At 39.5% G+C, this 121,896-nt stretch overlaps 4 protein-coding genes across 10 annotated transcripts; 3 read left to right on the top strand and 1 right to left on the bottom strand.

The window, feature by feature from the left end:
• Nucleotides 1–11,002: 11,002 nt before the first annotated feature.
• Nucleotides 11,003–28,286, bottom strand: TMEM169 (transmembrane protein 169). Of its 5 annotated transcripts, XM_066190195.1 has the most exons (5): nt 28,200–28,286; nt 16,398–16,836; nt 14,345–14,914; nt 12,789–12,864; nt 11,003–12,611 (listed from the first exon to the last, which is right to left on the bottom strand). In XM_066190195.1, the coding sequence occupies exons 2-5, from the start codon at nt 16,699–16,701 to the stop codon at nt 12,590–12,592; spliced, it is 972 nt and encodes a 323-aa protein (XP_066046292.1). In that variant the 5' UTR covers nt 16,702–16,836; nt 28,200–28,286; the 3' UTR covers nt 11,003–12,589. The 5 variants fall into 5 exon arrangements, 2 of the variants coding, with proteins under 2 accessions (XP_066046292.1, XP_066046293.1); XR_010722145.1 differs by having other exon boundaries at nt 11,003–12,864; nt 13,384–14,914; XR_010722144.1 differs by having other exon boundaries at nt 11,003–13,107; nt 13,384–14,914.
• Nucleotides 28,287–28,362: 76 nt separating this feature from the next.
• Nucleotides 28,363–45,917, top strand: PECR (peroxisomal trans-2-enoyl-CoA reductase). Of its 2 annotated transcripts, none has more exons than XM_066190197.1 (8): nt 28,363–28,486; nt 31,504–31,637; nt 39,005–39,170; nt 39,846–39,927; nt 41,430–41,526; nt 43,700–43,810; nt 44,402–44,513; nt 44,636–45,917. In XM_066190197.1, the coding sequence occupies exons 1-8, from the start codon at nt 28,369–28,371 to the stop codon at nt 44,722–44,724; spliced, it is 909 nt and encodes a 302-aa protein (XP_066046294.1). In that variant the 5' UTR covers nt 28,363–28,368; the 3' UTR covers nt 44,725–45,917. The 2 variants fall into 2 exon arrangements, with proteins under 2 accessions (XP_066046294.1, XP_066046295.1); XM_066190198.1 differs by lacking the exon at nt 28,363–28,486 and adding an exon at nt 31,232–31,400.
• Nucleotides 45,918–51,485: 5,568 nt separating this feature from the next.
• On the top strand, nt 51,486–100,616 carry MAP3K2 (mitogen-activated protein kinase kinase kinase 2). 2 transcript variants are annotated; one of them, XM_066190199.1, is made up of 17 exons: nt 51,486–51,683; nt 67,419–67,488; nt 69,841–69,959; nt 71,583–71,623; nt 74,095–74,194; nt 75,773–75,886; nt 76,491–76,590; nt 77,506–77,636; nt 79,673–79,752; nt 81,627–81,694; nt 84,685–84,780; nt 87,303–87,509; nt 88,236–88,384; nt 90,218–90,349; nt 91,497–91,626; nt 92,558–92,735; nt 94,466–100,616. In XM_066190199.1, exons 2-17 carry the CDS (start codon nt 67,485–67,487, stop codon nt 94,689–94,691), a joined length of 1,875 nt encoding a protein of 624 aa, XP_066046296.1. In that variant the 5' UTR covers nt 51,486–51,683; nt 67,419–67,484; the 3' UTR covers nt 94,692–100,616. The 2 variants fall into 2 exon arrangements, with proteins under 2 accessions (XP_066046296.1, XP_066046297.1); XM_066190200.1 differs by having other exon boundaries at nt 84,688–84,780.
• Nucleotides 100,617–101,624: 1,008 nt separating this feature from the next.
• ERCC3 (ERCC excision repair 3, TFIIH core complex helicase subunit) lies at nt 101,625–121,280 on the top strand. Its single transcript, XM_066190201.1, has 15 exons — nt 101,625–101,676; nt 101,762–101,967; nt 102,888–103,124; nt 103,773–103,822; nt 104,731–104,866; nt 105,076–105,240; nt 106,240–106,444; nt 107,433–107,747; nt 108,881–109,065; nt 111,708–111,910; nt 114,950–115,046; nt 115,237–115,354; nt 116,504–116,622; nt 119,865–120,017; nt 120,367–121,280. The coding sequence occupies exons 1-15, from the start codon at nt 101,658–101,660 to the stop codon at nt 120,499–120,501; spliced, it is 2,343 nt and encodes a 780-aa protein (XP_066046298.1). The 5' UTR covers nt 101,625–101,657; the 3' UTR covers nt 120,502–121,280.
• The last annotated feature ends 616 nt before the right edge of the window (nt 121,281–121,896 follow it).

Genomic DNA, 121,896 nt, shown 5'->3' on the forward strand with positions numbered 1-121,896 from the left:
CAGGTGTTCAGCCAGGAGAGCAGGGCTCCATCAAGTGTAATGGTGACTTGGGAAGACAAACTCCTGCTCTCCAAATGTCCTCCCCTTCCTCCTCCTCCTCCCCTCCCCTTTATATACTGTGATGTTATATGGGCTGGAATATCCCTCTGGTCAGCTGGGGTCACCTGTCCCAACTGTGTCATCCCCAACTCTCTTGCCAACATGGCCATACAAAAAGCAGAAAAGGCCTTGACTCTGTGAGGCCTGCTCAGCAATAATAAAAATACCTCTATATTATCAACCCTGTGTCCAGCACAAACCCAAAACACATCCCCATACCAACTGCTGAGAAGAAAATTACGTCTTTCCCAGCCAAAACCAGCACATCACCCCAGAGGAGCTGTCTCCAGGGCTCTCCAGCCTCCTCTTCATGGCACCCCAGAGTCCCACAGGACACAGCCTGCTGGGGAGCAGCCATTCCCCTTCATCACTAGGACAGCGATTTTGGCTGTCTGAAGCATCCCAAAAGTTGCATTCTGCCTGTGAATCACCAGTGGATCAGGATTGTTTCAATAACACAGGCACAACACTAGCTTTCTCCCACCATTAACAACAGAGAGAATTTCTGAACCACACTGCATCCAGGCTGTTTGGTCAAACTGGAACCCACTGATTTTAAGAAGTCCTAGTAAAACAGATCTGCTATATCAGGTATATCTAGGTGCCCATTGGCTATTAAATCATTAGAGATGTATGAGAGTGGCAAGTATTTCATCGCATGTTTTGAGTACTTCTTGTCCTGCATTACCTTCCCTGTATCCTTTGAGGATAGCACTACCGCAGTATCTTTCACTTCTAGGTGTATCTCAAAACCCACATATTATCTACAATTATTCTCAAAACAGAGCTCGAAGCGGTGATACTAGTATAGCTACAAAAGAATAAATCTCACACGAACACTTCAAATATCTTGTACCAGAAGATGACCCTACAAACACAAGTGTTTCCTTTTTATACTGAGTGATGTCTGAAGACAAAAAACCCCTTTCCCTCTTTACTACATTGCCATGCTTTGGGAATACTGGTAATTGAGGGATTCTCTCTTCAGAGCATTTTGCATATCAAAGGAACAGAGCAGCTTGGCAATGTGACAAACATTTTAGGAAAAACCGGTAGACAAAAAACCCCAGTCAGCTACTGCCAGAGAAAATCTTGTATTGTCTTCCTGAATGTCTCTAAGGAGATTTCAGATTAATCAGCCAAGGAAATCAGGCCACTTACTATCATTATTATTATTCCTGATGTTATCTTAGTCCAAAAGCCTCCCCTTGGGCTCACAACCAGGCAAACCCCACTCCGGCTGATTTTCAACGTAGCTTGAATTCTAGGCACGAGACAGGAGATACGCGCACACACACAAGGGAAGAACAGAGAAACAAGAACTCATCAATTTCATCAGCAATAGCTTTTCACACACCAGCAGAAAAGCATTTTGCAAGGCATCATGATCAATGAACATTTTATTTTTGTGCTGGGGTTGGAAAGTAAAACCCCAGCCCTGACTGCTGGAACAGAATATTGACATAAACTCCTTCTCTCTGAATCCTAGATTTGACATGAAAGCTGAATCCCAGGCTTTCGTCTGAGCTCTTGCAGCTAGAGCTGTAATTGCAAACATTACTCAGAGAACCCAAATTTGGGCCAGAACTGGGAACTTCTGATTGCAGGAGGTTTGTATGCCCAGCCCAGGCACCAGCATCCTATTTCCTTACAAAGTCTGAGTTAAACTAGACACCTATATCCTTTATCTCTCAGTCTGACATAAATGGGGGCTTTTAGCTCTCTGGCAAAACAAACAGTAAACCAAATCATTTCCACTTCACACCTTCATGCTTCCGGATTTCTTCAGAACTGTTTTGACCATTCAAAGGAAACCAGCTAATCATTCCTGAAACAAATCTTAATCCACGTTTCCTTTTTTCTTTACAAGTCTGAACAGAGCTCTCTTATTGGTAATCATCAGATCTGACTAATCAACTCCATCAGGGGCACTGGGGCTTTGTTAGCCTGGATAAAGATTTGAAGATCTTTGCTTGCAAAAGCGTGTGAAAAACATCTGTGATTAATTGTCCATTTCTATTGTATGAATGTCAGTCTATGGGTATAAATAATAAGTATGTGACATCTTAGAGGACTTGGGATCCAGGGTGATCAGCTGTAATCTCATTCACACCAAAGTGAGTTCCACCTTAGTGTCAGTGAGGTTCTCACTCATTGCTCTGCTCATTCTTTTTGGTTAATAACCACCCCTCCCCCCCCCCCCCAACCCCAAAAAACCCACAAAAAACCCAAGCCTGGATTAAATAAGCACACTCTTGGGAAGCAACAATGAATGGTCTGCTTTGTGCCTTTGTGCTTAACTTAATGCCTTTACAAGGCAGCAAGGAAAATGGCTTCCCTGGTTTTTTTTACAAGAAGGAATGTATTACCCAGAGTTATAGCTGAGACCCAGCTGCTTATGGCATCTCTGAGCAAATGTAAATCGCTTAAATGTAAAAGTGGTAAGCTGACTTGGCCTTTCTCCCTCTTTACCCACAGGGTGAAACTTTGGATAAATGCCTGGTGGAAAGATAAATACCATAGCCATCTGGGATCTAGCCCAATAGCTTTATTGAAATGGATACATGAAGCAGAATTTTCTACAGAAAAATAGAATTAACTTTGCAGTCATTACCTTTTCTTTGCCTGGGATGATACATAAAAGTGGGTGCTAACTGCAAACCTAGGAATTATGAACTGAGTTTTCTACAGACAAACAAAGCAGGACAAACACTCTATGACACCAATCAGCTTTGTATTTCCACCAGCACAAGCTTGGCAGCAAGCTGGAAGACAAAGTAGATGGGAAATTGGCACTCAAAACAAAGCAGAGCTTGGAAGCACATCTGTTAGCATCCTCCTACGCTGGGCTTTGTGAGGTGCACAGTTGTGTTCTCCCAAGAGATCTTTCCAAACACCTGCTTGAAAGCACATGCCAAAACTGTGGTGCAGACTAACACTAGTATTTATTATGTCTGTTTAGTGATTTCTGATGGCCCTTCCAAAGGGATGCAAGCCTAACTCACAGTGTTTGCTTAGTTGCTTCTGTGGAATACACCTGCAGGGAAAAAATCTCAAAGATCCACTCTCTAAAGCAAAATTGGTCTTCGGCTTTGAGGTTCAGCTATAAGTCCACAGGGTTTGTTCTCTGCCTGTGACTCAAAAACTTTCGGCACATTTAAAAACTGTGCCTTTAACAAACTGAAAAATAACTTCAAAAAATCTTTTTGGGGATTTAACAGTATTCATCTGTCGGCCTACCTGCTCTGTCCATTTTCTGTTTAGTTCATGTAATGCAAAGAAATGAGCCTCTTGGGAAACAAAGACATTACTGCAATAGGAAAATTAGCAAAATAGGAAAGATTATACCACACCATCCAACCTTGCCTGAAAACACAAAAGAAAAACATGGAAAGGAGAGGTAATGAGTAAGGAGAGTATATTGACTCGGGGTGTGTTCTGTCAGGCACATTCCAGCTCAGGGGCTCCTGAATAACGGCAAATGGGTGGATCACAGCTGATGAACTACTTCAATGCAGCACACCCAGAAATCCTAATCATGGAACACTGCAGAGGAGAAATGGCTCTCCAAATCCTTCTTCATGGAGCTGAGAGACAGAGGCTCTATGTTTGCAATTCTTCTCCCACAAGGGTGTCATGGTTGCTTTTCTTCCTTGCTGCTCCCCACCCCAGCTGCTGAATTTACAGCTTTCTCTTCCCTTTCTGTTCTCCAGATTATGCAGTAATTACACATTTCTAAGGCAGAAAAAACACCCTTTCCACTGGTTGTCATACATGAGCAGAGGCTTTATCAAGTGCCACAGAGAGGGAAAACATGAAATCACAGGCCAACAGTGATTTCCCATTTCCCCCCCTGTGTTTTTTACCTTTTCCACACACTCATGGAGTCACACTTGAGAATCACACTCTTCTGTAGCATGCATGTACTGTCCTGCAGAATTACTACCCATCCAGTAGTTCTTCCACCTACAGTTTTTTATTCCCAATAAACTGAATGGCACATATATTAACAAGTTGAATCCTGGTTTCCTTCCTCTTTCAATCCATTTATGAAATTACAATGATGATTTTTTTAAACTCTAATCTTCTCAGCCATAGTGCTGCCATCCCCTCATTTTGGTGAAATTCCAGATTTCATAAGAACTATTTTATCTTCAGGCAGGTAATGAAAGGACACTGCACAGCCCAAGGTGACCAGTCCTGGGAATAACCACTAGGCACAGTTTAAGATGTATCACTCTACCTGCTTTTGCAGCTATTTTTTCAAACACCAAAAATGCACAATGCTTCCCAGCCTTCACAGGACTATATAATTTAAAACAGCATCAAAGCCTTATTTAAAAAAAGAAAATAAAGAAGATAGAAGAACAATTTACCAACATTTGTCCTTAGTCCCACCTCCCTCCCCCATTTTCCTTTTACTTATTATGTTCTGAGTACCTACTGAAGGTTTAATTATTTGGTATACTACTTTTCACTGTCTGGAACACAAAGAATCTCTAACTCCCAGACATCTTTGCCCTCTCTCATCCCATTTCAAAGTAGATACTATATTAGTAATCTCACACATGATTTTCAAGGGAAATCATGAATGCTTGCTTTGGCCATTTTTATATTTGCCCTGGATGGAATTCACCTGGCACAGCTGATTTGAAAACACCTCCACTGTTTAAGCATGCTCTGACATTTCCTGTTTTACCTCTAATCACTTTTTGCTGCTGATGTTAATTGTGTTGCAGCCTGATGGCAGATGACCTTTGTAAATGGACAGTCTTCCACAGCTGTCAATTATTTAATTAGCTCAAAAAGCAGAAGCGTATGCTGTGGGTCCAAAGGTTTCATCCCAGCTGAATCTCATGTAACTGTCAGGAGGAGTCTATTTACTGTAATTTCATTTTCTTTATTTACTTGTTTTTCTGTAAGAAGTAAAGAGAACATTAAAGTTGTGGAAGTCCATCTCCAAAATAACTGAAATCTCTGACAGTGAAGTTTCTTTTCCAACTTTAACCAAGTATTCCTCTACACTGTGATACCTGGTCAACTACAGGACCAAGTACCATTTGTCCAGCAATGTCATAGTCTATTTCAATACATACTGGGATAAAGTTAGGGCCGTGCACTAAAGGACTCATGAGACTCTTGCCTCATTTGTTGCAAAAATTGGGAGACAGAGAGTGAAAGAGGAAATTTTTATGATTATGGTAACTAACTGGCACTTTAAGAATTAAACTGTGGTTTTGTTCAAGGATTGCCTGTCATCTGATTTACATATCACTTGAACCAAGTCTCTCACCAGTAAGCACTGGTTGTGTGGATCACATTTTCTTAGTGCTCAGTTTGAGGTGAGTCAGATCTGTGTAAGTGTTGAGCTCTCACAGATGTTTGTGAATGGAGCTTCACTTTCCAAACAGAAAATGCCTCATTATACTAAATGCTCAAAAAAAATCAACTACAAGGGGCAGCTCAGAGAGGCACTGAGCTTTCTTAGACTTTTGTATCTTTTAAAATATTGTGCCTTTGTTGCCACATATTAGTTTATCAGCATTTATGTCACATGCTATTGGAAAAAAAAAACCCCAAAGTATTTTTGAGAAGGACATATACATTACAGTGGCATGTATTTTTGGGAGACTGCTCTGTGCAGTCAGTGAAAATGGGGCTCGACCACACTCTCAAATATAAGAACAAACGAAAGTGCTGTATTTGCTTCTCATTAAACATTTTCCCATGGCCCACTATATAAGCCTGGGAAGCCAGAGAAAGAGCAGCATGAACTCCTGAGGATGAGGATTGTTCCAGATTGCATACCTACAAGGAACAGGAAGGGAGGGAAGGATTAGCTTTATATTCATATATTAAATGATTAGCATGACATAAATTCTTAGTATTTCCATTCCAATTTCACGGTGTGTAGACCTCTCTGGATGCATTTCTAAAGCAGAGAAAAACACTGCAGTGGCCTTTTATCCCCTTTTTTCAGTTCAGCCACTGGAGGGCAACGTGATCCTAGACACCAGGCAGAGGCACCCCTGCAGCCTGCAGGCGTAGAGAGCATCACCCAGCAAGCACTGCCGAATTGCAGAAGAATTTCTGCACATGAGTCTGGCAGAAATTAGGCAATAACAGCAGCAAAAAACACATGCTTTTACATTTTACCTTTTAGAGAGGTAGATTTAAAATTTTCTTTCTACATCTAAAATCTGTGTTTCTGTTAAGGATTGCTTCATGAGTTCTAAATCCGTGGATTAGCCAAAGGATTTCTGCAGGCACTGATGTAAGGGCCACTCAACCTGGTATCACAAGAGGTGAAATATTTCCCACTGCTAAGTAACCGAAAAGCCCCAGACTTGTCTGCAGTGGAAACAACTCTGGCAGACTTTTCTGGATTAGTTGGTAAATCTGTTACAATGAATTATTTGTTTATTATATTTTATAGGACTATTTGCCATGTAGGGTCTGATTTTCTCTCAAAGAAATAGAAAGAGTTGGGCTCAACTGAACTCCAGAGTTCCTGGAGAAGACCAGAGGACCATGTCAGGTATATTTGCTTTAGGGAAAGCAACAGCCCAGCAAAAGAGTAGCAAATAGGTTTTGGAAAAAAGTTAAAGCCAGTGTTTTATCAAGAGGTAGCATGTACCATGTGGTTGGTGCTGTTTGAGATGGGGTTGTTGCAGAAGCAGAATCTCATCCATCTTGTTCTCCATGTGCCTTTTGTTTCACAGTCTTTATCACAGTGCTGCCTGTGCAGTGTCTTTGTTGGCAGCCATGAGCATTCCAGCTGTGTTTGCAGGGTCCGGAAAGAGCTTTCATGCTGTGGATTGTTCAGGGCAAGCTAGCTGGGATAACTCACTGCGTGAAGGATTTGCTTAGCAGATGCACAAGGATAAGCCTTTAGTATCCTCCCTTTTACTTTTATCCTGCCCTCACCAGCATCATGCATGTTTGCATGCACACATGCACACATGCACACGTGGGGCTAATAATCTAATTTAATCCTCACAGCACAGGATTTTGTTCGTTATCCATTCAACTGTGGGAAGGAATGCAGAGTCTTCAGCTGCCAAACGAGGCTCTTTCTGAGCTGAGACGATTCCGTTTTAAATTTCTATCTGTTTGCCTGCACCTGGAAGCAGATTGAAATCAGACCGAAAGGGTGAAATTTTGTATCTTTTGAAAAGTATTTGCGTAATTGCACTTTCAAAATGGAGCATTGCAGCAGTGAGGAGGGGACGTCATGTTCTAAATCTTTTAATTCTTGTGAGTTTCCAGTTTGTACAGCTTTCAGGGACAGAGCATCAATGTGAAGGAGGGAGCTTATATTTGAGAGGAAAGAAGGGATTAGGTTTGGTTTCTATTTGTGTAAATTGATGCTAACCTATTACACTAGCAGATATGTGACAGTGTCAGATGTAGAAGCAGGGGAAGAATAATTTCAAGTTTTCCCTGTCAGTTATTTTATGCTGAAATTCCTTGGAAAGGAGTTTTCAAGATGACAATGATTTCTGCAGGTTTTTTGGTACTAGACATTTAAGACAGACAATAATTTTTTATAACTTTCTATTGAAATAAATGGCAAGTTTAGCCATCAAAACAGACTTGGTTTTAGGGTGGAGCTGGAGCCTGAGAGCAATCCTGCTGTAATCATGGGGCTGACTGAAGTCATCACCATGACATGAAACTTTTGCCTTGGAGCTTGTTTCGATATTAGAGTCCATCACTCCAGCGATGTTTAATCGCATTAGAGAGAAGCCAGTGCTATAATCACTGTGAGTCACTGAAGGCAGCTCTACCAACACATATTTGGGGAGAACTGAGATACCATTTAACAATGACACTATGTGTGCCTTGGGATGATACTGCTCATTATATTAAATATTTCACTTTTATTTCACTTTTTTCTTTACTACATACAGATACTACGAATTATTTCTGCTCCTTTCTTAGGTCACAGAGGACCTCATTTGAATAAATTAATGAAGGTTAAAATTGCTTTTGTTTATTAATTCTGCATGCCATTTTTGCATGGATAAAGTGTTAAGGAAAATTTCCATTATCATGGAAGGGTATTCTAGTAATTGCTTGTAATTATAAGGGCATCTCACTACAAATACATATAAGTACATCATTAGAAACTGACACTTCCATACTTCAGGACAAGAATGCATTTTAGAAAGAAAGACTGAATGAAAGGCATGCTCTCTTTAGGCTGACTACCCCAGGAGCTGTTGGATTCATGCCCAGCACTGACACTATAAAAGGCATTCAGTTTATTTATGATATTTGGGGTGTTCAGATCACAACTGCAGGTTATTCAGATAATCAGGCTAGAATAAATTAAGCTATATTTGTGTCACATCCTAACGAGCCGGTTTGCTGGTATTTTGTAGTAGAAGTAATTGATTCTCTTACCTTATCACTGTAGGAGCAGAAAGGATTTGGCATATATATGAAGATAGTCAAAGGCACCTTCAAATATGTTGCTCTTAATATACATTACTGCTGCAGGAACTTGTAAGGAACCATGCTCTGGGGGAACATGGTGCCTGGGAGGTGAGGGGTTTATCCCATTTGCAGGCAGAACATACTATCAAAATCAGTAGTTATCCTTTTCTAACTTGTCAAACTAAGTTTCCACCTTGAAGAAATGGCTGGGAAAAGGACACCTAAGACAAGGAGATCACATCAAAGATTTGTGTCTTAAGGGGCTCCAGGCCAAATTCATCCATGGCATATCTAATTTCAATGGATACAACCCACAATGGATTTTAGCTGCTGCATTCTGGGAGTAAGGTTTTATGTTTTAGCACACTAAAAGCAATGGCATTTTTTTAACACAGGGAAAAATGCATGGTTGGCCTGACTCAGGCATTCTCTGTATTTTAATGCATTCTGACAGACTTCAGCTACCGTGTAATGATATGAAATTAGGAGAACTGAAACTTAATGGAATGGGTGGCTGGGGTGGGGGGTACATAAGAGACCCTCAAGCCTTGTTTCTCTGGACTGCTTGTTTGCAATCACACTTCACCTGTTATGTGGAAGGATGCGTTGGAGGCTTTTTGAACCCCCTGGTAATTTACCTGGACCTAACACACAACCACAAGCCCTCCCTCATCATTAAGTGGCTGCCTGTTGGAAGAGAAATCATGCTTTAGTAGTTAAGACAAGCAAACACAATGTCTATTCTAATTACCAAATTAATTGAAAAGTTGTGTTTCCAAGTGGATTAGCCTCCTGAATTTGATTCAACCTCTCTCGCCTTTTTTTTTCTTTTTTTTTTTTTTTTCTTTTTTTTTTTTTTTTTTTTGTTTTTTTCCCATTCAGGGGATAAATGTGCATGGATTAATATGGGGATGAACACATTAATACAACTGCCTCCACATTGTCAAGTGCTTGGAAAGAAGCAGGGAGGGCACTGATCTCATAGATAATTCACTGCCTGGGACAAAAAGAGGTTGCATAAATGTTGAGCCAAATTGTTTCCATCGCAGTGCAGAACAGTGGGCTGTGCACCCTTATTTTCTCTCTGTAATTGCTTCCCTGTGCAAGAGACACTGGAGTAGCTTTTCTTAACTAGTGGCTGCAGCTTCCAAAAGGTACCCGTGGGGGGTGGTTAAAAGGATCCATGGTGCAACCTCTGCAGATAATCTTAGCAAGGAATTGCAGGATCCTAGCCTTAAGATTCAAAGCACTGGCTGGAGGGACTAGAAGGGTGAATTTGAGGGACTTACTGTGGATAAAAACACATTCATGCTGTTATTGTTCCAGTCCTCAAAGAAACTGAATGGGGTGGGTAAGTCATCAGGAAGAATTAGACCTCCTCTTGCCCTGGTGAGATACGTGGTGCAGTTACACAGGTGTGCTTTGCCTGATCCAAAGAGCCTCAACAGGAGTCTCTCACTGATAATCACTATCTTATAAAATTATTACCTTGCACCCCAGAAGTGAGAACTGCAAAGGCTAATGAGCTGATTCTCTGGGCCCATGACCTCCATCTCACCCTGTCACACCAGGAAACCGAGTGTCCTTCATTATGTTCTTCACTGCAGGTGGGAGGTCCTCCATATACATCTGCCACATAAGGAATTCTGTTCCCTTGGCCGTTTGCAGCAGGCATCAAACCAAAAGCACCTTCCTGTTATTTCCAGCTGTTTGCACTTCCAGTTTGAGGCAATCACCCGCAGGTAACTTTTTGGCTCAAAGAGCTGTTTCACTGAAGCCATGTTAACCCTCAGCTAGGAATTTCATTTGGGTTTTCTGAAGATTCATCTCTACTTCTTAGAAGAAAGAAGATTTCAAATAAGTGTTTTCCCTGTGCCAGCAGGAGGGTAGGGCTGTAATAAAACTATGTGGGAAAGATCCACAGGTGTCATTTAATTTTTAGATACCTTGAAGAACTGTACTGGTGGATTCTCCTTTGACTTACCAGATACATGCCTGAAATACCCAGGGGTTGTAAGAAATCTTCCCAGCACAGCTGTAAATAGCAGCTCCAAGTCACAGACACACAAACCATGTTTGTAGAGTTAAAAGTACTTCCTGTTTTGGTATGGAAGTGTGTCCCCTCCTATACATCCTTGTGGCTAAAGCTAAACAGATACCCTATGAGTAAAATTAAATCAAAAGTTTTCGTTTGTGAGCTATGAAGTAAAAACAAAGAACCCAGGCCCCAGAGATAAATGACAATTCTGGATAGGCACTGTTTAACAAGGGGTAGAACTTAAGACCCATTTCAGACACACTTTAAAATGGATCTTCAAATACAATGAATTCTAATCAATTATCAGCATAGAATTGCTGTGTCTGTCCCACGGCATTGATTTTAACATTATCAGCATAGAATTACCGTGTCTGTCCCCAGCACTGATTTTAACAAAGTCAAACAGAAGCATGAAAGCAACACTCCTGTAAAGCCACATATATCTTTATTCTCCACCCAGGCCAGCAAGGAAAACGGAATGCAATTTAAAACAATCAGCAAACAGTATTTTTACTTAAAAAACACCCAGACTAGAGCAGCCAGAAACACACTCAACAATCAGAATAACTGGAACTCCCTACAATCTGACAGTGGCACATAAGCAGAAATTACTTGTGAGTTTCTGAAAGCAGGGGAACAAGACAAAAACTTGTGCTTTTTTTCTTTTACAACAATTGATAATGATTAGATATTTTGCAACAGGCAAACTGCTACAGAGGATAATAGGCAAGAGAGAAAGCTATCCAGTTGTTTAGAGAAAAGTCTGAATAAAACTTCTACAAATAGCACCAGAACTAGCCCCAAGCACCAGAATTAACCCCAAGCTTAAAATAGCCCCCACCAAAATCAATGACAGAACACCTTGAATTTAGCAGGAGCCAATGCAAGCTTAGTTAAGTGTAAAGAAGTAGAAAACACATGATGGATTGTCCCAAACTATCTCCTAAAATGTGACCTCCAAACCCAGAAGCACACCTGCCACTGCAGAAGGAGGGTACTATGACTCCCCTGACACTCCTTTGTGCCTACGTAGCAGTAAGAGGCACAGATTTGGTTTTGTCTCCACTCCAGCGGGCTGTTAGCAATCCTGAAAGCAAATCCTGAAGCTCAGCAGACATTTCACATGGATGTATTCTGTAATGAGCTGGTATTTATCATTCAAGCCCTCTGTAAGCTGAAGGCTCTTTGTGCTACTGACCCCAGCCTTTCATCTAGCCTTGAACAGCTGCTGTTTGGCAGTGACAGCTGAATTGGGTTTTCTCCCTCTACAGCAATGCATACTTGCCAGCCATCCTTTCCCCAAACTTGCCTGCTGCATGTTGGGGCCAAGATATACAATCTACCCCTTTCATGCCAGTAGCATCCCTTTAGGCAAAGCGTGAGAACACTTGCCAGTGGACCTTCCTTTTCCTTAATGCTTGTTAAGCATCACTTATTCCCACCCTCCAGCCATGTGGGAGCCTGCAATTTCCATGTGGAGCAGTATTAAGCAGAGTGGCTGTGCTGGGTCACCACAGACTGCCAGCACTACCATGGCTTATCCTCAGCATCTCCATTAATTCAGAGGCATATCAGCCTGCCTGATTGGAACAGGCCTGTGAAAGGCATTCCACTGCTTGAAGCAGACATATGTCAGTCCTTTGAATCCCACAAAACTACCTGACGTTGTCTCACAGGTTGGGGTCTATTTTTTTTTTTCTGGAAATTGGTAATTACTTTGAAAGACCTCACCAGTAAAAAAATGAAAGTAGGAAGTAATAAACACAGCCTGGCTCTACCGGTGCCCAGGGAGGACCACTGTTTTCTCAGTTAAGTGTGAGGTCAAGATTGCTCTCGATATTTGGCTTGTGCATTATTCAGTGTTAAGCCTTCAGCCAATGCTAAGAGGTTCCTTTGACGTCCCAGGGACCAAGGATGCAGCAGGAACTACTTATTTCTCAGTGTCAGGGCTAGAGGATCAGATGGACTTGTTTACACTTCACCAGTTCCCGGATGTTCTAACCAGGACAGTCAGTGTAGTCTTGAGCTCAACCTTAAAATGCAACACAAAGCATTAGTTCCTGTGAAATCCAGCTTCTGAATGCTTCTTTTAACCATCCTAAAACTAGAGCAGTTCCCACCCCCCGCCCAGGGAGACTGGGGAAGTGAGACACCTACAGAGACAGGAGTGACTGTGCAGCTGACAGACTGCTTGCCATGGCTTACTTACCAACATGCATGCAAATGGTGGGCTCCTCTGCCTTGGGGCTCACAGACTTTCCAGCAGCACCAGCTGAACTGGAGCACTGAGAAAATGAACCATGTTTCAGATGTGTTACTCAGCCCCCATTAGAATCTGCTATACCTCTCTTTTATTTTGCTCATCTCCTTCTTAGGCCAAAACCCCAATAGTTGATTGAGAAAAAAAGAACTTTTCTGCTAGTCATTTTTTAAAGACACAATTAAAATTTCTCCAGCCTACGGTGGCAACTTCAGCCTGGTCAGGAAGCCCTCTATAATGCCGTGAAAAATCCAGAAAGGAGGGAAACCTATTATGAAAATGAGACACAAGGGGAGGAGGATGTATGTATGATCCATTGCTCTTCCATATAATTAAACAGGAAAAGGAATGAGGTGGGGAAGGCAAGTACCAGAGCTGAGGCACAGATAGACATGAACTTTTGGACTCCCCCATTCTGAAAGGGGAGGTCCAACAGCTCTTCCATAAGAGCAACTTGAAAACCAGAATAACTTGTTTCAGAGCCCTTTGCATCCCAAGCACCTTCAACTCCACCTCCCTAAATCCAGGTGCTGCAAGTCCACACCTGCACTGCAGTGAGATGTAAATGGATTGTCCCTTCCTTGGGGGCAGGCACCTCCTTAGAGCACGTGTTTCCTCCCTATAACTGTTTGCACTGCACACTGTGTATGACTCCTGTAAATGGTTCCTCCCTAGCAGTGCACATATCAAGAGATCCACTGCAGCTGTGTTCCAAGCACTAATCTGAGCACCTGCAGCCACTTGAGGGCTTCTGGTGACAGCCCCATCAGGACCCCACACACTGTATTACAAAGCAAGCCCTGCTCTTCCATTGTGCAATGGAGCTATTTCCAGTCAGTGTAGAACTTACTTGCTTTTGCTGGCAGCTATGCTGTCCTCTCCCACTATTCCAGTGGTCTGCGCCACTGGACTCTGACAGTGTCAAAGCAGTCAGCCTGCCTAAGTTAGCTGCTCTTGTTGGAAGGACTGGGAAAGGACCCTTTCTAAGAAAACTGCAGGAACATCACACATTTTGCAATTTAGCCTTCACCTCTGAATGGGTTCCTATCTCTTGAAGTTAATCTCCTGAGCAGACTTCTTTTCACTGTCATAGGTCACTACTATGTCCTATTGCTGAAAAGTCAAGCCTATCTTGACAGAAGTGAACTTTTCATAATACATCTCTGCTACTCCACAGCCAGAGCCCTGCAGACCTGTATTTTCTAACGATTCCCAGAAGCTGTAATTAGCTACAACACATGACAAATCCTTGGAAAGCCATGCACGTCCCCACCCAGAGCATGTGAAGCTAGCATTCTTGCATTCTGTGACATTTAAAGAGGACTCTCAGACCAGTATTTTATTCATTAAGTTTGTGTTTAAATATAGATGTATATTTAAAAAAAAAACAGTGTGTTATTTTCTAGGTGAGAACACTCGCATAAGACCAAAATAGTCCTCCAGGACAAAGGCTCAGACTGCTGAGGTCTCAACCCCCTGTGCAGAGCTCTTGCCAGAGAGACTACCTGAGATATTGTCAGAATCAAGCAGCTCAACAATGCTGTATGGAGAACAATCTTCCAAGCCCAGCTTGCTGCAGAGCCAGCCACAGAATCCTTTCTCCATATCCCTGACAGCGTGCCACCAGTACCCAAAGGACCATGCTACCTGGGCTACAGCTGAATACAGGCCTAGGGAGAAAGAAACAACCATAATTATAATTGGGTAGAAGATAATTAAAAAGGGACAAAAGGTAATTTTGTGCCAGAAGGTCCTCTCTTCATTGTACACCAAGAAGATGTTGTACCATGTAATGGTTCCATAGTAGAATGAAACCACGAAGGACACTACAAAAATGACAGGGAGGCAAATGATGGTCCAGAGGACAATGTGGGGTCCTCTGTCTAACCCCACATCACATTTCTTCTTCTTCTCAGGTACATCTTCTTTAGGAGGTTCTTTTGACTTAGCCAGTTCCTGCAGCTCTTTATCCGTTAGTGTGACGTGGATGTCCACCATCTGACCCTTCTTCTTTCCCCTCGTGATTGTTCCAGTCAAGGTGACATATCGGCTGTCTAAAGGCATGTTCCAGACACCTATAACACAGATAAACTCATCTACATCAGATTTATTTTCTGTACAAAGTATTTTGTGTAAGTCCTCAAAGACCCCAAAGACAATTAGATGGTGCATATGGAGTTATAGTTAAAACCAAATTTAAAAAGATGGAAGACAAGAAGAACTGCAATATGAAGAAAATTACCACAGAAGAAAATGGAAAAAGAGCTAATGAGGAAAAAGACAGGAATTCCAGATGACAGAAATCACAAGGGAGAAAATTCCACTATCTCCACAAGGGACAATATGTGAAGGGAAAATGCTGCAAGAGTACAGAAGTATGAGATGAGACACAGTAACTCAATTGCAAATGGTATGCCTGTTTTCTCTGTTTATTTCATGGATTTATTCCTGAACAGCATGGACACTTGGAATTAATTAGATAAATATGACTGAGACTCTTGTTTTGGAATAAGCACATCCACACATGGAATTATACCTGAATAGCTAATAGTTCCCTTTACATTTGTGTTGTATCTCAATCCAAATTTATTTTTGAAGTTTAGAAAAACTTAATAAACTGTCATAAAATTATCTTTGCATTTTAAGAGATCATAGAGGCACCAAACTGGACAGTGCTGGTATATGTGTTAAAGTTACAAAGGGACTGCCTTAGCTTTCAAGTGACACTGGTATAGGATGGGCCATACAGTGGTACTGGCCATAAACTCCACTTTGGGGCTACAGTATATTTTCTCCTGGTCTTAATTCTGACTGGCTTGGAAGAAGGCTTCAGAAACTCTTAAAAAGAGGCTGAGCAGCTCAAAGTGCTCCACAAAAGTAGGAAGGCAGCAGGCAAATCATGAGGATAGGGTGTGGAATCATGGGGGAATCTGGTATATTTGGTGGACCAGGAGCATTTAAGCCCCGCTCAGCCTGCACTGCTGATTCACAAGAGTATTTAGCCACAGCACCTACCTTCCACACTTCTTCCTTGCAAGGGTACCCAGGCCAGATAGCAGAAGTGAAAGTGACTCGAGGATGCCCCAGTATGACCTTGCCAAATAATCACCCTTCAAGGGGAAGCCGTGCTGAGTGCATGCAAACAGAAGGCAACAGCAAATCCTAGATAATGAGTTAAATTCCCTATCAAAGACAGAGCCACTAACTCCATCTGCTTCCATCCTTTCACTTAACAGGCAGTTGTTCAGGCATGGACAGTGGCTTAGAATGACATCATTGGTTTAATGCATGCATAGCACTGCAACCAGCACATCAACCCCAATCAGCACATACATTTAAAACTAAGACTGTGGCAACAACCAGACTTTGCAAAGAACCGCTGGAGGCATCCCAAATCAGCCTGTAATACTTTCTGTTTCAGAGCATTTTCATGTATGAACTCAAGCTCTCCTTGCCTGCAGTCTTGGAGGGTTGAGCCCACAGCCACTTCCATTTGACTTTAGAGCATGATGGCATCAAAAAAGCTTATGAGAAGTGAGTGTTCTCATGACTACGTACCATCTGTCATAGACTGACCCAGGAACTTGGAGCCTTCCTCAGAGCTCCTCTCCCCTCCTTCTTCATCCGCCTGTTCTTCTTCCACCTTATGGTCACTCTCGGACCGATACACGATTATTGACTCGGGGCGGGACTCTTTCTTCTTCTTTTTCCTCCGGTCTGTAGTGGCTTCCCCATCAAAGGTGACAGTGGTTGCCACAGCCCTTCTCATTGTGCCACAGCGAGGGCTCTGGCCTCCAGACTTGCTGTCTTTCTGCACAGTCTCCTCCATCCCGCTGCTGCTCTCAGTCACCTCATTTGGCATCTTGTAGCACCTGTTTCCAATCCAACAGCACCAATCCTGCACTTAGAAGTCATTGATTAACAATGGTCCCATGGATGCTTTGTTCTGGTAAGATGTCCCACTGCTGGTATCCAAACTATGCACTCCATTCCCAGCCTAAAATGAGAGAGAAGGGTGAAAAAGTGTCTTTGTCTTACCAAGCAGAAAAGATTGGCAGAATTTTCCTAAAAAGGGTTAGTTCCAACTGGTTTAAATGTCATCTGAAGATCTCTATTACTGTCCTGAACATCAGCTCTCTTACATGGATATATGTTTTGAGGTATCTAATCTACCTTGATTCTTAGGGTCCAGTTTTCTGGACTATAACAAACGAAAGCTACTGGAAAGAGCATTAACATTTATAAGTTAGGATTGAACATAGCCAGCTTACTGGATGAATTTAACATTCCCCTCCAATGCTGGAAACAAACAGAAGACAATAGTTTTGGCCCAAATGCATCAGAATAAAGGACTGAAACCATAGATGAAAAAGAAGTTGACCAATTTAAGGGACTGCAACAGGAACACTGTGCTTGCCCAACACTACAACACCTATATTGGTGCCAGCCTTTCTCATTTTGAGCGTCTAATGATTTACTCCCCTTTACAAGGATATTGCAAAAATTAATCAAATTATGTCAAAATGAGCATTGTTTCAAACTTTAACAATATGTAGTGTTGCCATACCTTAGAAATACAGAATATACAGTGGATTTAAAGCAAATTATTAAGATGACTTTGCTGGAGAGGGCATTGAGAACCACAGCAAATTCTTCTGACTGCACAAAGAAACAACACACGCGTCTTCACAAACCTTTTTAACAAAAATAAATGTTTGCTCCTCATTTAAGCAAAGTTAACAGCAATATCAAGTGAAACTCTCATCCATGGGAAAGCTGCCTAAGTAAAAAACACATAATTAAACATGCATCGAGACAGGCAAATCCTGCTCCATGAATATGGAAAAAGGATTAACGGTTCTCAGATTTCATAACATTTAAGGAAACTGACTGTGCCAAGTATTCATGAAGCATTTAGGTACAAATTTGAATACAATGAATAACATTTTAACAACTCTGAAGAGCTCTGTTGAACATTTACATGAACATTTGTATTTAAAAGAATGCATCTGACCAATAATTAAGCTTCTACCTAGTAACTGAGTCTTTCCTTTAACAGGAAACTGAGAAACACAGATACCATAGTTTATAGCCTACACAATGCTGGGGGAATAGTTTTACTTGAATGGATGACAGAAAAAAAATTGAGCATTTTTAAATTCAGCAATATGGTCCTGGTCTTCCCACAGATTTAAGATTTTGCTGGTGTGTTTTGAAATTTTGTGCAGAACTTTAGATCAACTATTTATGCCTCCTACTCTCACACTTACACACACCACACCCATACAAAACTTGTAATTGTATCACTTTAACACCTAAGACTGTGCCCATTTGGCTCTATGGAGCCTTGAAGAATTCAACAACTCAGATTATTTTTGTGCATTAGAGAAAAAAGATCTTCCCTGGTGATCAGAAGACACATAAAATGGACTTAAAACCCCCTCAAGATTCAGCATACCCCAGAAGCCAGACTACTTCTAAATCACTGGGCAGACAATATTTTTAGTTCTGCAGCTGGAAAGAGTCTGTTTAGATTGCCATCTCACCTGCCATAAAATATGTATGCCTAAATTAGCAGACATACTGGAAAACAGAAATTCACGTAAGCTTTCATTTGTTGGTGGTGGTGGGTGGTGGGATTTTTTTGTGGTTTTTGTTTGGTTTTTTTGTTTTTGTTTTTGTTTTGTTTTGTTTTTTAATGCCTTTAGGGGTAAATGGAAAGATGGAATTTATGCTATGGAATAAACTGGCTCTTTGTAGTAAATTCATTCGGGAAGTACAATAGGCTCTAATATTTTTCTCTGAAAATCAGCTGTAAAACCTCATGTCTTGCATCTATAAAACTCAAAAATTACCTGATTGAGGCTATTGAGATGACAGTGAGGTTCTGCTTCCAAAAGTGAGGAAAACAGGCTTGGAAACACAAAAACCAAAAGCATCACTTCTGGAATAATCTACTAAAAGTCTGGAGACGCAGAAGTTGATTAAATTCCCGAAGTTCCTGGCTGTAGTTCCATGTTCAGTTCCTACTGACTTGAGAAGGGGATGACTTACAAATAATATTTAAAAATAACACAAATCTACAGGCAAATATTTGTACTTGGGCTTTTTTTTTTTTTCTTTAAGTTGATCCAGCTGTGGCCTTGCTTAAACTCACAGTGGATGATAAGCCAATGTCAGATCTCAGTGTGATGCCAAAGCCCAAAGGACCACGTCAGGCTTGACTGTGCAAGGAGCAAGGTGACGTCCCTTTTGAATCTCACAGATAGGCACTGGCAATCTGTGTCCTGTTCTTGTGCTCACCGCGCAGGCAGAATGCTGATTAATGACCAGAAGATGCCTATGATCTCCAAGTTATTTTGCTATGTCTGATGTTCCCACCCCACTATAGCAGCTACTGCCTCTGTGAGTTACCACCATGACTAGAAACACCTCCAGTAGGGTAATCAGTGGCAACTCAGTTTCTCCTCTTGCTGATAAAAGGAGAGGGAATGGGCAATGGGGAACAAGTCCTTAAGAAGCACTGTTGCTGTGGCTGAGTCAAAGCCCTTGGGATAAGAAAGTGAAGGAGCCCAGATTATTCTGTTCAAGGCACAAGAAGGTAAAATCTGACATCAGTCTGTCTTACATCAAAACCAAAAGCATGTAGGAGATCCTTGTGACCCAGCAGAGGAGGATGCAGCAAGATAAAAAGCTGGAAGATGCAAATACAGGGCAGACGTTAGGTAGGTGTTTTAACAAAGTGGGTAGGTGTCCCTTGGTATATATCACTGGGTGATAAAGTGATATGGGAAACTTCCAAATCTGGACTGGCTATCTTGGCAGAATTTTGGTCACCTGTACTTGACCAGAAGAAGGGAAGTTCTGTGGTTTGCATTAGGGAGCAGTTAGATTGAAGATCACAAACAACCCTCCTGATCTTATGCCTGTTCTCACAGTACATGTATATTCTTCTCTTATCTGTTTCCCAATGAAGCAGCTACAATAGCCCCTGCCAGCTGGTCCAGAACTTCTAAACACAGCACTTCAAAATACCACCATCAGCCCTACATCCCACAGCAGTGCTGCTGAGTTGAACGGGTTCAAGCCTCAGTCCCATTTTTCCTGGGAATATTTTCTCTGTAGTTGCAAACAAGAAACAGGCTCTTGCAGAAATCACAGTAGTGTACAAAGAGCTTAATTTTCCTCTCTTCCTTTTCTTTACAGCTTCTAAGAATAAGGCCAGCCCTCAGCACCACACAGCTGTCCACAGCATCAGCCACATCCCAAAACCTTCACCCTTTAAAAGCCTTGCTGTGGAGCTGAAACATTAACAATTGCTGTGCATCTCATACTAGTGATGCCTCCCATGTGGGAGCACAGGGGTAGACAGGAATCTAATAACTGTCCATGGGAGGGAAGGAAAAGAAATGGTCATATTTCAGAGATAGCAAAGGAGCAGTTTATTAGCCAAAAAATTTGTTATTAATCTCCATATGAAAACAGATGGAGAACCCTGGGGAGGCTGCTCTGCAAAAACACTTTGTAGAGTAATTTTTAGAAGCACAGTCTTCTGTTACTATGCAGGAAAGCTATGGCTGCTTATGCTTCCTGTGACAGTAATAGTCTTTGACACACAAAACAGGAGCCTAAAAGCTTGGCCTTGCACCATTTAGGTCAAAGGAAGCTTCTTCCATTGGTTTTCAGGGTTTGATCCTGCTGCTAACAGAAGAGAAATTATCTGGTTTGAATGCAGACAGGAAGGAAGAGCCTTCCTGCAAGCTAATAAAATCCTTGATCTTAAATCCCTGCTACAGCACAAGTAACCTTTTTATGACTGCTCAGAGCAGACATGAGAGGAAAAAAATGTAGACGGCAAGCAGCAAGGAGAATAAATTTTTATTTTTATAGTCACATAAAATGTACAACACATAAGAAGAACTGGCACGGCATCTTCACTCACATCATGCTGGGGTTGTCTGCAGAAACAAAAAAACAACCTGTGCTTTAGAAGCACTGTGATTTATGCAGGATGGGGAAGAGATGACGGGAAATCTACCCCAGAGACACACCTTGAGAGCTTTCCAGCCACAGATCTTCCTTTACCTGCTGCTTTTACTCCATAACCTCTGCATCCCCGATCCCATCTCCACTCAACCCCCACCTCTGATTTTGTGCATGTGCGTGGTTTTGAGCATGCATGTTACCCAAAGATCTTTTCCAAACCCTAGTATTGTTAAAGGGGTTATCTGCTGGCAAATTGTACACATGAAAAATAGGTGGCATTAGATGCATCCAGCTGTTCAGGACAGATCTGTCTGTCACCAACCAATCGTGTTATGATGAAATGCATTGGTTTAATGCAGAACAAGCAGCCCCCAGGCCCTAGAAAAACACATGACGAGACATATATAAGAAAGCACATCTAATTCACACGTTATGTAGGGCCAAATGGTAGGGCTCTCTTCACAGTTTTGGATCTGTTTTAAATACCTAAATGACCCCTCATTATCTTTCACACATGCATCCTCACCTGCTAAAACAGAGGATGCCTCTTTCCTCTTCATTTCATGGTGAAATATCTCAAACTAGATTGCACAGTTACTTGAAACTAGCCAATGCTCAAGGCTGTGATGAATGACATATTAGACAGTGAGGCAAGAACAGCTCCTTCCTATCAGTACCAGGGTCTGTGCAGCTTGTGGTGAGCTGGACAGGGGGATTTATCTCAATGAAAATAATAAAATGTTATTTTTAGCCATGTAGATTCTTCACCAAGCAGCTCCTTCTACAGGGAGGAATGTCTAAGAAAGGAGGGAAAAACTACCCCTCCTGGCAGTGGCTGATTTCAGACTGCATTAAGTGTCTGCATAACAACGGCAAGAAACACAAAGGCAAATATCTACCTCTGCCACCCCAGCAAGGGAAAAGAAAACAAAGTTCAAAGTTCACACCTCTCCTTCCCTCCCTGCTTAATCCACAGGCTTCCAAGCACTTTCATTTCTTGGAAAGAGAAACAAGAAAAATTACCATGCTCTGGGCATGCTTCCAAGCAAGAGCAGACTTCTAGCTGGACTGCCAAAAGCAGAGGACAACACTGAGCACCTGAGCAGAGGGGATAACACAGTAAAATGACCCAAGTCACCAAAAACTTTACAGGTGTTTGCTAGTGGAGCCCCTCATGTTCCATGCCTTCCCCTCAGGAGCCAGAGGGTGCTAAAAGCTCAACCTAAAAGCAAAGGGAGGAATGGGCAAGCAACATGATTTCTGTGAGCAAGCACTGACAGACCCAAGTTTGCCCAATCCCTCCAGTTTATCACAGGCACACAGCTGCTGCCTGTTGGCAGGTGCCATTAGTGCTAGTCCTGCACCACACCATGAGCCAAACCTGCTCTGGCCAGCTCAGCTGTTGGCCATCACTGGAGCTGCAGCAAGACTGGACTAGCTTGGGTGTGCATTAAGGGTTTCCTGGCTCCCAGGGCCATGCTGGGTGGCTCAGGATCCTTGCTCTCCCTTCCATTCCTCCACGAGACACCAAACGCTCACTGACAGCATTCTACAGATACAGACCAAAAAAAAGGAGTGGGGAGATGCATTCCACAGTACCACTATATTGTTTCTGAATGATATTTTCCAAGGATATTTTTAAAAGTCAAGGACATTTTACAGACTATCTGTTTTATGAATCAGTTCTTTTTATTTTCCTTTGCTGTTCCATAACTTTTCCAAATGTCACAGAACAATATCAGCTGTGTAGATCACTTATTACTGAAGACTGGAAGACAGAATACAAGAATAGCTGAGCATTTTTATTTTATAATAAATGGAATGCCCCATCAGTTTTCTTGCATCCTGATTTTTTAAGAATCCCCCAACTATACTGGTCTACTTTTTCTGGAGCAAAAGCCTGAAATGCCCTCATCTTCCCACTTATTTGAACAGATTGCTAGAAGAAAGTGAAATTGAGATAAAAGGCACAAAGCTTTTCACTGCCTCCACATGGATGATATCTGTTTCTTTATGTTTATTATGCTAAAAATGTCAAGGAATGGCACAGGCACATTAGCCTTTAAAGAGAACCAAGGCTTTAAAAGGAGCCTGATTTGGAAATGGAAGGTTTGAAAGCTTCAAAGCAATCCAAGCATTTAGATATGAGTCTTGAATAAACTCAACCAAAGTCCCTAACTTTTGTAGGAAAAATTAGATTTCGACTGTAGAGGCACGCTTTCTCTGTTCCCCAGCTCTACCCCTCACCTCTGGATTTGCCAGACCAGGCCATCCTGCACCTCAAAACAGCAGGTGCTCATTGCAATCCCATCCCCCAGGTCACTGCTGGATTACACTGTACCACAGGAACATCTGACATCCCACCAACTTTAGTCAAAAATCCTGCCTCCACAGCAGTGCCTTTAGGTTGGGATCAAGTGTGCTTTTTTTTTTTTTTTTTTTTTAATAAGACCCAATTTGTCCTTGGTTGGGACTGGAAGATGCGCTAGGAACTTGCTACATACACAAACCAGTTGTGTCTCCTCCCCTCCAGGCATCCAAGCAGATGCTTAGAAAATAGGAAAAAGTAAGTAAGTAGTACATGAACATGGAGCTTTGAGCCCCTTACCTCCCACACTGGAGTGCAGAGAAAACAGCATAGACACACACATGTGGAAGTAAGAAACACTGGGAGTTGCTCCAAAGCCATGAAACACCAGTGGTGGTGGGTGTGAAGCACCTGGGCACCAGGACTTCTGCTACAGAACTGGCAGGGGATGCCAGTGACGAGCTCCAAGACCTCTATCACACGGTGCTCTCAAGAGAAGGTTTTAATGCATGCCGGATTCTTTTCTGACATTTACAATAACTAGAAGCAAGGACCCTAGTTAACACCTCAGGCTCTCCTTCCTTCCCTTCCTTCCTTTCCTTCCTTCCTTTCCTTTCCTTCCTTCCTTTCCTTCCTTCCTTTCCTTTCCTTCCTTCCTTCCTTCCTTTCCTTTCCTTCCTTCCTTTCCTTCCTTTCCTTTCCTTCCTTCCTTCCTTCCTTCCTTCCTTCCTTCCTTCCTTCCTTCCTTCCTTCCTTCCTTCCTTCCTTCCTTCCTTCCTTCCTTCCTTCCTTCCTTCCTTCCTTCCTTCCTTCCTTCCTTCCTTCCTTCCTTCCTTCCTTCCTTCCTTCCTTCCTTCTCAGAAGATCCCTGACCATCTCACTCTCAGTCCCCTTTCCTGCCCTGCTCTGTGCCAGCAAAATCAAACACCCCAGTGCTTTACTCTGACAAAATAAGGAGAAACCACATGTTGAAATATCTGCAATTAGAGAGGAAGCAGTTGCAGCCATACAGCCTAATGGAAAATACAGTCAATTGTAAATCCAGTCTGGAAAGCATTATCTGAAAAATACCAACAACAAGCTACATACATCCTGTGGTTCTGCTTTAGGTAAGATATTTGGGGGCTTCAAACCAGAGCTTTCTCTGAGTAACACCTGGCTGCAGCCCAGGAATTGCTGGAGAGCACAAGTGAACAGAGAGAATATTCCCCTGGGAGTGTTTCAGGATTGTTTAATGCATTACACAGTAAATATAATCTAGGATATTTAGACAGTATCTCCAGCAGAGATATTGAGCCAGGAATTACTTGGCTCAGGGGAGTTGTAATTGGATAGAGACCTGTGATGCCAGGATATTAAAAATGCAGCCCTTTGAACTGCAGAAAAGTGAATGCTTCAGTATCATGAGTATGGTATTAGCAGGTTGTGTGATTGTTTAGAAATCCATCTACATACTTGTTTCAAACTGTTTGATGCTGATATTCTATATCTTGTACCACTGCAAACACTGCTTTGGGATGTCTGTCTTGGTGTCTCCTCCTTTCTCCTCTTTTTTTTTTTTTTTTTTTTTTTTTTTTTTTTTTTTTTAATCAGTGGAATGAAATTGCTAGAGATAATGATAAAAGATTGTAAAATCCTGTTTCTCTTCCAATTAGACTGAAATCCCCCAGGATATGGCTGAGAGTAAAGTGCCTTTCCAGAGAGAAAGTCCCTAAAAAGATGAATTGACCAGAAAGCCTGAACATCAGCTGGGGCTGACCAGACGGCTGCTCTGACATGGAAACCAGAAGCCACAAAACAGAAAAGCTCTCACTTGCTGTTAAGAGATGAAAGGAAAAGCAGCCTCAGTAGAGAATGCACAGACAAGAGGTGAAAGTAGCAGGGATTTCCAAAGAGGCCTGTTGCATAATCCCATGTAAAGGTCCAGAGAGGTAAGGACACAAACTCATGCCAGCTTTCATTTGGTTTTGGCTTAATCCAAGCATTTCTTGTAATAGGTATGGGGAGGGAAGAAATTATTGTTGTTATACCTTGTGTGGTTTTTGGTATCCCAGGAGAAGAAAAATATGAACCTGGAGCACCCATAAGAGTGGAGTCTGGGAAAGGAGAGGCTACTGGAGTGTAAGCCTGCACTTTTCTAAAGGCTAACTAGCAGAAATCCTCTATGAGAAACTGTCTCTAACCATAACATTTTATTTCTGGCACTAAGATGCTTTTCATTAAATCTCTTCTGCCCTCACCTCCTAGTGAGATTGCTGACCCCAGGGACACCTCTCATGGGGTTTGGGCCCTGTGGAGGTTTCTTTCCTGTTTGGAGCCACCTCTTTTCTCACATCAGATTGGTACTTAACTACTCTTGAGACCTTCTCCCTTGCCAGCGTAGATTCTGAGCTATAGGAAGGCACAGACACCCTGAAGGGTAGCATGCCATCAGGAATTCTCAAGGCAGTCCGTATCAGTACGAGGATTTTTAAAGCATGGCTGCAAACTGGACTAACAGGAGTCATCAGCTGAATAGCTGAGCCATAGGCTGGCAAAGCACAACGTCAGCTTTGGACAAAAGTGGCCTTTTCTGAAAACACAGAGTTTCCTATTCATCTCAATAAATTGAACTACTTTGTTCAAAGCCAAGACACAATCTGGGAGCTGCAGAAACAGGAAATCTAGTTTTTCCTCTTCAGTATGTAAATAAAAAGTAGATGTTCAAGAACGACATATGCTAATCCTACAACTCCAAAGCTGACAACTGGAAAAAACTACTGACTTCTTTTTCTGTCATTTTGACTTTTGAATGGTTGATGTTTAAAGTGATAGTTACACCAAGGCAAAAAAAGTCACATGGTTAACTTCAAAAAACAAAAATGAAGACTCCGAGGCTTTAAATATAGATTTATTTTCTTCCAAATGCAAGCTGACATATGCTGAAAAAATAAATAAAAAATAAGGTGTCTAATCAGACACTATTTTCTAATACATAAAAATTCAGAATCTTAACATTAAGTTTATAGAGTAACATCAATCTGCAAAAGCTTTATGCTTACTGAATTTACCACTGTCTGTGTGGAATGACAGACCAACATGTTTTAATGCTATCAATAAAAGAAAAGTAACATTCCGTTGTGATTAAGAAAGCACAAGCATTTAAGGAGATTAAAATTGATTTTAGTTAATAAGATTTTCTTACTTTCAGCTTAAATAATTTTGAATTCAATGACTGAGGTCAAATGGATTCATTCACACAAAGGTACAGTTTGAATCTTTGGTTCAAAGGCAGTGCACACAACAGTGAACAGGAGCCGCTGCTTTACTGAAAACGTCCGTGAGCATTGGTAATCCCAGCTCTGTTTTTAGTGGATACATTTTGTTACCAGAAGTGGCAACCCTCCACTGCATGCCAAGGAATGGATGTCTCCTTTTCCCTCCTCCTTCCTCTACAGTCTTCATGCCTTTCCCCTTTCTCCTCCCACCCATCACTCACAGAACCTTAACTCATGTGTTCAGCCCCTTATTTATGGCATTTCTATGGCTATTGGGAAATTCCAGAAACCAAGCAATATATCCTGATAGGAAAGAAAAATTCTTTGATAGTGCTCTCCAGGAAGAACACCGAAGTCAAGGAGGTCACATGAGTAGAAAGGGCCACTGGATTTTCCTTGGAGCCATGCAGCTCAATTGGGATGGCAGGCAGGCTGGAATATGAAGATCTAATTCACTAGCACAGATGAGTGCTTCTCCCTGGGATTAATGATTGCTCTGATACAGCCTGCCTAAGATATGTAGGGCAGCCAGACACTTAATGGGGATCTGTGAAGTCTCAGATTGGGAAAGATAACTAAAGGGAGGGAAAATTTTTTTTTTGCAGTGTCACTCAGTGCTTCACGTTTACCCCCCAGAAAGGGGAATGCTTTAAATACTGAAGTATTCTACAAACACTGATCCACCCGAAAAGGGCAATTTTGGCTAACAGTTGCCTTATTGGCCTAAGTCATCATGCAGAAATCCACCCCTGTCTTGAATGAATGGTGAATGAATCTGGACACATTGTTAACTTCTCCATGCCTTCCCTCCCATACACTTAAAAGGAGGGTATACAGCTTCCATCGAAACATACTGAAGTTCCGGATAAAGATGTTATCCTAAAATTGTCCCCGATTTAAAGTATTAAACCTTAAAACATGCTTCTGGAAAAGTAAATAAATTTCTTTCACAAATAAAAATCCCAAAGCAGACTCAGTGATTCTACCACTTTACTTTTATGTCTTTAAGGAAAAAAACAAAAACAAAACAAAACTAACAAACAAAAAATCCCCTCACTCTCTTCTCACATTAGCCAACTTTCTTGAGGCAAAAATAACACGACAAAATTGAGACATACTTTCAAACATCCCTTCTATTGAAAAGGACAGAGGAGATGCCTGGAAAGACACTGAACATGCACACACATGCTGCTGGGCACATCAGCGCTGGTTAAAATCACCTGCAACGGACAAGGATGCTCTGTCACTTCACTGTGGGATAGGGAAGAAAATAATGTTGCCCGTCTTCTGTGTCAACTGAGCTTACTTAGGGCCATTTTAAGGGGGCCAGGAGAGAGGGGACAGAGATCACCACCACAAAGGCATTTTACTCCAAAATGACTCTCCTGGGGACATGGTAAGCGCTATCACCTCAGCCTTCACGGCCTCTTCCCGACAGAGTCCATGCCCGGGGAGAGGGCTGCCCGCCCGCGGGTCCGTGGCAGGCGCACACCAGCACCTTCCTCTGCTCCCTGACACCCTCCAGGCTTCCCACCGCCTGCTCCCGGAGGGGCTCCGCTCCCGCTGCTCCGCAGGGTGCCTGCCCGCGTCCACGGGGAAGGTGACCCGAAGCGGAATAGAAAACCAAGGCGACCCGTCCCTTGCAAGCAGACGAGGCTGCGGGCAGGTGGGCGCTCACTGCGGAGCTGCAGCGGCGACCCCGCGGCGCCACCGGAGGCACCGACCCCTCCCGGATGCTGAGCGATCACTGCCCGGCCGGGCCGGACCCGGGCGATACCGACAGCGCACGGCCGTCCCCCCTTGCCTTACCTGCCGCCCGCGACGCCGCGCTGTCCGCGCCCCAGGACACCGGCACCGCCGCCACCGCTCCGCCGTCCCCGGCGCCGAGCCCCGGGCGGGCGGGGCCGCGCGTCACACGGCGGGGGCGGGCACGGCTGAGGCGGGCCGGGAGAGACAGAGGGACGGAGGGAGGGGGAAGATGGCGGCGGCGGGGCGCGGGCTGCTGGCGGCGGGGCTGTTCCGCGGGCGGGTCGCCATCGTCACCGGCGGCGGCACCGGCATCGGCAAGGCCATCGCCGCCGACCTGCTGGCGCTAGGTGGGCGCGGGGCGGGCCCCGTAGGAGGCCCCGGTGGGGCAGCGGGGCGAGGCGGTGTTGGGAGGGCAGATGGAGTTTGAGGGGCCGTCAGGGAGTGCCCCCGGGCTGTGCTGCGGTTTGGGGGCTGACGGCGCTCGGGGACAGGCTGCGAGGAGCCCGTGGGTGGGACGCTGTGACAGGGTCGGTGAATAGCGAGGGGTACGAAGTGAGGTTGATGTGGGGCTGTGCCTTTTGGCCCGCAAAACACTCACTATTTTAAACACAGGGGTCAGTGAGGTTAGGTTAAACCAGGGCCTTTTCTCTCAGATTCTCCCTTCAGTGAGTCCTCATCTTGCTTTAACTGGACGATTTACGAGGTTGTTGAACCTTGATCCTTACAGAGCAGTATCCTGGAACTGCTGCCCGCACAGTAAGGTATTAGAGACCTGGTGCTTCTCCCAGTATCTGCGATTTCAGGAACGTCCTGAAAATGAAGATCTTCATGATGCACGGCGTAGGTTTTCTTTCCACGCTGAATACTGAGAAGTGGTAAAACCTAGACTGAAAGGCAGTCTGCTGACTTTCTGATGTGAGACCAGGAGAGATAGAAATGACTCCTACATCCACCTTGCAACACCTTTCCTGCAGATTTCAACATCAGTGCTAGGGTTTGGATAGTTCATTGTCGTGATTGGATTCAGCGCCTTCAGAATACCAACGCGAGTGTTATATCTCTCGGTGTCACACTCCCGTGGTTTGAATTGTTGGAATGTGCACCACTGCACCGCATAGTAAAGAGCTTTCTTTGTTAAGGCTGTGCTGGGAGACGTCTCTGCCTCTCCTGGCTTTTGTGCTGCAGCTTTCCACTTGCTTTGTGGAGCTGAATGGAGGATTAGTTCTGTTACTTTTGTATTACTGAGGAATTAAGGGGTTTTTTTTTCAGGTGTCCTTATATGCTGCTTTAAAGAGCTGCTTTTTAAGCATCATCACACTGTTGGTTGGTGATGTTACCCAGTTACCTTAAAATTGTGCCCAATTTGATCTTTGCTGTTTTTCTCAAGCAAAATACAGTTACAAAAGCGTGTCCATAACAGGCTAAATAGAACACAATAGAAAACAAATCTATACAAAGCACATGAGAAAAAATGAAGAGCCAGCTCTATAGGGCTTAAGACCAACTGAGTAACCTTCCTTACCTGTAGACTTGCTGGTTGGTCCTGACAAGATGATGATTAGGAACTATTTCCATGTATACCCTGCATTTCAGGTAAGGGGGGCTGGTTCTTACAGGCATAGGAGCAGTGACAGGTAATGTCAGTCATGATATACATTGTTTATATAACCAGTCTCCTTTGAGGCCTTCTGGGCAAATTTAAACCTTTTATCTGGAAACATGTGCCCTTTTCCCTGACCCTATCAGGAAATAGTCTGGTCATTCTTTGTGAAGAAAATTAATTGATGTAGTGTCAGCTTGCACGGTATGCACCACGTGTTCTTCAGTGATTAGAATCTCTCCCAATTAGTATATTTAGCAGAAATACAGTCTTTTACTGGACCTTATTCTGTATCAGTGTGTATTTATAAACACTTAAGTTGGTAAATACAACTGGGCTACTGTGATTCAGTGTTTTGTGTTAACTGGTAATTGTGTGTGGCGTTTTATGAACTTTGCGTTAGTTAGGTGGTTGTGCAAGTGACTGGAGTTCTTAATTTTAAAAAATCAGGAAACCTCAGAGACTGCTGTCTTTAGATGAGTTATTTTAAGACGGCCACTGATTAAAGGTGGAGTTCCTGTTCCTAAGGATATGTAGTTGTAACACTTCCCTCTGGAAGAATTAAACTCCTCTATTTGTATTATTTTTTTTTAATATGTAGTTTCACATGACAACCTGAGTCAAATGAACAGCTTGCTGCTCTTTCCTCCCACTAGTTATTTTGAGTTGATTCTGGTGTTCGCGTGATCATGAGAGGCCAAATTCTACTCTGCAGCAGAGGGGGGAAAAACCCCACACCTGGCAAGATGTTAACTTCTTCCTATTTTTTGGCTGGTTGAGGATTGTTCATATTAAAGCATATGAGCAGCAGACCTGATATAAAGAAGGGATTACTTCTGCTGAAATGCTAAGATGGAAGGAGCAAACTGGGAGCAAGACCTCCTTGCCTGCTTGGCTAGTAATTTGCTTATCCATTACATGAAATTGCATGCCTGCTGGATTTGTACTAGGAATTAATTTGGTGTCCTTTGGTTTAGTCTGTGTAGTAGCTATTGCTGAAGCCTTAAGGCTCTCCTGAGTCCACTAGTGTGACAGAAGAAATTAGACTGTTTGTAGTGTGAGTGCTTGACTTAAATTTGGCCCCTGCATTGTTTTTTCACAGTAGAATGAGTCCTTCTGCCTCCAAACACCGATAAAAAAAAAAAAGAGCACTTGAGCCCTTGCCTTATTTTTTTTCTCTCCTTTATGCAGCTAGGATTCTGCAGTGCCACAGGGAGGGCTCTGTTTCCACTGTCTGTAGACTGCAGATAGGGATTAATTTTGTGAGGCTATTATCCTTTCCTTCAGTCTCTGTAGAGTTAAAAAGCAGACCATTACATTTACTCACTGCTAGTCAAAATTACAGCCAGTTGTACAGGAAGATTATTTTTCTGGTTTTAAGAGCAAGCAGTTTTTGTAATCAAGACCTGCTGAAACATCTTTAAATCACTTAATTGATAGATGAGGCAGCTGTGAGCAGAAGCAGCAGAAGTGATGTCTGAAAGCTGCTTTGCTGACTCTGCAGCTCACAGGCTATCTTCCCTTCTGCAGGAAGGAGAGGAAACCTTGTGGACATATTTTTTAAATTGCTCTTTTCCTGGCACAGAGGGATCTTGTTGCTAAGAAGCACCTGACATCAGTCATTTCTCTCTCCTGCATGAACTTCAACACTGTGTTTTCTAGTCAGTGACTAATAAATGCACATCCTACAAGATATCTCCATGATGTTACTAAAGAAATAGCATGATTGTGTTAGCTGAAGGATGTTTCATTTTGTCTCTACAGGTTGCAGTGTTGTTATTGCCTCTCGTAAATTTGACCGATTGAAAGCTGCTGCAGAAGAGCTGAACAATAGATTTGCTTCCATGAGTCCTGCCCGAGTGACTCCCATAGAGTGCAATATCCGCAAAGAGGAAGAGGTAAAGATTAGTAATCGTGTTCTGGGGCTTAACATATCTAAAGCATATTGTGTATATGAATTCTCAGATCTCTAAAGATTTCTGCCCTTCTCAAAAGTAACATAGATCAGGGGAAAGGTGGAGCAGATCTCGGTTAAATTGATCTGGGTAGATGTGCTTCCCAAGGGAAGACATTTGTTAGCCACCTAAGCAAAAAAGCATTTGTAAATATTGGCAAATATTTTTCTGACCATGCTTACATATTTCAGATATTTCTGGAAGACACAGGCCTTGGAACTGGCATGTTCTACAGCAAGCCAGAGCCCACTTAGCATGATTCTTTGTCACATTGCTGTGACAGAAGTGAGGGGGTGTAAACCTGTGAAGATGGAGACCTCAGAATAGTTCCTTCAAACAGGAAGGCATAGCATGGCATCTTAATGCTTGTGACTTGACACAAGTGCCCTGCATTGTCAGTTTGGCTTGTAGTAAAGCCAAAAACTCCACAGATATATAATATTTTAGTCATATCAGAAATTTTGGTTACAGTTTGAGGCATGCCTCATTGCAAACTCTGTTACTATTCAAGTTGATTTTTAATTTTTTTTCTTTATACTACAAAAAATGGAAGATCAAGAGCAAAAGTAGGCAATCCAGGTTCTTCAGAAGCCTGCATGCACCTCCTAATTTTTTTTGTCTCTGTAATTAAATATTTAAAAGTCCAACTTCAGGTTGGATTTTTAACTTTTTGAAGACAGCTAGAAAATCTTCCAGTAACCACTGATTGCTACATTTTTCTAAACATCTCAAAGTCTCTCTTAAACTAAATATTAATGACCTTTAGTAGCTATGAAGATTCTGGAAATATCCTAATTTATAGCCATAAAAGAAATAAAAATTAAAATTCTTCCCTTATGGAACACTTTGTGCCATAAAATATTTATAGTCATCTAGTCAAACTTTCTCTCCTGAAGGAGATGAACCCTCGGGCTGTGCAGTATGTCACTTCACCTACCAGTGAATTTTACATGTGTATTTACTGGCATCAGCAGTGCAACATAATAGGTTATGGCAGATGTCAGAGGGCAACTCACATGATTAAAGCTACAGGAAGGAAAAGAGGTAAAGAGAAAAAAAGGTTTAAGCTTTTTTTTCAGGTCTGTTTCTTGCAGAAGGTACTCTGGCATGCTTAATGATCTTCTGCAGGTGAATCTTATTTCTGTATCAGCCTAAAATTGATTAGTGGGAATTGCAGCATTCTGTGAAATGGTTTGGGGCTTGCTTGAATGGTGAAATGAAGTAAACTGCCATTCCTTTTTTCTTTCCTTTTTAAATGGCTACATACCTATTTGACAAAACAGGCTTAAGTGGCTTTGGAAATTTTTGAAGCTGCTTTTCAAGCTTTCTTTGTAATGCTGTGTAAAGTGTTTAGGCATTGTTCTGTGTTATGGGTAGCTATACTGATACTTGAAGAAACTTTTGTCTTTGCTATTACCTTGCAGTTTTATCACAGAATTGTCCTGTTTCCAGTTTAGTTTTAAACTCTACCCAGCTACAGACACACCAGAACTTTCCTAGAACTTTTCATATGATATTAGTGAAACTTCTACTGGATGTCTCCTGTCAATGGAAGTTCTCTTCAACAATTGTCCTTTCATGTCTGTTTCTATTGAAGAGTGGCTTCGGAGGAAAAAGGCAGATTAAACTCTAGTCTTGAACTTTTCAGTCATTGATTTAGTCTTACAGTTTGTCTCACTTCAGTTCTCCAACTGATCTTATTTCTGTTGAAATCCTAGTTAGAAAAAAAATGCTATGAAAATTTCATAAACTTTTTGCTGACAGTGTGAATAAGGAATGCAATTTCTGTTGCATGTTAACATAAGAATTTGTGTACCTGTTAAATATTTCTCCATTCCAGATGCCCATCTCCAAGACCAGATTTTTTATTGGTTAGAGACATCCTGTGATTTTTGTTCTTTAGCTTGTGCCTTTCTGGCTCTGTTCTGTTCTGTTAATGCTGAGATTCTCAAAGATTGCTAAATCCTGGCCATGTGTTACTTAATTTCTAAATTTACAGTTGGACCAGAAATTTGTGTGTTCAGCTCTTAAATGTGTACTGAGGATAGCACTTCCTTATACTTAGGTACTTCCGTTTGTAAGTTGAAACTAGATAAACTCAAATTAACAATTGTTAACTTACACTGCTAAAAACTGTCAGAACTGAGGTGTATGGCAGGTTTTCCACATCCCACTGCTTACTATTGCTTATTTATTATGTTTCCTAGAGAAGCAATGGTTAAAAGTACTTTTTTTCCTAATTTGCACTTGCTTGCCTTGTGGAAACGAGAGGAAAAGTACCTTTGGGCTTTTACTTCAATTCAATTGTGCATTGACTTTCAAAACCTACTCCATTCTTAACTTAAAATTTATTGCCTGGGACTTGGAGTCATAGGAATGGGAATCTGTAAAAGATGTCATTAAGGACTTTTCTAGCCTAGGAGGCAAATATTGAGTAGGGGTAACACTGTAATATAACTCACTTCAGTATTTTCACAAATACAGGTAGAACTTCCTGTTACAGTGGTAGAGGGGATGAGAGGGCATGTAAACTTTTGGGTTCCCTCACAAGAGAAATGAGACTAGTTACAACTGTGTTGTCTCTGTGTGCTACTCATTAGTAACATTACAACTCATTGTTTGTTTTCAGCTTAGTATGAGTGAGGAGTCTTTACCTCAGAAATCATGGGAGCACATTGTTGGGTAGAGAGGAACAGCCTCTGCAAGAATTCCGTGTGGGTCACTACATTCTCCTTAGCTCTTACACCAGGTACCGAAGAACATGTGCAGGAGAAAAACATTATAAATGTTTCAACAGGAATAAAAAAGCAACTTTGGAGTTCAAGCTCCCTTAGATGTCAGAAGTGATCTATCACAAGCTTCAAAGCCCAGGAAGTTTCCTGAAGAACTATATAATTCATTTAATATATCATTCTCTCTGACATCTCACTGAAGTCTTTCTAAGAGTAAATCTTTGTTTTAAAGGAAGCCACCCTGATCACCTGTAGGAACAAGCCATTTGTTCTTATTATAGAATGCCATTTTTTTCATCCCTCCTTCTCCATCAGTTGTTCTGTATTTCTCTAAAGGTTTGAATTTTATAAACTGGAGGGACTTTGAATAGGGAAAATTTAAGAAAGATGAAGGTGCTTTTAAATCACCAGATTATTTTTTTGCCTCCTATTGCAAATCTTAAAGTGACTGACCTGCTTTGAAGATGACATGGTTCATGCTTCTAGTTTGGATCTGTGAAATTCAAGCATTAGAATGTTCATCCCTCATCATGTAGTCCAGGATGTTTGTTAGAGCTCTTTCTGGCCTAGGAAGAGGCAAAGAAGATGCAGTGAATTAATTGCTGCAGAAGTTTGATGGCACATATCATGGGAATAGCCTAATGAATTCACATTTTTAAGTCTTTAAGTCTTCATCCTCCAAAGCCCTTTTGCTTTCTAGCAAAGCTTATTTTTTTATTTAATGTGCAAAAAATAACCCTGCTTGATGGAGGATTTTCAACCACTGTGTAACCTGTCTGTTTTGGGTATTTTTGTCATGAGTTTGCTGCTGCTTTTGACTAGTTTTCCATTGAGTGTTCTTTAAAGGATAAAACCCATATTTTATTTTTAAAAATGGCAGAGTAGAGGGTTCTGGGATAAGAAGAGCTGAAGTTTCTCTATTCTGTCATCAGAATTTATTTCTGTGTTCTGCCATGGGGCCTTATCCTGTAGCAACGATTGTGCACTTGTTCTCTTTTCCTGTGGTTTGGAGTGTATATAGTGAGAGACGTTGCTTCTTAGTGATTATGAAGCTGAAGTGATTTTTATTGTTTATATATTTCCTGGCACTGCCCTCATAATCTGTTGAGAGCAGATCAGTTTGCTCTTGCTGAGATGCAAACCAGACAGCTCTGTGTGCATGTGTATCTTTGTTTATCCCTTTTTTTGTCTTAAGTTTTGAGCTGCAGCAAAATCTGTTGACAGGGACAAGACATGAGAAATGAATGCCTGAATTAAGAGGAGGAGGGGGGAGAGAGAGAGACAGAGACCAAGCAGATGATAGTCACAAGCTGTGGATGCAGCAGTGTCCTGTCAGTCTTCTGGGGTACCACCTTCATACAGGCCAAGTTGAGAGTATCCATGGGGTGGTCACAGGTGCCATTCTGTAACCTGGAGTGATGTGTATGAGCAGTTGCTTCCTTTCCCACAGTTTGCCACAGTGGGCACTTTTGTCCAGAAGCATTAACCAAGATGTGCTAACCCCATCTTACCTCTGCTAGGCCTGGAATTAATGCTTTCCTGTTGCAAATTCCTCCTTCTCTGCTTCTCTCAAGTTCCTGCTTTGGTGGCTTATTATTTTATGGTAAGTTCCTTCTGTGGCCTTGACAGTGTTTTGAGACAGGCAGCTGTACTCTTTAAATCCTTACACTTGTAAAGCCTTTTTGCTATACTCTGTGGACAAACATTTCTTTAACTGGCACATAAATAAGTAGAAGCTTACATGTCCAGGTAAGTGGAAGATAAAACCTTGTACTTCTGGTAGGCCACAACTGTTCTTGAAATCAGCGATTCAGAATTCTGTTCACGATTTCTCCTTTCCATACTTGATCTCCAGCAACAGAACCTGCTGCTGGACCAGCCCCTGAGGGTAAAATCTGTTACTTGGACATCAACAAGACAACTTCAGACAGACTCAATACAGTGCTACTTAGCACATACCTTGTGTCTGACTTCACTAGTAGCTTTTCTTTTCCAATAAACTTTATAGCTTTAGCATGGGCTCAGTTGGTTTATAAATACTTAATGCCTGTCTGTGTGAAGCCTGTAGTGAAAGACTGTGGCTTGGTGGGGAGTTGTGGATAAGAGATTCCTGTTGTTGTATTTTTAAATAACACAGCAGTAACACAGTAAAAATACCTGTTACCACTGTGCCAGAATGCCTATTAGTTCTAGCCACCAGATCACAAATCTCTAACATTCTGCAGTGGATTGTTTGCCTGTGTGTTTCTGTCACTTGGGGGGACCTGTGGACATTTGTCCCTTTTCCCTGAGTCACTGACTACTGTCATCTCTGTTATCTGTGAATATTATGCTACTGCTTAATACATCTAAGTTGCAGTCACACACAAAGTTCCTTATTGCAGAGCTCCAATCTTCTGGTTATGTCTGAAGTGTCTGATTTTGTTCTTCTCTGTCTTTTTTAGAAGAATGTCCTAAATGAGTAGCTCTACCTCATGTAGCTATTCTTTGCTTCCAAAGAGAGTCTTTAATAGCTTTTCTAAGAAGTTCGTTCCAAGTGGATTTTTTAATTATAGCACTAGGAATCTTCTTTAGTACTAGTCACTGTGATTTAAATGTGTTCTACCAGACCCTCCTCCTTGTGCTGCTGCCTGCTGTCACCATGTTTACTGTAATTGGGAGAAGCACTGCAGTAATGCTTTTTCCACAGCACGGAAGGCTTGTGAAGATTGCTACAGTTGGAGCCATCTGAGCTGTCACTGGAGAGCCTTCTGGCCTTTCCTGGCTTTCAGAAAGCAGAACTGATAGGTGTTTGTTGTTGTGTTTTTAATTTTTTTTTCCTGAGAATATGGTGCAACACGTAGGAACAACAACAGTTCTTAAGAGCAACATATGAACCATTTTGAATTGATATGCTATAGCATATAACATACATTTTGTCCAGTTGTTGAAAACTTGCTTTAATGTCTCTTCTCAGTGGATTTTTTTGTTAATTTGTTTTCTGTCTTTTCTTTTTATGATTCTTAGCATTTTTCCTTCTCTCTCTCACATCTTTCCACAGTCTGAATAGCCTTAGTCTGTTCAAATCTTCTTTGTACTGAAATAATTTCTTTTCCATAAATGAGCCCATATTTCCGTGACTTACAGAGAATATTCAAAGCAAGATTCTCAGACTGACCGGGAGAGGAGTTTGATATTGCTGAGCAAAGCATAACTTTTGCTGCCTAGCCAGACATAACTTTGCTCACAACAAGAGAAAAAGTAAAAGCCAGAATGTCCTTGTGGCATGGCTGTTCTCACAAGCTATGAGTTTGGGACTGCTGTCACTGATGTTTTTGTTTTCTGCATTTTTTCCTCACATTCCACAACTTGCAGTGACTAATAAGTGAGGAATAAGATGACATTCAGAATTTGAAGATTTGGTTTAGGTATCAAAATTATTTTCTTAAGGCATTTTTCCTCAGCAGGGACTAGTTTTCCAGTCATTATATGTTTGTTTAGGTTTTTTTTCTTTCAAGATATGCATCCTTACAGGATCCATACTATCCTGTTAAACCATCCTGCTCTGTTAGCAATAAAAGTTGTAAGGCAGCTATTTAGAGACTGGGTTGGTAACACTCAGTGTGAGATACAAATTATTCATTGCTTGGGCTTTTTTTTTGTTTCTGATATTTTCTACTGCTAACTCAGTACAGAGAAAGGCTGATTGATATCCTTTCCCTAGCCCAATCTATTTAAGTGGTGAGCAGCATACTGTTTGGTTTTTTTGGTTTGTTTTTTTTTTTTTGTTCCGTGCTTTTCTCTGACCACAGATGCTAGATTATCATTTTATCCATACTTGAGTAGGAATAACTGATGCATGGTATCTAGTTATGATTGATGATGTAAGCAGGAAACAGTCATGTTGTCCCATTTCCTGTTTCTTGAGAGAAATAATAAATTATTAAGTTGTTGCTGTGGAATTCTTGTTACTATCTTGCAATAATATTTTTGCTAAAGTAGATAACTTGTATTTCCAGCATTTTTTAGGGTATGTTAGCACGTTTTGTAGGGTAATAACCTTCATGCTCTGTGTAAGATGACTGGCTATTGCCAACTCAAATGAGTGCTGTAGTGAATGTACTAAACTTCTAGATAAGGATGATAAAACTCCACAAGATGAGTTGTGTTTTCTATTTAAAATGGTCAGGTATATGGTCAAATAAAAATAACTGTGGCTACCTTATATGGAACTCTTTACAGATCTCATGTGAACGCCCCCACTCTTCTGAAGAACATCAGGAGATTCTTAGTAGGTTGTATGTAGTGGGCTTTTGTGTCTGTTTGATTTTACAAATCTTCAGTAGCTTAAATCCTCTTCTTCTTTGGGTGCTGGTACTTTATGCAGCACCTGCATTATACCAGCAAAATTTCCTAAGTAAACATGGATAGAGCCCAGTCCTTCTTGGCTGGCTAAACCTGTCATACCAATCTTACAGCCTCTCTGAAGGCTGACCTCCTCTTTTTCTTTAGAAAGGGCATGAGGGAGGAAATACTGTCTGAGAACAAAACTGGGTATAGACCTTGATCAGCATACCACACTAACAAATACTCTTTCAGGTAGAAGCTTTGGTGAAGTCTACACTGAGTCTGCATGGGAAGATTGACTTCCTCGTGAATAATGGAGGGGGCCAGTTTGCAAGTCCGTCTGAAGCCATCCGTGCAAAAGGCTGGCATGCTGTGATAGACACAAATCTGACAGGGACCTTCTATTGTTGCAAAGCAGGTAAGGTCTGAACATTAAGCTTTTTATGTTTATTTGGTTTTGTTTTTTGCAGAAATACCAGAAGATAAAAAATGTAAAGTTTCCCTAGCTTCTTCTTTTCATGCACTTATCTGACAGTGGATATTTGTTTTCTTAAATCTCATTCAAAGCTTTGCATTAAATGGTATATTACATTTGTTCCTAAATACAAACATACATTTAGGCAAGCGTAATCTTCTGGTTAAGGCCAGGTTTGGGAAGTCAGTTGACTTGGATACTTGTTTAAAAGACTATAGGAAAACCATTTAACTTTTGTGGCCTTTATTCACTGTGTGTAACATAGGAAAATACTTTCTTCAGGGATATAAATTTAGGCTTAAATTTAAGTATGGTATGTCATTCTCAGATAGCATTTGGATTGTGGAAATTAAAGTAATTTACATGGAAACATGAAATCTTGATTTCCATCAAATGCTTCTTTATGGTCATTGAGCCTTTCCTGGACCACCCCTGTTGCCTCATGGCCTCACCTCTGGATTGGCAGGCCGTGGTACAAACAGCAGACTGTTTTTCTAAACCAGTATGACAAATGCGTAGTGTGATTGCAGTTAAGACTCCAAAATTGTTTTCCAGTTGGCAAGTTCATTTGTATGCATTTCTTCTGATATTTATAGGTTCTCTTTCTTCTTCATACAGTGTACAATGCCTGGATGCAGGAACATGGAGGAGCCATTGTCAACATTACTGCTGCCGTGAGAAATGGCTTTCCTGGAATGTCGTAATATATATTTTCTTTTTACACTTGCCTATATTTTCCCCTAGAAGGACTAGCTGTTCCTAAACACTTGAGAAAGATGTGTACTGGGCAACAGCAGAGTATAGAAATATAGTAGTTGGGTCAAGAGAGAGCAAGAGTATCACTTTGCTGTATGTATGGGGATCTCTTATTAATCCAGTAGATGGCATTTCTGGTCTCTCCAATTGTTTATAAGAAACTACAAAGCAAGACTTGCCAGTGAAGCTTTAATTGGAAATTCCTTCCTTTTCTGCTTGGGTTTTTTTTGTTTGTTTTTAAACTTTGAAATTGAGTTTCTGTTGAAGAAGTATAAAAATATATTTTGAGCAAGTGTTGCATCATCTCGGTTTCTTCTCATTCAGGGTTGAATGGTTTCAAAATCAACATTTTTTAAGGAACAGCAGAATATTTTCTCACTAGCTTGTTCTTCACAGTACAGAAAAAATAGATCCACACGGTGGTGCTGGAGCTACAGTTATTTCAGTGTCTCCACTGTGGTATCTGGTTCAACTGTCATGGCAAATAGGCTGAAGATGTTTCAATCTCAGCTGAACTAAGAGGAAAAACAAGCTAGTTCTGAATAACAGTGGAAAAATTTCCCAAGTAACTGCTGGATGTAGATGGATAGAGAAAACTACTTCCAAATTGAGTTGAAACTTCTTGCAGAAACATACTGTTGAAAAAGATGCCTTTACAAGTCCAGCCACCACTCATGCCAAAAGTCACCTGATACGAGTTTTTTATAAGTATTAATTTTGAACATAAAAGTTGGCATGTTTCCTCAGAGTGTGCCTGGAGGTTATCTCTTTCTGGCCTAAACATATCAATAAGTTATGTTATCTTATGTTTTGCTTATTCTTTCCCTGTATTTAAGAAGCTATTTTATCTATCTCCACTTAGTCTGTTTTGCTAGGCTAAAGCAGCAAAATTTATTAATTTCCTCTGACTACAGCTGTCTACAATTCATTACTGCAGTAATTTTGTTTGCATTTGTTCAAGCATGTAATCATTTCAGACTAGTTACCTACAGCAGCAAGGTGTAGGAGTTCATTCTGACTCTGATGTCTCTAACTCCATCCACCTACAGTAATTTTTGAATAGTGACTTATTTTAATCGTGTTTGTCAGAAGATTTAAACAATCTTTCAGACCACTGTTCTTCCAAATGTTACTTTACTTGTGCAGTCTACAGGTAATTTTACACAGTTTGAACTTCAGTTGTTTCTCTTTTTATAAGCCTCCTCCTGCAGTAGAGTGTAGCTGACCCCATGTTGCATTGGGAAAGAGATTTTAAGTATTTCTAGCAATGACAGGAAATCACAGCATGGTTTGGTTATACAGTGAAGCTATGGTTGTCTCTCTCTTCCAGATGCTTGGTGCAGCCACAGAAAACCACTCTGAATACCTAGTGAGGCTGCAGTAGAATTAACCCTGGACACTTAGCTAAAGGAACAGATGCTTCCTTTTGCTTTCTTTTCTCCATAGGCACTCAGGAGCTGCAAGAGCTGCAGTGAATAATCTAACCAAGACTTTAGCTTTAGAATGGGCACACAGTGGAGTTAGAATCAACAGCGTGGCTCCTGTAAGTAATGGGTAATGATCTGATTAAAATTAGCTATTACACATGTTCATAGGTAGAGCTTTTGAACCAAAATGGGTTTTTAAATTTATTACCAGTAACTGTGTGTGGATTATTTATGTATTTGTTTATTTATAATTCCCTTACTGCATTCTTTGGACCATTTGACAGTGTTTTGTACTTTTCGATGATGAGTCAGAGGATGTGGGATAAAATTGCTTCTGCTTTCTGCCTTGACTTGGCACACTTGGTTTTTAGTTTTTTGTATAGCTAAATGAAATGATACTGGTAGGAGTTGGTGACCTGTTTTACAAAGCCTTGACATAAAGTTACTGTGTTTTAGTAATGGATACATTACTTCTGAGTTCCGGAAACTTTATCTGTTTGAGGTTCAGGTATGCTAATGGTTTCCACTTATGTTTACAAACTTACTTTGAAAATCTCTGAATGTCTCACATGCCTTTTACTTTGTCTCCTACATGTTAACTTAGTTTAGCTTTAGGCATATAAAGAGACTGTAGTTGGAGTGTACCTTCTCTCAGAGAAATCATATGTAAAAATGTGTGTTTTGATTTTTTTCTTATCAAATTCATGCAGACAGGAAACCACTATACAAGTCAGCTAAAATATGCCTGCAGCATTTCTGAGGAAGTAGACAGCAGGTAGAGTTGTTTTAAATAACTGTATAGAAAGAGCAGCTACATTTTGTAGTGCTGCAGATACAGAAGTTATATAGAAGCTCTAGCCTTGACATTTGAGAACGTGTGATCTGTTGTCATTTTCTCTTATCCACAATTTACTTTGCACATTTACTCCCTTGAAATCAAAAGAGGAAACCTAAGCTTTGTCTAGCTACTTCTACAGCCAGAATTTAGCTTATTTCACAGTGAGTGTAGTAAGTGAAGTATCATGTTTGTTTAAGTGATCCCTAGGAAGATCTTGCTACAATTTTTGTAGAATGTCTGTATATTCTGTTGTGCCTCTTGTCCTAAAACATCTGGCTTGCTTTGTTTGGCATAGCATAGAATGCTTAGTGGCAGATGTGTGTTAATCATTCAGGTAAAGTCTTTTATGTAACCTTTGTGAGACCCAATTCATCTGGCGACGTGTTCAGTATTAAGATCTACTGACTTGTATTTCCTGTTTATCTGTTTTTTTCTGATTTATCAAGTCTTGGGGAAGTAAGTAATTAAGACAGCATTATTATGTGAATATACTTTTCAGGCATGCTAATTATCTAATGAATCATGCTGATTAGATATTATAGCACATGTCAGAAGAAGTTTTTGACAAGCAAGCACTTCAGGGCTTTGGCTCTTTCAGAAGTATTTGCTAGCTTTGTTACTATGCTGGTAACAAAAGTCCATGTTGTAGTTACAGTAATACTTCTGTCACCTTTCTGGACCCATCAGGTCTGTGGTACCAACACAAAATTGTTACTGTTTTATGGGAGGAGAGTAACCTGTAGGGAATGGATACCTAGAGAGGGAAGTAAGTGTGCTTTCTGAAAAAAATGGTTTCACATACATTATCCAGGTATCTTAAAAATCTTAGTATGTGCTTCATAGGTGAATTCAAATTTTTCTATTTTACTTAAACTTGAATCATAAAAGTTCTGTCCTAAGTGGTGGATGTAACTCTGTGTTCACATTGCCATCTTCCTTCTCAAAACTAAACTGGACTGTGTGGTCACCAGAGCAAACACAGTCATCCTTTTCTGCTTCTACAGCAGGTAAGTAGGGAGAGTCAGAATTCTGACTGAAATCTGTCTGCTTCTGTAATTCACAATAAATCGGTCTAGTGCTCCTACAGATGACAAGAAACTTTTGAGAACTTGTTCTTGAGGCTTTGTAGTTTCGTGCTGTAATTTAACATGAAACGCTTGTAATTTCAAAGCAGCCCCTGAGTTTTTTATACTCCACTTTTTTGTTATTGAAGTCAGAGTGGAGGTTTGGAATAATCAGGATTATTTGTGCTTGAACAGAGATGTGGCTAGCAGCCAAATTACCTTCTTGTATAAATTATACTATGCCATTACATTCAAAAGCTTGTGTTCAAGTGCTCTTTAGTTAGTTCAGTCTCACAGAAAATCAGTAATGACAACTTCACAATTTTAAAATGATCAGTTCAAATGTATGCAAGAGAACTTAAGTTTTTCTGTGCTGTTTTTAAATAGGGACTGGTATTTTCAGAAACTGCTGTTGCAAACTATGGAGAACAAGGTGTAATGATGTGGTTAAAGAGCATACCAAAGGTTCCTGCCAAGAGGTCGGCTGTTCCTGAGGAGGTAATGTATTTCAGAATGCTTCTGATATGCCTACTTCTGTGTCTCTATTTTGAAGCCACTTTATTCTATGGAGAACAAAAAAGATTTCATTTTGCACTGTGATGTAATATTTAAAAAGAAGAAAGCTTGTAGAAATGTGTGGTTATGCCAAGTGAGAGACTTAACCAGTAGTCACTGTTATACAGAAAATGTAATTCAGCTGCCTTTTACAGCTGAAGTGTTTGATAGTAGATATTATTTCTTGAAAAAGTTGACTTCAGCAGGAAGGACTAAAAGAATGAATATGAAGGGGAAAAAAAGTGTATCTTAAAAGCACTTAGTTCTCTTCCACCAAGAGTGTGCATCTTTGATAAACTGATCAACCTTTTTTTGTTGTTTTTTTGGTATCTGATGCTCTGTGATGGCTTACTGGTTTTCCTCTGTTAAATGCTTGATGTTTGTGGCTGGAAGGATGGCTTTAAGGCTGTTACAGTTTTCATTACTAAATAGAAAATGTTACTATATCTTGCCTGTAACAGTTTTCACAAGCTTCTTTGACATGAACAATTGCCAGCACTTTAAGAATGACAATTTTAATCTTTCTTTTGCTAGATCTCTCCTGCAGTATGTTTCCTGCTGTCTCCAGCTGCATCATTCATAACTGGGATAACCATGGCTGTGGATGGTGGCCAGAGTTTATACAACCATAGTCTAGAAATACCTGGTAAGAAATGGGCTGCAAAATAATGCCCTTCTGGTGACTGAAATTGTGCAGTGGGAGGATTCAAAAGTAAAATGTCAAGTTTCTCAATCACCTAAGTAAATTCTTCTATTTGTTTTCCTCAGATCATGACAGATGGCCCTCACCACCAGAAGGAAAAAATTCTGAAATGTTGAAAAAGCTTCTTTCTGGCGAGTTCAAACCAAAGCTGTAAAAGAAAGAGATTTTTGCACCAGTTGCACCCTTGCTGATAATCTCACTTTGTGATTTGGCCTTATTTTTCTCAGTAATAATTTTCTTTGATCATATGTAACTACATTAAGTGCCTTGATTTTTGTTGGTTTATATTTAAAACTTTTGAAAGGCTTTACATTGTACATCTCTTCTCTGAAAACATCCTGAAAACATTCAGTCCTTTGGGAAGGGAAAAGATAGACAAATTATCCATTTGCACAGGCATTATACAATGAAGAATCCCAGCCAGAGGTAAATAAAAAGAATACTTACTTTGCAGTGAAGGTATCCAAGAAGGAATGTTTAGCAATCTTTCTGTTCTTGATGAATTTCTGAGAAGGGAATTTAAATCTTTTACTGTTTGTTGCATCAGTAACCCTTGGGTAAGTGTTAGCTCTACACTATTTCTGTTCAGCCACATACTGAGTGTTCAACAATGGTTTTAAAGACCAAGTAGAGCAAGTATTTCTCTGAAAATAAATAAAAATAAGATGGAATACTGTTATTAATGTTTCAAACTTAGATGGCATATCATATTTGGAATATTTTGAATTGTTTGCAGATATAATGACATAATGGAGTTAAGCTGGCTGCAACTTAAATTTTATAACAGTAAGCAGATAATAAATGCAGTGTATTTATACATAAATATAGTGTGTTTTCCATCACACTATAAATTCAACAATTTAACATTCAAAATCTGTAGTGTATATTGCAGTGCTTTCTGCAGTATGATACACTAGTAAAGGAGAAATTTGGAATTCTTCATTTGCCAGCTAAAACACCTTTTATCCACACTGTCTTTTCTTACAATGTTAACGGAATTTTGCTCATTACTATCTTCAGGTGCGGTTTTTGTGAACATTGCAGACATGCCATTTAAAAAAGAGAAATCTTGTAATGCACCACTTGAAGAGACTATATTTGTGAATTTTTTATTCACCTTAGGGCAAATGTTCCCATGTCTTCTAGCTGTAGTGAAAAATATAAAAACTAAGTAATGACTCTGTTTGCTGTGTAAACACTGAAAATCCTGGAATCAAGTTGCTGCTATAGAAGAGAACTTTTAATACGTCATTTTGGACTGAATGTGAGAGTCTGATGGTTGTTTGTCCTCTGCAAAGATGTTTGACTTCTGTGTCTTTCAATAAAATATATGTTCTTATATAGGTACATGTAGATTGCTTTTTCATTAAAATGAAATGAATGCCAGTTTTGGGGGGGAAGAGGACTTTGAGCTATCATGTGTGTTTTTTTATGCTTTATTCTCTTCCCTTAGGAACTGGACAGTCATTTATATTACTGTGAGAAATTGGTACAGAGATAGAGCCGACTTTTATCAAACCTCTTGTGCAAGGTATATTTTGTTTATTGCAAATATTAGTTCAGGGTATTCAGCAAGAGGATTCCTGGAAACAAATGCACCTGTTAGATACCTAATTCTAGAAGTCTAGCCCATTGCAGTCAAGTGAGATTATTTAGCTTATTAACTCATTATTTTGACATTCTTAACATCTTTCTGGAAAAGAAGGTAAACATGAATAAGATTGAGAATTGTGGACCTTACTTTTTCTTTATGTTTGACTGTGAGTTCCTATGGTACATGTGCACTGTGGATTTAAAGTGAAATGGAAGTGAATTGATTACTTTTATTATATCCCAGAAATGTTCACTGAAAGATTTGAGTACAAACTTGGAAATCATCAATTTTTAACCTTGCAGATTTCCTCTTTAGCTGTGCTATAGTGTGAATATTCATAAAGAGGGGAAGTTTATATATAATGATAGTGAAATTCATCATTCACCTCAGGAAATCATGAGAACATTAGAAAGGTGAGCATTCTCCTGTGTGGGAGACAGGTTCAGTCTGCAATTAATAAATTCCTTCAGAACTAAAACTATAACAAACCTTTCTGCTCGTGCTGAATACAAATTGACCTTGCCTTCTTCAACTTTCAGCAAAGCAATGGATGTTCGAAGAAGATGTAAGTTAGTTCTTTAGAAGAGGCTGTGTGTGCTTTTTTTTTACTTGGCAGGAAGTTGAAACAGACAGCATTCGTGGAGCTGTAATGTGCCCAGCTCAGTGCAATAGGAGAATATATTCAGAATACTCTTAAGGGTAAACTGGATTTAAAAATATAGAAAATACATCCTCAGAAGGAGGAGGAGACACATCAGTGTTGTCTGCTTTTTTTTGCTTTTTCCTTTTTTTCCCCCAGTAACAATACCAACGTTCCCCCATGAGCTGAGGCTTATTGTGCATTATATTAAAATGTTTATCACAAATTTTTAGATATTAGGATAGTAACTCCCTTGCTGTAATGGTTTTGCAGTAATCGCAGCCTTTTTTGTGTGTGTTTGGGTGTTTTTTGGGGGGGTTTGTTTTGGTTTTTATTTGGACTTTTGGGGAGGTTTACTTTGTGTGTTTTTCATCTTGTACCATGGATTACATGAAGTGTTGAATTCTCAGAACAGAGGTTTTATTTTGGTCTTGCGTCTTTGGTCCATTTTTATGTAGATTAAAAGTATTCTAAAAGTTTTGCAGCACACTGCAGAAACCCAGTATTGTGTCAGCTGGCAGCAAGAATGTTTCAGGTTTCTGCTCTAGTGCTGCAGATAATATCAACTGTAGTGAAGCTCTTCCTAGCTAACAGCCCTTGATCAAAGGGCATTGAGAGGTTAAAAGAAATGGGTGTGGTAGCAAAAACATCCTTGACCTTAAGATTGGGGTATCTGGAGTTCAGAGAACAGGGTTTATTTTATTTTATTTATTTTACAAGGAAGGTGAAAGCAACTGTGAGAAAAGGGCTAAGGAATCTCAGGAGGAATCAAGATTTACTGACCAAACACTGAAACTTAAACATTTGCTGCACTGTATAATTGTAATAGGCAAAGAGAAGAATGTTAGAATGACAGTTACATTTACCATTCTGTTAGAAATCTCTTTTTGGTTACTTTAGTATTTACCTCTGGTTAAGCCTGTGCCTATTCTGCCTGTCTCTTATCAGATATCCATCTGATGGATGCATGGGTGCTTACCAACTGCTACTTTACTCCACTATCTGGTGTTACATTTGAATATGTGTCATAGAACTTTACATTTGTGACAGCAGTGTAATTCAATGAAAGAGAACTTCTGTCAATTTCTGTCAACTGCACTTGTCTTATGTTTTACAGATCTCTTTGTGTTGAGCAGAATATTGTTCATTCAGGGTATTTATTTAGCATAAACTCTGATTATTCAGTGGGTTTAGTTAGTGTAAAATGAAGTCTGTGTTGTAAAAATCTTCATTCTTTAAAGATTAACAGTTGTTCTGTTTGCTAAAGGGAGAATAGTCTGCACAGTGACCCTCTGCAGTAAGGTCCCTTGTCTGCTTTAAGATGTAAATGAACAAATATGAGGCAACCATTGCTTTTTACAAGCATTTATGGCTGTTTAGTCTTCTGAACAGTCACACAGCATATCCCCTATAATCTTTAAGAATGTGTGCTCTTTGCAAGATAGTGTAATTTCATATACTTCTAACTGGCATTTCCCCATTTTCCCTTGCCATCTCAAATAGCAGCCTTGTGTTAAATGGCTGAGTGCTGCAGATGTTAGGGGAATTGTCTTACTAGTAAAGTCAACAGTGTCTGTATTCTGGGTTACTGAATACGGCTGAGTCCTAAGGGTAAATGAGTTGCTTCATAAACTTCAGTGATGGGGTTGGAGAAGACAAACCTATCAGTATTACTGCCCAAGATCACTTAGTGTATATTACATTTTTATGAATCTTTCAGCAATGGTTTAGGACTGTCCTCCCCAAAATATTTGCTCTTCCTTTCCTTTTACGTGAGCCTTACAGTGATGATGCATTTGTATTGGGTGGAAGTGGAAGTACTGAGGTGCAGGCACTTGTTTCCTTCTGTCATGGGAAGGCACAGGAGCATAGCAGACATGACTAGCAAGGGTTTGAAATAATACTGCTGTTTGTTCAATGCATGTGAGCTGGATTTAAGTTTATAAACAGACTGTTGGCCCTCCCGATGGGGTGGAAAGACTCTGGATTGTGTTATAATGTCCTGGCATCACAAAATTTACCCTACTGCAGTACCCAGAAGCCATTTTGACTCAGGTTATCTGCTCTGTCTCCAGCAGCCTTTTCCTTTGTCAGTTAACCCCTCATTTGATTAAATATATATTAAATTAATCACTAACTTACCCTTTTCTGGACGTCATTCAAAATGTGATAATACGGTGCCATCTATAGGAAGGAGTGGTGGGGAGGCAAAGAAACTTAGGAGAAAAAGGAGAATGATGGCATGGTTCTGAAAAGGGGCTCTGTTTTGTTCCTTTTTAAAGTGTTTAGAAGCTGCGGCTCTAGTGTTAACTAATACAGGCACTTGTTAGACTCAAGCAATACATGTAGAAGGTGAGAACCTCTCATTGCAATGAGGTATTGATTCTGGAATTCAGGGAGAGCCATTCTGGCAGATTTCAGTCAATTGCTTGAGTACACTATCCTGAGATGTGCTTACCCTATAATTTTCACCCCCACACCCCCCAAATTCTGTCACCAGAACAGGGTTTGACCTGAATGGATAAATAACTAATACACTTTATTTCAACTCCTGTCAGCTATTTTTTCCTGTTATTTTCCATATCAGCAATTACACTGTTCCTGTAAGATTTATTTTGCTCTGGTAGCATGCCACAAACCCAGAACCACGCCCCTGGGTTTGGGCTGAGCTCAGAGTGAGCCAGTGTAATAAGTGCTGACCCTTGGTGTTGATAGTATTTTTTATCTCAAAGTCAATATTTAGCTGTTTATCTTGCTCCTGGTACTGAAGATGCTCTGATTTCAGGATTCCGGTATGACAGCACTGATGTCTGTCACCTCCGCAGGGCACTCTGGGGATGGTGCCCTATGCTGTGCAGCAATACAAAGCATCACGTGGGCAGAGGAATGTGGGATGGTTCTCCACAATCCTTGCTGGCTTCTTCTGTAGTGAAAGAACTTTGACTTAAAAACCTGCTATTCCCTAACCCCTCCTCCATCAGTTAAATTCAGTTACAAGATGCTGACAAATGGCCATGAAATGGAACATTAAGGCAAGGGAAACACTGGATGTGTTTTCAAAGCTGTGTAAGCAGCTGTGGCTCATTGATTTCGCTTGATGGTGCAGGAGCATCACATGTCAGCATTTTCTTGGCTGAAATGCCCTATCGTTTGGCAGAAAAGGTCACCTTTTAAACTTCCTGACAAGTGTCATGACAAATGTCTCATGAACACCGCTGACAATTTTCTTAAGTCTGGAGCAAGGTGTCTTAGCTTTGAGATGACTATGCTTCCTGCATGATGGCTCTGGAATCAGTGATTCAGTGCCTTGTGCCTTTCTTGGATGTGCTTCATCAGTTGGTCTTTAACACTGTCTCCTTCAGTGCCTTTTAAAAAATATGACGGTATTTGCTTTTATCATTCTCTGCAGCCTATTTTAGTTGAAGATCTCAAAATAATCAGGTTATGGACCTTGATGGGCAATTACTTAGTTTCGTATGTGGTCCCCACTGGAAACTGATACGTAAATCTTAAACTTCTGTTCAAGTATTATTTCACAGGTTTGTTAAGGGTGACCAAAGTAGCCCCCAACCCTTGTTTTGAGTAGATTTTGAGGGGTTGTCCAGGATTTGCAAACCTCTTGGTGTCTTACACATTAAATATCTCTTACCACATACCCAGAAAGCAGCATTTGAGCAGCTCAGCGGGGATTACTGAGCTGTGCCATCAGGTGCCCCAGCACAGCTCCCTGCTGTCTCTGTACAGCTCTGTGTGAAGACAGGGGGCCTGGCGGTGCCCCAAAGGGTGTCCGCTAAACACGCACAGGTCATTTGTGCATCTCGCACACAATGGTTCATGCCTGTAAGGTTACTGTTAAATCTGTACAGAACTAATTACACTGCCATGCTATTATTGTAGTCATCGGCTACTTAAGTCTGCAAGGGTAGCTGTAATAGCTGTCGTGCTACGTATCAGGGACTGCTTCCTCGCTGATTAATTGAGGGTAGCATCCTTCTTCCTTGCATGTATTGACTTCCTGCGGGAAGCAGGTGCCTCCTGCAGGGAGCCGTCTGTGCCGGGACAAATGGGTGACTTTAAGGCGGCAGAGCGCCGTTCTAAATCGCCCTAAAAGCGTGCAGTGTCCCTGTAAGGGGCACCTCAAGGCAGCGTGTCCTGCGCTGGGCTGCGGTCGGGGCCTGGCAGAGGCGGGGGATTTGTTGCAGTGAGCAATGGCAATGGTTGCACCTTCCCATCCCGCCCTCGCACGGCGCCGATCCCGCAGCCGCGGAACGGCACTAGGCCGGGCTTCTCTTACACTCGCCTGTCCGGGACCGGCAGCCGCTCCAGACGGCGCTGCGGCAGCGGCAGGAGCCACCCGGCCCCGGTGCCCTCGGCCCGGGGATGCCGCGGAGGGTCCCGGGCGGGACACGAACCCCGGGCCAAGGCGCGGCGCGCACGCGCCCCCGCGGCCGCCGGGTGCGCGCCGCCCCGTCGCCGTGACGCCGGCGCGCGGTGACGCCTCGCGCTCCCGCCCCGTCACGGGGCCCGGCGCGCACGGGGCGGAGCTCGCGGACGGCAGCAGCGGCGGCCGCGGCGCTTCACGCCCGACGCGACCCCCGGCCCGGCCCGGCCCGGCCCCGCCGCGGCCGCAGCGCTCCGAGGCACCTGCCCGTGCCGAGCCGCTCCTTCCGCGCCGGCGTCGGCGCCGCCTGTCACCGTCCCCGCCGTGCCCCGGCGCGGGCAGGCCCCGGGCCCCTTCCCCCCCTCCCCCGGGGGGGTGGGCTCCGCTCCGGAATCCTGGCCGCTCCCTCCGCGCCGCCCGCCCAGCCGGGGCTGCGCCCGCCGCCGCCGGGAAGCGCGGGTTGTCCCCGGCGGCCGCCCGGCCTCCGCCGTGACATAGGTCGGTGCGCGGGGAGGGGGCGGGCGGGGGCGGCCGGCCCGAGTGCGGGGGAAGCCCGGGGCGGGTGTGCCCGGGCGCCTCGGGGGGCCCCGGGGCGGCCCCGGCGGTGCCCGGGCTGGGGCAGCGCCGACCCGGCCCGGTGCAGGTGTGGCTGCGCCGCGATGTAGTTGTTTGCGGTGCCGGCAAATGCACGCTAATGTTGCTTACTTACGTTACCGCTGCAGCATCTTGAGTGTTTTACGTGCCTGACGAATATTTCTGTGGCACCCTAAACCTTTCCGTGATTGCTCGCTGATGCTCTGGTTTTCTCGTCTTTGAATTGCTCTGCAGTGGTAGTGCTGTGAATTGGGTATGTAGGTCAGATTCTGCGAGATGTTTTTGTCAGGGGAAAAAGTGAATGTTGGATTATTTATTCCCGTGCTGCTTTTGAAGTGCATTGCAGCACCCACGAGGTCGGGGGGTTTTTTTGCCTTTTTTCTTCTTCTTTTTTTTCTTTTTTTTTTTTTTCCCTTGGTTTCTCTTGCTTCATAAATCTGCTTTTAGTTTTTGGCTGTGGCATCACTGAAGATAAAAGCGCTAAATTAGCTGAGCACTTCTAAGCTGTATTGTATCATGCAGTGTCCTCTAAGAGGGTGCTAAAAGATAATCTAAGCCTCCCTTGAAATAAAGGGAATTTCCAGTCCGAGTAGAGAATCAACTACAGCGTTTCTTTTCTTTAAACAATGCAGCACGTTGCAGAGCTTTGGAGGCCTTCGGAATTGTATTGCTGTGTATATGAGAGAGGCAGAGTGAATTGGCTACGGGCTTGTCTTGTACTGCAGTTCTGGGTTCTCCCGTGGCAAAGCACTTACTAACAAAATACCCTAGGAAGTGTTCTTTCCTGTCGAGTTCCCTGTGGATATTTTTAAGGGAAGGGACATTGATCAGCTAGTATTTATGCCACACTGAAAAACCTTAGAATATTTCTTTTTCTTGCTGTTTTTTCCTGCTTTCACCTATACCTTTCCTTACAGTGACTTTGTAATTAACTGATTTCCTCTGAAAATCTTAAAAAAATCAGAACTTGATGTAATTCCTGTTTCCTTTACACTGTGTGTTCTGTGATGACTGCCACCAATATGTATTGAACCCAGAGTTGATTCAGGTAGCGAAGCTGTATATAATGAATTTGATTTTTTTCCCCAAGGTTTTAGTGTATGTTGATAAAGCAGAGTAGGGAGATAACATTTGTCAGATTGACTCGTTGCTTGAGAAGAAAAATCTCTGCAGAGTTTGCCGTGATGAACTCTGTGTTGATCTTTGAACAGGTGGTTTACCTGACACTAATAGAAGACTAAGGTGAAGAAAACAGAAGTTTTTGCATTGCTTTTCTTGGCTTGCTGAGATTTTTGAACTGTCAGAGGAACCTTTTATTTTTTCAAGATGGCTTGGTAATCTTAGGAGTTTTATAGTAAATGTTATTAGGTAGAGAGCAGTGACAATTTATTAATGTGGTGAAATGAGCATTATGTTATTGTCTAATATCAGTAGGCAAGCTGTTTTGTTGTTGCTTTATGTTGATAAAACTAACTTATGGTAAAAAATGAAGAACCTTTCAATTTTGGTCATAGATGTGTCAGTGGTTCTTTGCTATGAATGTTGGGAAATCTAGTCAGTGCACAGGTTTGTGGAATTTAAAGCCTAATGGTGCTAAATGCAGGAGAAATTGTTATATTATAAAGTTTTCTCTGGAGAAAGCAAGCAAGTTGGTCAAGCTGTAACTTTAGTACACAGTTACATTTTTTTCCTAATCATTTCCTAGAAGAAGTTGTTCATATTTAGGTAGAAATCAGAATTACTGGTTTTTAAACCTTATCGTTAATAGTAAGTATTTGTTGAGAACTGTGGAGAAAGAAGCTTTGAAATCTTGGCAATCTAAAGTTTTATATTCTTTTTCTTTTGTATTAACTGTAGGCTGACTTTTTACCTCAGCAAATGAAGTCAAAAGTAATGAGTAATCTGTTTTTGTGACAAGTTGTTCAGTGGCTCTCTACCTGGGCATCCTCTGAACTTAAAAGTAATGTTTTCTTATAAAATGCAGCCTGAGTATGACCATAAATTGGTTTCCTTCATTTGTTCCCCCTCTTCCACAGCACACAGCCAGTAGTGTTCTGATCTATGGAGAGGTACCCGTTCAGTTTGAAGCAATGAACTTATTTGCTAGTAATATCTTCTTAGATGTTTCATACTACTAACATTATCCTTTGTTTAGCCTTTTTGGAGAAAAATAAATGAATGATAAGAATTTGACTGTTTGATGTGGTTAAGTGTCTTACATACATTTGCAGAAAATGTCATGTGTTTTCATATACATGACAAGCTAATTTAAATATGTTTCATTGCCTAGTGACTCTAGGTTTATCTGATTAGGCAAAATATCAGATTTTCTGTCCTGAATGTTTAATTTCTAAATGCAAGCTTTTAAAATTCTGAAGTAGAACTGACACAGTATTAAACTTAAAAAAAAAAAATAAATCTGTGAATTCTGTTAAACATACTGATTTTCCTGTGAGAAGAAAGAAAAATCTCTTTAGGAAGAAATACTTCTTTTGCTCTTTTAATATTTTGGTCTTTTGTAGTGCTAAGGTCAAAATAGACCATGCATGCTATAATTGCACACAGCTTGCAGAATAACATGGGAACATGTTCAGAATTCAGCGCGTTATTTGTGATTCACTTCTCACTTCTGCATCCTGGCATGACATCTTGATTTAATAACATGACAAATGAAGTTTATGGATCTGTGTAAACCCATTTTCTTAGACTAACCATGCTCATTTGCAGGGTTCTCTGGGATGTTTGAATATATTCACCTTAAATGTAATCTTTGAGGAGCGGCAGGAAGGTTGGTGACAATGAGGAAAGGAAAGGTGGAGTTCTGTATTGTGATATTGCTGGGATTCCCCTGGGGAATGGGAACCACTGCTTTGGAGATACCTGATCCATAAATACACGTGGCATAGTTTGGGTCCCACGTTGATGAGGGTATTTGAAGTTGGACTTACCTGAGCAAGACCAAAGCAGAAGTATCTGCATTGTCTTTAAAAACCAGCAGCTGGGGTTTGGTGATGCAGGGAGGCCTGCAGAGACGTGTCTTTGTCCCATCCATTTGTGAAGTCTTACTTATGTTCACTTCTGTATCACAAATTATTGCATATTTTTTGAGATATACCGGCAAACTTAAACTCAGTTTTTCATATGAGAGGAAAATAGTTTTCTGTAGGCTAAAGTATTTTTTCGTTCCTGTAACTTTTTTTTTCTTTGAATCCTTTATGATCTTTCTCACTTGCTTCTCTTCCTCTATTTCCAATCATCATTTGTCCATTTTTGTGGATTATCTGCAACATTGAAAGATGCTGCTTTTTGTTTTCCTGAGATGATTTGTGCCAAGTACACTAACAATCTGACAACAGCAATGTAATAAAATTCATATGCTTCAGATGTTTGTATTGGAAAGGCTGTACTTCTGAAGCTCAGATATGATAACACTGATGGACATTTCTCACTTGGATGAAGGAAGAGATGATGTATGTGTAAGAAGGGAAGGGATTTCATGAGGCCAGCCCCCACCAGAGGCAGAAGGAACTATGCTGAAATCATGTGTGATAGACATTTGTCTGATCTTCCCTTAAAAACCTCAGAAGAGGGGAATACCACACCTCTTCACTGGTCTATTTATAGCTGGTACATGACTACTATTGTTGTTAGGAGGCTTTTCTTAACATTTAACTCTGTCTTGGTGCTAGTTATGCCAGTTAATTCTCATCCAAGTCTTATTACTCATGCAGGATAATGGTTTCTGTGCTCTTTTCACCAAATATTTGCATACATGGAGACTTCCTCCTTCTCCTTTTATTTTAGACTTCTCTTTACTAAACTGTGTGAACAGGATTTTTGTTGTTCAGTGTCACTGTGCACTGATTTGTCTGTATGGTTTTCAAAGCTCTACAGACAGTTTTTAAGCAACAGTGTAATTAAGTTACTCTGCAAGTAGCAGAAGTAACATGACGGCCTTATTAAAATGTCATTCTAGGGTGTGTGCATGCAGGTATGGCTGGGTTTTGTTTTTGTTTTGTTGTTGGGGCTTTTTTCTTTTCTTGCCAACAACATCAGGTTCCTGGCTCCTGCATTTGCTAACACAGGAGCTCATACTAGTGTTTATTGTATCAGCTATCTCTTTCTTCATATATATGAATTGGAGTTATCTTTCCAAGGAATATAACCTTATAGTGAATTAAATTCAATCTTTATTTTGTGTTGGTTTTCTTCCATTAAGCATTTTTAGACTTAGCAAAGTATGCACTTGCTGCTCTTCCGTATCTCTTTCCCAGCACGTGCAATCCCTGTGGCTTTTGAACATAAGCCTGCTCTACAACAGGAAATTTGATTAAGGACAAGTTCTCCTAGGGTTAGATGCAGCTTCTGTTGGCACAAGTGTGTCCTTACTGGTCTGTCTTTTGAAGTAAATTGTATTACTGAGGTAACATCTGTCAGTGTAACTGTACCTGAACCAGCCCTTTGCCATTTTGAGATGTCATATGGTCCAGTGACATAGCAGAAGAAATTTTAATCCTATAGGCATGCTTTATTGGAAGAATTGCAGGGTCAGCTATGGAACAAATGTGTTCAGCATGTTCCCTGGTTTTACTCCATTTTATCAGACTTCTGTAAATGATTTTATCCAAAATTTTAAAGGCTAGATCACAGATGGGACAAATTTTGCAATTCTTTCAGCAATGTGTTCTTCACAAAAATTTAAACAGACATCAAGTTTCTTGCTGGAAGAAGTATTCAAGCAGTCAGTGTTGATTACATCTCACCTGTCCTTAAAATTATTTAAAAATAATTTAGATAAGAGGTCTGTAGATGCTAACAGTTTAAATGCCATGTTACCAGAAATAACTATAGTCTCATCTTTGAACAAGCATTTGAAAACTGGAAAAATCTGGATCATGCTGTTTGAATTTATAATGATATATAATAACAGAGTGCTAAAATACTGACACAAGCAGAAATTAAACGTCTAAAGAAAATCTAAAAAAAATACAGCATTCTATTGAAGAGCATGAGATTTGTCACCTTAAATGTTTTATTAATGCAGTGGCTAAAAACTGGTAAAGTTCAATCTGTATTTAATTGTTGTTTTGTCGTACTGTCTATGTCTATGACTATGTGTGTTTTTAACAGTGGCACAATTTTTGTAAGTCCACCGTGAGACTTCATTTTAAAAATTAAAATCAATTTGAATAGCAAACCCCCATGGGAATCGTGGGGGGTTTTTTCCATAATGGCTTGATGATAACTGTCTTGGTGTAAAGTTGGGTTTAGAAAAGCATTTTTTGTGCTGCTGGTAGCAGTAAGCACAGTAACTTCAGGCAGGGATGACGTGGATAATGTAATGACTTCTTAATGACTGACTTAACGGATGCCTTGCTGCAGCAAGTGCCTTCATGGGGTATCTGTTATGCTTCTGTGTCTGTGATACTGGCACTATGATGAATACTGAATGACACTTTCAAAAGAAGTTTTATTTATATGTTTTTGGTGAACTGTCTGGCAAGTTGTAGGTAAAGTCTTAATCCATGATAGAATCAAACAGAAGATAACAGAGTTTCAGGAAGTTCCTGCTTCTTGGATAATTTAGAATATATTGAACAGTTGCTGTGGAGGCTCAGTGGTGTTCTCCTTCTTTATGAGAACAACTGTGTCTGTCTTATGTCTTCTATATTTTAACCAATTTATTCATGCAAGGGTAGATCTCTCTTATGCTGTGACTGCAAGAAGACCTTTGGCAAGACTTCTCCAGCATCATAAATCCAAATAGAACCATGATACTGAGTGAGGTCAGTTCTTTATGCATATACACAGAGTGCACCAAGATTTGAAAGTGAAGATCTCTTTTTGGAGAGCCATATCTGCTCTTCCCTGCTCTATCACGTATGTCCATTATTTGTAGTTTATTTGTTACATGTCACACTTAATATTGTGTAATTTCCTGAAATCACTGCATTATGCATGTCTGCTTTTTAAAAAGATCTGAATCTGTGCAGTGGCCAAGAGGGTTGATTCACCATGAGTTCTTGCTCCTTTCTTTGTGTTGGCGTTAATACTGTAGAAATGTGAGACCAGTTAGATAGGCTGATTATTAACTAAAATGTAAAATCTTTTCAGCTGGATCATGTGTTGGCTCCAGATCTCCTGCTTGTCATGAAGGTTCAGCTGGACAGCAGCAGTTACTGTGGACAAGCAGGACTACTCTCTTGACAGAAGGAACAGTTGTCTTAAAGTTGATGGTTAGAAGTGGGCACAGACATAGTAATCCTTTCTCTGGAACTTTTGAGTCAGTAGTTAGTTTTCCTTATTAGCTGTATTTATGAGGGTTTTTGCATTTTTATCACTTGAGGGAAAGGTATAATAAGGAAGCATCATAGATGTCATAATTTGGTCCCCGCTGCTAAGGGCTGTGCTAGTGCAAGTGCAGGAAGGAAAACTTAAGACAATATGTTGTCTTTATGTCTTTGCATTTAATGCTGGAGTGCTTTGACAAACCTAGGTTTCTATTTTGACATTTTGGTTTATATGTTATGATGAGGGTTTGGGTTGCATAATGATTTTTTTTTTGATTCACAGGGAGCTAAAGATTATTACCAAAGTTTAAAGTGATGAAGAGTTTGTGCACTTGATAGCTTAGCAATGTCTTGGTGTTTTAGCCTCTGTGAGCCATGCAGTTTAAAGCACAGTGCCTACTGCATATGGGTAAAAACTTACAGATTTGTCCATTTAGACCTACACAGTGAGACCTGCTTGCTACAAAAATGCTGCACAATTGTGTAAAAGAGTACTTGGATTTTGCATACTATGTATTATCTGTGCATGTGCACATGGTTTTCTCAGTTTCCATTAGTGTATATTTACACACTTAGCTGTCTTCTTGGTGGTATTATTGATCTCTCTGTACAGTTCCAAGTGTGAGAGGTCTGAGTCTGTCCATAGCCGGGGCTCTCTGGTTCAATTCATTGCTATTTGTTGTTGCATGTTTTATTCTTGAATTGGGGATAGATTCAGGGGTGTTTTTTTCTATGCTGTGTTGAAAATCTGTATGGCTCATGAATGTCTTGTATGCTTAAATATTCCATGTTAACGTATTATGGATTTTTTTTTTTTTTGCATTTTATATTTGTTTTGAGGATAGAAAAAATGAAGGCACTGTCTGACTGAATGTACAAAGCTAATTTGAATTACGATGAGAAGAGCATGTGGGGTACTTAAATAGGAAGAATTGAGCGTGAGCCAGGAAATGCATTTTGGGCAGAAGCTCCAGGTGCTGGTGCGTCATTGAAGTAGGAAAACATTACAACAAGGCAGCAGAAGATGAGAAAAATCATAGTTGTATTAATGTACTCTGGATTTCCTCAGTGTATCACTGCCTTGAGTAGTGTGCAGGAATATCTCTGCTTTGAGGAGCAACTGTGCTTTGAGGAATGAGTAGATAGTATATAACAATGACTGCTCACTATGGACATTTTCTCCTTTATGTCTTGAAAAATTTGGAAGATGGAGAGTAATTGAGACTGAGCTGTCTTCATGGTGAAGACACAAAAATGTCCTTGGAGACTTAGATTCTGTTCTTACTGGCGTCACAGCAAAATGCAAGGTGGATCATATTAATCAAAAAGGCTCATATGTATCCTTGTGTTAATTTTTTTTGGTACTTGATTTGAAATGGTGATGTGATTTGCAGCCACAATTAAAACTCCCAACTGCTGCAAATCCAAAATAGTTGAGTTTTGCTCTGGATGGAAGATTCTGTCAAATATGACTCTTATACTGAAGAAAAACAAAGCTTTGCAGTTTCAGTACCTGAAGGTAGATAATAAAACTAGGTGTAGAAATGGAGAGTGGGTTTATTCATCTAGCTTATTTCCCAAAGTGCTTGTATTTCAACCCATCACACTCACAAAACTGGAAGGTAAAGTGAAAAGGACACTACTAGTTACTGGAGTTCAAGGAGGTGCTTTCTTCTGTATGTCCTCAAAAGCCATATCTGACTGATGATTTGTATGTAATCACTCTTGTACGTTAATTGAAATACTCCAGTTGTTAGCAATACTCAGTAACTACTGGAAGACTGGATTTTTTCTAACTTACTTTATTTTTGCTCATAGAATATTGTTGATAGAAGTGGCCTGTGATAGGTTTACTCTTTTAGTGAGTGTTTACTCTTAAAATCCATTTATTTGTTGCTGGCCATAGCATGATCTCCCATTCTTAGAGTAGTGAAGGTTGCAGGAATCATCAGTACTGGTAGTGCTGGTAGGATTAAGTTTGTGTTGTGCGCAACTAGTTCTTTGTCTGAACTAGTGATCTTGAATGCTGTCACAAGGATGAGAGCTAAACTGTATTCTTTTAGGGTATATGCTGTGAACTGTCTGTTGGACAAAATCGCCTCCAAACAGTTATCTTCCCGTAGGACCTTGGATAGAGCACGGGCAATTGCATTTGTAGTGAGGTATGGTTTTTGTTGTAACACCTTTAGCCCTTCTTCACAAGTGTTTTAGCTTGTTAGTCTTAGGTTTGGAGTAAAACTAACATTGGTGCCAGTCATAACAGCTTCAGCACAAGGGCTCCAGGTGGCAGCCGCAAGTGCTGAGCCAAGAGCACCACTTGAGATTTTTGGAAGGAGACACAGAAGCACCTAAATCTCATTAGTAGACACTCACTGTAGTGCATGCTTCATGGGATTCTAGAGTCTAAAAGTTTCGTATACCTATTTTGTCTGAGACACCTTCAGTGCAGCTACTCGGTTCATGTAAGATAGTAAATTAGGATAAAGTTACAAACATCACAGAAATGTTTTACTGTGTGTTTTTGTCGGCACTCCAATGTTATCCTAATATGTTGAGTTAGCCTTAAACATTTTTATGATGTGAATAGCACTAAGCAGTTTGTTTAGCATATAGCCCAGGTAATGTTCGTGTTGTGGTGCTCTGGGGCTTTCCACCATGATGGTGGTGATAAATTGCCAAGAAGCCAGAGTGCCCTGGGGGCAGTGTTGCAGTTACTGTAGCTCAGTGGACTGTCTGTTACTTTTTGACATACCTTTGTGAGAAATTCTGGTCCTGGATAAGAGGAGGATGAACAGTCAGTTTGCAGTCATTATATTCTGTTGCAAAATTGACAGCACTAACATATTTTGCAAGGTGTCACTGTGGTGCCTGTCTGCAAGTTTCAGCTGCTGTGACCCTTCCTCAATTTAAATTTTAAGTTTAAAAATTGTGAACAAATCTTAAGAAAGCATTGTGACTTTCAAGAAAGATTTACTTGATGTAATTTTTCATTTAGGTTGAGAAATGAGCTCTGGAGTGCTTTGACTGCTGCTGAGGCAATGACAGATACAGGAAATAGAGAAGTTCTGTAAAACTCGAATTAGGTGAGGAAAGAGATCTTGTTAAGGAAAGTAGATTTTTTGTGTTTGAGGCCAATTATAGTCTTACCTTTTGGTGTACTTGAAATGGAGTGGGCCAATGAAGAGTTAGCTAATAGAGGCTCTTGATACTGCTTGGAAAGAAGAGGTTCATTCAAAGCAGGAAACTTGCATTTAAGTGTCTTGAAAATCTCCAAATATGCTTATCTCTCCCTGTCAACTGTAAAGGACGTGTGGAGAGATTAGCTTTTGTAGACTGTGGTTACTCTTTGTGGATATTGCTGTAAGTGTTAAGATACTTATCTCAAAAGCCTAATTTTGCTATAAACTCATCTTCAACTGCTGCTTTGCATTTTTATGAGAACAGTCTTTAAAAACTCTGTCCTTACATTATCAAACCTTCCAGCACGTTTTAAGTTTTTCAAGTCAAGATCACAGTTCATCAAGCTGATAAATGTTACATGACTGTCAAATTCCAGTTTATAGAACAGCAGGAACTAAAGATTTAATCTGAATGAAATTCTGCTGTTGTCACTGGGCACATTGGACCCTTCAGTTAATTCTGAAATCTTGTTCCCAAGGAAATTTGAGTGAGAGCTGCATTTAAGGTGCTAGAACTGACAGCGCTGATTTTCGTGGTTTTATTCTTCCTGGAACTGGGAGGGCACCATCCATTTTTGTTACTTTTTTGTTTGTGCATTATACTGAACTCTGGAAGGAGTACAGCTAGTAACCACTCTTTGCATAAAATAAAAACCAAATCATGTCTGTAGCTGTATAGATGTGGTAAGTCTATATGTTCCTGTGGGCTCAGTGAGACATAAGTTCACTTGTTTTGTGCTTGCCAGGAAGATTTAAAAAGTCTTCAGTGTAAGAAATCACAAGCGTGCCCATTGTAGACACCCCTGATACCTCTGTACCAGCCACAAAAGATTCTGATGCTTCAGCCATCCCACACTTGCTGTCTGCACAGAGCACCGTGCCTGTAGGTTGTGTGCAGAAGCAAGATGGCTTCTGCGTGCTCTGCATTTTTGTACACACAAGGATTTCAGTATGCCTCTTTAATGTGTATTGCACCTATGGTAGATAATTACACAGTGGAATTTAATAATTCTTCTCAATTGTATCTTGCTAAGACTGTCCAATCTTGTGGCTGCAACTTTTTTTCCAGTTTCCTAAATTATTGTCTTTATGTCAAAATGCATTCAATGCAAAAACATTACTGAGTAAATGTAATAAAACACAATATTTAGACTTGCATGAAATACAGCTTCTCATTGTGGGTGGTGCCCTCCTGGTTTCAGGGAGTATAGAAACTCAGAAAGCAGTCCTGTCAGTTTTAGTACTGACATGCCATAAATGCAGTTCATCTCATTTTTAAAGTGCTTAGTATTATTTTTAGTTAATAATGGATGGAGAGTAACCACAGTAAATTACTATATTTATTTAAAACACTTAATGGTATTTAAATACATTTTGCTGGACTGCGACTGTTTTCAGACATGGTTCAGGTAATTTCCTTAAGCCATAACTTGTCTGTCTTGTTGTGCCTGCCTGATCATTGTTAGTCTCCAGGGGTCTGCAGTGGGAATCATGTTCATTGGTGTTTTCTGCTAAGTAGGAATGTGGATTTCTTTTATTTTAGTCCATCAGCTGGGTTTCCTGGTAGTTAATTGAGGTCTTAAAGCAAATAACTGGAATATCATGTGATATTTAGCCAAATATGTTCAAAAAACCTAAGTAGGGTGATTGCTGCAGCTAGTTCTGTTAACTAATCTGTAATTATTTCAAGAAAACATATTTTGCTTGGCAGTAATAATAAACCTTGAAATCAAGGTTGAGATTTGCTGTGTTTTTAATTTATTACTATAGCAGAAACCAAGCTAAGTATTGCAGTATTCTATTACCATTTGCAGTACTAAGAGTAATTGGCAACTTTTGGACCCTTTCCTTTCTCATTCTCAGTTATTTATACAATACCTAAAATCCAAAATTTGAAATCTTGAATCTTCTGTATTCTAGATATTTACAAATATTTATATTACAGGTATTTACAAATATTTGGAAAAATTCATTTCCTTGCAGTATATTTCAATTTTAGAAGATCCCATAGTACTATGACAGGAATAATATTTCTTTTATTTAACTCACCCAGTTAAACAAAATTTGTAATGTTCCAAATTTGACCCAGTGAGTCCTATATTTTGTTTTCCAAATGTTGCCGTAATTTAGCAATGTATCGTTGGCTTTTGATTTGGATTAGTTTAATCTTTTTCTCCCTTTTCTGCTGTCCCTGTGAATACCTTTTTTATGTATTGTTACAAAATGTTAAAGATCCAAGTTTTTCTAAAGCTCATCTCACATCCGATGTGTTACTGTGAGGCTTTTTCTCATTACCATTCTTCAATTCTCTTTTTTTCTGTCATTCGTGATTTTGTGCTACTGCTGCTGCTTTCATAGTCTTTAAAAAGGGTGGCTTTTTGTCCAGTGTTCATTTGTGTGTATGTCCATATACAATCCTCTTCTTTATGTTTTGTTCAATGGAGTTACCTTCTTTTAGGTATCTTCTAATGGCTTGTAACAATACTGACTTCTATGCTTGTCACACTGTGTAGTGTCGTTATTGTCATTTAGGCCAACAGTTGCTTTGAGTTGTGAAAAATGCTACAGAAGTTCAGATTAAGGTATTAATCTTTGTCTTGTTCACAGATACTATGTTTATTTTTTTAAATAAAAACCTTAACAAGCAGTGCTGTGCATTATTTTGGTTAAAGGTTAAGTAGGTATATTTGACTAAGTGATCACTTGAGATTATTTTCAGCCTTGCTTGCTGTGATTTATAGGAGGTTGGTTGTGTGAGACCAAACATTTGATTCTTTAAGAATAACATTTTTAGAGTAAAACCATTTTATCTGACTCATTCTTCTTGCTATGAAATAAAATTTGATAGTCTTACCTTATATTCTGATTTTCCATTCTGCAGTCTGAAAAATCACCCGTGAGTGCTCACTCTTCATTTTTACTTGTCTCTTTTTACTTTATCTATTATAGACAAGTGTGTCTCTGAATAGCAGTGCAAGCAGATACTGTTTTCGTGTTGTCTTGGTTTAACATGCTTGTGTCTAATACAGTGTAATTCTGATTTAATCTTTACCTGTGACTGAAATAATTATAGTGCATCTTTCTTATTTTGAGTTCACATTATGTCATTTTGCTTTGGTGTAGAGGTTGGAAACCAATTATCCTTGCACTCATTTATTTTAGCAAAAAATTAGTGGAGGGAATTGATTTCTTTGAGATTCTTGCCCCACTATTGCAACAGGTTTGGACTCGGAAAGTGTAATGGCCCTTTCTATGTAGGTAAAGTGTTCCTGTGTAAATCTGAATTCCTTACTAAGTCAGGCTAAGCTTGATTGCTTGCTTCGCTGGGATTTTTCTGTTCTTGATTTAGTAACTGAGAAGCACTGTGTTGTGGCTATTATAGAAGTATGTGAGAATGGGCAATTAGCTCAGGGTGTTTGAAACAGCTGCATCGTCTGCATGGCTTACTTGTCCTCAGGCTTTGTTTCATTTGAGTTGACAAAGCCACCTAGGAAAGAAAATATCCAGGTGATTCTTGGAAATTGTTTTTAGCTTTCTCAGATTCTGAAAGACTTCCAGACTCTGGAAGGTGGCTGGTGGGAAGTGAATCATGAATATAAATCAGCATCTCTCCACCCTTCTATCCAAAATGCTGTTGCTAGGATATTCTTCTTTGATGATGTGATAAGAGTGTAGCAAACACCTTTTTGAAATTCACTCTGTCATCCCTTCTTTAATTACATTCAAATTCAGGCTTCTTGTGTCTCTCTGCAAGACCTTGACATAATTTTATTCTACCTTTGCATCTGCTCTTTGTGTTTGCAGCCTTTGCTTCTCCTGAGTCTTTTCTCTGAGTTTCAATTTTTTGTTTCACTTCCTTTTTTTTTTTTTTTTTTTTTTTTTTTTTTTGTGTGTGTGTGTGTGTGTGTGTGTGTGTGTGTGTGTGCTATACTAATGCTACTTTGCAACCAGGGATTAGGGTGTGCTTTTTTACCTTTCTACTGAATTTATATATACTTGTTTGTAAAATGTTGATTTTTGTTATTATATTTTTGTTCACTCTCCACAACCACCCTGTTGTTAGAACCTATTGTGAAACACCTGAAAACAAAGTAATTTTTCATTTCACAAAGTGGATTCATAAAGGTCTTAATGAAATTGGGTCTGAGTCATGTTTTAAATTGAAATTTTAATCTTGTTAGCTTATTTTTAAAGTAACATTAAATGCTAACACAAAGGTTGTTAAGGTGATTGATTATACTTCGTATTTAAACAGAGAATTTTGGTTAAAAGGGGCAATAAAATAAGAAGTGTAAGTTATTCAGAGAATTTAATTTTAAGTTGTTTTTTTTTTTCTTTTAAGGAGTTGGAAGTGAAGGGGAAAATAAATGGATGCTTACTTATTAGCTTATGTTCTAGTGAGACATGTCACAGATTAATACTGAAGAATGAGTTGTTGTAGCTGGAGGAACTTGGAGGAGATGTTTTTTTCTTCAGCCCTATGGGAGCCCTTAAGCTCAAATGTCTTCAGCTTCCAAGTTTGGGGGTTTCTTTCAGCTAGGTTGAGGAAAAACATCTGGGGTGTTTTTTGTTTGGAGATATAAGTTGGTTTTGTTTTCTTCAGGTGTGGTAGAAGATTTAAAATGTGTCACAGAACTATTGTATTTCTTTGAAATGCTTACAAAGAAATATTACAGAAGTACTTCATCCAGAGTCATGAAATACATTGTTATGTTTAATGTATTAGGACAGCTAATTAAAACAGACTTTTTATGAAAATGACATTAGCTCTCATTTAAAGACAGTTGGATCAAATGCAAAATTAAAAAGATGTTTTATAAGTACATTAGTGAATAATTTTTGGAAGGTTCTCCTAGACAACTGGTGATACAAAAAACACGGCACAGGAAATCATTTAATATATGTCCTGCTTTTTTTGGACTCCCAGGGATGCAAAAGATGTGAAGAATTGCTCATGGGGAAGAAATGTTAGTTCTGATATTTAAGGCCATAGAGGTAATCCCAGTTCAATAAGTAAATCACATCTCCTGGCATCTTGTGTGAGAGCAAGGTTCAAAGATAGTCCTTATTTTTTGAGTGATATTGGCCACTATCATTCAGCAAATAAGTGAAAATTCTGACCATTTTCCTCTCTGAGGATTAGTACAAATCCCCTGCTTTTTTGTCTTCATGGGTTTCCTTTTCTGTTACAGGGCAGCAGAACCTTTTTCTTTTTTGTTGTTTGTTTTGTTTTGGGTGGGTTTTTTTTTTTTTGAAGATGATTTTTCTGTCTTCTGTTGTGGTGGCATCAGGAAATTGATGCCATTATTAGTAAAAGTTGCGGTTGTGCCTTGAGGCTGTGGGCAGCCCAGGCCAGGTTTACTTTACATACTCTAACTAGGTTTTAATATTTTACAAAGGATTAGATGGGAGTTTCTTTCCCCCAACGCTTGGAAGCTTTTTCAGGTACTGTTGTGAGGCTGTCTGTAGGCTTGGGAGTATGTAACTCAGAATACACATCAATTATATTTTCAGCTTTCTTTTAGTTCTCGTGCTTTTTTGTTTGTTCTTTAGCTGAACTGATTTCTGATTACAATTGTGGGAGCTCTGGGACTTCCTTAGGAGCTGAAGCTCTTCTTGGTTAATTTGGGGCTTGTAATAGATGGTAGTAGGTGACTCATCTGATATACAGGTAACAGGTAGAAGTTTTCTAGTTTATGTAATCAGTAAGTATTGATGACTCCTGATTTGTGCTGTGAGTTCCATATGTATTTATAGATATGAACTATATGTATGTAGTTCTGAACACCTACAGGTATCTGTAGAAAAAGAATTTTTTTTTAATAATCTTAAGTTGTGGATAGCCCATGCAGAAGAGTGTTACTGTTAAGGTACTAATCATCATTTGGGGGTGTAGATAGAGATTAAAATCAGCTTTAGTCTAGAAGAATATTTAGTTCAGGCTTGGTGTCTTCAGAGATTATATATGTTACTCAGAGGCTGGTGCGGCTTTGGGGGCAATACCTGTTTTCTCCACAAATCATGTGTGTCTTCTGCAAGCTCATTTGTAGTTTATATGTGTGTTTGCTATGCAGAATCTTAGAAAAACTGCCCTTGAACAGAGAAAAGTTGACTGTTTTACATGGCTTTGACAACTGTGTAATTGCGGGGTTTTTGGTTTTGCATTTTAGGAAATAAAATAATGCTAATGAAGCAACCATTTCCCTGAAGTTTGAGTTTTCACACTCACTGCCATAATGGGTAAGTCTTCTGTGCAACTTACATAAAAACTTATTACAATTCCTGGGAAATGTGCTTTGGCTGTTTGACACAATGTACCGTCTATATATGAAAGGCAGTGTTCAGCAGCTTCACTAGTACTGAAAATATTCCTTTTGAGGCTTTGTGGGTTTTTGTTTGGTTGGTTGGTTTTGGTTTTGTGTTTTGGTTTTTTTTGTTGTTGTTGGTTGGAATTTTTTCCTTTCCTTGTAATGTAATACTTTTCCCTCATTACGTGATAACTTACAGATTCAAGTTTAGGAAATTGGGATTCATGGTATTAGGGTACTGAGCAATACTTACTGTGCTCTAACTGGTAATGCATGTTAGGGAGAATCAAACTCAAAACACAAAATCTACATGTAAGAGTTTTATATTATTGCCTTGTGTCATTACAGTGCAAAGCCACTTATGTGCAGATGGTTGGACTTGTTCTAGTTATGTGACACATTTGTATTACTTTAAATTGTATGTCAATTTTTCAAGGTGTTTGTTTTTAGTGAATTGACCATGTATTTGTTGACCATGTTGTTATTGTAATAATTTCTCAGTTCTCCCTCTCCAAAAAATCCCAGCAAACCAACCAACCACGCCACAAACATTTTTGTATTGCTTTTGTTTATCTTTTTCTAACCTTATGCTTAATAATCAAGTTGCTCAGTCTAGGAATGCAGCACTCTTCAGATTTCTGATATTCTCTGACATTTTGTGTGAGAAAGATGATTGTTTTTTGATTTTTTTTACTAAATGTTTTTATGATTATTTTACTAAATATTGGATATTTTGTACCTTTAGATGCTTTGCCACAGTACCTTGGGTTTTTTGTATAAAATATGCAATCTAGTAACCACTGGAAATTCCAACCAACTGCCAAAGCATTACTTTATTTTTTGTATTGCTGAGCAATGTTCAACTATTTTAATTGTGGCAAATTTTGAAGTGTGTTTTAGTGTGAGAAATTAATAACTGAGCTGCAAGAACACCTTTAGTTCTGCTATTAAATATTGCTGGTAAAACTTGCTTTTACAGATTTGCATATCTTAGTAGAGTTGTGAATAATGGCAGCCTGAGTGATGATCAAAGTTACTCATTTTCAGACCAGCCTTCTGTTTTATATGGAAGCTATTAAATTAGAACACAAAATTCCCACAATTTCATTATATGATAAATTTATTTGGTTAAATTTTAGTAGAATGTGAAGAAATTCTCATTGTTGCTGAATACGTGGGATGCTTACTTGCTGCTTTAAATGCTGAATTTTTCTCAGGTCCATGTTTGAGAAATATGGTTCTTTGTCAATCACAGCGTTTAGCAATGAGTTCTTCAACAAGCATATCCCTTGTGAAGGAGCATGAAGATACACAGTGAACACCTCTGGAGTTAAATTCTGTTATCCAGTGTTCTAGATACGTGCTGAGTGTACTACTATTGCTGTGGCAAGGAATTAATAAAAAATATTAGAAATAAATTTCTCTTAATGATGGATGTACAGGCTTTTCAGCTCCTAAGTCCTTTTCAGCTTTCCTGTCTAAAGGAGCATCCCAGTTCTAGGGCAAATCTTGTCTATTATTACATCAGGACATCACAGCTGCAGCAGATTGCAGGATTTAGGATTTTTTGTCAGCTTGAAACCGAAGTTACGTAGCATTGAACCCCTAAATTGTCCCCTGGGTTCAGTGCTTCTGATTCTCCTCGTGAATTCTTCCTTTAAACCCCAAAAGTCCTCTGTATTTTCAGTCCTGGAAAAGTTCTGTGGTGGGGTTTTTTTTGGTTTGTTTATTGGTTTTTTGTTGCGGTGGGGTTTTTGTTTTGAATTTTTATAATGCTCTGTGGGCTGTTGAGGTGTTTGTGTGGGAGTTTGTTACCTCTCATGGGCATGATCATACCCGTTCAGGACAGAGGAGAAATAGTCCAGAAGAACTTGCTTTTTATTCTTTATTTTATGGAAAGGAGTGGGAAATACTATCTCTGGTAAACATCTCATCTATGGATATTGTTTGTATCAAAGCAGACAAGGTTTCCCCTGCATCCCCTTTCTCTTATTAATATTGCCTGCAGTTGAGTAAAGTTCAATCTTTGTTATGACTTCAGTTTTTTTAAACCTGTTATTGAATTTGGGTTACTGATTAAGCTGTTTATTTCCTTAAGCACTGTTAATGATAAATAAAAATGTTTACAATGTGGTAATGATTTTTTTTTTTAATTTAGGAATTATGTATTGAAGTGTAATGCAGACTTTTAGATTTTTGAGTAATGCCTGTCTAACTGTGAAATGAGACAGTAAATGCTCTTCAAAAGTGACAGTCTTTTACACCTGGCTTTTTCTCTGAGCAGATGAGCAGCAAGCTTTGAATTCAATCATGCAGGATCTGGCTGTGCTTCATAAGGCCAGTCGTCCTGTATTGCCCCAGCAAGAAGCAGGAAAACCAAAGTCATCTTCACCTAAAAAACAGGTAATCTTCAATATCCTCACTAATGTACTGAACATGGAATGTCCTGCTGTGACTTCTGTAATTATTTTTCTTGCCAGACCAGTGAGCATACCAGAATGAGCTATTAGTCTCCCACGTGTACTGCCATTTTCTTTGTTCATATTCTTACATAGCAGCCAAATGAAATGGTGGCATTTCAGAGCAGATCATGAATAAATGAATTGAAGATTATAGAGGTATTTACACCATATGTAAAGTGATTTTATATTTGTTGTTATTATTATATTGGAACTATGCTATTTAAAATACCAAGTAATAATTTTATAGGTTTAGTAGATTGCCCAATTGTCACCTATATCACACCAAAGAATGTCAGTACAGCAGCAGAAATATGCTTAAATTCTTTTACTGCATCTTTGGCCTCAATTTCTTGTTCATGTGCAGGAAATAAGAGTTCTTTCCAGCTGCATTTTTTTTCCGTAGGTACTGAACACAAAGAGAAAAGTAGTAAATACTTAGTTGATAGGTTTGCACTACTATATGGAGAGATTAAGAGAGGATGTAGACTTCTACCCAAATTGAGTTAACTGTATGTTTATTTGATTTGATCCTTAATTTATGGTTCAATAAACTTCAGTTTGTACTTATTTTAACCTTATAAAAATCAAAATATCCAGATATATTTGGCTCTTAAACTGTCAAAATCGAATGTCTATGTAATTTTCATTCTGTGCTTTAAAAGTTCTGAGAGTTCAGTGTGTGACACAGTGGTACTTTCCTACTGTCATGAAACTCACATCTGAACTGTGACTTTAGACATTGTGGTAACGTGCACGTATTATCCAAAATGATTTGAGTATAATCCATGTTTAGAAAGTTATGAAAAACGTTTATCACAGTTTCAATTTGTGGATTTTGAAAATAATAATTTGAAGCTCAATTCTTTTGGAAGATGAAACACTGTTACTTAGATAAACTTTGGGGTTGAATGCTTTATGTGGGTTTTTCTGTTTTGAATGTGCATGTAGTTTTTCCTGCAATAGTTGCTAATACCATTTGATTCTTAAAATTACGATTTTGCAAAGCAGTGTTATTTCCATGTAACTGCAAATATATACAGAGATGGTTATTAGGAAATGTATTGCATGACTTCTGGCTTAATTACAAGCGTGGGTTTCTATGGTAATGCTTATGAAACAAGATACGTTTCTTAGGCCTGGAACACTCAGCTGCAAAGCGTACTTACAAATATGTGATTGATAGCTAAATCTATCTGCCTATTCAGGATAGAGAATTCTTTGATAACCAGTTCCACATTAAATTTGTAGTCATAAATATGTTATAATATTAACTTGTGTTGATAGAAAATAATATGTTTATTTACAGAGGCATTCATTGTACTTCAGAGTAAGTTTTTGTGTTTTAACAATTCAGGTTATTTTAAAGAATTTTTGTTTTTTAACTCTATAAGCCTCTTTCATGTACCTCAGCAGAAGTAGCTTGTTAAAATACTTGATATATTGAAAAGGACAGAAAATGACTGGAATTTAGTTCTAGTGTAGGAGTATTGAATGGGAGTTCATGAGCTTCATCAAAAGAGGTAATAACAAACTTATAGTGGTTCCTTTATCTCTTTTCTTACAGAACGATGTTAGAGTCAAATTTGAACATCGAGGTGAAAAAAGGTAAGGAAAAATAGTCTTCTCTCCTTGTTTATAGAATTTTGTTGTGTTCCTGTCATAAAGTTTCCAATTAACAGTTTGAAATGTTTCACATCTCTAAGGTGTTTTTTGTGTTTGAACTTAAATTTAATTTTTATATGAACACAATTTAAAGAGCATTAACACTTTAAAATGTGGGTTTTAAGTATGCATAAACACCTAAATATCATACTATAACTATGTCCAATGCACTATCCTTCATTTGGTTACCCTTCAGATAGATGTTTGTAGCCTTGAATAATTACTTAAATCATTAGACTTCAAGTTTGAATAGACCAGAAAATAAATTTTTATCCTTCATTGTGTGTGTAATAAATGTGTGATAATGTAATAATACCCGGAGGAAGAGGTTAGATTGTACTTCAGGGATGCCAGTCTGACAACTGTAAGAGGATAGTTATTAGACTCAGATTTTTTTTCATTTAATCAGTTAAAATTTATTTAGATTTTGTTTATGGGAGGTGGATGATGCACCTGCCGGAAGTATACAAACATCTGTCTCTATATAATCTCTTCTCTGGTGGCTGCTCTGTAAAAAGCTTTTACAGATTTTGATGTGTAATTCCATGCAGAACTGGTGTGTTGACAGTTCATTTTGCCTGTCACTTTCTGAAGGTGTCAAATTTCATTCTACCTATTGAGAAATTATTACAGAATAAGATCTTTGAAAATACTTACAGAAAAGGGAAGTAATATTCTGGGCATGCCACTTCTCAAGAGAAATAGTAAATTCTTTAAGCAAAATTAGCTTCAATGAAACCTATACTAGTTCTAGGCAGTCTTTAGTGTGATGTGCAACAGTTGAGTTGTATCCACGCTGGTTATAGTATGTGCCCTCTTCACATGCAGCAGTAAAAAAGTGATCCCTAGGTATCAACATTCTTCAGCTTCTTCCTATCACCTCTCTGAACATCACATGTAAAAGTGCATCAGTAATGTTTGAGTTTTCTAAGTAATTTGGAGGGAATAAGTCTTTTTGAAAGTTTTGAGAATTGAGGTGTCATCTACCTAACAATTTGTTGTGAAGTAAGAAGAAGCATGCTGTTAAAACAGAGAACTGTTTATTTGCTGCCAGTCTGCACAGACGGTGCATTTTGCAGTTCATCACGTTTTCACAGTGGACTAAGTTAACCAGTTCAATATTAATACAGGCATAAAGTAAGTGCTTGGAAAGATACTTTTCCCAGGTTTTTATGCTCATGGGCCTAGCTCTGTTATGAACTGTCCCAAGTGACTTCAGCCTACTTGTCCAGGGGTACTGGGCAGCCTAGGCTCATTGCTCAGCATGAGTTATAATACTTCTGTTTCCCTGAGCATGTAGCTCTAATGATCAAGTAAAGAAATCATGCAGGAAAAAAAAGTTACACAATGGCTTTCTCACTAGTTTTTAAAAAGGGAAGTGGGAAAGAGAAGTGATTCCAGACTTGCTTTCAGTGGTGAATATGGCACTTTGTTCCAAGGAGCATGTAGTGTGATGGGTATAGTTGCAGGCTTGCTGCCCAAATCGTTAGCTACAGTGAGAACTGGTGTTAGATGATTTTTTGGGGTGTTGATTTGTTTGGTTTTTTAGGGTATTTTTTAAAAGAATTTTAAAAATAATTTTTAATTAGAAGAGGCCTGGTTTCTAGCCTCATTTCAGTGAGAGAAATTGTCCCCCAAACCACTATACTACTGTCTGAACTACTGATGAAAGGGACAAGTACCCTTTGTAACTTTTCTACTTCCCAGAATTTGAGTGTTTTCTTTTTTGAATGTGAATTGAATGTACCTTACTAGCCTAGTCACTATTAAAAGTTCTTTTTTCTTTAATGGTGTCGTATCTCAAAACATAAAATGGTTTTCTACAGTAAAAGGTTAGTTATTGGCAGCTTGGGCTAGTTGGTTTGATGGGACATTGAGTTAAAATCTAAGCTGTTGACCTACAACTGCACGATTCTTACAGGAGCACATTTGAAGCACAGTTAGTGATGGACTGGGCAGTTTGAGTGTGTAGTTCATTATGGTAAACATGGTGGCATTTAGTTACCTTCCTCAGGTAAGATAGTCTTTCAGATTTCCAAAAAATGTGGACTGCAGGAGTAATTCCTTTCTGATGCCTATGCTTGTCATTGTCCTGTGGTACTCCATTGTCTTAGTTTTCTAAAGTGGAAAAATGTAGAAGTTTCTAAGAACTTCCCTCTGAAATGGAGGCTTGCAAAGCATTAAACAAGTAAAATACTTGCAATGAAATCTAATTCTGTATCTTACTATCCCTTTTAGATTTTTCACTGCTTTTCTTCTTTGAAAGTCTCAAAATATTGAGCACGGGGAATAAAGTATAGCCTCTTATGGTCTTTCTAGTAATAAATTTAGTTCTGAGATAGTTCTTAAGTAATGAGTTGCCAGATTTTCAGAGGAATGGACAGAAATTATTTATAACTTAAATTGTGTTTCAGGATCCTGCAATTACCAAGGCCTGTTAAACTTGAAGATCTTGCAGCCAAAGCTAAAGTTGCTTTTGGACAGACTATGGATTTACATTACAGCAATAATGAGGTAATATTCTGTGTCCTCTAAGTTCCTGCCTTTGACATTGATAATTTTAAGGCTGAAATTTGCTCTTTTAAGAAGTCAGAACCACTTCTGTGACCAAACTTACTCCTGTCACAAACCCCCAGATTTCTAATGTGTGTATGTGTGTTTTCTCAAACATATGAGTCTTGTCCGAATTAGGATAGGCAGGAAATGCATAAAATGTTTCATGAGTAGTTTTATATTATAATGATACCTCCAACTTGTTGAGGAATGGATAAATTGTCTTCCTGATTTGCCACAGTCCTGTTTTGTGACCTTGGAAAATTCTTTACCTCTTTAAGCTTTGTCATGTTTATATATTTGAAAGAGCATTTGTCCTTTCTTGTAGATAATTTTCTTTGAGGACTAATCTTGTTAGGTAATTGCTAGAATGCTGCATTTAGATGATGTGTAGATTGGAGAACTAGTCTTAACTGTTGTTCTTCTAAAGTGTCTGGTTCCCAAAGATTTCTTGGTAACAGGGCCAGCACTGTCAAGCCACTTATGCCTGATCAACATTACTTCTGGCTTTCCTTTAGAGGTAGGGATGGAAATATTAATAGCAAACTTATTTACAGATGCGGGATCCATTCTTAGGGTTTACATCTCGTTTTTGCCTTGAGTCAGCAAAGTGTGCGTAGGCTTATTTATCTGCTTGGTTAAGCACAACGTAACTGCTGTATCCACTCTGCATCTTTGCAGAAGAAAATGCCAGTGATTGCTGTTTGTTGGTTACTCACTACATTACCAGGCACTTCTGTGAAACCGATCCTCAAAATGAAGAATTCCAGCAGAAGGTTTTTGGAGGTTAGGAAGGTCAGGTGAAATGGCCCTTCATAATGCTTTAGCCTCAACTCCTTCCACTGGTATACTTTTTGGCATTTGAGTAGGTTTTCTGCTTCTTACCTTCTGCACTAGTTGGCAAATCATCCCATCACCTTTCAGATATGCAATGGTAATAATGTGTCACTAGTATTAAAAGTGCAATTTAACAAATAAGCATCCTCTTCATTTTATCAAGATCTTCCTCCCCAATCCCTTCTCTTTTTGTATAAAAGTACTGTATTGTATGAGTGGTGGTGTATTTAGGCATCATTGACTGAGTAGAATAGATTTAAAATAGTAGAATAGATTTATTCTACAAGTAGAATAGATTTAAAAATCTGTATTCTGTTTTTCCTTTGTTACAAGCAGAAGCTGTAACTTACACTCCTGAAACATGAGCCCAGTTTTAATTTTTGTAGAATTCAGATCTCAACTGCACAATAGTGGCATAGTTTTCTGTTCTAAAGATACGTGTATGCCAACTTAATTCTGGTTAATTAGATACAAGTAAGATTCTAGAGAGGACTAGAGTTGTTGTACATGGATCACATCTTCCTTAACAAATGCTGTTTTTGAGTGAAGTTCTGTTAGTGAGGCAAATTTAAACAAGTTTATTTGTAATATTCGAGATAGAAAAATCTGCTTTATACTCTGTGAAATAGGAATTCTGTTTATCTTACAGACTTGTGTTAATTTAGGCATTGACCCAATTTTCCCCTGCCCCTTCTTTTGTAGCTTGTAATTCCATTAACCACACAAGATGACCTGGACAAAGCTGTTGAGCTACTTGACCGTAGTGTACATATGAAGAGTCTCAAGATACTGCTTGTAATACATGGAAATACACAGGTATGAGTAGACCTGCTAAATGTCTTTTTCCTCACTTTTCATAATTAAGTATAATTTGTATCTTTTCTTAAAGATGGCATTTTCTCAATTGAATATCATCCTGATTGCTCCTTCATTTCACTTTAAGCATCCATTAGCATTTTCTACTGACTCAGTTTTAACTCTTTCCTAGATACTGTTCCTGTCTTTTTGTTTGCCTACCTTACAGTGGTAGAAAAGTGAGCCTATGTAGAATGGTACAAAAAAAGCATACAGAATTTAAGTAATGGCAGTTATTTGAAACTGCTCTTTAAGTCATGTGTGGGAAGTTCAATATTTGTTGTAGCAAAGACTAGTGGTCTACAGACTAAACGGTGAGTTTAGATTATCTAACAAATCTTGGCATTGACATTCATAGGATTTGTGTACTGGTGCATATTGAAAATGAATTATAAAGACTACAAATGAGCTACTAAAATAGAATTGTGATGTAAATTGACAAGCTGCTTTTTTGACTGCTTAAAAAATGGAATGTACTGCACAAAGCTGATAAAGTTTACAAAGTCTTTTCATTGTCAGGAATGTGAAGTAGTAACTGCAGGTTGTAATACTTATGCATTTCCAGTCACCCAGTGTAAATAACGTCGAACCCTTGCCCTCACTGGAAGATTTAGATAATACAGTGTTTGGTGTGACAGACAGGAAAAGGCGACTGTCTGTAATAGGTAAGCTGCCCATTTCAACAGCTTTAATTGTAAAAATGTATTTTGTAGTATTCTTTTCATGAAATCTCCACTCTTAACACAGACTGTCTCTTCTACTTACCAATGACTACTACAGAATTTTCACTTGGGGGAGTGGATTTTGAATATTAAGACAATAGTGTTTTAAATATATATAATACAGAAAATAATCAAAAAAAACCCCACAAATAAATAAGTGTATGTAGAGTTATTTCAGGGTAACCTAAAAAGATGATGTTAGTACTCCTCTTTATTTTCTGATACAGTAAAGAGCTACTGAAAAATCTGCTTATAGAGCAATATGTTTCCTTGCTCAGTTTAGGATCTCCATTTTTTTTTTACTGTGTGAGCATTTGGTTAAGATACTGATTATGGGATTGATATAACCTTTTTGCTTATTCATATTTTAAAGCTCGGTGATGTTAACTTCCAAATTCAGTTATGAGACTAGAGAGCTTAATGAATAATTTTCCAGACAATTTAATTATTATGCTTTTATTATGAATATATGTATTTATATTCTTACAGATTTAATATTCAACAAAGAAAAACAGAAATTCTCAAGAGTTGGAAAGCTGCATGGGTAGAAGGGTTTGGATTTGGATTTTGTTCAAAAGAAGGAATTTACCTATCTAGATGTGCGGGCAAATTATATTTTGGTTCCTGTATAATGAAAATTCTCTTTAATGTCATTGAGGCAACTCTGCCCCAATTTTTTTGTAATTTCTGGATTGCAGATCTTAAATGCTATACTTAAGTCTTGCATTGCACAGGCATTTGGGGAATTCCTAAAGCAAGAAGTGATCCAGGCAGGCTCAATGCCTGTGAAGCATTTGAATAAAGCCCTTGAATTCTGGGTTAGAAGAGAGACTCTGACTGGCCCTTTTCTTTCAAAAGGTTCTAATACTCGTGATAGGAGTTCCCCTCCCCCAGGATACATTCCAGATGAGCTGCATCAGGTGGCTCGAAATGGGTCCTTCACCAGTATCAACAGCGAGGGTGAATTCATTCCAGAAAGTATGGATCAGGTACGTCTGTGATTATTGAAATTAAAGTTTTTGTTAAGTTTATTTATGAAATACTGCTGTTCAAGATGGATATGGAATTATTAGAGTAGCAAAAAAAAATTGATGATAACGCTATTGGTAACATGAGGTTCAAATAATTGTGCTGCTTAGTCTTGCTGAACCTGGTTGGTTTTATGTCCTCTGTCTCTTCATTTTTTTAAATATGCTGTTACTAGGAGAACGATAATATTCTTAATTGCCACAATAGTTGAGTGATATAGTGATAAATACAAATAACAGGAGAGATGTCTACATTAGAAAGCACAAGCCCCTTTATTTTACAGAGAATGAAATGTAAGCAAGACCAGCTTTACAACTTTTCCAGGTAATTAAAAGGAGATTTTAAGAAAGAGTTTGAATCTGTCAGAATTATTTGGACTCAGTTGATACTTGACAGTTGGACTCAATGATCCTTGTGGATTCTTTCCAACTCAGAATATTCTGTGATTCTATGTGGTAGATACTGTGTTGGGGTAGAGGCAAGGGGTTGGCAGTAGGCCTGGCATAAATAAGCTCTGAAAGACTTCCCAAATTCACTCTTTGGTGTGTAAAGATCACAAATGTATGTTATTTTTTCTTCTAACTCACCTGCAGTAGTGTAAGATATCAGCACACTTAGCAAAAATAAAAATCCTACTTTCTGAGTATAAAAAATTTCCCTTCAAAACAGCAGGAAAGGAAGCAGGAATGTAACTGCTTACAGAATTGGCAATGGAAAAAGAGATGTTTCAAGGAGGAAAGAAAAATAATGCTGCATACACAAATCAGTTCAAGTTGTTGTTGACATTGGCGGTATATTTACAAATGGCAAGAGGCAATGGTATTTATGAGCTGACTAAATGAGAGACAGATGATAAAATAAAGGCAAAGGACAGTGCAATTTGTTGCACAATTTTAATGACTGAGCTGAGAATAGAGACTGAATCTCCTACTTTCCAGACCAGGGCTATTCATTATCATAGCCATGTGGTCAGATCCAGTCAGGGTCTGGATTCATTCCAGTGAAATAGTTACTTTTGGCCTGGGCAAAGTATTTCTGGTCACTGACTGGTCAGACAGACAGATGATCCCTTAAGCCTGGGATGTCCATTCACTCCTAGGTATTCCAGAAATATATAACCTGTCATGAATGCATTGCTGTGTGGGCTGTCAGCAGGTTTAAATTAATGGATTTTACTTCATAAGAAGCCAGGTTAGTTCAACCCAAGCAGCCTCAAGGGCCAGTTTGGGGTGGTGGGCTCACAAATTCTGTTTGCCCCTCTCTACATTGCCAACTCACCTTGACAGGTGTTGGCCATGCTGCCTTTGTCTTTCACAGCCTGCCCAACAAAGACAAGAGGGGAGTTTGGGAGTGGGGGTTTTACTTTGCTCTGCTGTTGATCTGCCTGAGCACAGCTATTTGTACTCTGACAGCAGATCCCACACTTTTTTGTAAGAGATCAGGGGTTGGATAAAACCCGTGGGCTGCCAGTTGGGCCATAGTGCATTGGGTTAGAGAGATAAATAATATAGTTCAGCATGAGACAAGAGGAATTAAAAATGCTGAACCTGTGGTAAATGTTGTCCTCCCCAATACAGAGTTCATTTAAGTGTTGGGATTTGCAGAGTGCAAACTCACTTTCTGGACACTATTTCTTTAATAAGTCCTTGATTGGTGTAGGGCAAAGTGTGTGCCCAGGACCTTTAAGATGCAGCACAGACCATAAAAATTGGAGGGGTAACTGCTTAATTTACAGCAAAAGACTGGTGTCCAATTCATAGAAAATAATAGATGTTTTACAATATACCAAAACAAACTTCATTTTAGGAAGGAGCTCATTTTAATGCAGCAGATGATCTTTCCAGTCTGTTTTTACCAGTTCTTATCTGATTTGGTTTTGTTTCTTATTAGCTGTTTTATAGCAAAACCCATAGCTATTTAGAAAAAAAAAAAAAAAGAAAAAGAAAAAACCCAAACCCTTGAATTTGTTGATCTTCCTCTGTTTGTTATTTATTAGATGCTGGATCCATTGTCTTTGAGCAGTCCTGAAAACTCTGGCTCAGGAAGCTGTCCCTCGCTTGACAGCCCGTTAGATGGGTAAAAATTATTTACATTAATTAATTATCTTTATTAGATTGCATAATGTCTCAGTTGTAAAATACAGCTCCTCTCGAGTGACAGTACTTCTTCCAGAAATTCCTTTGTAAGTTCTGGAATGTTTATAAAAACTTGTTGAAACTTAATTGCTTACTAATACATGGAAAATACTGTAGTGCTTTTTTTTTTTAATAATTTGTATTTAAACCACAAAAATTTAGATTTAAGATCCTAAAAAAATATACTAAAGGTTTTTACTAAATGTTGCCAGGTCTTTCATATGTGTGGTGTATATTCCCTGGCAGTGAGCCACTCCAGTAAATTTACAGTTCTTAGGCACTGCCATATGAAGTAGGCTTTCCTTTGCCAAAGCAGAGGGTACCCAACTCGAGGAGGGTAGAGTCATTTACAGGCCTCAACAGGCAATCCCATCCTTTCCTTTGCAATTACTGTCTGTTCCTCTCCCCTTGTTCCTGTTGCAAACTTTCGACTTCTTTTTCTTTGTTAAAGCCTACCAGTCAGCAAGAGGCAGTGTGTGCTCTGGGGGGTCTTTTTGGATTGACCTCTGAGGAGACTCCTGTGTTTTGAGGGGGTCACTGTCCACCAGCCAAGTCAAGTAGAACATATTCCTGTTTGGTTTATGGTGGTCAGGCAAATAACCTGGGGTTTAATGTGCAGATTTGCTCTTTGTTTGTTTCAAACTGTGAAAGAAATAAAACTGCTAAATAAATACTTTATTTAAATGGAAGAAAGGTGAAGAGTTGGAGGTCACTGCCTGTAGCAGTTAATCAGAGCTGTATTATTCAGTAGTACTATTTCGTTTGAGAATATGTGGTTTGAGGACACAAATAGATTTGGTCTAATAAATCCAATTTTGAATTTACTAAGTCTGCATTTCACAAGCAAGAAGACAACAGATGTGAAAGGTATTTTGTGGTTTCAGTGTGGTAGGTTATACGTACACAGTGTTTAATGTAGCTCCACAGAAAAGAAATTTTACCTAACTGCCAAATTTAGGATTTTTGTGGGGTAGGAGTGAGTGGAAGAAGGAGAAACAAAGCAAACTAAATGCAACTCATATTTCTTCTTCAAAACTTCTTTTGGTTGTTTTTATTTACTTAATTTGTCACCTCTACTTAGTTTGTTTTCCTTTTTTTTTTTTTTCCCATTTAAATATTTCCTACAAAGATGTAGGTTTTGTGTCTCCATTTAGCTTCTGTTACCCATTAGAGAAATTGTTACCAGAAAAAGGAGGACACTGTTTTGGTATGTTTATGGAAATAAACTGTTATCGATTGCTCTGACTGGCAATCCCATCCATTCCTTTTGGTGGCTGGGAGTTACATACCAACTGTAGGTAAGAAACAATGTGATCATGTAAGAACCAAAAAATTCTTCATCATTCTATAACTCAATAAAATCACTCTCTTAATCCTATGACTTTCTTGGAGAGAAGGGGAAATGTTTTTCCTCATTAAATGGTTCTACATTTCTTTAGTTAAATTTCCTCAAGAGTTTTTGTAGTCTGTATAACCGATTTGCCAGTCTGTAAACCTTTGTGTTTAGCCATAAAGGTGTTAAACATAACAGTGTTCCTTTGTGGCTGTACTTGTGATAATTCATGTTTTTACTAATATCATTGCTAATTAACAGTCTGTTGCTTTCTTACCGACATTAAGCTCAATAAGCAAGCTTTTCCATTGTTACTGATCCTCGGTTGTTACAGTTACCTACTAGTATTGAGTTTCAGAGTTCCACCTTTGTAAACTGGTGCAGCAGCCTGTATAGCAGTGGCTTTTCATCAGTAAGAGGACAATAAGCTTAAGTCTAGATTAACAGTAGTTTTTAGATTCTGTGTGTTTTTACACTTTCAGGGACAACTATCCCAAGTCTCGGATGCCAAGAGCACAGAGCTATCCAGATAACCATCAGGAATTCTCAGGTAGGCAAAAATCACTGGAGACACACTAGCTTCCCAGAAAACTGCTCCTCTTGCAAATAATAGGACTTAGAAGGGATGTTCACGTTGGGGAAGTATTGTATTACACAAACAATATGGTAAAAGAGAGCAAAACAACACCAAATGCACACAGTGAAAGATAGCATGGAAATACAAGAAATTTCACATTTCTTCTGGATTCTTGTGTGTGACACCACTTCTAGTGGGTGTATAATATAATGTGGTGTATAATATATGGTGTATAACATAATATAGTATATATATCTGCCTCTAAAAAGAACAAACGTTGCAATGCATAAAGGCATGCAACACTTAGTTAAATTGGGCTGTGATATCTGTCTCTAAGTTGGTGTGTAACTGTGGTTAATTTATTTCATTTGGAGGTGGTGTGGTTTAACCCCAGTAGGCAGCTAAGCCCCACACAGCTGCTCATTCACTCCCCCATGTGATATCAGGGAGAGAATCCAAGGGGAAAAGTAAGAAAACTCGTGAGTTAAAATAAGGGCACTTTAATACTACAGCAAAAGCTGCATACACAAGCAAAACAAGACCATGAATTCATTCACCACTTCCCATCAGCAGGGAGGTGTTCAGCCATTTCCAGGAAAGCAGGGCTTCATCATTCCTAGTGGTTACTGGGAAGACAAACACCATCACTATGTATGTCCTTCCTTCTTTCATCTGTCTCCCAGCTTTTGTTGCAGAGCAAAACCTCAGATAGTATGGGATATCCCTTGAGTCAGTTGGGGCCAGCTGTCCCAGGTGTGTTCCTTCCCAGCTTCTTGTGCCTCCCAGCCCATTCCACCAGCTGGCAGGCCACGTGTGAAGCAAAAAAGCTCCTTGATTCTGTGTAAATGTGCTTCAGCAATAACTAAAATATGTTATGAACAGTGTTTTGGCCACAGATCCAAAATATAGCACCATAAGAGCCACTATGAAGAAAATTAACTCTATCCCAGCCAAAACCAGCACATGGAGCCTTTGTTTTCTTCTATGTGAAATAAGAATCACTTTGAAGTGCTCACAACTTTTGTAATTGAAAGCACTGCAAAGTTAAAGGATAGAGAGCTGTGTGCTGTGCCTATAAATTAATCTCACCATGAATGCTTTTTTTCATACAATACTCTGGGCTCGAATCCAAGTTGTTGTGCAGGGTTCAGGCTGTGAAGTGCACGGGGTAACCTTGAAAGTGCTCTGAAATGTCTTTTCACAGTCGTGTTTCACCACAAAAATTTGCTGTTGAACAATAATTAGTTTCCAGTAAATCAAAAGGGTTTTATGTTTCTTCAGTCTATTAGAAATATTGAGGCTTTTGTTTTGATTTTGAAGGTTTATCCAGATAAATATGTGATGGTGAGTTTTTCTTTTTAGAATTTGAGAATGTTTAACAGATTGCACCACTTTTAAATAAAAATGAAAATACAACTGTGTGTAAGAAACATTTAGGTGGCAGAGATAAGTACCAAGAGTTGGAAATGTCCAAAATGACTTGGCCTTTTGTATAATCCTAATCTAGTTTATTTGCGTTCATTACAGTTACTTTTCTAATAAGATCATCTTGCAATATTTTTTATGGGGTCTTGTTGGGGTTTTTCCCCATAGCATATTCTGGCATGTTTACAGTGGGATAGACAGCAGTCATTAATTCCATATTCAATATTTATTATCATGATTTGATGTGTAGCAGAAGCAGAAAAAATGTCCATCTGGCCTAGTCTTTCCTCCTGCCACAACCAGTACTGAGCTTCTGCAGAAGGGTGTGTAGTGTTCCTCTCTCCAGGATATATTCCTAGTCACATGTTGCTCCAGGGTTCTGTAAATGCAAGATGTTCTTCTTTGATTTGATAGGTTTGCTTTCCTTCCACAGATTTTTCTTGTCCCAATTTCAATTTATGTTAACTTTCTCAGCATCAGCTGTAGGTTGCAACAGAAAGTTGTGCAATTTATTGTGTTTTATGAAGTATGTGCTTTGTGACTTTTTTTAAGACTTTTTGTTTTCTGTTACTGTTTTTCCAGTGGATTTTTTTGGATTGATTTTTTATGGACCTCTTTGCTCCCTGAGCTCTTGCTTTTCTAGTATATAGGAGCCTACATTGCTTATGGAGAAGCAGTTTTGGATCTTCGATCATCTCAGTACTTCTGAATATTTTCCAGTTTTACTAAATTCTGTGAAATGGAGTAGACCAGATTTTTGTTCAGTGTATCTTACAGCACTTCATTTTCTTCTCAGCTAATACAAAGAGTACAGGTGCTGCTTTTTTGGAAGTCTGTATCACAAACCTTTACAGAAGTCTACACTGAATTTCATCTGCAATATCCAGTCACATAGACTCTTAAGGGCCTTCTCTAATTATTCTGTTGGTTTTATTTCTCAAAGTGATTTTGTCACTTCACTGTTCCTTGTTCTCTGCACAGAATTCATGGATAATTAAACTGCATGAGTTTTGAGCCCAGTTTCCTGTGGACTGTTGACTGTTTCCTCTCTTCTTATCTTCTAACCAATTATTTATGCTTGAGGGACTTTTTCCCTTATCTTATACTTTTCCTCCTCAATAACTTTTGAAAGAGGATCTCTTGAATGTGTTTTAGTAATTCAAGCTGTGTTGACTCATTCACCAGTTCTTTGTATTTATACAACTTTAAATTATATTCTTTGGAATAGTTTCTTCTCTAGAAAGTATTTTTAAAACTGGAGTAATCAGGCATACTTTAGTCCTCCAACATTCTTTTAAGCATGAGGTTACAAACCACTTGAGCTGTTGAATTCTTGATCCTTTGGGACTTTTGATTGAAGTCCTTTCAGTTCTTGTGAGTTGTGTGATTTTGTTTTATAAATCTCTTTTTGCTCTGATGCTTCAACCCTTCATATCCTCTGATATGTTTACCCATTTTAAGTTTGTATTACCAAAGTGATTAATTTAACATGCTTTTGTCATATTTTAAATTTTGAAATGAATCCTTTTATTTTCTAGTAGAGTATGATATCCCAATATTTGAGAAATTTGGAAAGGGGGGGACTTATCCCAGAAGATATCATATTTCATATCATCAACAAGACTACAGTGATGGTAAGTATGAACACTGCAACAGTTTTAATTATCTGTTTTTCTCATCTGAAAATGTGGAATAACATTGTAAGATCTTAATGAAATTAAATGAAAATATTGAAGAAATTGAAAGCTTAAATTCTTTCCCCAAACACATTTGCTAAACTTCTAATGATTGATAGAGCCTCTGAGCAGTTTTATCTCTGGTAAAGTTATGGATTACAGAATTCCTGACTCATGTGCAGAACTGAGCAGTGTTTGCTATCTTTGGCCACATACAAGTCATTCAGTATAGGTTTTTGACCTTTATGACCCTTTTCTAGCTAAAGTAGGTACATTAGTTTGTAATGTCTTGTTTTGCTTTAAGAAGTCCCAAGTATGGTGGAGGTCCTGTTAACAGTTTCTTAGATTAAAAGAGTAAATACCATTTAAGAGCAGTGATGTAAACTGAGAATTAGCTGATGAAATAAATTGTTGGAATGCAAGGCAGCACCTGCTAATGTGTCCACAAAACTTGTTTGGACAGTAATACCATTGATATAAATTTAACGTGTTAAATTTCTAAAGGAAGTGGAGAGGAGCAGCTGAAGGATTTTCATACTTCAGGGTGTGTCACGCGCTAATTGAGACGTATTAAGAAAAAATGTCTCCCAGATAGCTTCACTTGCAGTGTGGAATGAGCACAGCAATAAATGGAATTACATTACAGGAATCACAGAAATATCAAACTGAGGCATTGCAAAGTCCAGTCCCTTGCTCTAAGGCAAGATTTAAAGAGGCAAAGATCTGTCACACTGACTTTCAAGTAAACACTAAGTTGACTTCAACAGAAAACACACTCTCTTCATGTTTCCAACTTCCAAGATAGCTTATCTTATAACTTAACTTTCTCTGTCTCCCAAAACGTTTTCCTGCCAATGAAAATACTAACTAGTTCCTCTATTTTAACACAGTGAAGAATTGTTCATTGCCCTTATATATCACTACATCACACACATACCTGTTTTCTCACCTTAATTTTCTTCTCCTACCTGAGCTGAGGTTTTTCTCATGGTCCCTTATGTATAATATGGGATAAAAGCAGAACTTGGTATGTAGCAGTCACATTAATATATTGCAGAATGACCCTACTTTCTGGTCACCATTCTGACTGCTCTTCAGTCGTTGGTTACATTTCCTATTTCATTTTCTTCGTGATTTCAGTCCAGCCAATTGCTTTACACTTTGTAGTTTCTGCATTAGATTTCTCTTTAAGTACAATATATATACTGTACTTCCTTACTGAATTTCATTTTGCTGGTTTTTGAATCATCTCTAACTTCCAATACCACTGTGAATTTTAATTTTTATCTTTAAATGGACTTTGGTCCACACTTAACATGATGTCATCTGCAATATTTCAGTGTGTTAAGTTCCATCATATGTACATCATGAGTTAAAATAGTGTATGGAAGTAGACTGAAGATAAACTGCTGGAGATGTCCACTTAAATTATCTTTCCATTTGATGAGAAATCATTGATAACTTCCCTGAATCTGTCTTGAGCATCATTTGCATAGTAAGCTGGTCTGCAACACTTCACGAGTTGGCTTGTGAGAATGTCCCATTGAAATGGGAAAATTGGATTAGCTACATAAGGCAAACCAATTATGACTGGTTTATCACATTTTTATCTTCTCAATGGTGAACAAAACTGCTTGCATATCTTTCTTGGAATTTAAATCGTCCAGACTAGTATATAATCTGAGTCTACTATTTCAAAGATATTTTATCTGCTTTCTTTAGTCCTCTGGGAACACCTCCTTCAGCGTAATACCTAATGAATCAGAGACTCCTTCAGTTACTGCTGAGTTCTGTAGAATGAAACTTAATCAAGAGATGCTATCCTAAAAATACTTGTGTTATCTAAGTAGATTAACATAAATTGTATTAATCATCTGGTTGTAATCAAATTAACATGTTGAAGATTGGTGCTCTGGATTTTTATTCAGATGCCATAGCCATCCCCAAATTTTGCATTGCTTGTGTTTTGATTTCTAAAATACTTTTGTGATTTTCCTGTTGATTCCATTTGGCAGTCTCTGCATTCAATTCTTTCTAGTTTACAGAAGGAAGAGGCTGGTTTGGGCGCTACAGGATTGTAAATGTGTATTTTGTTCTCCTAAAAATCAGAAATTTGGTATTTGCACATTAATAGAGCAATAAAAGCAGAGGCAGGACATTTTCTCTTCTCATCTTACAGGTCGCCATGTTTTTCAGCATGTTTATTATATTTCAGAGCAGTTCCAGAATCTGGTCCCAATTTTCATCTCTTAAACATAAGTTTTTGATCCTGTGTAGTCCTTATATACATCTGTGATGCATGTTTGTTTTCTTCTAGGTGGAGAGTTAAACCAGTTAAATTTCATGATGATTGTGTCCTGTCCTCCTCTGTGGCAGGTTCTAAAGAGATGATGTAGAATTCATAAAGTATTTGCATGCACACATTGCATTGCAGTATCTTTTTGTACTGTAACATTTGTCTCCTGTGTATATCGTTGAAGGTCGTAAAACTTTTCCAAGAGCCAGGAGGACTCAGGGGAACAGCTTCCGATCACCAGTTAGTTTCAGCCCCACTGATCACTCACTGAGCACCAGCAGTGGGAGCAGTGTCTTCACGCCAGAGTACGAAGATAACCGAATGAGGAGGAGGGGCAGTGACATAGACAATCCTACCTTGTCAGTCATGGACATCAGCCCACCCAGCCGCTGTAAGTGCTGGCATTTTGTGAACCCCGCTATAAAACTCTTACTTTTCAAGTATATCGTGTGAAAACCTATCGTGTGTCATCCAAACACGTGCCATTAAATAACATGGTTTTATTTCTCTAACAGGCAAAGGTCAAGACTGTGCTCATCAGTATTTTCATTGCTTACTTTGCCAACCTTCATGCAGACTTTCAATTGGAATTTACATCTGTGATAATAAAACCTTGGAAGAGTGATTTCTTAGACTATTTAAGACCTGAGAAGGGTTTTTTAGGTTGCAGAGACTATTTATTTTTGCAGATGTTAGTCATGTTTTCAGTTAAATGTACATTTTTAGTGGTACTGCTTCATACTTGTGGTAGAAATTCAGGAGTAAATATCCTTTGTGATGACTTCAGTAGTTCATACCTTGTAATTGTGCCTCGATTTTTTAAAAAGAAAGTTGTTTAACATGCTTTTTCTGTTTTTCAGATTAGCTATTGCTAGTTGTTTTAAGTATGTTTAGTTCTGACACAACTTATTTTGTAAATAAATTTTAAGCAGCTCATGTTTTCCATCTTACATGGAGTCTTATTGATCTTTGTAGTTTATATGGTGAGGTTTAGGACACAAGGTCTCTGTTGTTGAAAAAGTAGCCTTTTAAAAAATTATTTTCTGTGTATTCCAGTTTTTCTCGATCAGCTGAATAACAAGCTCATTTGAAAACCAAAACATACTTATATTTTCAGCACCACGAGCTCCAACTAACTGGAGACTTGGTAAACTGCTGGGTCAAGGTGCGTTTGGCAGAGTATATCTGTGTTACGATGCTGATACTGGAAGAGAACTGGCTGTTAAACAAGTTCAGTTTGATCCCGACAGTCCGGAAACCAGCAAGGTAAGTGATGGCAAAGAGAGACCTTGGAAAAGGCTTCTGCTGAAGTGGTGTGTTCTAGACCAGACTCACATTCCTTTCCTTGAACAGGATGAACGTGTTTTGAACATATTTTAAACTGTGTTCTGTTAGGAAACCATGTCCTTGATAGGAATTCCGTTTTATTAATTACTATAGAAAATTAGCCTGCTTACCTGATTTTAGTATTACATCACATTTTGCAATTTTCAGACAGATCCTTATGCAGTGAAGATGCATAATTTGATTTGGTGCAGTCTCAGTCTCTAGAATTAAACTAACTATTATGAAGTGTGCTCTAAAATAGATAATTAGTTATACTAACAGGAATTGGAAGAAGTTACATTTATAAGCAGAAAAAGCTGTACTAGTATATGTGTTCCTGGAAACAAATTCCTAAAAACAAATTGGTTTTGGCTATGAAGACAGTTTGAGATTCTTACCTGTCTTTTCATCTCTTTTGGGGGTATTTCTGTGTTTGGGGATTTTGTTTGTTTGTTTTGTTTCTTTTGAACTTTGTGCATCAAGACTAGCTGCTGTTACACACTGTGTTTCTCCCTAAAGAGCACAAGTTTCCATGTTAGTTTATTCTCTCTCTAAAATTAAACTTGTCCATCTTTAAATGCTGGATGCTGAAGGAGATAAACAATTTAAAAGTAGCATCAATCCACTATTTCTTCTTTTCCCAAACCATACTTGCTGCTTTTTACAGGATGGGAAGAGAATTATTACTTTCTCTACATTATGACTGCGTTCTGCACTGTGTGGAGCAAGGCCGGGGAAACAATGGGTGTAAGCATGTTTGCAGAACTGAGTGGCTGCCAGTTATAGTTGCTGCGTTTAGTGGTGTAGGATCAAAGAAAAAGTCAAGAATCATTTGTGCTGTAGATTCCTAGTGTAGTTGTTGCTACTTCTTTAAAATGTGTAACAAAGCAACTTGTTATGTTTTGCAAATGTTAAAATATGGTAGTATCTCTCCTGAAGCAACAGTTTGGTGAGCTCACTTGTCATAGCCTTTTGTAGTACTATGTGCCTATGTGTGTAAAAAAATTATTTTCTTTCTAGTCTAAGAAGTGTAAGGGTGTGCATAATAGGCTATGACAGATAAAAATTCAGGTTTTGATGAAAAACTGCTCGGTGAAATCTGGAATCTCGTCAAGTTTGACTTTGTGGGTTGGTATTTTTCCAGCATCTAATTTTACAGTCCATTTCAAAATATCTTACTTCCTGTTTGCAAAATTTGTAGTATTTTGGAGGGCTCCAGAGAAGGCACCAGCTGTTAGTGTTTTCCTTTGTTGTATTTCCTTATTACACTATCAAGTGGTAATCAAAGGTATTTTTAAAGTATCGTCTACAATTCTGGAGAAGTTAAGAATTAATGCTATTTATTCCACCACAAAGATTAAAACTGGGGGGGGGGGGGGGGGGGGGTTCTGTGTTTTGTTAGTTGTTTTTTTGCCCAAGTGGAAGCTTATTACATGTTGCATAATGATCACTGACCTCATGCACATAATGGTATCTGCTGTGCTCTGAAACAAACATATCTTCAAGAGAAGATAAACAATGAAAAAAACAGCAAAAACATCTCAAAGATAATGCATTGAAAAGACATAGTTTTGGTTGTTTTTAATTACCTCAATTTAACATTGATATTTTCTTGTTATAAAATGCAAAAAACTTTAACTGTAGGAGTATTTTGTTACTTAGTTTACATAACACTTCAGTATGTACACACTGCTCTGCTTGAAAAAATTCAGATCCAAAATCTTGGTTTTGCTACATCAAGCATGGTAAATCTGTCCCGTTTTGCCCTTTCAGGAAGTAAATGCACTTGAGTGTGAGATTCAGTTGCTGAAAAATCTGCTCCATGAAAGAATTGTTCAGTATTATGGCTTCTTGAGAGATCCACCTGAAAGGACACTCTCAATATTCATGGAGTACATGCCTGGGGTAAGCAAGAGAGCTCATCCACTTCAGCCATCGATTGTGTGCAGTGTGAGGCGCACCCAAGCATTCAGCTTTGCATAAGTGCACACAGAGGTTTAGAACTGTCCTAGTTAAAAACACTGAAGATGGGTACTGACAGGTGCTTGCAGCCTCCTGTCTTCTCCATTGCTTGCTTGGGTTTTCAGAATTACAGTGGTTCATACAAAAGCTCTTTGTGTTTGGTTCTGGCCAAAGTGGTGCCTGGCAATGTCTTTGAAAAGATAATATTATCATTGGTAAACTCTTAAATCTCCCTGAATTTTATTGTTTTGTTTTGCCACGCTTCAAGTATTTCTGGAAAACAAAAAGTAGCTGGAAATGGGAATGAGAATAAGTGCATACAGAAAATAGTCTTGGTGCTTGCTTCTTGTGTGGCACCTAGTGTATGCTGAACTGCTGTTCTTCTGCTTTGTTAGGAAATATTATAAGGTCAGAAAACTGTAAATGTTCATTTTCTTACCAAGTGGGGTCAGCAGAGCTAAATAAAATGTGCTCCTATAAAAACAGTATTTCTGAACAGTTACAGCAGTCTACTTACTGTGAGATTCCAGAGGGGGAAAGCAGTGCCTGGGCATTGTTTTCTTGGTGTGGTAGGTTTTTTTGTTTGCTTCTTCATTTTTTTGAGTTCTGGGCCTTGTTTCATTGGACGACTTCAACTTCTCTGAGATTTGGAGGGCAGTGTGACAGAAGTAATCTTAGCAGTTTGTAACTCCACGTGACAAAGACAGGTTATACAGAAATAGTTGCAAAAAACCCAAGAAGTTTTGATTTAATCTTATTTTAAGCTAAGATTTGCTTATCTCTTATTTTTTACCCAAAGCACCACCCTACAGGACATGGTGGTTTTTTCTTGACAATGTTTTTTTCTGAGTATAAGCTAACACAAAGGGTGTGTGTTATGTCCATCCCTGAGTATCATCTCTTACCCATCAAAACGTTTCAGAGTGCTGTTCTCTTTCTGTACATTGGACTGGAACTATGCTGCTGCTTGTGAGTTTTAAGGTTAAATCAAGAAGAATTGTTATTTTAAATGTCCACATTTCAGGCATAAATATAATTGAATTTCAGTTGAATTCTAGAAGTGTTAGTGCTTTATACTTCTGTATCATAGGGTTCCATCAAAGATCAACTGAAATCGTATGGAGCTCTCACAGAGAATGTGACTCGTAAATACACACGGCAGATTTTGGAAGGAGTTCACTATTTGCACAGTAATATGATTGTCCATCGAGATATCAAAGGTAATGATAGTTCTGTGCACACTTCAGTGCTCTTTATTACTGATCCTTTTCCAGTCTTACGTGAAGCACTAAAATGCAATTAAGTTTGAAATACCAAAATACTGTCTTGAAAATCAATGTGATTCCTTTCCATCTTTCAGTCTGGTCAGTGTTGTAACCTGGGGAGGGAAAAATAAGCAACTTTGGGATGTTCTAGCAGAGTTCTGGCAATGTTTCTTTAGTCTCCATCTGGATGAATTCCTCAATCAGGATGAATTCCTTCCTTTACAAGGAGTGACCAGCAGAGGTGACTTGCCTGATCAGACTTCTTCCATTTTACTGCTAGGAAGCCAGGTGAAACATTTACTTTTTGCAGATAAGGTACAGGTGACTTGCAAGTGTTGCATTAGCGAGATGTGAATATGCAGGAGGATGGTGATGTGCAGAATAGCTGTGTTGAACACAATGCTGTTGTATTCCCTAATATTTTTTACCATTTTTCTGTTGCTTTGTATCAACAATGTTTTGTTCCAAAGCTGGCTGAGATATCACAGTCCATTTGTGCATCTTGTGCAGGTAACGGTTTTGAACAAATCTGTAACACAGTTTGAGGTTTTGCTTTAAAATAGCACGGAGACATTTTCAGTTGTGTGGAAACTCCTTTCCCATTTCTTTTCATGTCCCATGTATGGCATATTCCTAATTTTGTCAGGAGAGCTTTACAAAGGGACTGCCCCTTTCTGGAAAAGGCCTGAGATGCAAACCAGTGTGCGCAATTCATTATTTTCTGAACTCCAGAATAAGTAGTAGGAATGACCAGAGTGTAAATTGTCTGGCTAGAAATCCTAGGTTGATGTTGAATTGTATCACTGAATCCAAACTTATGTTAGTGTTTCCCGTACCAAAACCTTGAGTCTTTCATGAAGGTAATGCTGTGTTCCCTTCCCTCCAGGAGCAAATATTCTGCGCGATTCAGCAGGCAATGTGAAGCTTGGTGACTTCGGTGCCAGCAAAAGACTGCAGACTATCTGTCTCTCTGGTACGGGAATGAAGTCTGTCACAGGAACTCCCTACTGGATGAGTCCCGAAGTTATTAGTGGAGAAGGGTACGGCAGAAAAGCAGACATCTGGTATGTTAAAAAAACTCTTCCCTACTGAAAAGTGTCATTTCATTTTCAGCAGAGAGCAAGTGTTTGTTATCTGAAGCTGCAATGTTTCATCCTGGGATTTAAGCTGAAGGTGACAAATGTGAGCACTGACAGTCATATTTGGAGAGTCTTAACACTGAAATTTAATTTTTCATGTGGCAGTTTCTCAGCGCATCAGTTTAGAGATCATAAGAGAATCCTTTCAACTGACCTTGCTGAAGTTAGGATTACCAAACTGTTTGTTAGTTCTGGAGAGGTACTGACTGAAAACAATTCATGAAGCTTTGAAACAGCAGTTTGTAATGAAATGTCAACACTGAATTACCTTTGATCCAAGGCAGAAAATAAAATGCTACTCCTCTAAAAGTTGAACACTTAAGAGTGAATTTGCCAGATTTAGAAAGGAGTATCAAAAAATAATTTGATTTAAGTTGTTATTAAATACTTAAGAACTAAGAAGGAAAGGTAATTTTCAAACATGAAGGTTAGTGAAACATTGTGTATGCCACATTCTAACATGGCTCCAGCCCAGTGGACAGATGACTTTGGCAATGAGACCCGCTTTGCGCTGCAGCTGATCTGTGAATATGCAATAATGGGCAGGCAGCAGCAGACAGGGGAGTAGTAACACTGTGTGTTTAAAAAGGAACTACATTATATCCAAGCAGTAGCAATACTTCTAACTTCAGGGAAATTTATTTAGGCTACTTCAGATTACTTAGTACTCTGATGTACATGAGTAATAGGTCAACCCTATAGGATCAACCAGCTGACTTGTTCAAATTTGAAGTATTGGTACCAAGGTTATTGTGTGTTTTTTGGTGGAAACTTAAGAAAAAATACTGAAGTTGGACAGCTGTCAGTCAGTAAATCCTTTTTGTGTAAAGTAATGTACCTCTGTTTAAGCACAAAACTTCTTGCAAGCATCTTGAAAAATATTCAAACTTTATAAGAATTGGGAAATAATTTCAGCCTATCCGTTTTGCAGTATCATTCACTTGTTATTGGGAGATACTGATCTTTAAGGACTTCTGGAACAAAGTTTCTCTGGCCAGATATATATGCCCTTCTTCCTTACTAAATTCTTCAAACATTGTTCCTAAAAAAAGATTGTTTAGGAACTTAAAATTTTTGTTTGTCAATCTAAGTATATTTTTAGTCTCCTTAACTGAAAGAGAAGATACCATGAAGTAGGGCTTTTGCTCTTCAGCTGCCATATGATGGTTGCACACTATTCACTGGTGATAACTTGTGCATTTGTAATGAGCTGGCAACACATGTGTCATGCACAGAGCATTCCTGATGCTTTGCATTTCTGTTCAGCCCCAAGGAGCAGGAAGGCTTCCAAGTGCAGTGTTGAGTGTGGCCTTTGTCATCCTGCTGAGCACTGGATGCTGGCAGTGCCCTACCACAGTTGGTATTGCCTGGATAAATATGTAATTATCTCTACACTGAGGTAGTAGCTTTCAGCCCAGGGAAGTAATAAAGTGGAGACATAGGTAGTGATTTGTGGAACTTTAAGTTAAAGATATTAAGTTAAAACCAGTACATGCCGGTTTTTTCCCAATGCCTGTTCTGTGCTGAAGCTACTCTGTAGTGTTAAGTGGACACTGCTTATTTGCGATATTTTAGTCCCTCTCTGCTATTTCTTGTTTTCCTGGAAGGGCATGACTCAGTTGTAACCTGCTGTTTCACTTCTGCCTCTGTTTCAGGAGTGTAGGTTGCACAGTGGTAGAAATGCTCACTGAGAAGCCCCCGTGGGCAGAGTTCGAAGCCATGGCTGCCATCTTTAAAATTGCCACTCAGCCAACCAACCCCCAGCTCCCTCCTCACGTCTCCGACCACGCTCGGGATTTCTTGAAACGGATTTTTATCGAGGCCAAGCTGCGACCGTTTGCCGATGAACTGCTGAGACACACGTTTGCACACTATCACTAACACCTGCCTCAACTCAGCTTGCATCTACTGCATTTATTTTCTATTTGACTGCACTTTTATTTTTTATTTTTTACAAAGAAAAAGGAGAAAAAAGACAAGAGAGAGAATATTCTCTTGAATCTTTGTTTCACTTAGATTGTAAACAATCTAAATTTTGTATCTAAAATGAGAATCTTCTCTCCCCCCCTCCCACCAGGACTAGAACTTTTTGTTTCTATAATGTACTGATGTGGTTGATGTAGATAAAGCACTTTAGTACATATTTGTTCCTTATTTAAAGAGGAAAAAAATTACAAATGTTTGGACAGTCAGGAACTGTGTGACTTTTTCTGACACCGCTGACTGACTCAGGGTGCAGGGAAAAATAGACATGCAGCTAAAGGACAAGGTTGCTTCTATGTGATTCTTATCTATATTCTAGGTACTTGCAGCAGAGAGTTCTAAGTTCTTCTTATGTTTTAGCATTTAATCAGTTTCTGGAATTTACAGTTTAAGCAGGAACCTGCGGTTCTGAGAGTTAATTGATGAAACTGGAAGAACTTGGAACTCTTTGTACAGCAGCATGTCTAGCCGGTACTTCTATGTGACCAAAATAAAATAACAAAAACGAGCTCAAAACTGATGTACTAGTTAGAGGTTTTGGTGTGGAATTATTGTATTATCTTAACAGGAAAATAATTACAGGTAAACAGATTATGGGCCCAGACTCCTAGAAACTACTATACTGCAAAGGGGAAATTTTCCATGCTAGGCAAGGGTTAGCTGTTGGATATAAATAGTTACGAGAATGCCTCCTGCTCTATCTGCCAAAGAGAACCTCTGTTGCATAATCTTTGAGGCAGACAGTTATCTTAGCTGATAAAAAATACTGATGTTGAGGGTCGGTTCTCCTCCACAGTCCCATGGATGGCTGCAGGGGAAAGAGAATGACTAATCCTTGTGCAGTATATGAGTTATTGGATTCAGAATGAGCTACAAGAAATGTTTTCAAAGCTGTTGAGAGGCGCTAGGATGGAATGTATGTCAACATCAAGTGCCTGAACAATATAAAATTCTTCCTAGTCTGCACAAAAAAAAATTGGTTTAGTAATGCAGGTCAGTCATCTAGGATGTGTTGAAAATTCCTGAAATAAAGTCAGACATCTCTTAACATCAGGAATGAGTCACTGAGAAAGCTAAGACTCCAGTTAAACTTTTAATAAGGTTGCACTGATGAATCCTATGAAGAAGGAGTTACAGCACAGAAAATTGTACAAAGAACAGGCCAAAAGTGCAGCGAGAGCCAGCAATTAAATAACATGAGTGTGATAATTCCAGCCTGATAATCCAGATTGGTGTTTGTCAGATTTCCAACTGTCATAAAGTGTACGTTAATTACTTTTTCTATTTCTGAAAGAGCATAATAAAAGAAGTAAAAATCTGAACTATTGCTTCTCAGTTGAGAAGCCCAGGTGTACTGATCAGGTGTAGTGAATAACTGACTTTTCACAATAGAAAAGTCAGACTCTCATATTTTTGTAGAAGAACAGAACATAAATAATTTAATGGGGCATTTGGAAATAAACTATTGGACAACAGAACTGAAATTATGTTTACTGTTTTGGATGATTCATTGCTTGCTTTTGTTGTTTTTTAAAGGCAGAGCAGGCTGGTACTGTGACCCTTGTCTAGTCCGACAAGGCTCTACCTGTTCTGCATCTTTAGAGGACTATCAGGTTTACAAAATGCATGGAGACAGAACAATAAGCTTACCCATTCCCACAGTCACTCACATATGAGATTTCTAAATTTATTCTGCTATATTCCATATATTTTACCAGAGGATAAGCAGGAGTATGGATCTGTCCTAATCACTTTACCTGTAGTGGAGTAAGAATGACTTTTTTGTGGTCATCTCTCCAGAGACTGAGAGTGGTGACCTCTTCAGCTTATGTGAGTATTTTGCCCAACTTATATTTTTCTTGGTCTTGGTACGCAACTCTGCAAGGTTTCCTGAGCACAAGAGGAACTAGTCAGACCAGGAAAAGTGTAAAAGGCTGAAAGGAAAGGCAGCTTGTACTGACTTTTTTTTTTGTTTGTTTCTCTGTCACTAGATAAAAGCTATGAAGCAGCCTTTAAGAAGAATTGGTATGTACTCTGATGTAAGGGACCTTTGCTTTATAAGCAAAATATAGTGACAGTAGGGATGGGAAGTTTAATGTAGAACCTAATAGTTTATGTAGGTAATTTTCAAGGTCATGTAATTGAAATGATTGATTTCAGACTAAGAAAGTACCAAAACCAAGGTGAAAATGTATATAAAAATCAGTAGTGGTCAGTGATACCTGAAAAGGTAAGGAAATTTTATATTACCAAAAATATTAAAGGACATTAAAGGGAAAATGTAACCAGGTTTATCTGTAGCATTCATAACATTTAAGTATACTATTCTAAAGAGAAACTGCACTCTCTGAAGCTTGAAAGTTTTCAGAATCTAGTTTTCTTATAATGTGACTATTCTGTGAGACAGTGCTGGATCATGTATATTGCAATATCACTTCCTCGTTGTGATTTTTAATTACTGAACAATCAAGTTTGCTGCTTTTGTGCCTTTTCTAAAAAAAAAAAAAATGGCATTCAGTCATGACAATGGTCAGCGCTTTGGAGCCAGGAAAAAAGCAACTTTCAGAATACATTTCCCATCATGTCTTTGGCATGTCAAAAAGCTGCCAGTGTAAAGACTGTGCTTCTTAAATAAAGTTGACGTTTTCCAGTTTGAGTGATTCTAGTAAAATTTTACAAATTTAACCAAGGTTAGGCTCAAGCTATTTTTTTTTCACCCTAAGGAGAATTTCTCTACTGACTTTAATAACTTAGAGTAAATTAGTTGGTTATTAACACAAATATTTTGTGCTAGAAATAATTACAAAGCTAAAACGGACTTTTACCAAGAGGTTGGCTATTACTTACCCCTAGTGGGGTAATGTAGTATAACGAGCTATATACAGAGTTTGTTAAATTCTTACAGGGACTCCTGGGGTGATGGTGAATGACTCCTCATTCTAGAATTTGTGAGGGTGCATGGAACTTCATGCTTTAAACTCCGTTGGAGGAGGATTGCAGAGCCAAGATCCCTGCTCACAACTTCTTGTATCTCACTTAAAAAGCCAGCATTTTGGAATCACGAATTGGTCTTAATTGTTGAATCCAATTATTAAAAAATGCCAGTGAAAGCAATACTGCTGCAGGGTTGGTTTGCTTCTCTGTAAATGCCATGATGAAGCTGTACTCTCAAAAAATAAGGGTTGAAATTCACGGTGAGTATGTGTATTTTCAAAAGTCTTACTTATCTAGTGATTTTTAGTATTCTGTCTGTTGCACATATTAAGTGACAAAAGCTACTTCTGTGGTATGGTTTTAATGGTGTAACTAACAGTCCTGTTAAGAGTATGACTCAAGGTTTCAGTTGTGTTGTGTCAGAGAAAGTTGGGGCTTTTTTATTTGGATGATAGAAATATCCATGGAAGAACTGAAAAATATATGGATATAATAACTGCATAGTTAAATCTACAGTCTTTTCTTGACAGTATAAATATAGGCTTAAAACTTTTAACTTGATTTCCAATTTGATTTGTAGCTAAACAGTCCTTTCAGTAAAATAAAATGAAAAGTTTGGGGTTTTTTAGCTAGTGCCTTTTTCTCTGTATGCCTTAATTTTGTTCATGTTAGAACACCATATTGAAATATGTCAAACAATTCCATGTCATTAAAGCAGTCTTAGAGAGTGGGTTTTTTCAAAGTGCCCAAAGCAGAGTTTGCCTAACTGCACTGAAAAGTGTGCTTGAGTTATAATCTGCAGCAGACATTCAAATTCAGAACTTTGAAGTGAATTTTGGCTTCCTGTGCTAATAAACGTTTTCTGTTTGTATTCTGAAGATTGTACACCAATGCACATGCCAGAAAGAGGATTTGTCTGCCTGCACGGAATTAACTGGATTGTCAGGATTTGGCTTCCTGGCTCTGGGTACCAGACTCTGCAGCAGAGTTTCTTACTGAGTTTGAAAGCAAAGTTGGTACATTTGTAAGCGTGGTACTGTATTAAAAGCTGTTTACTTTCAGTGCACAGGAATACGATCTGTCCAAGCAAACCAACAGATTTCTTTCCTGTGCCTTTTGGATAATCCTAATCCTGCCGTTGTCTTGACTGAAAGCCTCATAGCACCCATAGGTACAGTGCAGTACAGCAAGCCATTCTTTTGGACAGCATAGAGCAGTGTCTGACTGCAGCTTCAGAGACCTGAGCAAATTGGTCAGATATACAGTTATTTATAACCAATTTCTTACTTTTTTAATCTTGAAAGACTGTGTCACGCATATAGAAGAGTATAATGTGTGTGCTTGAATGTAAGTCCCTATGATATTTCTGGAAAAGCGGAAGTATTGCCGCCAGTGTCATTTCTTCTTGCTGGTAACTCGCTGTCTTGTGGCAATGACAAGTCTGCAGTGTAGAATCACATACAATTACCAAAGCTTTTCTATCCCATATACATATAGCCAAAAGTGATGTTTCCTGTCACTTACAGATAGTGTATATCCGCCAGTAAGCTGTTGCTGATTGAGTAAAGCAGGTACTAGTAAAAAGTGAAAGATACTGCACATATTTCAAACGTGTGGGTGTTTATAGTTGCTGTTCTGATATGCAAAATTCATGCTTGTATTAAAATGAAGAGTGTTCTTTTTAAAAGCTCTTTCTAATTTAATCTTACTGTTGTCATTCTAAAGTTACTGCATAAGCTTGGTGACTAAAACCTGGTGACTTCTGTAGCTGGGTTTGAGCCTTGGGACATTTCAGGAACACCGTGAACATAAAATTGTGGCCTGATCTGTTTTGTGTGCCATAGTGAGAATGCTCCAAAGCTCTGGGAAGTGGCCAGTCCTCTTTATGTGACAGCCAGATGTCACCTACGGTTACCTGGGTGGGGATCCTGCCTTCAGGAGGAGCCACTAATGTGCACTGAGGGGGCGGACAGGTTTGCTGTCAACCCAGGGTTTCTGAATCAAAATTTGTGATCAGAAACAAAGGAGCTCCTTTCTCATTTGATATCCCCTGCTTGGCCCACACCATTTATTTTTCTTTCTAGCTGGAAAAGCTTAAGTCCAGCATGGGTGGTGGCCCCTGGTTGCTCCTGAATATGGTGTGTGTCCGGCTTTACACCAGGGAGCCCATCACTTGAACCCGGGACGCTGCAGCTCCCAGTTTGCTGGTGCAATCCTTGGGTTTCCTCTAGCAATACATACGTATATGGTGTTGAGGGGTAGATGGGGTAGGAGGAAATGATATTTCTCATGTTTCAGAGCAGTCACACCTTGGCTAGGGCTTAGTTTTCAAGAACTTATTTTGAAGGGAGAGGACCTGGATTAAACAGCTTAAAAATTGTATCTCATAGTTCAGCCCTTATGTTGAGTCCACAGGTAAGGATTGGAGGTCAGGGTCTTCTGTTGAGAGATAAAGAAAAGGATACTCCACCTCATGCGTGGGTAGTCATAGGAAATACATCAGAGCCTTTTTGTGCTTTTTACCTGAAACCTAGATGATCCTTTTTCCCCAGAAGTTTATATAATGTGGATATAAAAACAAGGATTGCATTTTCTTTTTTTGAACAGCCATTAGATTGTCAGTTCCCTAGTGTTTGTTTCTTGTTAATACCAGTGAAAAAAGGTGGTGTCACCCTAAAATTGGAATGGTTTATTAAAGCATAGTGTCTGTCATCTCAGACATCGCAGGAGTCGTATAATGGAGTATCACTGTAAATATGTGGAGGAGACTTAGATTAATTGGAACATAGGGTTTTAGTTTTCATGAAGCTATGAATAAAAATTTGTAAATTTACTCTTGATCTAATGTACATTTTTATGTAGCCATTAAATTCTCTATTTAATCTATAAGTTTCTCACTGTAAATGTTTTTACTCTCAGTTGAATGCTGGGCACAGTTTGTAATGTATGTACACAAAGGTGTTTTTTTCTATCAACGTTGACTTTTTTGCACATTTTTGGAAATATTTAATTTGTACACTGATTTAATACTCTGACCAATTGTCGATGGGTGTATGAGAATCACGTGCGTGTGCAATGTACTACTGTCTGGATGTATGGGGTTTTTTATTACTTTTGAGATGTTGCTACCAGTAACTGCACTGCCGTTGCTGCTTTACATGGAATACCTTGTGTATAAAAAGAAGATAAAAACAATTTAAAAATTAGCTTATGGTTATCATGGTTGAGGAACTCAGGAGTTGGGCATTGCTTGCTAGTTCCGTTGTCTAACCTTCCAAAATTAAAAACCCCGCCTTGTAATTCTGTGTATGCATTGAATGTGTGTGCGTGTATATCCCAGTAATCTTATTCCACAATTTCATTTCTACATTTTTATGAACTTGTTTTTTAAGGGTACTATGTTTAGTTAGAATAATTAAATATATAAAAGCTTTGAGAGATGATTTACTAGATAAATATATTTTCAGCTGGCTGATGTTCAAAATATTTTTTTAATTTTTGTTTTTAACCATTCGAAATGTATTTGTATTTCCAAAATCAGACACGAATTGTACTTAGAAATATATTAAAACACTCTGTAGGGACAACAGTGTGATTTCTCTTTTAAGAATTCTGTACTTCAGAACGCTGCGCAATGTCACTCTCGTATCTCAGTTCCGAGTTGGCATTTTTATTGTTACTTACGGTGCGTTTTCCGGAAGTTCAATTTCTTTTATTAATTTTTAATTATTTTTCCTCATTTCCTGCTGGTGCGGGCGTGGCCCGGGGTGTGGCTGCCTCCCGTGCCCGAGGCCCCGCCCCGTGCCCGCCCGCGCGTCTCCCCGCGGCGGGGGCGGCCCCGGGAACGGAGAGCCGATGGTGTCTCCTCCCCTGGCGGCGCTGCCCTGCGGAAGTGACGCGCGGGCGGGCGCAGCGCGGCGCGCGGCGGCCATGGGCAGGAAGGAGCGGGGTGAGCGGGGCTGGGGAGCGGCGCGGGCCGGGCCGGGGAGGGGGGACCCTGGGCGGGCTCCTCACACCTCCCGCTCTGCTCCCAGATAAGAAGAAGTCCAAGAAGCGCCATTACGATGACGACGAAGACGATGAGGACGAAGGTGCCGGGAAGGAGCCGCAGGAGGCGGTGCCGTCGGCGGCGGGGAAGCAGGTGGAGGAGAGCGGCACCAAGGTGGACGAGTACGGCGCCAAGGACTACCGGCTGCAGATGCCCCTGAAGGCCGACCACAACTCGCGGCCCCTCTGGGTGGTGCGTGCGCGGGGGGGCGGCGCGGCCGCTGTCACCGTGTGCCTCAGGGTGGGACGCGCGGGGGCCGCGGTCGCTGAGGGGCGGCCGGAGTGTGCGGGTGGAGAGGCTCGGGCACGCCCGGAGCGAGATTTGATGCGGTTCGGGGCGGGTGTGTTCCATGCAGCGCCTGTGCGGGGGCAGCCGGGACGGGAGCCCCGGCAGTGTCCAGGGAATTGCTCCAGCCCCAGCAGTCTCCAGGCGGGGGGTCCCCGCTGTCGCGGGTGTGCTGCGGACCGGGCAGGGCACAGCAGCACCTGGGCAGTCATCCGGGGAGGGCTGTTAGAACAGCGCGTTGGCTGATGACACGGGAGGGATCTGTCACTGCAGTGATACAGCAACAGGGTTTGTATGTTGAAGTGAAGCAGCTTTAAGACAGGCTGGCCTCATCTTCTGCAGCTGGTGCCGTTTGTTTTCTCTGCCCTTTGAAAGGGACGTCAGTAAACTTGCCCAAGGTGTGGCCGAGCATCTTCCTCAAGCATCTGGGTGGTTTCCCAGCCAGCGTCTGCAGGGTGCCTGTCACCGAGTGCTGTACAGGCACCTAGTGCTGTGACACCCAAGCGATGTCATTCATTCATTCATTCTGCGTAAAACGAGCAAGGAGTTTTGTTGTTCCAGGGGAATGGGACTGGAAGCTTGCCTCTACCCAAGCCATTTCTTCAGCATTAAAAAAGAAGGAATGCCCCAGCATGTCAGTCTGGGAAAACTTTAGTGATCTGGGTGTGGTTTATTCATAGTGCCATAGAAGGAACATGAACATATTAATTCCTGGACCATTTTCAGAAGACAAAAGTTACACGGTTATTCTTTTTCTTGTAACTTTAATATGAGGTTCAGTTCAACTAATGCTGTTGTGCCTCCAGCATTTCTTCTTGTTTCTGTAGGCTCCCGATGGCCATATATTTTTGGAAGCCTTTTCTCCAGTTTACAAATATGCACAGGACTTTCTGGTTGCCATTGCTGAGCCTGTGTGCAGACCCACCCACATTCACGAGTACAAGCTGACTGCTTACTCCCTGTATGCTGCTGTGAGTGTGGGCTTACAGACAAGTGACATCACTGAGTATTTGCAGAAACTCAGCAAGACTGGTGTCCCAGATGGAATAATTCAGTTTATCAAGGTAAGGCTATTTTACTGGCATTGGAAATACATTTGTTTCTACTAAGGAACGCCCTTCCTGCTGCCTCTGCCCAAGTGATTTATTATTTTTTAATCATTCATCACTTTTAACTGTCTTACTCTTCAGTCATTTTTTCAGGAGAATGTTATTTTTTTTTCTGTCTTTTTGTATATGATATTGCTGCACACATACTATTTTCATAATGTATCCTTTGTGGGATTTACAAAAAGTACATTTAAGTGTCTACGTAGATAATTTCAGCCAGTATGACTTGTACATGGGGAAAGATTCCTCAGATTTGCTCTGAAGGAAAATTGAGAATGCAGGAAGCAGTCTGTAATAGTGGGGCACTGTAAGACAGGCTGCCTTGTCCTGCAAATGTGTTCTCACAGTCTTGGAAACAGTTTGAAATTAAGTATAAAAGGTGAGTGAGTATCTGTGCCTGATCTCCTGTGTGAGATGATGTGAGCATCTTCTGAAAATGCTTTTCAGGTATTTTCTGTTACATTGTTCCATGAGCATAAAAGCAGTGCTAGTAAATGTTTTGTGGTAAGGTGCTTCCCCACAAAGACCTTAAGCCATTGCTATGTTTGGTCCTAAACATGGAGTCTTTCATTTGCATGTTCCTAATGACTGCTCTCTTTGTAGCTGTGCACCGTCAGCTATGGGAAGGTGAAGCTGGTTCTGAAACACAACAGGTAAGTGGCTTCTTCCTTAGCTCTTGTGGCAGGAAGCCCTCCAAATGCACACCTGTGTTTGAGTGAGTGAGTGCTCTCAGGAGCTCTGGAGTCTCACAACTGCCAGCTGAGTGCAGCAGCTCTCAGGTATCACTTTTACAGCTTCTGGAAGTATTTAATACATTGGCTGAGGAATTGTGTTTGGCTGTCCTAAGCTAGTACTGGTTATCATCACATTTTTAAAAATAGGTTGCAAATTTGATATTATAGCTTGTTTCTTTATTGCTTGGACTTGCAATATGTCTTTGAGGTTTTCAAATCATTTGGGAAAGATAAGCAAATCCAGTGGCAAGAGGTGGGTGCTTGTGTCTGCATTGAATCAGATTTGTTTTAAAGCTAGAGGATAATGCTGGAAGGGGCCTGGAGAAGTCAGCACATATTTTGTGATCTCCAACCAGCATCATCATTGAGGAATCTCCATGATTTATTAGTTTTAAATTTTTAGGTGATTTGTGTTTTGGAAGTTTGGGGTTTAGTCTTTTGGGCTTTTCTGGTGCTGTGGACGTGACTTGAAAACACCACGTGTGGCATTTTCACACACTCAGTTCAGTCTCAAAACAGTTGACTTCACTTGCGTGTCACAAATAAGATGTGCGTGTGAGAGGTCTGTGTGGGCATTTCTGCTGGAGTTTGCCACTCGTGTTAGGTTAGAGAACATTTGAGTAAGATGGAGTGATGACTGCATGGTACATGGTGCTTTTGGTGTGAGGCATCTTCTAAAAGTTTTTATTTTTAAATTAGCACCCCAAGATTGGATGCTTGAGAGTATATCTGGTACAGCTATGCATTTAATCATCTGTGCTGCTCTTTCTGTGAGTTATTCAGTTGATGAGTTCATAAAAATGTTTTCCTTTGTTCTTTCATTTTAGATATTTTGTGGAAAGTACCCACCCTGATGTCATTCAGCAGCTTCTGCAAGACCCTGTAATTAAAGAATGTCGCCTGAGAAATGCTGAAGGTGAAGAGACAGAGCTCATTACAGAGACATTCACAAGTAAATCAGCGGTATGTCCAACTATATTCTAAAATTACTGCAGTGACTGGAGGCAAACTCTTGAGTAGTTTGGAGTTGCTATTATTTATTGGTTGTATCAGCTTCATTCTGCCAGCAACAAACTCTGCCTCTTTAATGAGCCCAAATTTGGGGGGAAGAGGGGAGCCAGAGTGTGTTTCTAATGAAACCTTTGGTGAAAATTCATGTTCCTGTCTTTCAGATTTCCAAATCCAGTGAAGGTGGCCTTGGTCCATCAACTTCACAGGGAACAGATGCTCAGAATAAGCCAGATGTCCCAGCTGACTTATTTGAGTTTTATGAACAGATGGACAAAGATGAGGAGGAGGAGGAGGAGACACAGACGGTGTCTTTTGAAGTCAAGCAAGTAGGAATATTGCACAGAAGCACATAAGCATGAGAATTCACTAGGAAGTACTTACTGTGCCTCTTTGTTTGGTAGTAGAGATCACTGGAAGTTATTTAACGTTTCTTTCCTTTTATCTTCCAAAGTTTAGAGTTCTTAGAGGGTGGCAGTCTGGGTGTTGTTCCTTCCCAACCTGCAGAGCGCAATGCTCAGGCCAGAGAGGCTGCAGGGACTCAGGAGGTTCGTGTCATGTGTGTGGCTCAGTGCAAGATTATTATTACTTAGTGCAAAATGAGAATTCAGTGGAGGGCTGCTTTCAGAGAGCTTTATTTTGCCTCCTGCTTTTGTTTTGTAATTTATGGTTGCAGAAGGAATTCCTTCTTGGTGGTTCCAGTTTCATGACTTGAGAAGGGGAGCTGGAGGTTGGAGCACAGTCCTTGCTTGTCCTCCTGAGAGCTTCTAATAGAACTTCAAGTTGTTTTTGTGCTTGGTGATTCTAATGATTACTTAGTGGGGGAAAAAGGAATTTAGAAAAGGAAAACTTAGTAGCTGTTTTGCTTATTTGAAAAAGCCAACCCAAACCAACAACATCTTGGTGACTGATTCAGCCTGTCGTTGTCTTGGAATAACTCCCATACAAGGTATGGAGGTTTTCAGAGATACAGATGTGCAGCTTTGTGTAACATAGAGAACCTTTTCTTTCTGTTACCAAACTCTTCATTGCAGGACTTCAGGGTGTAGTTCAGTCTCTGCTGGGTAAGCATCAATCTGAGCTGAATGTGTCATGCTCTTCCATCTGCCTAAAGAGCTCTCTCTAATACTAACTGTCCTTCAAAATGTTCAAGGGGTGGGGCAATCACAGGAAAAGTTTCTGGAATGAACCTTAGCTCTTGCAGACTTCATAAGCATTAAAAAAAAATGTAACTTCACTTGGTACTATGTAACCTAGTTGTTTTTAGGGGAAAAGAAATTAATTCAAATGTGGAGAATTTATCAATTGAAGCTTTGTTTCCTGTTCAGGAGATGATTGAAGAACTTCAGAAGCGTTGTATCCATTTGGAGTATCCCTTGCTGGCAGAATATGATTTCAGAAATGATTCTGTGAATCCTGATATCAATATAGATCTGAAACCTACTGCAGTCCTCAGGCCCTATCAAGAGAAAAGCTTAAGGAAAATGTTTGGGAATGGACGAGCCAGGTCTGGTGTTATTGTCTTGCCATGTGGTAAGTTTCTGTGTTAGTAGTTAGACAATTTGTTCTTTATTTGCCTGTAGTAAAGAGAATTCCAACGATGACAGCTGCCTGGATTTCAGACAGCAGCAGGGACTCTTCTGGTCCCAGTGTGCAGAATCCTAATGGTTTCTATTGAGCTGGTGGTGAGGCTATGCTCAGGGAGAGCTGGTCACAGAGCTGCCAGTGTCCTGGCAGGGGCTGTGGAGCAGCTGTGGTACCTTCACTCTGCCTGCTGTGCTTCCACTGTGCCCTCTGCCACCTCTGCTCATCTTCCTGTGAAATGTAAAGCTGTTGGCACTGGAATTTGTTCCTTGGTTGAGAATAGGGAAGCTGAGGGGAGCTGGGAATACAAAGGTGGCATAAAGGGGCATCCAAAGAAGAAAAAAGCTTGTGTGCACAAGCGCTGGGCAGGGGAGATTGAGGCAGAAATGAGGAACATGCTGACTGACACAGCCTACAGAAAATGGGGAAAAGGAGCTAACAGCAGACTGTGTGCCAGTACCCTCAGTATTGGGGGAGGAGGAGGGACGTGTGATGAGGACCTTGAGAATGTGTGAGGGGTGCTTGGAGAAGTGTGAAGGTTGGGAATATTTAAGGACTTGCTTTATGGGGGATGTGGTAACTGGCAGAGACAATTGAATAGAGCACCCCTAGGGAAGATTTCTGTAGCCACCTGTAATTTAACATTCTTTTGAAATTAAAAAAGCATTAGAATGATTGCTTCTGATTGTCAAAGCCTTTGTTTACAATTATTTTCTTGAGGAAATACAGTAGTGTCCTGTAGATAATCCAGCTGTATTTTTAAGAAGCGAATACTTGATCTCTTTAAGACTATTGTAGCAAAGAAACAATAAAGAAATTTGCCTTTGCATGATTTCATATCCTCTCACGGTTTTCCTTTGCTCTTTTGTTTTGTTCTCCTCCTACCCCAGTGGTGTGTGAGGGATGACTAATGAGTGTCACTCCTCCTGCCCTGCAGGTGCTGGCAAGTCTCTGGTGGGGGTGACGGCTGCGTGCACTGTGCGCAAGCGGTGCCTGGTGCTGGGGAACTCAGCTGTGTCTGTGGAGCAGTGGAAGGCCCAGTTCAAGATGTGGTCCACCATCGACGACAGCCAGATTTGTCGCTTCACATCTGATGCCAAAGACAAACCCATTGGCTGTTCTGTTGCCATCAGCACGTATTCCATGTTGGGGCACACGACAAAAAGGTCTTGGGAAGCAGAAAGAGTGATGGAGTGGCTTAAAAGTCAAGAGTGGGGCCTTATGATACTGGATGAAGTCCATACCATCCCTGGTAATGCAAATCTTCCATGTTGCACACATTGTTAATGTTGTTCTGTTCTTGTAGAAGTGGAGGTTTTTTTGCTGTTCTTCTCATGATTAATGTAGTGAGTAAACCTATGGCTCAGGGTTTTGAGATAAGTAAACTGCCTTGTTCTGGTTTTTTTTCCCCTGTTATTCCATAGTTTAACTGACCACCGGTTTTCTGGAACCCTTCAAATTAGACACTGTGTTTTCTGTAATAGCAATACAAAGTACAAGTTCCTCCTTGTAGGTTGATAAAGTGCTCTTAAAATATCTGAATTACATTTGTGTAGTTTTGCTGTAGACATATTTAAACAGGAGAGGAATTAATCTGCCGCCTTCTCTTGTATTCAGTGGCAGTGCAGGCCAGCTTTTATTATCTATGAGTAACCATAGTGATTAACATCCAGAAATAACTGTTGTCTTTAAAGTTGCCATGTAGTTGAGATCTGTACTACTAGAAAGCAATAATGTACTATTGAGGTGTCCATGGAATAATCTTGGCTAAAAACCCACCCAAGATTCTGTTAACTCTTCTTCCTTGTTCTTATTTGAATATATTTTGGTGTCTACTGAAGTAATGGATTTCGGAAGTAGACCTTGGTGATTATTTGCCATTTTATCAAAGTAGCATCGTGCTGGCACTCTTCTGTCACTTTTGTTCTTGTTTGGTTTCATAGAAATGAAGGGAAAGCAGCTCCTCTGTGATCTCTAGCAACACTAAAGATGAGTAATTCTGCCATATCCTGCAAGTCCTGAATGTGACAGTGAGCCAAGGGTCCATGTGTCATAATTCTTGCTAGGAAATAATAGAGACCCAAACCAAACCATGTAACCTCTGAATATATTCATTTTCTCTTGGGGAATGGGAAATGATAAAGATGCCAGAAGGTTTTCTGGGATTTTCAGAGTACACTTGACACTGCAAAGTAAGGCTGCAATCACTATGAAGTTTTGTTGTAACACAGATTTGTTAGGAATGTGTGTGCAATGGGGTATGATATCCCAATGCTGTGCTTGCCTTTTGTTCAGGAATTGATGAAAATGTCTTTCAAAGTTGCAGTATTTATCTTCTAAAACCATTCAGGAAAGTTAACAAAAAATTTGTCTTGGATTTCTTAGCAAAAATGTTCAGACGTGTGCTCACTATTGTACAAGCTCACTGTAAACTGGGGCTGACTGCTACCCTGGTCAGAGAAGATGATAAAATTGTTGACCTGAACTTCCTGATCGGACCAAAGCTCTATGAAGCCAACTGGATGGAGCTGCAGAACAGTGGCTACATTGCTAAAGTCCAGTGTGCTGAGGTGATGCTCTGCTTTTTGGTACTATTAGTTTTTATTTAGTGTGCTTATAAAGTTGAAAATAATTAATGCAGCTCTTATAACAAAGAAGGATAGTAGAAATTTTAAACCCATAACAAAACACCTGCTTATTTCAAGCCTGAACATATGAAACTTGAAAACATATGACTGGATCTCACCATTCTTTCCAGTATAAAGGTGTGACCTCTGTTCTTTCCAGCATATGGGTGAGAGGTAAATCTGTTATCAAAAGAAGTGAAAATCTTTCACACAGACACATTAGAATCTTAAAATAATCTTTCTGGAAAGCCTAATTCAATGTGTTGTCTCTGATAATTGACATGGAAGATACTTAGGGAAGAGTATAACTTTCTCCAAGCTCTCTGTTATTTACAAGATTTCCATGTAAGCGTCAGAGGATTGCTTTTTCGTGAACTTATCTGGTCTCCCATTGAATGGAAGTAAAGTTTTAGTAGCTGCAATGTGTTATGGTAGAGTTCTACAAAGGTTTCTTGTCTATTTGTTTTTTTTTTTACCCTCTGTTGTTTGTGGGGATTTTCTGTCCTTGTTTGTTATTTGTTTTTGGGTTTTGTTTTTTTTTTTTGCTTTTTGTTGTTGTTATTGTTGTGGTTGTTTATTTTAAGCCTGTCTTGCTAATTTCATGCAATTCTCCCTAACTCTGGTACTGGAATAAAAGATGCAGATGCAGGTCTGCTGTTCTCTTTGTGAACACTGTGCAAACTGGAGGTTTGCAAGGAGGAAAAACACCCACTGTTTTGAACTCATAGAATGCAGGTGAAAGGCAGCTGGAAAATGACTGTTGAAGGGAAAGTAACCAGTCCTCCAGTTCAGATTTGCATTTGGTTAGTTCTGCTGTGCAAGCAAAATTCTCAGTCCCTGAACTGCCCTTTAGTCATTGAAAAATGAAGCATGGGCTGCCTTTGGTTCTGAATGATGGGAAAATTCTGCAAGTTTATATTCCTTAGGCCGGTGTTTTGAACTAACATTCAATGACTCTACCAAAAGCAAAGAATAAAAAAGCGTGGTGTTGAGTCCAATACGTGCACAGCTGCTTTGCATATCTGTTTGGATTTCCTTGGGGAGTAGCATCATTCATCAGCTTGCTTTATTCCCCTCAGCCAGGAAAGGTGTTTGGCTCATTTTTAAGTGCAGTTCTTCCCAGGTGGCCAGAGAGGGCAGTGCCGATGTCTCATAGGGCAGGTCAACAGTGTTGCTCTTTCAGTGCTCTAAAGAGAATGAGCAGCTAAGTTTAAAAAGTTACACAAAGTTTAAAAAAAGACCAAAAAACCTGTTCTTTACCTGTTCTTTCAGAGTCTTGTAATTTACAAATAATCCCTTTCTGAGCAGCTATACTAAGTCTTTAGATTGGAGTGCCTGTCTTGCAAAATGTAAAAATGAAAATGTCATTGGGGTGAGAAGTAGGTCTTACCCATTTCCTAATCCAGAAGAGAGTGCAAATACAAAGTACATGTGTTTGCCATGCAGTCAGAGGCATTGAGCAATAGATGAAATTTTTTACTGCAGTCAATTATTCAATATTTGTATCTCATTGTCACTTTAATGTAATTGTCTTCTGCTTCAAGAGTTTTAAGTCTTGCATGTAGACAGCATACAAAAACAGAGCCTATTCAGTGGATGAATTTAATCTAGTCAGAGGATAATAAAAGTATCATCTGGCATTTAACTCACTGGAAAAAATGTTTTGAAATAAAAAATTAGGTCTTATCAGTGCAGAACAATTCCTGGTGTTTAAATAAACTGTACATTGTCATTAACCTCCCTAGCTGAATGGTGGTTATGAAAGAGGCTTTCTCTGTGGTAGTTTGTTAATTTCTATTGTGCAATGGATATGAGGGAATAACCCATGTACAGCGGACTGAATGTTTCCTAAATTTATGCCCCATGGATAGTATCAGATGTTATCAATAGTGTCACTTCATTGGCTTAAACTTCATAATGTCTTCTTTTTTTATGCTACAGTAGAAAAGCCTAGACTTATTGAAGTACTGTGGTTGTTATTTACATAATAGAAGAATTGCTCAAGTATCCTGGGGTGATGTTGTTGTCTATTGTAAACATCTAATCAATCCTAGTGTTTTGGAAGTTCTAGACTCAATAGCTGTTAACTTAAAGGTCACTCCTTTGTGGATATATGAAGAAAGATGGGTGAATTTGTTCTATAATGAAGACAAAATCTGTCTTAGCTTTCAGAATATGGATGAAAATTAGTCTTTATGGGAAAAAGCTTTAACTGTTGTGAAAGGGTGATTACACAGACAGTTCATTCCCTTAATTACTACTTTGTAAGTAGTAGTGTTCAGTAAATTATTTAAGTGTGATCATAAAATAACTATCTTTCAGTCTTGTTCCAGTCCCATTGCCTATTTCTGTCGTGGATCTCAATGCCAAAACATTTTGGAAAAGCAGATTTTAGCAGTGCAGGAGACTTCACTAACTGGTAGCTTTCATTTTGGTACAGAAATGACTGTGTTAAAATCTGTGACCTGCACTATACAGAAAGTTCTGATGCATTGCCATCCCCTAATATCTTTTCAGTTCCCACAGAGATTAAATAAGTAAATAACAGAGTGCTACTTTGTTTTGTGTGTGTTTTCTAATTGTAGGTCTGGTGCCCAATGTCACCTGAATTTTACAGAGAATATGTAGCTATTAAAACAAAGAAAAGGATACTGCTCTACACCATGAACCCAAATAAATTCAGAGCCTGTCAGTTCCTGATTAAGTTTCATGAGCGACGGAACGATAAAATCATCGTCTTTGCTGACAATGTCTTTGCACTGAAGGAATATGCAGTCAGACTTGGGAAGTAAGTGTTCACAACCAATGTTGTTTTCCTCCTTCCATGACAATTTCTTTGCAGTCTCACAGCTTTCAATAGTCTTTAATGGTTTTTGTAATGCTGTAACTCCAGTTCTCCTGCATAAAAAGCTCAGAAGTTTATTTTTGGATGGACCTTATTGGCACTGCAACATAATTTCGGTATTTGAAGAGTCTCTGTTAAGCATTTGTTTCAGAAAAGCTTACATCCAGGATTTTGTGAAAGATTTAGTATTTTTATTTTTTTTAATCAGTAAAAGCCAGTGGAAAAATGAGGGGCTTCTAGAAATATTACTAGAACAGTTTCTTTAATGGATGGTAGCTTCCCGTGTCTCCCTGAGACAAAGGTTTTCTAATATATACTCTCTGGATCTTAAAAGATGTCCTGAGACCCAGGGCCTTCCTCTTCAGGTTCTCAAAAGGTCTTACCCCTGTCTAAAAAAACTAAGACAAGCTTTTTTGGGATCTGTGCTGTAGTAGTGCCCTACCTAGAACTGCAGTAATTGTTTAATAAACTAAAGGACATTTCTCCCTAGAGCTCCTTGGTTACCTTAAATGACTGTAACATGAGTGTAGTTACAAGAGGTTGTGCAAACAGGGTTTAATGAGGGGTCAGCATCAGTCTGTTGGTAGGATTTGGGGAGGGACAGTCAGGGAGAGTTTGTCAGGATCGGGCATAGAGTGATTATTGGGAAACATATAAGCTGGCCTCATTCTTTCTTTGACAAGCCCAAATAATGCCTTGCTTGCTGGAAGTTGTGGGGCATTTTGATGGTGTATGATTTCATGTCTAGGAATTTCAGCAGTACTCCTTAGCAAAACCACAAACAAGCCTTACACTTTACAAAATTCATGATCGGTTCTGACTGCAGTTTAAGGGGCCGTGTTGTGCTGGCATGCTGTGACATCAAATAGCAAGCAGAGCTAATGGTGCTGGATGAATTCCAACACCCGTGGTCTCTTTCATCATTTTTTTAATCTGTCTGGACAGAGATTAGCTGTAATGATGCTTCTGGAATGTCTCTAGCAGTATTCAGTGCACAACAGACAAAGGCTTTAGCACAGGCAGTGCTGGGAGGGGGGGATGCTACAGAGCACAGCAGTTTTAAGTGGGGTAGATGCTGTGGAAGTGTGGCAGGAAAACCAGTTGAAGAAGTAGCAAGTGGCCCCTTTTTATATTGTGGAGTGAATTCTGTGTTTCTCACATCATTTATGGAGCTATAGGTTATCTAGCTGTCACTCTTAGAAAAAGAGAGGAAGCTTGCAGTGCTGGACAAAGGTGAGGGGGAGCCTTTGTTTTAACCAGAGAGTTTTGTATCAGTTTGCTGTGAGCAGGCTGAACCAAAGGGAACAGTTAGTTTGTGCAGGGCCGGAATTCCATGTGTGGAGCAGCCCCGTGGGTACAGCAGGAGTGCTATGGCTGTGTGCCTAGCAGGAGCACAGCTCCCACTGCCCTCCCATGGGGGGAAAGGTGGCCATGGTCTTGCTGTCTCTCCTGGCTTCTTCCTTAACCCCCTTGCCCTTGGTAGTGGGGGAACCATCATGGAAAGACCATGCTCATGACAGGAATTACTTTGACTGCAGTTTTTGGGGCCAGAGAATCCAAATTTGCTTGGCCAGCTTTCCCTCTGTCGTGAGTCTATCATCCAGTATAGCATAGCTCATAAACTGACTGGCTTTACTGGTGTTAGGAATATGTTTAAATCACTTTCTGAAGGACTGTGCCTCTGTGGTTTTGTCAGTTATGCCAGTTAATGAGAGACCAATCTATCTTTGTAAATCCCTCAAATGTCTTTTTGCAGTGAGGAAAATGAGTCATTAAAAAAAAGAATCCATTTAGCACTTTAAAGTCTGCTAAAATACACTAAATAGTGTAAAGTCTATTTAAATACACTAAACAGAAGAATTAGATGAGAGATGACTAGGATTTTTTTGTAAAAAACCCTGGAATAAAGTTTGTAGAAATGAAAGCAGGAGCAGCCAGTGCACAGGGATTAGTTGATAAGAATAGAAAACCTTAGTCCTGTACACTGCCATGTTTATGTTCAGCTACCACTCATGTATGTGCAATACTAAATGGAAAATTTGAGTTTGGTTCCTTGTGTTAAAAATAATTTATGGAAATGTGAACAAAACAGTAATTGGAAAACTTAATTCCTGTTGTTTGGAGATGCCTGGTAACCAGCATTTGGAAAAGTAGTGCAGCAGATGACAAAGCAGTGGCAGTGCCATCTTGCATGCAGCTCACTGTTTTTGTGTGGGCTTTGCTCTTTTTAGCTTTTTGGTTTTTTAACTCTGCTTAGGCAGAAATAAAACAGCCAGACACTGGAAAATTCATAGCAGTCCAAGTTACTCATGAAGTCTGTGGATGACTGAGAGTTTGTGTGAGCCTTCGGGATTGAGACATTAAATGTTCAATGTAATTCATTGTCAGACATTAGAAACCATAGGTGAAATGTCACTGTGAGCTGCTCATGAAGTGTTTGAGGCCTTTTTCTCGTTTCAGTAGGCCCAGAAGGTATTCAAAGGGGCAAGAGGTTAGCTTTAAAAGCAAAAATAATTTTCCTAGAACCAGCAGCCCGTTTGTGAAACCCAGCGTATCCTTGATAGAGAAGCCTATATTTTCAAGTGTTTAAATAGGAAGCAAAGGTTGCAGCTGTAAATGTGCTAACTCAGTACATTTGAGGAAAAAAAATCTCTTAAACAGCTGCCTTTAGTCTTTCATGTAGGCTTAGCAAATGCAGTCAGTCTGTTGATATACAGCTTCATTGGTGCACGTAATTGCAAAACATTTGTAACTGTCAGAATTTCTTTCTGGCTGACTGGGTTGCTGCAGAGGTTTCCACAAACCCCTGGGCAGCTGCCATGAAGAGCCAAACAAGCTAAAAGTAAACTGAAATCTGTACCAAAATCTGGTTTGTTTTCACATCTGCTCAAATGTGTCCTGCACTCCCTGCCATGGTGCCTCATAAGAAGTGAATGAGAAATCTTGAATTTATTTCATTTGTATATGTCGTGTTCTTTTCAGACCCTATATCTATGGTCCTACTGCACAAGGGGAAAGAATGCAAATTCTACAAAACTTCAAGCACAATCCAAAAATCAACACTATTTTCATTTCCAAGGTGAGGGAGTACATTCACTGTTTCCTTGTGCCTATCTTTTGAGTGAACTTTTAAGAGTCAGCTGCTCATGCATGGTTTGCATTTGACATCTTCATATCACAGCTCACAGAGAAAGCTGTGCTTTGTATTTAGTGTTGGCTGGGGAAATGTGGAAATAAGAGACTGCTCAGAGGGTGCTGTTCTCTTGCAGGTGGGGGACACGTCCTTCGATCTGCCAGAAGCCAATGTGCTCATTCAGATTTCATCCCATGGTGGGTCACGAAGGCAGGAGGCTCAAAGACTGGGCCGAGTGCTGAGAGCCAAAAAAGGTAAAGGAGGTGGTGGTTGGGCTCTGGGCCTTTGGATCCTAGAGCAGGAGAAACTGGATGTTCATGAGGTTTCTTTATCCTGTCCTTGCATTATGTTTTAGTCAAAGAGAATATACCATTGAATGGAAATGAAGCATCCTCTGAGTCAGTAAACAAAGTGATGAGAAAACTTCTAAAGGACAAAAAAAGCTGAAAGAAAACTGACTTTCTGTTCTTTGGCAATTCTCTCACTCTTTCTTTCCTTGATACTTTCTTCAACATGAAATTGTTTGTGAAGAATCAAAGTATTATTCTAAGAAGCAAGCCTCTAGAAATCCCGTTTTTGATACTGCAGATTACTTGCTTTTAAAAATTGGATTTGGTTTTTGACTAATGTGTTTTTGTAAAACATGGCCAAAGGGATTTTTTTTTGTTTAGAACATTTACTCTTAAAATACTGTCTACTCAAACTTAAGCTCTGCACACACTTATGTGTAGTTTGTGCTTGTTACAGGTAAGGCTTTGTTTGAAAATGCAAACAAAACCCATGTTGGTGAATTGACAAAGGCTTAGTGAAACCCTGCCCTGGGTTTTAAAGACAACCCTATTACTGGGGTAACAGACCTTAAGGACTGTAAGTGTAAAAAAATTTATACACAGCCTGGTATATGCTGGTCTTCAGATAGTGCTATGAATTCTTAGCTAAGTATCTTCGTTTCACTTTTGAAATTCAAAAACACTGCAAACTCTAATTCACATGGATAAAACTTTTCCTTTGTCTTTTTCTGTTGAACTTTTTTGACATGCACTGTGGTCCTTTCTCTTGACTTTTCACTTCTTCTTGACATAATAGACAAAAACAGTTTTATCTTTCACCTTGCCTACCAGAATAAAGCTGCAGATTCTTCATAGAGCACCTGTGTGATTGTGTTAGTCTACGTTTCCTGTTCTGTTTTTGTGTTTTCACCTATCCTCAAATTATTAAGAACAAAAATAGGAGTTCCCATGCTGTGTTAATCAGTTTATAAAAGGTCTGGATGCAGGTAAACAATGCAAATAGTTTTTGTGGGGACAAGTTACTTAAGTACCTATTTTCAGTATTTATTCCTTGGTTGTTCTTCATTACAGTGTTCCAAATGAAACTGCTCACTGAATGCTTTTGTCTCCTAGGCATGGTTGCAGAGGAATACAATGCCTTTTTTTATTCCCTTGTATCCCAAGACACTCAGGAAATGGCATATTCAACAAAACGGCAACGGTTTCTTGTAGATCAAGGTTATAGCTTCAAGGTAACTCATCCCTTTATTATGCTTGAGGCCTAAGAATGTAATTTTCATATTGTTTAATGTTAGTGTTCAGTCCAGTACTTGAGAATTCAGGTTGTGGAATGCATTAATGAAGGTTTTTCTTGCAAGCAAGAACTGCTCAAGTATGGTTTTATCACCTCTGTTATTGTGAGGGCAGATACAAGTAGCTTTGTACAGCTTCAGGAAAGGTAAATGTTGTAACTTCAAAGCAGGCACCCTGCAGAGTGCAGTGCATGTTCCTTTGTGGTTAGTTTATGTTTGTGCTGTTCAGTTGTCCATCTGTGCAGGACTTCCATTGTACAGTGTCACACTGGCGCTGCATAAAGCAGTGTTGGGTGTTGTTAAAACGGGCAGCCGCAATTTAGACAACTTGCAAAACTTAAGTGACAGTTTTCGAAGAGCGCCAGTCTCAGACAAATATTTCACTATGTTATCTCCTTCCAAATATAACCAAAACTCCTCCATATTACAGATCTCATGGTGTATCTCATTTATTTTTCTTTTAATGCATGGATTGCCCTGTATGCTCATCTGTTAGGCTGTAAAGGCAGAAGAGTATAATGATAGCTCTTGGGTTTAGGTAAACTATTCCTTTGAAAAACTGGAGCTTACTGCTCTGATTAGAAGCATTCCCGATGAGAAGCAATGCTGAGGAGAATGAAAAATAAGGCTCCCACATCTGGCTGTTCAAGGGCTCGTCTGCATCAGGCACCAGTACAGGACATCCCCCTGAACTGCTGGGCTGGAGAAAATCACTGCTCTGGAAAGACCAGCCCATGAAAGAGCTCTTTAGAAACAGACCTGTCATGTTCTTTATAGGTGAAAACTTTGTTTCCCTTTATAGTGAATGTGTTTCAACGAAGTTGTACATCAGTACTAGGCTGCAGCTAATTACAGCAAATGCATTTGTGTGGCTATAGCCAGGAGGATTAGTGTAATTCTTTACTTACATTTGAATGCCCTGGATTCTAGAACTAAGAAAGAGGTTAAAATGGAGGGATTTCATTTTGCAAGGAAGGAGCTCTTAGTCCTAGGAGCTTTGGTGTAATATGGGACAAAAGCAGTGCAAAGTGGCCAGCTGAGTATCTGGAGCAACATTTTTGCTGACCAGTACTGGAATGTTCCTTATTTGCAGATTAGAAACAAAACATTAGAATATCTAGTTTCTTACGTTTGCCAAACTTAGTCATAGCTGGCATCAAAGAATAATAGGGCTGAAAGAAACGTCCAAAAAAACATCTATTGTGTTTGTTCATTCCAAGCAAGGATGAACTGTGTGTATGCCATTCCCAGTAGATGTCTGCCTTCTTAGTATTCCAAATATGGAGACTCTACATCTTCTTTAGGTAATTATTTCAATGCTAATGTCCTGTCCTTCAGAATTTGTGTTCCTAAATAACTAAAATTCATTACTAGTTTAAAAGGGTAAAAGTTACTTACTTTCTTCTTGCCATCTCTCAGCAGCTTCATTCTCTGCCTTTCCACAAAAACAGAACTGGAGTAATGTTTTTGCTGAATCCACCTATCTTGTCTTTGCTTCTTAAATATCAGCCTTATTACAATTTACTGCTTGCAGTGTACTGCTAGCTGGTTTTGGTTTTGTTGTTGTTTTTTTTTTTTTTTTTTGGTTAGCTAACCAGTTGCCTTTCTTATGGTATTGTATTTTTATTTAGAGACCAAATGTAGTGTATACTAAATTTTAAACCAGTAGCAGAAGAACTCTGTATATTAAAGAGTTGGGGGTAACTTTTAAACAGAGCATCAGTTGGACAGCTTAAAGATGATGCAGTGGGAATTCTTTTCCATCCTGTGAATCATGCTAGCACTGTTTTGCAACCAGAGTTGGAAACAGGCAAATGCAATTTCAAATGGATATTTGTGACTTCTTTTTCTTTATTTTTTTAGATGACTATAGCTTATATCCTCTTAAATAAACAAGGAGTACCTTTGTGTTTCTTTAGCCATATAGGACTGATTCCTTCCATGAATGGATTCTTCAGACTTGGACATTTTTTCAGGAAAACATCCTTTTTCAAACGAGAAATTCCCACAAATAACAGCTCACAGCACTGATTATTCATTCCAGTGTTTCCCTATTCCATTTTTAAAAAATGGTACTTGGCAGCTAATATGGATTTCTTTTACCTTAAACGTTTTTTACAGTGTTTTTGTGATCTGCTCCAGCCCAGACTGCTAAGGTAATAAGTTTCTAATTGTATTGACTAAAGAGGTAAGCAGAAAAGATGAGGAGGGAAAACACTACATAATCAATGGCTCAATTAGAATGTCTTTCTCAAAACCTTGTCAAGTTGGGAACAGTGGCAAAACTGACTGTTATGTATAAACATATGCTTACAAAAAGCATTTAACTACAGGGAAAATTCTTGTGAAATTTTCAAAATATCTATGATTAAGAAAGTAAGCTGCCTGTAGTAAAGCTTTGTTACAGAAGCTTGAGATCTTTTCAGTTCTTCAGAAGAGGAGGTTTGTCAGCTGATGGAGCCCATGGCACTTCATTGCCTGTAGGTCACATGTGCCCTGCACCCAGTTACCAGATGAGTTACTGAGAATTCCAAGGAGAACAAGCTTCACTGAAGTTACCCAGTGTTTAAGTATTCAAAGGCTGGAAGAGTCCTTTTGCTCTGTGGCTGATGCTCTGTTGCAGGTTGTTGCACTGTCTCACAACAGCTGTACATCTCAATTTTTAGGGTTTTTTTCCCCATTGTCCTGAATGCTTCTTGCTAAAATTCTAAGTCTCCACAGAGCTAATGGATTATTTCTGTTAAATATAAAGTACTGGCTCTTAAATGAGACAAATATAGTGCCTACAGCAGGACACTAACCTTGCAGTAATTGAATACATATCTAGTTACCTGTGCTTTGCTCAGGTTCTTGCTGAAGCTGGTATATACAATGTTTAGCTGACATGCTCTGCCCAGAGCTTTTCTTTCTTCTTTTCCTTCTTCCAACCACCATCCTGCCAAAGATTTGTCTTCTGCATTTCCAGCTAGAATATATCAGGAGATGTGTGTGTATGCATAAGTACATCATCTAGCAAGATTTTGTATGTATCTGTGCTATCTGTACTGTGAGGTTGTCCCAACCATTAATAAAAGTTGAAGACAGTTCCAAAAGGATATGGAATCAGAAATCCTTGTCCTGGTTTTGAATAGCTGACTATGAGGAGGAAGAGCCCTCACCTTGTACTGTGCTCTGTTTCTTAGGTAATCACAAAGCTGGCAGGCATGGAAGAGGAAGAACTTTCATTTTCAACCAAAGAAGAACAGCAGCAGCTTCTCCAGAAAGTCCTGCAAGCATCTGACCTGGATGCTGAGGAGGAAGTAGTTGCTGGAGAATATGGTTCAAAGTCAGCTCAGGTAATGAAGAATTCTTTGAAAATTATGATCACAAGTGGGATAGAACTGAGCCATTTTATTTCCATCCTGTTCTAAATGTGATGTTGTCATTGATGGCCTGGTATATTTGTGAAACATTAGAGAACAGATTTATTTTTTTAATCTTCATTAGTCTTTAGCTATTGGAATAATTCACTTGTTGGGCACTCAGAAGAAATTAGACATGGAATTCATGTCCTTCTCCATCATACTTGAAGGAGAAGTTAACAGATCTATTGCTAGAGATTTTGAAGTAAATGTGCTACATTACATGCAATGAAAATATTTGAAAACCTCTGCTCACATACTAAGCACATACCTGTACTTGCAGGTGTCCCGTCGTGCAGGCACCATGAGCTCCATGTCGGGAGCAGACGACACGGTTTACATGGAATACCACTCCTCACGGAGCAAGGCGTCTGCGAACAAACACATCCACCCCCTGTTCAAACGCTTCCGCAAGTGACGCCCTTCACGCGGGCGTCCTGGGGAAACTCTGCATCCATGTGCTTGTTCCTGTTGCTGAAAGAATGGAGTTGAAATTCACGACAGGTCCTTTAAAAGACTCTTTTATATGCCTCTGTACAGCCACATATTTACTTAGCAATGTATGTGCTCTCATAGGTGAATGGAAAAGCAAAGAAGGAACTAAATCTTACCATGAAAATATTTTTAGAAACTTGAAGATACAAATATGTCACAGCCCATAGTTTTTTGTGTGGCACTGTGCTCCTTGTCTTATGCCCTCATTTCCTCATGGCCAGATGGCAGAAGTATATGGACCACTTCATTCAAGAGAAGTACTTTTCTGGTTTTCAGGGTAATTAATAGATTTTATTTTTATCAGCTGAAGATTCTTTTTCAGAAGATTCCTGAAAAGGTTTTGTAAATGAAGTTTGTACTGATGTAATATTATTTATCTGATTCTCATGTCTGCTCAACAATATACTGTTTTTCAAAATGCTTAAATAAAATCATTCAGTGAGCTAAACAAATCCTGAGAGGAGCACTTTACATTATATTTTTAAACTGAGAACTAATTTATACTTGTGACTTTACCTGTATTAAAATTCTAACAAATTAGTCAGAAATACTACTTGAAGACAAGAAGAAAGAGGGGCTCTGTCTCCAAAGGAAACTCCAGGAAAGCATTAGTAGTAAATACAAATGAATTCTGAGTTAATTTTCCTAATTTTTCCTCCTACTGTTGAGAAGTTGCTCAAATAAAAGCTGTTTCTCTTGTTATTTATATTCTATTTATTAACCATGCAATAAAACCTTCATAACTGCTAAACAGTGCACTGTCACCACAGAAATTATTACTGAATCAAAAAGCATTCTGACTTCTCACAGGGTGAGTTGGAAGAAATGTGTGAAAGAAAAATTCCCGAGTTTATTTTTTTTAATGAAGACTGCATTATAATTCTAGAAAACAGTAGGAGAAATGGTGGTGGTTTGTGGCAGAAGAATGCTTTTTAAGTGACATTGCTTAGTAATGTAACACCCTACTTGGTTTGGTATTAAGAGGTATCTCGCTGGTTGTTTGTAGAGCTTTAGGAACAGCCTCTGTTGGTTGAAAATAGGTTGGTATAAAGGTTGACCATACTGAAAGGAACATGCATGGTACAGGTATTCTGGTTGTATGGCAAATGTGCTTCAGAAGAATACTGAATTCTGTTTCTTATTAGCATGAATTCACAAATTGAGAATGTGGAAATATTGGAAGCATTTTATAATTGAGAACAGATGGTGCTTGGTTTTGGTCTCTGTACCAGAATCAGTTAATTTTTTATAAAGGGAACTGATCTGTTTCAGTTTAAACTTTGTTTAGGCTCTGAGCCCTACCCTATAACACTTGATT

The sequence above is a fragment of the Chamaea fasciata genome, unplaced genomic scaffold, assembly GCF_029207755.1.
Source record: "Chamaea fasciata isolate MVZ Bird 193981 ecotype frontalis unplaced genomic scaffold, bChaFas1.0.hap1 SCAF_8, whole genome shotgun sequence".
Lineage (NCBI taxonomy): Eukaryota > Metazoa > Chordata > Aves > Passeriformes > Sylviidae > Chamaea > Chamaea fasciata.

Coding starts and splice junctions, on each gene's coding strand:
- ERCC3 (XM_066190201.1), top strand. Junction 105,241..106,239: donor TGTCTTTTGAAGTCAAGCAA/GTAGGAATATTG, acceptor TTTCCTGTTCAG/GAGATGATTGAAGAACTTCA. Junction 111,911..114,949: donor TATGCAGTCAGACTTGGGAA/GTAAGTGTTCAC, acceptor TGTTCTTTTCAG/ACCCTATATCTATGGTCCTA.
- MAP3K2 (XM_066190199.1), top strand. Junction 90,350..91,496: donor TCATGGAGTACATGCCTGGG/GTAAGCAAGAGA, acceptor TCTGTATCATAG/GGTTCCATCAAAGATCAACT. Junction 91,627..92,557: donor TGTCCATCGAGATATCAAAG/GTAATGATAGTT, acceptor CCTTCCCTCCAG/GAGCAAATATTCTGCGCGAT.
- PECR (XM_066190197.1), top strand. CDS start 28,369: ATGGCGGCGGCGGGGCGCGGGCTGCTGGCGGCGGGGCTGTTCCGCGGG. Junction 39,171..39,845: donor CTTCTATTGTTGCAAAGCAG/GTAAGGTCTGAA, acceptor TTCTTCATACAG/TGTACAATGCCTGGATGCAG. Junction 39,928..41,429: donor AATGGCTTTCCTGGAATGTC/GTAATATATATT, acceptor TTTTCTCCATAG/GCACTCAGGAGCTGCAAGAG.
- TMEM169 (XM_066190195.1), bottom strand. CDS start 16,701: ATGCCAAATGAGGTGACTGAGAGCAGCAGCGGGATGGAGGAGACTGTG. Junction 14,915..16,397: donor GGGTCAGTCTATGACAGATG/GTACGTAGTCAT, acceptor TCTGTGTTATAG/GTGTCTGGAACATGCCTTTA. Junction 12,865..14,344: donor TGATTCTGACAATATCTCAG/GTAGTCTCTCTG, acceptor TCATTTTCTCAG/TGCTCCAGTTCAGCTGGTGC.